Raw genomic sequence first — 143,873 nt, 5'->3', positions numbered from 1 at the left:
CAGTTTTCGGCACCGCAGACTGGCAATTCCAGAGCCCTCCCATCTCCACTTGCTCAACGTGAGTGGAGAGAGTGGGATAGATGAGATTGGTAGGGTCACAGCGCCTAGGAGTGACCCAATGTCTATGCCAGACCAGGGAAGAGGAAAGGACAGGAATGCGAAGGAAACACATGGTCTATACTAGGTAAACACAATACAGATGACTGACCGGATCTAAAAAGAGCAGTCCGTGCTTGACGAAGTCAGGCTTGAAAAAGTAGCGCTTGCGTTTGTTCACTCTAGCCTTCGTTCAATTTAGGCTTGTTTATCTGAGGCTTGGAAGTAGTAACAGTGATTTAAAGAACACTGATTGCTAATTGTCTGCCATGAGTGCAGGCCACACCCTGGCCACTTAACACCCAATTGGCCAAAGAGGTACACTGAAAATAGGCTTATTGCCCAGAAACTGGTCACTTATGTAAAACTCTATCAAACCTCACACAAAACTATTAAAACTGCCAACAGCAAGTTACTAATGAATATACTTATAAGCTAAAAGGAAAACTAAGTCAAAACAGCTAGGCAACGAGAAATATTTAAGGGCACACTAGGTGAAAAACAGCTACAGCTAGAATAAGTAAATACGACAAGTAGGTAAATAGAATAAGACAGCTACAGCTACAATAGGATCTCACTAAGAACCAGCAGCAAATGTATAGACAAAAGGACTAATACTCAAGCAGCTGGAATAAGACTAGTAGCAACTTGTTAAGCAAGAAAGATGATACTTACTCTATACTAGATGAACCAGCAACTCAGAATAACTCCAGAAGTTAAAATGCACAAACATGTTACTAATGACCTACTGTTACACTTCCATACAGTTTAAACATGTTACTAATGACCTGTTGTAACACTTCCATATGGTTTAAACATGTTACTGATGATCTATTGTTACACTTCCATACAGTGTCACCATTTTAATAATAATCTATTTTTACACCTCCATACGGTTTAAAAATGTTACTAATAATCTATTACACTTCCATACAGTTTAAAGATGTTATTAATGACCAATTGTTACTCTTCCATACATTTTACCATGTTACTAATGATCTATTGTTACACTTCCATGCAGTTTAAACATCTTACACTTCCATACAGTTTAAACATGTTACTAATGACCTATTACACTTCCATACAGTTTAAATATCTTACACTTCCATACAGTTTAAACATGTTACTAATGACCTATTGTTACACTTCCATACAGTTTAAACATGTTACTAATAATCTATTACACTTCCATACAGTTTAAACATGTTACTGATGATCTATTGTAACACATCCATACAGGTTAAAAATGTTACTAATGATCTATTACACTTCCATACAGTTGAAACATGTTACTGATGATCTATTGTTACACTTCCATACAGTTTAAATATCTTACACTTCCATACAGTTTAAACATGTTACTAATGACCTATTGTTACACTTCCATACAGTTTAAACATGTTACTAATAATCTATTATACTTCCATACAGTTTAAACATGTTACTGATGATCTATTGTAACACTTCTATAGAGGTTAAAAATGTTACTAATGAGCTATTGTTACACTTACATACAATGTAAACATTTTACTTATGATCTATTGTTATACTTCCATACAGTTTAAACATGTTACTGATGATCTATTGTTATACTTCCATACAGTTTAAACATGTTACTGATGATCTATTGTTACACTTCCATACAGTTTAAACATTTTACTAGTGATCTATTGTTACACTTCCATACAGTTTAAACATGTTACTGATGATTTATTGTTACACTTCCATACAGTTTAAACATGTTACTAATAATCTATTATACTTCCATACAGTTTAAACATGTTACTGATGATCTATTGTAACACTTCCATAGAGGTTAAAAATGTTACTAATGAGCTATTGTTACACTTTCATACAATGTAAACATTTTACTAATGATCTATTGTTATACTTCCATACAGTTTCAACATGTTACTGATGATCTATTGTTACACTTCCATACAGTTTAAACATGTTACTGATGATCTATTGTTACACTTCCATACAGTCTAAACATGTTACTGATGATCTATTGTTACACTTCCATACAGTTTAAACATGTTACTAGTGATCTATTGTTACACTTCCATACAGTTTAAACATGTTACTAGTGATCTATTGTTACACTTCCATACAGTTTAAACATGTTACTGATGATCTATTGTTACACTTCCATACAGTTTAAACATGTTACAGATGACCTATTGTTACACTTCCTTACAGTTTAAACATGTTACTAGTGATCTATTGTTACACTTCCATACAGTTTAAACATGTTACTGATGATCTATTGTTACACTTCCATACAGTTTAAACATGTTACTAGTGATCTATTGTTACACTTCCTTACAGTTTAAACATGTTACTAGTGATCTATTGTTACACTTCCATACAGTCTAAACATGTTACTGATGATCTATTGCTACACTTCCATACAGTTTAAACATGTTACTAGTGATCTATTGTTACACTTCCATACAGTTTAAACATGTTACTAGTGATCTATTGTTACATTTCCATACAGTTTAAACATGTTACTGATGATCTATTGTTTTACTTCCATACAGTTTAAACATGTTACTGATGATCTATTGTTACACTTCCATACAGTTTAAACATGTTACTGATGATCTATTGTTACACTTCCATACAGTTTAAACATGTTACTAGTGATCTATTGTTACACTTCCTTACAGTTTAAACATGTTACTAGTGATCTATTGTTACACTTCCATACAGTCTAAACATGTTACTGATGATCTATTGCTACACTTCCATACAGTTTAAACATGTTACTAGTGATCTATTGTTACACTTCCATACAGTTTAAACATGTTACTAGTGATCTATTGTTACATTTCCATACAGTTTAAACATGTTACTGATGATCTATTGTTTTACTTCCATACAGTTTAAACATGTTACTGATGATCTATTGTTACACTTCCATACAGTTTAAACATGTTACTGATGATCTATTGTTACACTTCCTTACAGTTTAAACATGTTACTAGTGATCTATTGTTACACTTCCTTACAGTTTAAACATGTTACTAGTGATCTATTGTTACACTTCCTTACAGTTTAAACATGTTACTGATGATCTATTGTTACACTTCCATACAGTTTAAACATGTTACTGATGATCTATTGTTACACTTCCATACAGTTTAAACATGTTACTGATGATCTATTGTTACACTTCCATACAGTTTAAACATGTTACTGATGATCTATTGTTACACTTCCTTACAGTTTAAACATGTTACTAGTGATCTATTGTTACACTTCCATACAGTTTAAACATGTTACTGATGATCTATTGTTACACTTCCATACAGTTTAAACATGTTACTGATGATCTATTGTTACACTTCCTTACAGTTTAAACATGTTACTAGTGATCTATTGTTACACTTCCATACAGTTTAAACATGTTACTGATGATCTATTGTTACACTTCCATACAGTTTAAACATGTTACTGATGATCTATTGTTACACTTCCTTACAGTTTAAACATGTTACTAGTGATCTATTGTTACACTTCCATACAGTTTAAACATGTTACTGATGATCTATTGTTACACTTCCATACAGTTTAAACATGTTACTGATGACCTATTGTTACACTTCCATACAGTTTAAACATGTTACTAGTGATCTATTTTTACACTTCCATACAGTTTAAACGTGTTACTAATAATCTATTACACTTCCATACAGTTTAAACATGTTACTGATGATCTATTGTAACAGTACCATACAGGTTAAAAATGTTACTAATGATCTATTGTTACACTTCCATACAGTTTAAACATGTTACTGATGATCTATTGTTACACTTCCATAGAGATTAAAATGTTATTAATTAGCTATTGTTACACTTTCATACAATGTAAACATGTTACTAATGATCTATTGTTATACTTCCATACAGTTTAAACATGTTACTGATGATCTATTGTTACACTTCCATACAGATTAAAATGTTATTAATTAGCTATTGTTACACTTTCATACAATGTAAACATGTTACTAATGATCTATTGTTATACTTCCATACAGTTTAAACATGTTACTAATGATCTATTGTTACACTTCCATACAGTTTAAACATGTTACTGATGATCTATTGTTATACTTCCATACAGTTTAAACATGTTACTGATGATCTATTGTTATACTTCCATACAGTTTAAACATGTTACTAATGATCTATTGTTACACTTCCATACAGTTTAAACATGTTACTGATGATCTATTGTTATACTTCCATACAGTTTAAACATGTTACTGATGATCTATTGTTACATTTCCTTACAGTTTAAACATGTTACTGATGATCTATTGTTACACTTCCATACAGTTTAAACATGTTACTGATGATCTATTGTTATACTTCCATACAGTTTAAACATGTTACTGATGATCTATTGTTACACTTCCATACAGTTTAAACATGTTACTGATGATCTATTGTTACACTTCCATACAGTTTAAACATGTTACTAATGACCTTCTTTTACACTTCCATACAGTTTAAACATGTTACTAATAACCTATTGTTACACTTCCATGCAGTTTAAACATGTCACTAATGACATGTGTTTACACTTCTATGCAGTTTAATCATGTTACTAATGATCTATTGTTACACTTCCATGCAGTTTAATCATGTTACTAATGACCTATTGTTACACTTCCATACAGTTTAATCATGTTACTGATGATCTATTGTTACACTTCCATACAGTTTAAACATGTTACTAATGACCTATTTTTACACTTCCATACAGTTTAAACATGTTACTAATGACCTATTGTTACACTTCCATACAGTTTAATCATGTTACTAATGACCTATTGTTACACTTCCATACAGTTTAAACATGTTACTAATGACCTATTGTTACACTTCCATACAGTTTAAACATGTTACTAATGACCTATTGTTACACTTCCATGCAGTTTAATCATGTTACTAATGACATATTGTTACACTTCTATGCAGTTTAATCATGTTACTAATGACCTATTTTTACACTTCCATGCAGTTTAATCATGTTACTAATGACCTATTGTTACACTTCCATACAGTTTAATCATGTTACTAATGAGCTATTGTTACACTTCCATACAGTTTAAACATATTACTAATAATCTATTACACTTCCATGCAGTTTAATCATGTTACTAATGACCTATTTGTACACTTCCATGCAGTTTAAAGGGAAAACATACTTTTAAACGCGCTAGCTTAAAAAGGGATAGAGAGTGTTACAACATGTCTTAGCATGAAAACAGCTACTCAACTTTTGGCGCGAATTCGCAGCTACGTCACTCATGTGTCTCTTGTGAGTCACTAATTGCAGTCTCGCCTTGCCACAACAGGTAAACCGGAACTACATATTCATTCTTTATAAATAGGGTCGGTGATATACAGACTATAACAGAAAATATTACACACAGGTTTTGAGAATGTTCACAAAGAGAAAAAAGTATAAAATAAAGATAACATGTGGAGTCCGCGGTGGTGTAGCGGTCTAAGCATCGGCTTTGTGTCGATGCAGTTGCCTACTGGGGACCGGGGTTCGATCCAACACCGGACTCGATGAAGCGGCAGTAATTGGCAGCGTTGTCTTCGGGAGGGGGGCGGAGTCGGCTTGTGTTCGTCACATGACTGCGTCTCTGGGTGGTAGGTGGAAAAGCAGTGGTTCGGCCTGGAGTCGCCTTGTCGCGGAAGGGGCGAGGCGACTCCTTCGAGACTGCCGGCAGGACAGACGCAGTTGGCGAACGCATGCAGTACGACGGTGGGTGTTTGATTTAGAAAAGGGAGCGAGTGGCCACTAAATTGGGAGAAAAAGGGAAAAATCAGAAATAAATTTAGAAAGAAAAATAAAGATAACATGAACACCTTATTGACTCAGCTACAGAAGCACCCACTCAGTTATTCACATTCACTCATTCACACAGTGACAATCATTCACTCACACATTACAGGGTTGTATGACGGCAACAAATCACAGCTTCGGACAATGCTGTGATTGCCAAATCTGTCATTATCAAATCCTTTGTGAATAGTACACATGCCCATTGTGATTCTAGTTAACACTAGAATGACCAAGACAACTCAATACAACTCAGCCACTGAGGATGCACAAGCCAGTACATTCTTAGAGCCGGTCCCAAGCCCGGATTAATGGGGAGGATTGCGTCAGGAAGGGCATCCGGTGTAAAATATTTGCCAAATCAAATATGCGGATCATAAATAAGATTTACATACCGGATCGGTCGAGGCCCGGGTTACCAACGACCGCCACCAGCGCTGTTAACCAGCAGGGTGCCGATGGAAACTATGCTACTGTTGGGCGAAGGAGAAGGAGGAGGTATGTCCAGAGGCAGCGAGAGAGGAGGAAGTGTAGGAGTGTGGAGGTGAGAGGCAGAACTCTGAATGTTGGCACTGTGACTGGTGAAGAGAGAGAGCTGGCTGATATGATGGAGAGAAGGAAGGTAGATATACTGTGTGCAAGAGACCGGGTGGAGGGGGAGTAAGGCCAGGAGCATCGGAGGTGGGTTAAATCCTTTCTACCATGGTGCGAATGGCAGGAGAAATGGGGTAGGGGCAATTCTGAAGGAAGAGTATGTCAAGAGTGTGCTGGTGGTGAAGAGAGTGTCAGACAGAGTGATGAGTATGAAGCTGGAAATTGAAGGTTTATTGATGAATGAGTGCAATGAGTGCTGTGTTGTAATGGTACAATTTTATAAGAGCGCAGAGCGCAATCATATGTTGTGTGACGTTTCAAGAAAAGGAGTTCGAGTCGAGGGAGGAGTATCGGTTTGTATTATTCAGTTTGAAGCTCCAAGTTGATGCGCAGGATTAGTCAATAAATTCTCCTCAGACAACGGATATTTATGTGTTCGTAACACTACACCCTGCAAGTTGGGTGTGAGATGGAAGAGAAAGAAGAATTCTGGAGTGAGTTGGATGACGTGGTGGAGAGGGTACCCAAGTAGGAGGAGAGTGGTGATTGGAGCAGACTTCAATGGGCATGTTGGTGAAACAAACAGGTGATGAGGACGTGATGGGTAGGTATGGTGCCAAGGAGAGAAAAGTGTAAGGACAGCTGGTGGTGGATTTCGTGAACTGGATGGAAATGACTGTGGTGAATATATATTTAAACAAGAGGGAGGAACACAGGGTGGCGTATAAGAATGGAGGAAAGTGCACACAGGTGGACAATAGCTTATGTAGTCGGCGCTATCTAAAAGGGATTGGAGACTGCAAGGTGGTGACAGGGGAGAACGTAGCTAGGCAGCATCGGATGGTGGTTCTTGGAGACCAAGAAGAGGAAGAGAGTGAAGGCAGAGCCAAGGATCAAATGGTGGAAGTTGAAGAAGGAAGGCTGTTGTGTGGAGTTCAGGCAGGAGTTAAGACAGGCACTGCGTGGTAGTGAAGACTTGCCAGATGGCTGGACAACCACTGCAGAAATAGTGAGGGAGACAGCTAGGAAGGTACTTGGTGTGTCATCAGGACAGAGGAAGGAAGACAAGGAGACTTGGTGGTGGAATGAGGAAGTACAGCGAATTGTACAGAGGAAAAGGTTGGTAAAGAAGAAGTGGGATAGTAAGAGAGATGAAGAAAGTAGACAGGAGTACAAGGAGATGCAGCGTAAAGCAAAGAAAGAGGTGGCAAAGGCAAAGGAAAAGGTGTATGGTGAGTTGTATGACAGGTTAGACATTAAGGAAGGAGAAAAGGACTTGAATCGATTGGCAAGACAGAGGGACCAAGCTGGGAAGGATGTGCAGCAGGTTAGGGCGATCAAGTATGCAAATGTGCTGACAAGCGAGGAGAGTGTGCTGAGAAGGTGGAAGAAGTACTTTGAGGGGCTGATGAATGAAGAAAATGAGAGAGAGAAGGTTGGATGATGTGGGAATAGTAAATCAGGAAGTGCAGTGGATTAGCTCTGGCTCTGGAATTGCCAGTCTGCGGTGCCGAAAACTGAGTTTATCTCAGGCTGAGCATCCTTGCTCTCCCTCAACTTTCTTGCACTAACTGAGACCTGGATCATGCCAGAAAACACTACCACACCTGCAACTCTGTCTGATGTGTGCTTTTTTTCTCACACTCCCAGAGCTGGGAGGCAGGGTGGTGGTACTGGCCTGCTAATCTCTCTGAAATGGAAATACTCTCTTGTTTCCATTCCGCAATTTTATCCGCCCTCTTTTGAATTTCACGCTGTTACTGTCTCTTATCCAGTCAAACTCACCATCGTGGTTGTGTACCGCCCACCAGGCCCACTTGGAGAGTTTCTGGAGGAGCTTGACACACTTGTCTCGCACTTCCGTGTTGATGACTCTGCACTTATCCTTCTCGGTGACTTCAACATCCACACTGACAAGCTAGATCCTCTTCTCTCTTTCCTCTCCTCCTTTGACCTTCACCTCTCACCCTCTCCTCCTACCCACAAGGCCGGCAACCAGCTGGACCTTATCTTTACTAGACACTGTCCTATTTCCAATCTCTCTGTTACTCCCCTCCAGCTCTCTGACCACTATTTCATGTCCTACTCTCTCTCCCTCTCTTCACCTCCCCCCCCAGCCCCTTCCCCTACCCACATGGTTTCCACCTGTAGACACCTCCACTCTATCTCCGCCACTGATCTTTCTTCCTCTGTTACCTCTATCCTCCCTACACCTGAATCTTTCTCTATCATACCCCCTGACACTGCTACTGATCTTCTTCTCAGGACAATCTCTGTCCCCTCACCTCCAGGCCTGCACGCCCAACTCCACCTGCCCCTTGGCTGACCGACTCAGTACGTACTGACAGACGGAGCTTGAGAGTAGCAGAGCGCAAATGGAGAAAAGGCAAACTCCCAGAGGACCTTCTCAACTTCCAGTCTCTTCTTTCCACTTTCTCCTCCTCCCTTTCTGCTGCTAAGGCTGCCTTCTATCGCTCTAAAATCCTATCCTCTGCCTCTAATCCTAAGAAACTCTTTGAAACCTTCTCGACACTTCTTAAACCTCCTCCTCCTACTTCCTCCCTTCCCCCCGATGACTTCAATAACTTCTTGACAAGAAGGTAAACGACATCAGACCCTCCTTTTCTCACCTCCTGGTTAGTGCTGCTTGCAATATCCCATCCTCTGCCCCCATCATTCACCTGTCCACGTACCCCCATATCCAACCTCGCTCCCCTCTCCCCCGACGAGGTTCTATACCTCATCACATCCAGTCGCCCAGGGACATGCTCCCTTGACCCGGTCCCCTCCCCTCTTCCTCAGTCTTTAGCACCTGAACTCCTTCCCTATCTAACCCACCTCATCAACACCTCCCTCCAGGCAGGATGCTTTCCATCTGCCTTCAAGACTGCTACAGTCACCCCTCTTCTCAAGAAACCATCACTTAACCCCTCTGATGTCAAAAACTACAGACCAGTTTCCCTTCTACCCTTTCTATCCAAAACTTTTCGAACGTGCTGTCTTTAACCAACTTTCTTTGTACCGCCACCAGAACAACCTCCTGGACCCCAACCAGTCTGGGCTCAGGGTCGGTCACTCGACAGAGACGGCCCTCCTTGCAGTGACAGAATTGCTGCACTCTACGAGAGCAAACTCTCTCTCCTCTGTCCTGATACTCCTGGACCTGTCAGATGCATTCAACACAGTGAACCACCAGATCCTCCTCTCTACCCTCGAGGGCTGGGTGTCTCAGGCTCTGCACTCTCAATGTTTGCAACCTACCTGACGGGTCGCTCCTACCAGCTGTCATGGAGGGGATCTGTGTCAGAGCCTCGCAGACGGACTACAGGTGTTCGACAGGGTTCGGTTCTGGGTCCTCTCCTTTTCTCCCTGTACACGACATCCCTGGGTTCTGTTATTCGCTAGCATAACTTCTCTTACCATTGTTATGCCGATGACACCCAGCTGATCTTGTCCTTTCCTCCCTCTGATACACAAGTAGAGACCCGCATTGCTGCGTGCTTGACTGACATCTCGGAGTGGATGGCGACACACCACCTGAAGCTGAATCTGGACAAGACAGAGCTGATGTTCCTCGCGGGGAAAGGTTGCCCACACCGAGACCTGGCCATCACCATTGACAACACCATGGTGACGCAAACTCTGACTCTGAGGAATGTGGGTGTGATCCTGGATGACCAACTGTCGTTTGCTGCAAACGTTGCATCGGTTGCTCACTCCTGCAGATTTCTCCTCTATAACATCAGGAGAATTCGCCCATTCCTCACCGATGAGACGGCACAGGTGCTCATCCAGGCTCTGGTCATCTCCCGGCTGGACTACTGCAACTCCCTCCTTGCTGGCGCCCCGGCGTCAGCCATCAGACTTCTGGAGCTTGTTCAAAAAGCTCCAGCTCGTCTGGTGTTCAACCGCCCTAAGTTCTCCCACACATATCCCCTTCTCATGTCCGTACACTGGCTCCCAGTAGCTGCTCACATCCAGTTTAAGACTCTGGTGCTAGCCTACAGGGCAGTGAAAGGAACAGCGCCTTCCTATCTCCAGGCCATGGTCAAGCCCTACACCCCCGCCCGACCACTTCGCTCTGCTGCCTCGGGACTCCTGGTTGCCCCGTCGCTCAGTGGCTCTTGCTACCGATCGACCCGGTCATGGCTCTTTTCTGTCCTGGCCCCACAGTGGTGGAATGAACTCCCCACTGATGTCAGGACAGCGGAGTCGCTGCCCATCTTTCGGCACAGGTTTAAAACTCACCTCTTCAAGAACTACTACCCTGTTACTTGCTCTTAGCACTTATTGTATTCATTCATTTAAAAAAATCCCTTTCTTGTGCTTTTACTTTAGCACTGGCTTTCGCTTAGATGCTTGTTTAGATGCACTTATGACCTCTGATGACTAGTAGTTCTCCTGATTTCCTACGTTAAATGACACACTTATTGTAAGTCGCTTTGGATAAAAGCGTCGGCTAAATGACTCTAATACTACTACTTTCGGCTGCTCCCGTTAGGGGTCGCCACAGCGGATCATCTGTTTCCATTTCTTCCTGTCCTCTGCATCTTCCTCTGTCACACCAGCCACCTGCATGTCTTCCCTCACCACATCCATAAACCTCCTCTTTGGCCTTCCTCTTCTCCTCTTCCCTGGCAGCTCCATATTTAGCATCCTTCTCCCAATATACTCAGCATCTCTCCTCCACACATGTCCAAGCCATCTCAATCTTGCCTCTCTTGCTTTGTCTCCAAACCGTCCAACCTGAGCGGTCCCTCTAATATAATCGCTCCTAATCCTGTCCTTCTTCGTTACTCCCAGTGAAAATCTTAGCATCCTCAACTCTGCCACCTCCAGCTCTGCCTCCTGTCTTTTCGTCAGTGCCACTGTCTCCAAACCATATAACATAGCTGGTCTCACAACCATCTTGTAAACTTTCCCTTTAACTCTTGCTGGTACCCTTCTGTCGCAAATCACTCCTGACACACTTCTCCACCCACTCCACCCTGCCTGCACTCTCTTTTTCACCTCTCTACTGCACTCCCCGTTACTTTGGACAGTTGACCCCAAGTATTTAAACTCGAATGCCTTTGTCACCTCCACTCCTTGCATCCTGACCATTCCACTGTCCTCTCTCTCATTCACGCATAGGTTTCCGTCTTGATCCTACTGACTTTCATTCCTCTTCTCTCCAGTGCATACCTCCACCTCTCCAGGCTCTCCTCAACCTGCACCCTACTCTCGCTACAGATCACAATGTCATCCGCGAACATCATCGTCCATGGAGACTCCCGCCTGATCTTGTCCGTCAACCTGTCCATCACCATTGCAAACAAGAAAGGGCTAAGAGCCGATCCTTGATGTAATCCCACCTCCACCTTGAACCCATCTGTCATTCCAACCGCACACCTCACCATTGTCACACTTCCCTCATACGTATCCTGCACCACTCCTACATACTTCTCTGCAACTCCTGACTTCCTCATACAATGCCACACCTCCTCTCTCGGCACTCTGTCATAAGCTTTCTCTAAATCTACAAAGACACAATGCAACTCTTTCTGACCTTCTCTATACTTCTCAATCAACATTCTCAAAGCAAACATCGCATCTGTGGTGCTCTTTCGTGGCATGAACCCATACTGCTGCTCGCTGATCATCACCTCTCCTCTTAACCTAGCTTCTATTACTCTTTCCCAAATCTTCATGCTGTGGCTGGTCAACTTTATACCTCTGTAGTTGTTACAGTTCTGCACATCGCCCTTGTTCTTGAAAATCGGTACCAGTATGCTTCTTCTCCACTCCTCAGGCATCCTCTCACTTTCCAGGATTGTGTTAAACAATCTAGTTAAAAACTCCACTGCCATCTCTCCTAAACATCTCCATGCTCCACAGGTACGTCATCAGGACCAACTGCCTTTCCACTCTTCATCCTCTTCATAGCTGCCCTCACTTCCTCCTTGCTAATCCGCTGAACTTCCTGATTCACTATCCCTACATCATCCAACCTTCTCTCTCTCTCATTTTCTTCATTCATCAGCCCCTCAAAGTACTCCTTCCACCTTCTCAGCACACTCTCCTCGCTTGTCAGCACATTTCCATCTCTATCCTTGATCGCCCTAACTTGCTGCACATCCTTTGCAGCTTGGTCCCTCTGTCTAGCCAATCGGTACAAGCCCTTTTCTCCTTCCTTAGTGTCTAATCTGTCATACAACTCACCATACGCCTTTTCCTTTGCCTTTGCCATCTCTCTCTTTGCTTTACGCTGCATCTCCTTGTACTCCTGTCTACTTTCTTCATCTCTCTTACTATCCCACTTCTTCTTTACCAACCTTTTCCTCTGTACAATTCGCTGTACTTCCTCATTCCACCACCAAGTCTCCTTGTCTTCCTTCCTCTGTCCTGATGACACACCAAGTACCTTCCTAGCTGTCTCCCTCACTATTTCTGCAGTGGTTGTCCAGCCATCTGGCAAGTCTTCACTACCACCCAGTGCCTGTCTTAACTCCTGCCTGAACTCCACACAACAGTCTTCCTTCTTCAACTTCCACCATTTGATCTTCGGCTGTGTCTTCACTCGCTTCCTCTTCTTGGTCTCCAAAGTCATCCTACAGACCACCATCCGATGCTGCCTAGCTACGTTCTCCCCTGTCACCACCTTGCAGTCTCCAATCCCTTTTAGATGGCGCCTTCTACATAAGATATAGTCCACCTGTGTGCACTTTCCTCCACTCTTGTATGTCACCCTGTGTTCCTCCCTCTTCTTGAAATATGTATTCACCACAGCCATTTCCATCCATCGTCGGCTAAATGACTTTAATGTAATGTAATGTACTAAGGAATATATATTTATAAGCTAAAATTATAAATAAGTCAAAACAGCTAGGCAACAAGAAATATTTAAGCACACAATAGGTGAAAAAAGAGCTACAGCTAGAATAAGACAGCTACAGCTAGAATAAGACAGCTACAGCTAGAATAAGATCCCACTAGTTCCCACTAGGAACCAGCAGCAGGTGTATAGAGAAAAGGACTAATACTGAAGCAGCTGGAATAAGACTAATAGCAACTTGTTAAGCAAGAAAAATGATACTTACTCTATTCTAGATGAACCAGCATTTCAGGATCACTCCAGAAGTTAAAAGAGGACATGAAGGGCAGAGTGGAAGACATGAAAGGCAGAGTGGAAGACATGAAGGATAGAGTGGAAGACATGAAGGACAGAGTGGAAGACATGAAGGTAGAGTGGAAGACACGTAGGACAGAGTGGAAGACATGAAGGATAGAGTGGAAGACATGAAGGGCAGAGCGGAAGACATGAAGGGCAGAGTGGAAGACATGAAGGATAGAGTGGAAGACATGAAGGGCAGAGTGGAAGACATGAAGGGCAGAGTGGAAGACATGAAGGTAGAGTGGAAGACATGAAGGGCAGAGTGGAAGACATGAAGGGTAGAGTGGAAGACATGTAGGACAGAGTGGAAGACGTGAAGGGCAGAGTGGAAGACATGAAGGGCAGAGTGGAAGACATGAAGGGTAGAGTGGAAGACACGTAGGACAGAGTGGAAGACATGAAGGGTAGAGTGGAAGACATGTAGGACAGAGTGGAAGACGTGAAGGGCAGAGTGGAAGACATGAAGGGCAGAGTGGAAGACACTGACTCACGAATTATAATTATGAAGCTGCTGGGTAGAATCAGCCGAGCGCTCGCCTACTGTCCATCAAGTCTTCTTCAACTTTTACTTGTCCCCTTCGCGTTTGCTTTTCTAGTCTGGATACATGACAATTATAACAACCATTATAATAATGGTTATTATAATAATTATAATAGTAACAATGATAATAGTTACAATAATAATAACGCTACTACTACTACTACTAATAATTATTATTATTATTATAACAACAGCTAAAATAAGACACTTATAGTTATAATATAGACAGTTATAGTTATAATAATAATAATTATTGCGCAGCCTATATCAGGGGATTAATTACAGCTTTATAATAATAATAATAATTGTAGTTATAATAATAATTACAACACTAGTTATTATAATAACAATAATTATTGTTATCATTATAATTGTAGTTATAATAATAATTACAACACTAGTTATTATAATAATAATAACAATAACAATAATAATAATAATAATAATAATAATAATTATTATTATTATTATTATTATAAAGCTGTAATTAATCCCCTGATATATGCTGCACATGTTTCCCACAACAGGGAGGGGGAGCAGTAGATTGAGAATTAATGGCAACTAATATCTTAAATTCACTTTTCAGATAAGAAGTAAATTTCTTGTCTTTCAGAAGATGCGTGTCGAATCTGCAGTGTTTATTTTTTATTGAATCTCCACCAACAAATAAGTCCAGCAGCACAGCCGCATGACCACTGAAAACAATATTGCCTATTGTACAGGATGACACGCGTTGCACCAACGATAAATTATTATTATTATTATTATTATTATTATACAAATGTCCTTAAACTTCATGTCATAATACAACATAATAACCGGGCCCATTCCTTGGGCCTAGGGTTAGAATGAGGTAGAAGTCTATTTGATGGGTAATGCCTTTCTTATGATATGAGATGTTCCAAGTAGTGCGGTCTTCTGTAGTTCTTGTATTCTGATGTTACCCAGGATCCATTGGGTGTATTTCCCCATCCCTTTTTTTAACAAGTTCCAGGGCTCTTATCACTACTGGTATTGTTGTGGTTTTCATTCCCCACATTCGTTCAATCTGGATTTCAATGTAGTCGATGTTTCTTCGTACATTCCACAGATTCTGCATTTTGGGTCTGTTCTATCTTTGATGATGCAATGGTGATAGGATGTGGTTGCCAGGCTCTGGTCTTGTGCAGCAATTATTTGGACCTCTGTCTCTGCTTTCAGCCCGGTGCTCCTCAGCCACTGGTGTGTCCATGTCTGCGTCTTTCATTCTTTTTGAGTACTTCCCGTGCATTGCTTTGTCTTTCCAGGTTTTTTGCAGTTGCCGCTGGCCTTGGTGTTTTGCCTTCTGCTTCACTCGTTTGGTGTAGATGGTAGTTGCCTCATTTTCTGTTGGTGGGGTTTCTGGGACAGCAAGCTCTTTCTTGAATTGTGCGGCTTCTTTATTGATGGAGTAGCTCTGATATTTTACTATTCGGAGGAGTGGGGCATTTGTTTTTTGTCAGGTATGCATCCAGCCCTATAGTGGTACTCTTGAAGGTCAGTTTGAGTTGGACTAGGCCTCGTCCTCCTGAAGCTCTTGGTAGGTACAGCCTGTCGACGTCTGCTTTCGGGTGGTGCATCTTATCCATGGTCAGCATCTTTCTTGTCTTGGTGTCTAGTCTCTTGATGTTGTTCAGTTTCCAATTGATGATGTTGAATTATTATTATTATTATTATCATTATTATTATACAAATTTCCTTTAACTTCATGCCATAATACAACATATTAACCAGGCCCATTCCTTGGGCCTAGGGTTAGAATGAGGTAGAAGTCTATTTGATGGATAGTGCCTTTCTTAGGATATGAGATGTTCCAAGTAGTGCGATCGTCTGTAGTTCTTGTATTCTGATGTCACCCGGGATCCGTTGGGTGTATTTCTCCATCCCTTTTTTTCCAAGTCCCAGGGCTCCTATCACTACTGGTATTGTAGTGGTTTTCATTCCCCACATTCGTTCAGTCTGGATTTCAAGGTCTTTATATTTGGACAGTTTTTCAGTTACTTTTACTGAGGTGCTCCTTTCAGTTGGGATGGACATGTCGATGAGTAGGCAGCTTTTTTCTTTTTTGTTCTTGATGATGATGTCTGGTCTGTTGGCCTTCATCTCACGATCTGTCTGTATTGGCATGTCCCATAAAATTGTGATGTTATCTTTTTCTGTTACTGTTTGGGGCTCATGCTCGTACCATTTTTCTTTTGTGTCGGTGTTGAATTCTTTGCAGATGTCCCAGTGCAGGTATGTGGCGGCCTTGTTGTGTCTTTGTAGGTAGTCAGTTCTGGCCAGCTCAGGGCACCCTGCCACCATATGCTCAATGGTTTCCTGGAATTGACCACATATCCTGCAAGCTGGGTCTGTGCCATCTTTGAGGGTTCTGCTCCGGTACTAACTGGTCTTGGTGGCCTGGTCTTGGGCAGCGATGATAAAGCCCTCTGTTTGGGATTTCAGCCCAGCTGTTTTGAGCCATTGGTTGGTCGTATGTTGGTCTACATCTTTCTCACCTACTCTTTTTGGGTATTGCCAGTGCATTTGTTTCCCTTCCCATTTTTGTTTCAATTTTTCTTGGGCGTGACACTTTGCTTTTTGTTTGACCTTTCAGGCGTGGATGGTTGGAGTTTCATTTTCAGGTTGCGGTGTCTCAGGGAGGTGGAGCTCTCTTCTGAACATTGGGCTTGGTTAGCTACGGAGTTCTTTTTGTTTTGTTCTTCATGCTCTCTAGCAATCATGAGAAGGGGGTCATTTCTGGTGTTAAGGTAAGTATCTAGGCCTATTGTTGTTGTTTTGTAGGCAGTTTTCAGTTGGATTAGACTCCTGCCACCCTCGTTTCTGGGGAGGTACAATCTATCCATATCTGATGTGGGTGGTGTGTCCTCTGTAAGGTGAGTATTTTTCTTGTTTTTCTATCCAGTTTCCTGATCTCTTCTAGTTTCCAGTCGACAATGTTGAAGCTGTAAGTTACGAGTGGTGTAGCCAGGGTGTTGATGGCTTCCATTTGGTTGGATGCATTGAGTTGGGGCTTTGTTACCATTCGTATTCTTCGGTAGTACTCCTTTCTGATCTTTTCTTTAATTTTGGCATGTGGTATCCCGTCCCCTTCGTTCACTCCCAGGTGTTTGTATGTGCCTTCTTGTTCTAGGTCTTGGATGGTGGTGTCTAGGTCAGTGTGGATGTTTTCGGTGGTGGTAAGTTGGTTTTTTTTAATGTAGCTTTGGCACATTTGTCTAGTCCGAACTCCATTTTGATGTCGTCACTGAAGCCTGGTACGATGGTCAAAAGGCCAGTTTGTTCTTGGGCATTCTTGGTAAAAGCTTTCAGGTCATCCATGTAGACTAGATGGTTAATAGTGCATGAACCTGTAGTATAACCATAGCTGGTATTGTTCAGGAGGGAGGATAGTGGAGTAAGAGCTATGCAGAAGAGGAGAGGAGAAAGAGAGTCGCCTTGAAATATGTCGCTATTGATGTTGATCTGCCTTGAATGTAGCGTCCCGTCTGTGTATTTTAGAACAAGTGTGGTTTTCCACTGGTCCATATTTGCTGTTAGAAACTGGATAAGGATTGGTGATATTTTGTAGATGTCAAGACATTTTTGTACCGAGTCATGGGGTACAGAGTCGAACGCCTTCTTATAGTCTATCCAGGCTGTTGTCAGATTTTTCTTCCTCGTTTTTACGTGCTTAATGAAGGCCTTGTTTATTAAAAGCTGGTCTTTGCAGCCATAGCTCCCTTTTCGACACCCTTGTTGTTCTAAGGGAAGTAGGTCGTTTTCTTCCAGGTGTCTGTAAACTCTCCCGGTGATGATGGATGGTAAGATCTTGTAGGTTGTAGGGAGACATGTGATGGGACAATAGTTTTTAGGGTTTTTGGTTCTTCTGTTTTGGAAAGTAGGTAGGTGGTACCAGTTGTGAGCCATTCAGGGCAGGTTTCTGGGTTGCTGACGCATCCGTTGTAGGCGTTTGTCAGATCTTGGTGTAAAGATGGTAAGTTCTTGATCCAGAAGTTCGCTATCCCGTCATTACCAGGGGCTTTCCAGTTACTGGACTTCTGTATTGCTGTTTTGTTTCTTCTAGGGTTATTTGTGGCCATTCTTGTTGGTTAGTTTGGGGGTTCTCTGTTTCTATTTGGCCCGATGCATTCAGCGTTTTTTTTGTTTTGTTTTGTAATTCTTTTGATTTTCCCAGATGTTGCTCCATAAGTTCTCTACTTCATAAATTTTAGGGGGTTCTTTGACCTCAACGGACCTTTCCCCCAGTTCTCTATAGAATTTCTTTGCGTTTTCTTTGTAAGTTTTGTACTGGTGGAAGAACTTTTGTCTCTTATCGAACCTTTTCACTCGCTGGGCTTTTGCTTGTAGTTTTGTTTCAAATGTTCAATGGCTGTTAGTATTTGCTCTTTCTGTTTGATGTTGTGTTTCCTGATTAGTGCTCTTTTTCGTTTTTCTTTGACTGGTTTCTTGTTTTTAATCTCATTTAGTGGAGATATGTCTCCCCTAATTTTGCGTATTTTACTTTCAATTTTCTTTTTCCATTTTGGTAGGTTATCTTTTCTTGGTCTGTTCTTCCTCTTCTGTATGATGCCCAGTGAACCAGTGATGGCAGAGACAGTTGCATAGACAAGGTGGTTAATGTCTGTGAGGGACAGCACTTCTGGCAGTTGGTCTTTTACCTGGTTGATGGCTTTGTTTTCTGTTTCTATGGCTGATTTTGAGTGCTGATCTCTTTTTATCTTTGGAATTGGTGGTCTCTGGCCTGTTGGGGTTTCTTTGGCTATTTTGTATTTTCTAAGGATGCTTTCTTTCATTGCGCTCACTTTCTCATCTTGTTCATCTTTGTTCGGTGGTTTATGGTCACCTGGCTTATCAGTTCTCTCATTTTTGTGATTCTTATCTTCATTTTGCTCCTCTGGAGCAAATTATTAATTATTATTATATGAAGAAATAATCAGTCTGGGTGTGGCGTTTGTGAGGAGGAGCGTAGAATGTGAACAACTGATTAGATGGATGAAGGGCTGGCCATGTATCCACCACATGAACTTCTTCACAAATGGCCAAGAGAGTACTTGCCTGATGTGACAGAGGTGAAGAAGACCCTTTGATATTTATAAAGTGCAAATAATAGTTTTCGTGGAACTTGATAAAAACAATTGTAGCAGCTGCAACAGTAAATGTTTGTATTTTGAAGATGTATGTGAATGTTCTCATTCATCCAGGTTGTCATGGTTATCCAAAGGAGTTGAATCAAGTGCAACTGGACTTGGTATATATCCGTGAAGACGTTTCGCCTCTCATCCAAGAGGCTTATTTTGAAATAATACATGAAGCATCACCAGCAGATGTAGTAGGCCGAGGAGGGCGCTTGGTGACTCACAGCACCTGAAATCAAGACCACATGAACAAGTGTTTGAGCCGACTCTTGTCTGAAGATTTGGTTGAAGTGTTGAGTTGGGTTTGTATTTGGAGGAGGACCAGCCGGAGGTCTGGGTAGCTGCTGTATTTGCAGGATACTGGAGACTATGACTGCTGGGATAGACTCCAGCATCCTGCGACCCCAACCAGGATATGCGGCTTGGATAAAGGATGGATGGATAGTAATAGTAATAATAATAATAATCATCATCATCATCATCATAATCATCATTACATTTATATAGGTATAGCAGGCAAGACCAGCAGGAGGCTCCTCTGTTAGCATTAACCAGTGAACCTCAGCTGGAAGAGTAGCTTGAAAATGGATAGATGAATTGTCATGCTTGAGAGACTGGGATGCCAAACTTGAAGAACCGGGATGTCATACTGGAGTGACTGGGCAGTTATACTGGTGGGACTGGACTGGGATTTTACACCATGTTGTTACTGGCCTACTGAACGGTCATGTGGTTCATGTTTTTGTTAACCTCAATTTCCAGTGTGAAAACTCTCTCTCTCTCTCTCTCTCCCTCTCTCTCTCTCACTCCCCCCCCTCTCCACTCTCTCTCTTTTGCTCGCCCTCATCTCTGAGCTGAGCAGAACCCAGTGTCACAGCACACACTACCACACAGCTAAGGAGCGGTGAACAGACAGGAGGAGAACATACAGAGCAGAGAAATATAGGAGAACAGAAGGAGAGAGATGACGAGGAGGTGAAGGTGAAGAGGAGCAGCATGAAGTAAAGTTATCTTTAAATGCTGAGATCAGAGCTTGTTGCTATGCTGCAGAATTCCATCACTGTAAGCAACCATTGTTGTGTTACCAAGGTAACATATGCCGTTTCTTTGTTCTCCTCCATCCCTCTGCTCTCTCACTCTGCTCTGCTTCTGCATCACTCCTTTTCCTCTTTATTACCTGTCGTCCTCTCCTCTGTCTATGCTGTTTAGAATACTGCTCTTTCTCTGTGTTGCCATGGAGACGGTTTGGGATATGCTGCTCCACCCCCTCCTCCTGCTAACTTCTCAGCTAGTCAATTTCTAACTAGTCAGCTAGAAATGGAGTCGGCGAGGTCTACAGAGTATGGACCTTTAGCCCCTGTTTCTTCTCCAATAGAGTGTGTTTAGGAGGAGGATGCAGTGGGGCGGAGTTTAGCCAAACAGGAAGTTCATCAGAGGATCAGACTGATAATAGTTGTAAGGGAACATCTGTCCTGAAAGGATCTTTGATGAAGCACTGTTTCAAGATCTTGTGGTGAGCAGTGGCTTTTTAACCACAGTCTCTCTGCACACGTTGAACATCACAACCTCCGCGAGCATCATCCAAATCCAACTCTTCTTCAGAGCAAAGCAGTGTGGGTATTTCTGGACAATTCTCCAGCAATAACTGCAGAAGAAGGTGGATGAAGCCTGCAGGAGAATTAACTCTTAACTTTCAGTAACCCCCCCCCCCCCAGTATGGACGTGGAGGCGCTGGGCGTGGGTTTAGCAGACGGTCTGGACCACAGCAGAGCCACTCAGAACCACAACGAACAAGTGTGGATCCGACTCAAAGACATGTGAGTATAGAAAATAGAGATTATATTGACCATATATTCATAGTAATTGATGAGACCGGTAAAACAGTAACATACAGCTCATCATTGTTTCAGACTAACTGTTTTAATAACTCATCATTGATTTCAACAGTTAACAATGATGCACTATTTTACTCATGTTACCGAATGTCAATCTTAACATGAACTGGTTATTTTCATGATGGACAACTGTGATAATTGGTTGAATACATCAACACTGAATAGAAATTGTGAAGTAATGATATTGTGACATTAAAAAAAAATCTCTTTCCATGAATCCATCGGTCATCTTTTGAGAGACTGACTGGTCTGAATACTGCTACTAGTGACTAGATCTATCTATCTATCTATCTATCTATCTATCTATCTATCTATCTATCTATCTATCTATCTATCTGTATGCTGGTACACCTGCTAGTTTCTTTCAGTTAACATCATGGTGGGCTAACGTGTTAGCATGCATAGTGGGCTAATGTATTAGCACGCATTGTGGGCTTATGGGTTAGCATGCATAGTGGGCTAATGTGTTAGCATGCACAGTGGGCTAACGAGTTAGTATGCATAGTGGGCCAAGGTGTTAGCATGCATAGTGGGCTAAGGTGTTAGCGTGCATAGAGGGCTAACGTGTTAGTGTTAGCATGCGTAGTGCACTAATGTGTTAGCATGCATAGTGGGCTAAGGTGTTAGCATGCATAGTGGGCTAACGTGTTAGCGTGCATAGAGGGCTAACGTGTTAGTGTTAGCATGCGTAGTGCGCTAATGTGTTAGCATACATAGTGGGCTAATGTGTTAGCATGCACAGTGGGCTAACGAGTTAGTATGCATAGTGGGCCAAGGCGTTAGCATGCATAGTGGGCTAAGGTGTTAGCGTGCATAGAGGGCTAACGTGTTAGCGTGTATAGAGGGCTAACGTGTTAGTGTTAGCATGCGTAGTGCGCTAATGTGTTAGCATGCATAGTGGGCTAAGGTGTTAGCATGCATAGTGGGCTAACGTGTTAGCATGAATATTGGGCTAAGGTGTTAGCATACATAGTGGGCTAACGTGTTAGCATGAATAGTGGGCTAACGTGTTAGCATGCAGCATAGACAAATAACTGGTGCATAGTCCAAAGTTGCAAGCAAACTGGTAAGAAAATCAGAGTTGATTGGCCCATGTTTTGTTTTTTTCATATCACCATTGTTACTACACATAGCACCATTTTATGTTTTCTTTTTTAGCCAGTGTTGTTGGCAATCATACCGTGGCCCCGTATTTTCTTCTGTTCTGTCAGCATTCTTAGAATAATAAATACTTTAGATTTCTGCTATCAGCATTCTTAGAATAATACATACTTTAGATTTCTTCTGTCAGCATTCTTATAATAATACATACTTTAGATTTGGCCCAAGATGCTGCTGAGAGGCCAGTGGTCCATAATGACTGAAGCAACTGTGTCAGTTCAGTTTTGGCCTCCTGAGACAAATCACCAGAGCACAGCGCCCCCTGGAGGCAGGATGTAATCCACAGAGCTCCACAGCATTGTTTGCAATGTAAATAAGACAACTATTTCTTTTGTAATCTGTTTTTCTACTTGTATAGAGTAAATATTCAGCAAGTCACGTGCAGCTTGTTGGGCGGACTAGTTTACACCACCGCTTTGTAGCTATCACGAGACGAGCAGCCATCTAAAAACAATGTGGATGTGCATTTCTGTGTGCTTGCATGTTGCATCTGTGTGTGTGTCTGTGTGAGAGAGAAAGAGAGAGAAGAGAGAGAGAGAGAGAGAGAGAGAGAGAGAGAGAGAGAGAGAGAGAGAGAGAGAGAGAGAGAGAGAGAGAGAGAGAGAGAGAGAGAGAGAGTGTATTTGCATGCATTTGTGTGTGAGCATTTGGCATAGCATTGGGATGGTACCTTTTGCCTAGTTGCCATGGTAGCATCAGAGCGTTGCAATGCAGCAAACTGGCTCTGCAGGAGGACAGAGAGAAGGATGGAGAGAGAGAGAGAGAGAGAGAGAGAGACCGACAGACAGACAGACAGACAGACAGACAGACAGACAGACAGACAGACAGACAGGGGGGGGGTCTGAAAGAGAGACAGAGAGAGATGGGGGGGGGGGGTCAGCAACAAGATTTGTACCATAAACACCTGGCATATAAACCAGTTAACCAGTTCAGTAACATTCTGATCTGTGCTACACCGGATTACAACACAACAAAATGAAAATGTGTTTATTTTGGATAATCCTCACACAAACACACACACACACACACACACACACACACACACACACACACACACACACACACACACACACAGTGTGGTTTTAGACACAACTATGAAGCTTCTTCACACTTGCCAGTACTGAAGCCTTGTGTATTTGTGTGGTATGATGAAGATGTAAAGTGCTCTGCACCCTGTCATTGCTCCTGGTCCTAAGTATTCATGATTTGGAAATTAGTAATTTGCCTAATTAGCAAGTAGACAATAGCTAGTGATGGATTAGATCATGGTTTGAATAAGCCAGCAGTGAGAGGCCTGTGTTTGTGCTGTGGATATTCAGGGTGGGAGCTTGAAGTCCTGGTAGACTGAGTAGAAGCTTGAAGTCCAGGTAGACTGAGTAGAAGCTTGAAGTCCAGGTAGACTGAGTAGAAGCTTGAAGTCCAGGTAGACTGAATAGAAGCTTGAAATCTTGTTAGACAGAGTAGAAGCTTGAAGTCCTGGTAGACTGAGTAGAAGCTTGACGTCCAGGTAGACTGAGTAGAAGCTTGAAATCTTGTTAGACTGAGTAGAAGCTTGAAGTCCTGGTAGACTGAGTAGAAGCTTGAAGTCCTGGTAGACTGAGTAGAAGCTTGAAATCTTGTTAGACTGAGTAGAAGCTTGAAGTCCTGGTAGACTGAGTAGAAGCTTGAAGTCCTGGTAGACTGAGTAGAAGCTTGACGTCCAGGTAGACTGAGTAGAAGCTTGACATCCTAGTAAACTGAGTAGAAGCTTGAAGTCCAGGTAGACTGAGTAGAAGCTTGAAATCTTGTTAGACTGAGTAGAAGCTTGAAGTCCTGGTAGACTGAGTAGAAGCTTGAAGTCCTGGTAGACTGAGTAGAAGCTTGAAATCTTGTTAGACTGAGTAGAAGCTTGAAGTCCTGGTAGACTGACTAGAAGCTTGGAGTCCAGGTAGAGTGAGTAGAAGCTTGACGTCCAGGTAGACTGAGTAGAAGCTTGACATCCTAGTAAACTGAGTAGAAGCTTGAAGTCCAGGTAGAGTGAGTAGAAGCTTGAAATCTTGTTAGACTGAGTAGAAGCTTGAAGTCCTGGTAGACTGAGTAGAAGCTTGACGTCCTAGTAAACTGAGTAGAAGCTTGAAGTCCAGGTAGACTGAGAAGAAGCTTGAAGTCCTGGTAGACTGAGAAGAAGCTTGAAGTCCAGGTAGACTGAGTAGAAGCTTGAAATCTTGTTAGACTGAGTAGAAGCTTGAAGTCCTGGTAGACTGAGTAGAAGCTTGACGTCCTAGTAAACTGAGTAGAAGCTTGAAGTCCAGGTAGACTGAGAAGAAGGTTGAAGTCCTGGTAGACTGAGAAGAAGCTTGAAGTCCAGGTAGACTGAGTAGAAACTTGAAGTCCAGGTAGACTGAGTAGAAGCTTGAAATCTTGTTAGACAGAGTAGAAGCTTGAAGTCCTGGTAGACTGAGTAGAAGCTTGACGTCCAGGTAGACTGAGTAGAAGCTTGAAATCTTGTTAGACTGAGTAGAAGCTTGAAGTCCTGGTAGACTGAGTAGAAGCTTGAAGTCCTGGTAGACTGAGTAGAAGCTTGAAATCTTGTTAGACTGAGTAGAAGCTTGAAGTCCTGGTAGACTGACTAGAAGCTTGGAGTCCAGGTAGAGTGAGTAGAAGCTTGACGTCCAGGTAGACTGAGTAGAAGCTTGACATCCTAGTAAACTGAGTAGAAGCTTGAAGTCCAGGTAGAGTGAGTAGAAGCTTGAAATCTTGTTAGACTGAGTAGAAGCTTGAAGTCCTGGTAGACTGAGTAGAAGCTTGACGTCCTAGTAAACTGAGTAGAAGCTTGAAGTCCAGGTAGACTGAGAAGAAGCTTGAAGTCCTGGTAGACTGAGAAGAAGCTTGAAGTCCAGGTAGACTGAGTAGAAGCTTGAAATCTTGTTAGACTGAGTAGAAGCTTAAAGTCCTGGTAGACTGAGTAGAAGCTTGACGTCCTAGTAAACTGAGTAGAAGCTTGAAGTCCAGGTAGACTGAGAAGAAGGTTGAAGTCCTGGTAGACTGAGAAGAAGCTTGAAGTCCAGGTAGACTGAGTAGAAGCTTGAAGTCCAGGTAGACTGAGTAGAAGCTTGAAATCTTGTTAGACAGAGTAGAAGCTTGAAGTCCTGGTAGACTGAGTAGAAGCTTGACGTCCAGGTAGACTGAGTAAAAGCTTGAAATCTTGTTAGACTGAGTAGAAGCTTGAAGTCCTGGTAGACTGAGTAGAAGCTTGAAGTCCTGGTAGACTGAGTAGAAGCTTGAAATCTTGTTAGACTGAGTAGAAGCTTGAAGTCCTGGTAGACTGAGTCGAAGCTTGAAGTCCTGGTAGACTGAGTAGAAGCTTGAAATCTTGTTAGACTGAGTAGAAGCTTGACGTCCTGGTAGACTGTGTAGAAGCTTGAAATCTTGTTAGCCTGAGTAGAAGCTTGAAGTCCTGGTAGACTGAGTAGAAGCTTGAAGTCCAGGTATGCTGGGTAGAAGATGGTCATTGTAAAGTGACGGTTGTGTGTAGAACCTGCCGTGTTTACTCCAGTTGAGCTGTTTCAGTTGGTTTGGGGAGGTGAAAAGTTTTATTCAAATCAGTCATGTCCCTGATGTTTGAATCCTGGTCCACATTAAAGAGCAGGTCCAGAGCGACTCCTCTCACAAAGCCATGCGGACCCCCGTCCTCAAAACTACAGACATTTATGAGGTTATAACATGCAGTTGTACGTTGGTTTGGGTGGTTATGACACTGTATTGTTTATAAGGGTGGGGTACCTGCAGTCACCTGAGACTGAAGAGGTCACTTAGATGATGATGACACGTATGTCAATAAACGTTGTGTCCACATGAACTGATTCACCTTTCACCATCTGGTTTTACTAACAAGTCCTTGTCATCTGGTTTAGGTATGTCAAGTGAAATATATTAATTTGCTCTTTAATGCCCCATTTTCTGCTGCATTGTTTCTAGTGTCCCCATCTTCCTCTGAACCGGGGGGGGGGGGGGTGCTATCAACCCTGCTGAGAAACCCAACCAAATGCAGCATATTGAAAAACTGTTGGTTTCAGAGTTGTGGTTATTTGATCAGTTCTTCTTCAGTTTGAGTTATCAGCTGTGTGGTATGATCAGACACGGCTGCCCAGTGCTCTGAGCATTGGATGGCTTAAATGCAGAAAATGATTTTCGTTGTATGTATGTACTACTAGTACTACTACTACTACTCCTCCCATTCACACCATGGTAGAAGAGTTTGAACCCACCTCCGATGCTCCTGGCCTTACTCCCCTTCCAACTGTGCAGAGGTGGTGTTACTGCTGTTTACAGGAAGACCTTTAAAAAAATCCACCATTTCCATTCCGGCCACTCATTCTTTCGAACACCTTGCCTTCAAACTCTCTAGTCCCACTCCCTTGGTCACTGCTATTATCTATTGCCCCTGCCCCAAGCCAAACCACTTCTTTCTCTCTGACTTTTCTGATTTTCTGACCCAGCTATGCGCCATCTCACCTTCCGTTCTCCTCCTGGGTGATTTTAATATCCAAATTGATGACAGTGACTGTAAATCTGTCACAGAATTCCTGGAACTGCTACAATGCTTAAACCTCACACAACATATCAACTTCCCCACTCACAGCCATGGTCACATCCTGGATTTGGTCTGCTCCACTGGTCTCACAATACATCAACTCTTCAGTTTCAACTTCAATATTTCTGACCATCTGGCAATCAGCATGGACAGTGACATTCCTATCCCCATCCTCAAAGCCAAACGCATAATATCCTTCAGAAATCTCCAATCTATCTTCCCCCTCAGCACTTTCTGCTTCTCCTGCCAGTAAAATTTCATGGACATATGGTGGACAGGAAGTGTTCCCTTAGTCTGCAGGTGGGGCGCCTGGTCCACCTACTACTCACACCTCATACACTTTGGCTCCACTCACCTCAAGGCTCTCTTTTCCACAATAAACAAACTTCTCAATAAACAAATTTCCCCTCGGGGATGAATAAAGTATTCTGATTCTGATTCTGATTCTCGAACCCAGTGAAAATGCCTCCAGCTTCTTCACAGTCAACAAATGCAACTCTCCTTGCATTTTTCCGATCTAAAACTGACACTATCTACAGCAACCTGACCAACTCCCCAGCCCACTCCAACCCCCCCCCCCCCCGCTTTACCACTCAGCCCCTGTCAAAATTCTCCTGTGTCCCCAGTGGAGCTGTCCAACCTTATGGTAGGAATGAGAAGCTCCACTTGTGTTCTGGATCCCTGCAGCTAGAAAAGCACTATATAAAACACAACTTGATTGATTGACTGACTGTCTCCCAGCTATGTTCTCACCCATCACAGAAATCATTAACTTCCCCTTCAGCTCTGGCTCAGTCCCGCATACACTTTAACTGGCTGCTGTCACCCCATCCTCAAAAAACCTGGACTCAACCCTGATATCATGAGCAACTTCCGGCCCAGCTCCAATCTCCCCTTTCTGTCAGAAATACTGGAACGTGTTGTCGCCTCCCAACTCAAAGTTCACCTCATCTCCAGTGACCTGTTCAAACCATTTCAATCTGGTGTCTGCTTACAGAACAGCACAGAAACAGCCCTCCTTAAAGTCACCAACGACCTCCTCCTCTCCTCAGACTCTGGCCACCTCAGCATTCCTATCCTCCTCAACCTTGCTGCAGCTTTCAACACCATCAACCACACCATTCTTTCCTGCCTTGAATCCTCCCTCAACATTCAACATAACATCAACCAGTATCCCCCCTCCTGGTTAAAGTCATATCTCACAAACAGACCAGAGCTCATCAGCACATCCTTCACTGCTACTGTCCCAAGGCATCCCTCTGGGTTCGATATTTGGTCCTCTCCTGTTCATTGTACCCAATTTCCCCTCGAGGATGAATAAAGTATTCTGATTCTGATTCTGATTCATCCTTTATATTCTCCCCCTTGGCAATCTTATACTTCTTTTCTTATTATTCTTATAATGGTTTTTATACTTTTTGTTATTTTATTCTTTTTTTATTCTTTATTCTTTTATTTGTATTCTAATAATTAGCAGTTATCAGTGTTCAAGTCTGTACATTAACTTTTTTGCACATAGCACTGGTGTTACAGAAGTTGATAGGTTTGTAGCACAGGCCACATAATTGTAGCAGGAGTATAAAACGTCCGTTGCCATCTCTAAAACAACCACAAGTAGTGCAGTTTATCACTTAAGCAGGTACGCGCCTTGCAAAGGGCATTAATGTTGCATACAGGGCACACAAAATCCAACTCTTAACAAGAAATATTTTCAGGCATTTTCTTTATTTTGTCATCATGGTCTCCACTTCTGCTGCTACAATGATGTCCAGTTCCACAGCTCCACTAAATCCATTACTACTACAGCTTACTCCAGCCTGACCAGCTGTCTCACTGAAATTAAATCATGGATGCAAGCCAACTTCCCCAAACTAAATTGTGATAAATCTGACATGATCATCCTCAGTCCCAAATCATTTACCAAAGGCACTCACAACTTCTGCTTCACCATCGATAACTCCATTCTGTCCCCCTCCCCACACATTCGTAACTTCGGACTCATTTTTGACAGCAACCTCCCCTTTGAACATCAAGTCAGTCATCTAACCAGAACTGCCTTTTCCACTCTCTTTCTCTGCTACTAAAATCTTGATCCATTCCTTCATCGCATCAAGAATTGACTACTGCAACAGAATTCTGTATGGCTCATCATCTACTACTACTACTGTTGACTGCTCCCATTAGGGGTCGCAACAGCAAATCATCCGTTTCCATCTCATCCTGCCCTCCGTATCTTCTTCTGTCACACCAGCCACCTGCATGTCCTCCCTCACCACATCCATAAACCTCCTCTTTAAAATAATAATAATAACAATAATAATAATGAATTAAATTTCTAACACTCAAGAGTGGCTTTACAATAAACGGGGTGAAACAAGACAACAGATAAACACAACACAGACATGCAGGGGTGGATGGGAAGGGGGGCAGACATACAGGGGTGGATGGGAAGGGGGGCTACGAGAGGGAGAAGCGGCAGCCACACACAACACTAGCAGTACTTTCCCACTTAAACACACACAAAAAGGCAAGAAAAACAAAACACAACATCACTGAGGACGCTGCTGTTGTGTAGGGGTTTAGTCCCGTAGCCTATTACTCTCCCGAGGTGTCCACTGGGTGGCACTATTTAACCCATAGCTGGGGGTGGTTCGTGGGCATCAGGGAATATCCACACACCGGTGAGCCTGCATACCGCACGTCTAGGGGTCAGACCTCCTCCAACTCCCTTGTAGTTCAGCCAGGGTCCAAGGTGTACCCAGTTACCGTGTGTCGCCACGGGGAGGAGCTACATAGGGTTTGCTGTTAGAGAGGCTATTTACTAGCAGGGAGAGACTTACATGATCGACTCTGCTGTTCACATTTCTGCTAGCCAGCGGTGAAGGTTGAGAGTGAGACGTGACAGACACACAACACTACAGCAACACACTAGATGCTTCACAACAACCCCACTTCTTTGCCAGTTCTGGGCAGCCTGAGACAACGTGGTCAATGGTTTCTTTGTACATTCCACAGATTCTTCATTTTGGGTCTGTTCCATCTTTGATGATGCGATGGTGATAGGATCTGGTTGCCAGGCTCTGGTCTTGTGCAGCGATTATCAGGCCCTCCATCTCTGCTTTCATTATTATTATTATTATTATTATTATCATTGTCAAAGGTGCGAGGTGTGGGGATCGGACTTGTTTTTCCAGCACGTCCCACAGATGCTCTATCAGATTGAGATCTGGGGAATTTGGAGGCCAAGGCAGCACCTTGAACTTTTTGTCATGTTCCTCAAACCATTCATGAACAATGTGTGCAGTGTGGAAGGGAGCATTATCCTGCTGAAAGAGGCCACTGCCATTAAGGATCAGCATTGCCATGAAGGGGTGCAATTGGTCTGCAGCAATGTATAGGTAGGTGGCACGTGTCAAAGCAACATCCACATGAACACCAGGACCCAAGGCTTCCCACTAGAGCATTGCCCAGGGCATCACACCATTTCCACTGGCTTGTCGTCTTCCTATAGTGCATCCTGGTGCCATCTCTACCTGAGGGAAACAATGCACACACACCTGGCCATCCACATGACGTAAAAGAAGATGAGATTCATCACACCAGGCCAGCTTCTTCCATTGCTCCATGGTCCAGTTCTGACACTCATGTGCCCACTGTAGGTGCTTTCAGCAGTGGACAGGCGTCATCATGGGCACTCTGACCAATCTGCAACTATGCAGTTCCAAACGCAGCAGGGTGAAACGCACTGTGTTCTGAGACTTGTGTATCATAGCCAGCATCAACTCTTTCAGCAATTTGAGCCACGGTAGCGCTTTTGTAGGATCGGACCGGATGGGCAAGCCTTCGTTCTCCACATGCTTCAATGAGCTTTGGGTGCCCATGACTGTGTCACTGGTTCACCGGTTGTCCTTCCTTGGACCACTTTTGGTAGGTACTGACCACTGCATACCGGGAACACACCACAAGTCCTGCCAATTTGGAGATGCTCTAACCCCGTCGTCTAGCCATCACATTGTGGCCCTTGTCAAAGTCAAGTCAAGTCAAACTTTATTAATAGAGCAAATCTGATACACAGGGCAACACAACGTGCTTTACATAAAGTGACAATACAATTGAAACACAATCATAAAAGTGCAAATGCAGAATATAAATATGCTTAACAGGTGTTAGTGCAGTTATACAGGAATTGGGGCAATATATACAAATATCAAACTATACAAAACATACACACTCTTACATACACACACACTAAGAACTTAGCCATAGGCTGTTGTGAAAAGAAAGGTTTTTAACCTGCTTTTTAATATGTCCAGTCTGGGGGCCTCTCTCAGGTCCTCAGGCAGGGTGTCCAGTGTGGGGGCTTCTCTCAGGTCCTCAGGCAGAGTGTTCCATCTACTTGGGGCTTAAATAGAAGATGCAGGTTCCCCTGCTCTAGAGCTAGCACGAGGGATGGTTAAAAGACCACTGCCATGGACCTGAGAGTTCTTGCTGGTTTGTAAGGAATGTCAGCACAGATGTAATTGCCACTCGCCATATTGGTCCCTCCACTGTAGCTGCATTTGGCCAGCAGCTGCCTTAAGTCTTGGCTCCTTTCACTGTGGTAAATGACTCTGTTGAAAATTTCACTAGTGACTTAAATGTGGCCCTCTCTAGTCTCCTCGATTCAGCTGCACCTCTCACTACCAGAGCTAGGCGACTGGAGAGGCCTACACCCTGGTTTAATGATGAGACATGTGCTCTTAAGCGGACCTGCAGGAGACTGGAACATAAATGGCGAAAATCAAAATTGGACGTTTTTTACCTATCGTGGCATGAGTGTTTATTGAAATACAAGCGTGCTTTATCTACTGCAAAAACATCGTATCTCTCTCACTTAATAAATATTAATAAACATAACCCCTGATTTCTCTTTGACACTGTATCTAAACTTACTAAAAAGCAGTCGTCTATTAGCTGCTCACCATTCACAGCCCATGAATTTCTAGATTTTTTCTGCAATAAGGTTGATGAGATCTTAGACAAAATTAGTTCTTCAACTCCATCTACTCCTGCAGATCCTGTCATACTAAATTCATATCTACACAATGAGTCACTGACAGTTCCAGTTATTACAGCTTTTGAGACTATCTCACTTGATACTTTGACTAAGTTCGTGTCAGCTTCTAAACCAACTGCTTGCCTACTTGATCCCTGACCAGCAAAACTTTTTAAAGACCTCTGGCCTTTTCTTGGACATACAATGCTAGACATCGTTAATTTATCTCTTACTACTGGCATTGTTCCCAGCAGTTTTAAGACAGTTGTGGTTAAAGCTCTACTTAAAAAACCACGCCTTGATCCAGGGTCTCTTAATAACTATCGACCAGTCTCTAATCTTCCATTCTTCTCTAAAGTACTAGAGAGAGGTGTGTATCAACAACTTTCGACCCATATAAAAGAAAACCATCTATATGAACCTTTTCAGTCGGCTTTCAGGCCCTGTCACTCCACTGAAACTGCTCTGACCAGAGTGGTAAATGATCTTCTACTGGCGATCGACTCTGATTCCACTTCTGTGCTTCTACTACTGGACCTCAGTGCAGCCTTTGACACCATTGATCACTGTATACTTTTAGATAGATTAAATTGTAATTTTGGTGTCTCTGGCTTAGCGCTCTCTTTGGCTTAAGTCCTACCTATCTGGAAGAACATATTGTGTCGGCTATAGTAATATTAAATAAAAAATTTCTGATGTTAAATATGGTTTGCCTCAGGGCTCAGTTCTTGGCCCTCTACTTTTCTCTCTTTACATTACACCTCTTGGCCAAATTATACGCAGTTATGGAATAAATTTCCATTGCTATGCTGATGATACTGAGCTGTATGTGCCTATAAGGGCTGATGATCATACTCAAATCACTAACTTAGAGGCCTGCTTGGCTACTATGAAAACCTGGATGTCACTTAACTTTCTGCTTTTGAATTCGGATAAAACCGAGGTGCTGGTCATTGACCCTGCTAAACACAGACACCAATTTGATCAAGTAACGATAACAATCGACAACTCTTTAGTTTTACAAATTGTGGCAGCCAAAAATCTTGGCTGCCACATTAAAGCACATTAAAGAAATCACCAAGACTGCCTTTTTTCACTTACTTAACATAGCTAAAATTCGGTCTTTTCTCTCCATGGCTGACGCAGAGATTCTAATACAGGCATTTGTTTCATCCAGACTTGATTACTGTAATGTTCTGTTCTCAGGTCTGCCACATTCTAGTACTAAAAGTCATCAGATGGTTCAGAATGCTGCTGCTAGAATCCTAACTAAAACTAGGAAATTTGACCATATTACACCAATTCTTGCCTCCCTTCGTTGGCTTCCTATCCATATCAGATCAGACTTCAAGGTGCTTCTGCTGACTTATAAAATCCTAAATGGGCTTGCCCCATCTTACCTGTCTGATCTCCTTAAAACGTACATGCCATCTCGAGCACTTCGTTCTCAAAATACAGGGCTCCTGTGTGTACCCAAAGTTAAAAAGAAGTCAGCTGGTGGCAGGGCCTTTTCCTATCGGGCCCCGTTCTCATGGAATAACTTGCCTGCTGCCATCAGACCATCAGAGTCTGTTGAGTCCTTTAAATCCAAACTTAAAACTCATCCTCAGCACTGCGGCTGTCACCCTTGTTCTCCACAAGCTGCACTTATATCTTTGTGCAAGCAACATTTGGCGAAGTGATTTTTACCCCCGCACTTCCTGCAGTCCTTCCCGTAGGCTGGGCACTGTCTAGGCGCGTGCCTGTTGCCCCACCAATTGCTTTTTCTCTTTTCTTTCAGCCGCACAGCATCCACCTCAGCTGTTTCGGCCGCACAGCATCCACCTCAGCTGTGTCAGCCGCACAGCATCCACCTCGGCTGTTTCAGCCGCACAGCATCCACCTCAGCTGTTTCGGCCGCACAGCATCCACCTCTCAGCTGTTTCAGCCGCACAGCATCCACCTCAGCTGTTTCGGCCTAACAGCATCCACCTCAGCTGTTTCAGCCGCACAGTATCCACCTCAGCTGTGTCAGCCGCACAGCATCCACCTCAGCTGTTTTGGCCGCACAGCATCCACCTCAGCTGTGTCAGCCGCACAGCATCCACCTCAGCTGTTTCGGCCGCACAGCATCCACCTCAGCTGTTTCAGCCGCACAGCATCCACCTCAGCTGTTTCGGCCGCCGCGGGGCCGTTGTCAAAAGTCTTTATTTGCATCCTCGTGCCTTGGCAAATCTTTATCGCCTTCTCTAACGTGAGGTCCGTGTCTTTGAGAGGTTGCATCCTCACGTTCTTGTCCCTCACTCCAATCACTACTTGATCTGTGATCAGGGATTCACATAATGTCCCGAAGTTACACGACCGACTTTTTAGCCGTAAGTCCGTGACATACTGTTCAATTGACTCTGACTCCTTTTGGAGACGACTTCTGAAAACATACCTTTCGTAGGCCACGTTGTGTCTCGGTGTGCAGTACTGGTCAAATGTGGTTATTACAGCCTCGTACTTGTCTTTTTCCACATCCGCAAAAACAAACGTGTTGTACACATCCGGTGCGGCGCGGCCTGCTACAGTTAGCAACGATGCTATTTCCCGCTTTTCTTCGTCGTCTTTTAGACCGATAGCAAGAGTATACAGTTCAACACATTGCTTGAAAGCTTTCCAGTTTTCGTCGACGTTCCCACTCAACTTTAACTCGTCTGGCTGACGAAGGGAGTCCATTGTCCGTCCTTTCAATTTAATGTTTCTCCTGGTACCATGTATTGACGAGGCTTGCACACCGGAGTCTGGATTCAGAGTGTTTTTATTCGTCGCTCTTTCCACATATAAAACTAGGATGGCACGACAACCTTACGCTACTGCCACCTACTGGTGCAGCGGTATAAGATCATGACCTGATACTGCATGTACTTGTCATATCAATACACGCTTCCGCACCCAGAGCGCGGTAGTCTTTGGTGGAGGAGAGGGGGGGGGCTGGCTAGTGCTGTGCAAACAGGCGCTGGGAGCTGCCGCAGAAACATATGGGTGAGAATGAAGGAGGGGTCCGCCGAGCCCAAAACGGCCAACATCTTCTCCAGCAGCTCGGAAGGTTTGCTACCGCCGAGTCCGATGAGTGACAGCAGGCGACCCGCCTTCTCCACCTCCGACAGCTGGAAGAGCTGCAAAAGGAAGCCCACAGCCGGGGGGGGGCTTCCAGTAGCCCCATAGCTCGGGCCGTGGTCCGGGCATCCAACGCCGCCACCACATGGAAACACCTCGTACTGTCCCGCGTTATTCCTCCCAGCTCGAACCGGGCTTCAATGTGCTGAAACCATGGCCGGGCGGGGACGGTGCTGCCAAAACTCGGGCTACTTCCCCGTCGCTGCTGAGATGCTAGCGCTAACATGAGCCGTACCGTTAGCATCACTCGGAACCGGAGCGGTGTCGTCATCGCTTTGGGTCGACATGTTCGTTGTCAACGTGCGGGGTCACCAATGGGGGAGTGCAGGGATGAGGAGACGGAGAGGTCGAGGCGAGTCCATCCCGTTTACTCGCCACACAAAACAACCCCGATACAGCACAATCTCTCCTGGCAACCAGCTAACCAACCGCTAGCTGCTGCTAACATGGCTCCGCCCCGGAAACTCTAAGCAGTGCCTACGTCATCACGCTGAAACGTCTGCCTTAACGGAGCAGCAGCTCCTGGTGAATCTACCCTTAACTGGGTATCACCACAACCTTTTTATATGCGCTACAGTTGAAGAAGACGAGTGTCAGGAGTGATTTGTGACAAAAGGGTGCCAGCAAGAGTTAAAGGCAATGTTTACAAGTTGGTAGTGAGACCAGTTATGTTGTATGGTTTGGAGACAGAGGCACTGACGAAAAGACGCAAAGTGGAGCTGGAGGTGGCAGAGGTGAAGATGCCAAAATTTTCACTGGGAGTGATGAAGAAGGACAGGATTGGGAACCAGTATATTAGAGGGACAGCTCAGGTTGGACAGTGTTGAGACAAAGCAAGAGAGACAAGATTGAGATGGTTTGGACATGTGTGGAGGAGAGATGCTGGGTATATTGGGAGAAGGATACTGAATATGGAGCTGCCAGGGAAGAGGAGAAGAGGAAGGCCAAAGAGGAGGTTTATGGATGTGGTGAGGGAGGACATGCAGGTGGCTGGTGTGACAGAGGAAGATGCAGAAGACAGGAAGAGTTAGAAATGGATGATCCACTGTGGCGCCCCCTAACGGGAGCAGCCAAAGATGGACTGGGCATTACAATGCAAAACACTAAAATAAGATCGATCGATTAATCAATCGATCAATCAATCAACCAATTAATCCGTTTCTATCATAATCAACTACAGTGGTCATTATAAAACTTAACAGTCTTTGAAGTTTTTACAGTGATTTTGTTCCATGTTACTTTGTACAACAAGGCCTACAGGAGGTGCTCCACCATGTCACAGCAAAGCAAACATTAAGAGCGATTTTAAAAATAAAAACCAAAGTACAATTATAAAATGAAGGCTGCAATTTAGTAAGACAAACTCCTGTAGCTTCATGTTAGCTTGTTTGTGATTCAGTAAATCAGACTCCTGTAGCTTCATGTTAGCTTGTTTGTGATTCAGTAAGACAAACTCCTGTAGCTTCATGTTACCTTTTTTGTAATTCAGCAAGACAGACTCCTGTAGCTTCATGTTAGCTTGTTTGTATGTAATTCAGTAAGACAGACTCGTGTAGCTTCGTGTTAGCTTGTTTGTATGTAATTCAGTAAGACAGACTCGTGTAGCTTCGTGTTAGCTTGTTTGTGATTCAGTAAGACAGACTCGTGTAGCTTCGTGTTAGCTTGTTTGTATGCAATTCAGTAAGACAGACTCCTGTAGCTTCGTGTTAGCTTGTTTGTGATTCAGTAAGACAGACTCGTGTAGCTTCGTGTTAGCTTGTTTGTGATTCAGTAAGACAGACTCCTGTAGCTTCGTGTTAGCTTGTTTGTGATTCAGTAAGACAGACTCCTTAGCGTCATGTTAGCTTGTTTGTAATTCAGTAAGACAGACTCATGTAGCTTCATGTTAGCTTGTTTCTAATTCAGTAAGACAAACTCCTGTAGCTTCATGTTAGCTTGTTTATAATTCAGTAAGACAGACTCATGTAGCTTCATGTTAGCCTGTTTGTAATTCACTAAGACAGACTTCTGTAGCTTCATGTTAGCTTGTTTGTAATTCAGCAAGAAAGACTTCTGTAGCTTCATGTTAGCTTGTTTGTAATTCAGTAAGTCAGACTCCTGTAGCATCATGTTAGCTTGTTTGTAATTCACTAAGTCAGACTCATGTAGCATCATGTTAGCTTGTTTGTAATTCAGTAAGACAGACTCTTGTAGCTTCACGTTAGCTTGTTTATAATTCAGTAAGACAGACTCCTGTAGCTTCATGTTAGCTTGTTTGTAATTCAGTAAGACAGACTCCTGTAGCTTCATTTTAGCTTGTTTGTAATTCAGTAAGACAGACTCCTTTGGCTTCATGTTAGCTTCTTGTAATTCAGTAAGTCAGACTCATATGTCTTCATGTTAGCTTGTTTGTAATTCAGTAAGACAGACTCCTGTAGCTTCTTGTTAGCTTGTTTGTAATTCAGTAAGACAGACTCCTGTAGCTTCATGTTAGCTTGTTTGTAATTCAGTAAGTCAGACTCCTGTAGCATCATGTTAGCTTGTTTGTAATTCAGTAAGACAGACTCTTATAGCTTCACGTTAGATTGTTTATAATTCAGAAAGACAGACTCCTGTGGCTTCATGTTAGCTTTGTAATTCAGTAAGACAGATTCCTGTAGCTTCTTGTTAGCTTGTTTGTAATTCAGTAAGACAGACTCCTTTGGCGTCATGATAGCTTCTTGTAATTCAGTAAGTCAGACTCATATGTCTTCATGTTAGCTTGTTTGTAATTCAGTAAGATAGACTCCTGCAGCTTCATGCTAGCTTGTTTGTAATTCAGTAAGTCAGACTCCTGTAGCATCATGTTAGCTTGTTTGTAATTCAGTAAGACAGACTCCTGTAGCATCATGTTAGCTTGTTTGTAATTCACTAAGTCAGACTCATGTGGCTTCATGTTAGCTTGTTTGTAATTCAGTAAGACAGACTCTTGTAGCTTCACGTTAGCTTGTTTATAATTCAGTAAGACAGACTCCTGTAGCTTCATGTTAGCTTGTTTGTAATTCAGTAAGACAGACTCCTGTAGCTTCATTTTAGCTTGTTTGTAATTCAGTAAGACAGACTCCTTTGGCTTCATGTTAGCTTCTTGTAATTCAGTAAGTCAGACTCATATGTCTTCATGTTAGCTTGTTTGTAATTCAGTAAGACAGACTCCTGTAGCTTCATGTTAGCTTGTTTGTAATTCAGTAAGACAGACTCCTGTAGCTTCATGTTAGCTTGTTTGTAATTCAGTAAGACAGACTCCTGTAGCTCCATGTTAGCTTGTTTCTAATTCAGTAAGACAGACTCATGTAGCTTCATGTTAGCTTGTTTCTAATTCAGTAAGACAGACTCCTGTAGCTTCATGTTAGCTTTGTAATTCAGTAAGACAGATTCCTGTAGCTTCTTGTTAGCTTGTTTGTAATTCAGTAAGACAGACTCCTTTGGCGTCATGATAGCTTTTTGTAATTCAGTAAGTCAGACTCATATGTCTTCATGTTAGCTTGTTTGTAATTCAGTAAGATAGACTCCTGCAGCTTCATGTTAGCTTGTTTGTAATTCAGTAAAACAGACTCCTATAGCTTCATGTTAGCTTGTTTGTAACAGACACCTTCGACACACCTCCTTACACTCCGCACGACGACACTAAAACCACAGTCAAGGCTGGGTGAGGCTGCCGCCAGACCACCCTCGGTGTTATCGGAACCGCCGGTCTGCATGGGCTAGCAGTTAGCTTAGCCTGTCCCACTTCTACTGCCTATCAGACCATGTTAATTCTTCGGGCACAGCTCCAGGCAGGGTCGTTGTCCCTGGTCCCACAGGACGGAGTAGACCAAGCTGTCCTAGCCATCAGACGACGACAAACATAAACATAGACATGGACGGTACTGGGTGAGGCCGTCGCAAACGTGAATTTGTTCTGCCGTCTTGCCACACCGGCACTGGGTGAGGCCGCTGCAAATGTGAATTCACGCCACCAGCTTCCCACACCACCACTCGGTGAGGCCGCTGCAAATGTGAATTTGCGCCTCTATTTTCCCACAGCGGAGGTGGTGTTTCAGGATGTTAAGGTTTCTTTAGCTGAACGTAATTTTCTGTTTGCCTGGTCAATGCTCGTCCTTGTTAGTTCAGACCCTGGGACATAAAATACATACTATAGTATAAACATATGTGTTTAATTTTTCAGCCTATCCACTTACACGGCTCCCCAAGTACAATCTTCCCCTTTTCTGTTCGGGATTTTTACTTCTTATTTATTTTACAAATCTCTGGCAAAGAAAAAAAACGTGTTTTACTTATCAGTTGAACATGCTTCATTAGTATGAGCTGGGTAGGATGTGACCAAAGCGTCCCCTGTGTGTGTGTGTGTGTGTGTGTGTGTGTGTGTGTGTGTGTGTGTGTGTGTGTGTGTGTGTGTGTGTGTGTGTGTGTGTGTGTGTGTGTGTGTGTGTGTGTGTGTGTTTGTGTGTGTGTGTGTGTGTGTGTAAATGTACAAAGTATTAGGAGCCCCCTTCCTGCCATCAGAACAGCCAGAGTTAGTCAGGAACTCAGTATCGTGGTTGAGTAGGTTCAGCTTCTGTAATTGGCTGGGATTATCAGGTGGGTCTAATTATGCTTCTCTTTTTCTTACAGGCAGAAGTATAAAAGTACATCACAGAGGTAAGATACACACACACACACACACACACACACACACACACACACACACACACACACACACACACACACACACACGCTTGCTTGCTTGCTGGTTGTCCATCGTGTCCGATGATGACCATCTTCTCCTATTTGTGAGTCCTTTGGAGGCTGAATAGTCCGATCCTGGATGCACAGTTGCAGTTGAAGACCGGGCATGTAAAAGTGGTGCTGGGGGGGCAGGGGGTAGGGGTAGCTTTGGGAGCATGCCTCTTCACACGCTTTGCTACACGGTGTTGTGTGCACTGGTTTTCCATATACTTCACTCCCTCTGAGACATGAGAGCACCAGGTGGTGCGGCAGGAAGCAAGTTCCTCCAAAGAAGAGGGGCTGATCTGGCATCTTTTTAGTGTGGTCTTCATTTGGTCTTTGAACCGCTTCTTCTGCCCACCAGCAGTGTGTTGACCAAGGTGTAGTTGGCCGTAGAGGACTTTACGTGGGAGTCATTGGCTGGGCATGCGAATAACATGCACAAGCCACCTGAGTTGATGGTGGTTTAGGGTAGACTCCACACTGCAGCTGCCTGCCCGCTCCAACACCTCTGAGTGTGGCACTCTGTCCTCCAGAGTAATGCCGAGGATCCTCTGGAGACATCTCACACGGCAGATATGAAGGTACCCACACACACACACACACACACACACACACACACCATCATTGGCAGTTAAACAGGGTCAAGTATGACTGACTATCTTCCTTCTAGGTCCTTGTAAGTCTTCACAGGTGGGAGTAGAGGCCAGTCCTGCAGCCACGTGTTTTGGGGCAATGTGGGCAAGGGTATAAAGGAATGGTTGGGGATGTGGTTTGGGCCTTTCTGGTAATTAACTCCTTTCTGAGTCTGCACTTGTTTTCAGCAGCACAATGGAAGTCATGGTTGTAGCACCCAGCACCCTCACAGTCAGTCTCCAGTCCTCCCTGTTTTTGCTGCTTGTTCCCATGTGTTAAGGTTGATGCCAAACCTTCTGATGTGGGCCATGATGTTATCTTTATATCACTTCTTTTGTCCTCCTGGGACACGGCGTCCTGTCATGAGCTGAGAGTAAAGGACCTGTTTCATGAGGCAAGAGTCAGACATGTGGAGGACATGGCCAGTCCATCTCAGCTGTTGTTGTGCAATGGTGGCAGTTATGGTAGGCATGTCGCCCTCCTCGAGGACGCTGAAGTTGGTGCCCTTTGCATCCTCCCAGCTGATCTTAAGGATCTTCCTGAGGCATTGCTGTTGGTATGCCTTGACTGCCTTCAGGTCCCTGCTACATGTGGTCCAGTTTTCTGACCCCTACAGTAGGGTGGGCAGCACTACCACTTTGTACACCAGAGTTTTTGTTCTGGCCTGAAGATCGTAGCTTTCAAAAACACTTTTATTCAATCTTGAGGAGGCCCGGCTAGCACAAATGAGACAACGGTGTAGTTCAATTTCAGTGTTGGCTTTGGAGGAGAGAAGGCTGCCAAGATATGGGAACTGTTCCACGTTTTCAAGTCTGGTGTTATCTACAGATATGGATGGGGGCAGAGCAAGCATATTTCTGTTGGGTGGGGGTTGGTAGAAGATTCGAGTCTTTTTTATATTAATGGCCACACCAAGCTGCTTGTATGCCTTTGCAAAGGTGACCAGTATGTTCGTAGTTCCTCGTCTACAAGGGACACTAAGGCATTGTCATCAGTGTACTGCAGCACAATGATGGATGTGGTGGTGTTTTTACCATTAGTCCTGAATCTGATGATATTCAGAAGAGTCCCATGAGAAAATGAAACGGAAACCTGCACTGGAAAGTGTCACAGCCTCTCTCCCTTGACACCTGCTGTCGCCCTCTCTCCCTTGACATCAAAGCAGTTGCCCTTGACACCTGCTGACCCCCCCTTCACCCCGGTACACCAACTGGCCATCAAAGCAATCGCCCTCTCTCCCTTGCCACCTGCTGTCGCCCTCTCTCCCTTGACATCAAAGCAATCGCCCTCACCCTTAAAAAGCCTCCACTGTGGACCAGTCTTCGCTGGAACGTCGCCATTCATGGACTTCTGCCTGCCAGTCTACCTGCCACTGAGCCAACTCCTGCTCTACCCCTGGGATCGGTCACTTCAATAAAGACTTGTTTTCTTCCCTTACCTGGTTGTCCCGTCTGCTTTTGGGTTCTTTCCAGATACGTGACAGAAAGAGACATTTCAAATGGAGACCCAGCCTGAGGATACGGGAATAAATAAAATTCAGACCGATGAGGATGTGGACTTGGTTTCTTTTCTGTTTCTGTGTGTGTAAAAACAGTGATTTTATAAAAACAAATGGAGAGAAATTATAAAATACAATGAGAGATTCGATGAGACATTATGATAAGGATTTGCTGTAGAAGTGTGTTTTGATGGAGTAATTAAAGAGGTCTCTTGGGTTTGAGGTCCTACAACATGGTGTTCTGAAGCCACGAGAGCTCTGATGGTAGAATGTGATTCCGACACGTGGTGGTGAGCCGTAGCCGATCTTCCTCCTGTCCAGGTACCTGTGTAAAGGAAATGACACCCACCACTCTGCAGCTGACTCAGTCACACAGCTGGGCCTCCGTAGTCGTCGTCCACGTCGGCACCAATGGCATCAAAACACAACAGTTGGACACGCTCAAAGGTGATTACGTGTGCCTGCCTCGAGGACAGTCTGCTGGACACCGGGAACCAGATCATTATTTCCGGTCCACTCTCCCCACCCACATTTTGGTGACGGGAAGTTCAGTCGCCGACGCCAACTCCACATCTGGCTAAAGGGTTGCTGCAGGAACAGAGATGTCCCCTTTATTGGCAGTTTTGCTGCCTTTTTAAATAGTACTCAGCTTTTTAAATAAGATGGCCTTCACCCTTCTCACAAAGGTTCACACTTTTTATCAACCAACATTGAACTGATTTTACACTCCTATAAGGCTTTTACCTCCTAACTGGTAGTGACTCCGGATCTGACCCTGACTCCCAGGGCTCATATAGTATTCGTTTTAGGATTGTCCATCCATCCATTATTCAGACCGCTTATCCCGCTCTCAGGGTCACAGGGAAGCTGGAGCCTATCCCAGCAGTCATGCCAAGATGTAATACCCACTACCCTGTGCATTATGTGTTTTCTGCTGGTAGGCCAGATGATTAGATTACAGTATGCTGGTGTGATTCCAGTTAAGCTAAGACCTTATTCCAGCTGTCTTCGCTCTTTTAAACACTGGCCATGTCTAATGAGTCTTTCATTCTCAGTAATGTCATTACATCCTTTAACCTTAATTTCCCATTCCTGACTGAGACATGGTTTAAATCTGCGGAGTGCTCCCTCTAGTGGAGCTATAAATGAATGCACCTAGGTTGACAGGCCATGGTGGGGTATTGCAGCTTCTTTTAAGAATCGTCACACAATCTTAACTTTGAAAATTGTGCATGATAACCCTATTTGCTGTATCAACCCCCCAGTTCAAATGTAGGTTTATCTTAGCTGCGGTCCTCTCCTGTGTTCATATTTGATAGGGCCATTATAGTTAGCAACTCTAGCATTCATACTGATAATCCTTTTAATTCATATGCCACAGATTTTTGTAAACATTTCTACATCTTTTAACCTTGTGCAGCATGTCACTGGCCCCACACATAACCCTGGGCACACACATAACCCTGGCCCCTCACACAACCCTGGCCCCACACACAACCCTGGCCCCACACACAACCCTGGCCCCACACACAACCCTGGCCCCACACATAACCCTGGCCCCACACATAACCCTGGCCCCACACATAACCCTGTCCCCTCACACAACCCTGGCCCCTCACATAACCCTGGCCCCACACATAACCCTGGTTCCACACACAACCCTGGCCCCACACCCTTGACTTAGTTTTCACTCTGGGCATGTGTCTTGTTTGATTTTGTGTCTGCCTTTAAATGTGTTACCTTCGATGCACCTTTACCACTGACTACAGGAGCTCAGAAATGCATAATCCACTCTCGCACTTTAATAAGCAGCTCGCAGTCACGTTTTCCAGCTCCTTTTCTTGTCTGGCCAACTGCTGTGCTGACATGGCCAACATTACTGACCAGGTCAGTTGCTTTAATGACTTGTGTACACCAGCCCTTGATTTTTCTGCTCCATACACTTCCAGGGCTGTCCCAATCATTAACACAACCCCCTGGATCAACCATGAAATGAGACAGCACAGAAGGGACTATGGGACAGCCAAATGTATATGGAAAAAATCTAAACTTGAAGTCCACCACCTCCATATGAAGGAGTTAATATGACATGACATTACATTCCAGTCATTTAGCCGACGCTTTTATCCAAAGCGACTTACAATAAGAGCATCGTGTAACGTAGGAGATCAGGAGAACTACTAGTCATCAGAGGTCATATAAGTGCATCTAATCAAGCATCTAAGAGCAAAACCAGTACTACAGTAAAAGCGCAAGAAGGAGTTTTTTTTTTAATGAGTGAATACAATAAGTGCTAAGAACAAGTAACAGGGTAGTAGTTCTTAAAGAGGTGAGTTTTCAACCTGCGCTGAAAGATGGGCAGCGACTCTGCTGTCCTGTCATCAGTGGGGAGTTTATTCCACCACTGTGGGGCCAGGACAGAAAAGAGCCGGGACCGGGTCGATCAGCAGCAGGGGCCTCTGAGCGACGGGGCAGCAGAGCGAAGTGGTCGGGCAGGGGTGTAGGGCTTGACCATGGCCTGGAGATAGGAAGGAGCTGTTCCTTTCACTGCCCTGTACGCTAGCACCAGAGTCTTAAACTGGATGCGAGCAGCTACTGGGAGCCAGTGTAGGGACATGAGAAGCCTCTGTTACCTGCAGATCAGCTATTTCGGGTGGGCACTGTGCTGCTGTCACTGGGTCCAAGCTGTGCGCTTCAAAGCAGGCATAAAAGTTGTTAAGCTCATCCAGGAGAGAGGCAGAGGTGTTTACAGCCACACTGGGTTTAGGTTCATAGTCCATAATCACCTGCAGCCCCCTCCGCATGCCTTGCTCTATAGAACTAATTCAGTCACATGATGGGCTCTACCACCATGCAAACAGAGAGGGCAGGCAAAAGTCAGGTGAGATGCTCCTTTATTTTTCTGTATGATTCTACTTGTAGCCCTAGCAACTAAGAAGATGTGTCCAGCTAACAGCAAGCTGTTTGGTTACTATGGCAACACCAGCAGACAGAGAATCAAATCAAATTAAATCAAATCAATTTTATTTGTATAGCCCAATATCACAAATTACAAATGTGGCTCAGTGGGCTTAACAGCAACACATCATCCTGTCCTTAGACCCTCTCATCAGATGAGGAACAACTCCCTAAAAAAACCCTTTAACAGGGAGAAAAAACAGGAAGAAACCTCAGGGAGAGCAGCAGAGGAGGATCTCTCTCCCAAGACGGACAACATGCAATGGATGTTGTGTTCACGCAATTTACATAACACAACACTGAAAGAGGATAACAGAATTATAATGGACACAAAATTTATGAAGAACATGATGCACAGGATGCCAAGCAGTGTCCACATGCCAACAGAACAGTCCAGGACCCAAGCCACTCGACCAGCATCATCATGTAATAAAAGAAAAACTTATGTGAGGACAGGAAGGGCAGGCAGCATCCAAATGGTGACCACCATCACCATGGAGACCTGGGAGGAGAACCGACCGCACATGCACGCAAGAGAGACTCACATGACACCATTCACACACAGAAAAAGAGAAAGGAGAAGATATCATTCAGAGAGACAGAAAAGACATGTTAGAAAAGAGAACAGTTTGCAATTGTCATTAGCCATAATCAATTAAGTCATCAATTCGGCATAATCTATACTCGATACTCTATACTCGATAATCTCGTTGGCAGAACAGTGGTTGGTAAATTCATTGAGACAGAAAACCAACCCGCCATATAGTACATGTTGTGAAGCACTCAACTTAAAGGCAACTAATTGTAAGCTAAGGCAAAAAGATTAGTTTTAAGTTTGGATTTAAAGATTCAACAGACTCTGATTGTCTGATGGCAGCAGGCAGGTTATTCCACAACAATGGAGCCTGACAGGAAAAGGCCCTGCTGCCACCAGCTGACTTCTTTTTAACTTTGGGTACACACAGGAGCCCTGTATTTTGAGAATGAAGTGCTCGAGATGGCATGTAAGGTTTAAGGAGATCAGACAGGTAGGATGGGGCAAGCCCATTTAGGATTTTATAAGTCAGCAGAAAGAAGCACCTTGTATTCTGATCTAACATGGATAGGAAGCCAATGAAGGGAGGCAAGAATTGGTGTAATATGGTCAAATTTCCTAGATTTAGTTAGGATTCTAGCAGCAGTATTCTGAGCCATCTGAAGACTTTTAGTACTAGAATGTGGCAGACCTGAGAACAGAACATTACAGTAATCAAGTCTGGATGAAACAAATGCCTGTATTAGAATCTCTGCGTCAGCCATGGAGAGAAAAGACCGAATTTTAGCTATGTTATGTAAGTGAAAAAAGGCAGTCTTGGTGATTTCTTTAATGTGCTTATCAAAGGAAAGGCTGGGATCAAATGTAACACCAAGATCTTTGGCTGCCACACTTTGTGAAACCACAGAATTGTCGATTGTTATCGTTACTTGATCAAATTGGTGTCTGTGTCTAGCAGGGCCAATGACCAGCACCTCAGTTTTATCTGAATTTAAAAGCAGAAAGTTAAGTGACATCCAGTTTTTCACAGTAGCCAAGCAGGCCTCTAAGTTAGTCATTTCAGTATGATCATCAGCCTTTATAGGCACATACAGCTGAGTATCATCAGCATAGCAATGGAAATTTATTCCATAACTGCATATAATTTGACCAAGAGGTGTAATGTAAAGCGAGAAAAGTAGAGGGCCAAGAACTGAGCCCTGAGGCACACCATATTTAATGTCAGAAAATTTTGATATAATATTATTATCGCAGACACAATGTGTTCTTCCAGATAAGTAGGACTTAAGCCAAGAGAGAGCTAAACCAGAGACACCAAAATTACAATTTAATCCATCTAAAAGTATACAGTGAACAATGGTGCCAAAGGCTGCACTGAGGTCCAGTAGTAGAAGCACAGAAGTGGAATCAGAGTCGATCGCCAGTAGAAGATCATTTACCACTCTGGTCAGAGCAGTTTCAGTGGAGTGACAGTGCCTGAAAGCCGACTGAAAAGGTTCATATAGATGGTTTTCTTTTATGTGGGTCGAAAGTTGTTGATACACAACTCTCTCTAGTACTTTAGAGAAGAATGGAAGATTAGAGACTGGCCGATAGTTATTAAGAGACCCTGGATCAAGGTGCGGTTTTTTAAGTAGAGGTTTAACCACAGCTGTCTTAAAACTGCTGGGAACAATGCCAGTAGTAAGAGATAAATTAACGATGTCTAGCATTGTAGGTCCAAGAAAAGGCCAGAGGTCTTTAAAAAGTTTTGCTGGTCAGGGATCAAGTAGGCAAGCAGTTGGTTTAGAAGCTGACATGAACTTAGTCAAAGTATCAAGAGAGATAGTCTCAAAAGCTGTAATAACTGGAACTGTCAGTGACTCATTGTGTAGATATGAATTTAGTATGACAGGATCTGCAGGAGTAGATGGAGTTGAAGAACTAATACTGTTTCTCCTCAACCTTATTGCAGAAAAAATCTAGAAATTCATGGGCTGTGAATGGTGAGCAGCTAATAGACGGCTGCTTTTTAGTAAGTTTAGGTACAGTGTCAAAGAGAAATCTGGGGTTATGTTTATTAATATTTATTAAGTGAGAGAGATACGATGTTTTTGCAGTACATAAAGTACGCTTGTATTTCAATAAACACTCGTGCCACGATAGGTAAAAAACTTCCAATTTTGATTTTCGCCATTTATGTTCCAATCTCCTGCAGGTCCGCTTAAGAGCACGTGTCTCATCATTAAACCAGGGTGTAGGCCTCTTTAGTCGCCTAGCTCTGGTAGTGCGAGGTGCAAATGAATCGAGGAGACTAGAGAGGGCCACATTTAAGTCACTAGTGAAATGTTCTACAGAGTCATTTACCACAGTGAAAGGAGCCAAGACTTCAGGCAGCTGCTGGTCAAATGCAGCTACAGCGGAGGGACCAATATGGTGAGCGGCAATTACATCTGTGCTGACATTAACTGGACAGGCCAATAATGCTTCAAATTTGATGAGAAAATGATCTGACACAGCAGTTGTGGTTGGTAAGACATTCAGATCAGAAACAGCTATTCCTTTAGATAAAACCAAATCAAGGGTGTTACCACTGCACTGAGTCGACTCTTGAACAAACTGAGTGAACCCAAAAGTATCAACTAGTGCCAGAAAGGCTTTACTTAGAGGATCAGCAGCCTTATTCAGATGAATATTGAAATCACCAAACATTAGAATCTCATCAGAGTGAGTAACAAGGACTGAGACAAATTCTCCAAATTCTTCAAGAAATAATGAGTAACAGCCAGGAGGCCGGTAGAGTATCACAATCTGGACTGAGCCGAGTCTATTCATGGCTGAGGGAGATGGACCAAGAACAAGAGACTCAAAAGACTGGAATTTAGATTCAAGTCTAGAAGTCCGATTGAAAATAGATTTATATATTAAGGCAACACCCCCACCTTGTTTATTTGCCCGAGCTACATGAGCATAAGTATAGTCAGGTGGGGAAGCTTCACACTACTAAAGAACACACTATGAAAACCCACATATAACAAATACATATAGTTTAAGCACATACATGACACATAGTGAAACACATGTATTAAAAACATGCATAAAATACAGAAATAGACATAACACACACAACTTTAGATATAAGATGAACATTATTACAGTGTTTGGTACTCTGTATATGACTGTTATCTTCCATGATGTTGAATTTGTTTACCATGTTTTTACTGTTTTCCACTATGTTTTTACTGTATCATAGTGTGGGTGAGGGTTGATACTGTACTTTTACTCTGTATTGTGGGATTATTTATTACACCATACACTGAGGATTATACTGTGTTTTTGTGTCCAGGCTGAGGTCCCTCCTAGCTCAGATGGAGCTGGGATCCGTGGACCTGGAGGAGGTCAGGATAAACATGGAGCTTGCTGCTTCCGTCCTAGAGCTGATCTATATGGATGAGACCAGGTAGGATGGATGGATAGATAGATAGACAGACAGACAAACAGACAGATAGACAGATAGATAGATAGATAGATAGATAGATAGATAGATAGATAGATAGATAGATAGATAGATAGATAGATAGATAGATAGATAGATAGATAGATAGATAGATAGATAGATAGATAGATAGACTGATAGATAGACTGATAGATAGACTGATAGATAGACTGATAGATAGACTGATAGATAGACTGATGATAATTGGATGTCCTAACTGTTCTGTCTCTAGACGCCTGCTGGACACTGAGGATGAGCTCAGCGCCCTGCAGGTGGAGTCAGTACCCAGTGAAGTACGTGAATGGCTGGCGTCTACCTTCAGCAGGAAGATGGGCGTGGCTAAACGTCGTCATGAAGAGAAGCCAAGGTTCAGGAGCATCGTCCATGCAGTGCAGGCTGGGATATTTGTAGAAAGGTAAAGAGAGAGAGAGAGAGAGAGAGAGAGAGAGAGAGAGAGAGAGAGAGAGAGAGAGATGAACTACTGATGACTGAAAGAAACAGACTGTAAGTGTGTGTGACTGTACAACAGTCCAGAGTGTGGGGTGATGGGCAGAAGGGAGATACAGGGGCTGGAAAAGTGATTGGTTGGCTGAATATGAGGTAATGTAGTTTGAATACAACACAGCAGAGATGATAATAACATGGCAGTCATGAAGCTGACAGTACTGAGTCGTGTCCATGTAGACAGCCCACACGTCACAGCATGTGGCGCCCTGTGCCTGTGCCATGTCATTTGCATATGAAATGACTTCCTTGATGCAAGTACTGCTACCATCACCATGGCAACTGTTGTTGTGTCTCTGCTGTGGACCAGCATCTCCTAGTCCAGAGGTCTTCAACGTTTTTCAGGCCAAGGACCCCTTGGCTGATAGAGACATGGCGGAGGGACCCCCTATTACATATCGTATAAAATTGTGTGTGGTGTATTAAACAGTGGCAACAATAAAGTGTAGGGTGGCATGTAGTGGCATGTGTAAAAGTACTTTGTAATGGTGCATACAATGCTAAGCCATTAAAATAATCATTATTGACAGATTCATATATTTATAGAACTTTTTTGTCTAATTATTTTGTGACACCTTCGTGGATTCATCCAGTTGTAACAGAAAAGCCTCTGCCAACCTCGGTTTCTCTACTAGTGGCACCCTCACATCAGATGCCATGTCATCAATACAGCGAGCAATGGTTGTGTCCGACAACAGAATACTTTTCAGTTATTAACGTACTCGCCATTCCCAGACATTGTTTTGCACATATCACTGGCTGCAGGCAATATTACATCCTCTGAAGTTGTGTATGGCTTCTTGTTCTGAGCGGTCCGAAGAGCAGCTTGATTAGAGGCTTTCGAAGCTAGCTCACCAACTTTAGCTGATTGTCTCGTCCATGTCTGTTGGCCTTTGAGAGATTTGAGACGGGCCTGAAAGAGTCCCGCTGGTTTCTCTTCCAAGAGAGTATGGGTTGTCTCCAGGTGGCGCTGCAGCTTTGATGGCTTCATGCTTTGGTTTGACAGCACAGCAGAGTAGATGACACGCACTGGTAATTCAACGCCCTCAGTCTCTTTAAAGGTAAATCCAGACTTGAGATTATTCTCTGAATATTTTCGGGTCTTCTCTCGTTTGTGCGTAGCAGCAGTTGGAGCATGGCTGTTAGCAGGTGCATTAGCCTCATCCTCTGAACTTTCACTAGTGGTCAGTGATGAAGTGCAGGGTCTGTCAGAGTTTCTTGGTCGAGAAGTTACAAAGCGATCCATTGTAGAGCACAGTACTGTAAGAATGGCCGTATACTTGGGCTAATAATACGTACCTATTTGGCTAATATGGCATGCAGTTATTTCCAGTGTTTTATTGGCTCCGCACATAGAGTAGTTTAGCATAGGATAGCTAGCTACCGGCTTTCAGGGTGATCACATTATTGCACGAGGATTCATGGGTATCTTCAGTGTTGTTGTTTTTTTAACGAACAGGAAGATGTATCTTATAGGTTGTATTTATGTTAATCTGTATTCCCGGACATACTTTTGGAAGAAAAAAAGTTAGGGCTCAAATAAGACCCCTTGTGGTAACTCTGAGGACCCCCTAGGGGTCGCAGACCCCCTGTTGAAGATCTCTGTCCTAGTCTGTGACTGGACATCTGCTGACATCACTCTGGATGAGAGTCAGGCCACCGTGTCTCAGGTGTTCATCACCTGTCACCAGTCAGAAACCACAAGGATGTTATTCATCATGGTCTCTCTCTTCATGTTGATGATGATGATGATGCCTTGCAGACTGAGTCCCTTCCATCTGTAGAAACCTGAAATTATTATCATGTTTAATGATGTGGTCTGATATTGTTAGATTAAGTCCCTTCCATCTACAGAAAACTGAAATTATCATGTTTAATTATATGGTCTGATATGGTTGATTATTATCATGTTTTATGATGTGGTCTGATATTGTTAATTATTATATATGTTTGGTGGGTACATGAGCCTGATGATATAATGATGTGGTCTGATATGTTTGGTGGGTACATGAGCCTGATGATGTAATGATGTGGTCTGATATAGTTGGTGGGTACATGGGCCTGATGATGCAATGATGTGGTCTGATATGGTTGGTGGGTACATGGGCCTGATGATGTGATGATGATGTATTGATGTTAGCTTAGTGGCTCCAGCGAGCGACCATCTTCTCCTATTTGTTAGTCCTTTGGTGGCTGAATAGTCCAATCTTGGATGCATACTTGCAACTCTAGACCGGGCATGTAAAAGTAAAAGTGGCGCTGGAGGGGTCAGGGGTAGCTTTGCGAGCATGCCTCTTCGCACGCTTTGCTACACATTGTTGTGTGCAGTGGTTTTCCATATACTTCACTCCCTCTGAGATGTGAGAGAGCCAGGTGGTAGAGCAGGAGGCAAGTTCCTCCAAAGAAGAGGGGTTGATCTGGCATCTTTTCAGTGGTCTTCATTTGGTCTTTCAACCGCTTCTTCTGCCCACCAGCAGTGCGTTGACCAAGGTGTAGTTGGCCGTAGAGGATTTTATGTGGGAGTCATTGGCTGGGTATGTGAATGACATGCCCAAGCCACCTGAGTTGATGGTGGTTTAGGGTAGACTCCACACTGCAGCTGCCTGCCTGCTCCAACACCTCTGTGTGTGGCACTCTGTCCTCCCAAGTCCTGCCGAGGATCCTCGGGAGACATCTCACATGGAAGGCCTCCAGGCTTCTGAGATGGTGGCTGTAGATGGTCCATGCCTCACATCCATAGAGTAGTGTGGAGATGCACACTGCCCTGTAAACAAACACCTTGGCGTGGAGACTGAGGTTGCTGTTCTGTTAAACCTTCCTCCTTAGACGACCAAAAGATGTTGAGGCTTGTTTGAGGCGGTGCTGAATCTCATCGTCCATTGTGCAGGAGTCAGGTAGCATTCTTCCCAGATATTTGAAGGCAGGAATAGTGGCCAGGTGTTGCCCTTCTGCTGTGAAGGTTGTTGGGTGGCTTGGGAGACCAGCAGTCGACTGACAGATTACCTCTGTCTTTTGGGTGTTGATGATCAGTCCCATTCTCCTGTATGCAGTTACAGCTGCCGACAGGGTGCTGCAGTGAATGATGCAGGAAATGACACACATATCCTGCTGTTTAGACTGTTTCCATGGAGATGGAGCTGGAGCTCTGCTTCAGAGAGAGAGAGAGAGAGTGTATCTGTGTGTGTGTGTGCGTGTGTGTGTGTGTATTGTGTGATCTGGTCTGTGTGTGTGTGTGTGTGTGTGTGTGTGTGTGTGTGTGTGTGTGCGTGTGTGTGTGTGTATTGTGTGATCTGGTCTGTGTGTGTGTGTGTGTGTGTGTGTGTGTGTGTGTGTGTGTGTGTGCGTGTGTGTGTGTGTATTGTGTGATCTGGTCTGTGTGTGTGTGTGTGTGTGTGTGTGTGTGTGTGTGTGTGTGTGTGTGTGTGTGTGTGTGTGTGTGTGTGTGTGTGTGTGTGTGTGTGTGTGTGTCCATCACTGTCTGTTTGAATCCAGTAGTGTACTTATGCCTGTGACTCTTTCTCTGTAACAAAAAGTGGGCTCAGCTCTTTCTAAATGTGTGTGTGTGTGTGTGTGTGTGTGTGTGTGTGTGTGTGTGTGTGTGTGCACATGTAATCAGAATGTACAGACGGACGTCCAACACGGTGGGACTGACTTCCCCTCGCTCTGCTCTGGCAGCTCTGAAGGTATGTGTGTCTGCATCAATACCTACATATGGGCGGCCGTTCACTAAACATGTCGTTTGACTTGTGGGCATATAGCTTGATTTGATGTTAAACTATATGGGCGGCTGGTGTGTGTACATACTATATGCATGGGTAAGTAGACCCGGACCCTTTAGTCGACTGGTTAACACTATCGCCCGCGGTGCGGGAGATACGGGTTCGCGTCCCAGCTGTGGCGACGGTTCCCCGGCTACCCCCCTGAATTTGTTGCAAAAAAAAAAAAAAAAAAAATATATATATATATATATATATATATATATATATATATATATATACACACACATATATACACAGACATATATATACAGACATATATATATATATATACATATGTGTGTGTGTGTATGTATGTGTGTGTGTGTGTGTGTGTGTGTCAACACGGATACAGGAAAAAAGATGTGCGTGCATAGCAGTACAGGCCTGTTTGGTGCGTCTGGTGCTCATCAGCTGCTGATGTTTTTTTCACAAAGAGTCCACCCGCTACGCTGCCCAGCGGCACGCCCCTCATGTCGGTTGGACAGCGACCAATCAGATGGGGAAACATTAAAATTATAACAGCCATTGGGGTAGGCACTTATGATGCACAGCAACCAATGGACGGGTAGAAAACATTACAACCAATGGGTTAAGGCAGGGGTTCCCAAACTGTTCCCTGCCAAGGACCCCGTAATAGCCCCAGCCTCTGGCTGGGGGAACCCCTATTGCGACATGGCTTAAGAAAAATTAAATTACAATGGCAAATATAAAGAATCAAACATACAGCTTCTTAATATTTCCTTATTTTTATGAATGCAATATTAATTTAATGTACATTTCAAATAATTTCTCAGTTGTGTTATAGTCAATATTCTTTCTTTTATTAACCAAACATTCATTGTCATTTGTGCTTTACAATATTCATCAACAGTTCTTTCTCTCAGTATTTTTTCTTTCTTATTATTCATTTAATTTCCCCAAATTACTATTGAATGTTTCTTTCTTTTTTATTGTAAAATCCAGTGTCATTTCTCCCCGTTTTACAATGTTCAACATTTCTCTTTCAGTAATTGTCTTTCTTATTATTAATGTTATATTCAATATTACTTTCTGTTATATAAACATTCTGTCATTTTGTTTTACAATGTTCAACATTCTTTCTTTCTCTAATGTTCTTTCTTATTATTAATGTAATATTCAATATTGCCTTCTACTATATAAACATTCTGTCATTCTGTCATACAATGTTCAACATTTCTCTTTCAGTAATTGTCCTTCTTATTATTAATGTTATATTCAATATTGCTTTCTACTATATAAACATTCTGTCATTCTGTTTTACAATATTCAACATTTCTCTTTCAGTAATTGTCTTTCATAGTATTAATGTTATATTCAATATTGCTTTCTGTTATATAAACATTCTGTCATTCTGTTTTACAATGTTCAACATTTCTTTCTTTCTGTAATTGTCTTTCATAGTATTAATGTTATATTCAATATTTCTTTCTACTATAAAACCATTCTGTCATTCTGTTTTACAATATTCAACATTTCTTTCTTTCTCTAATGTTCTTTCTTATTATTAATGTTATATTCCATATTTCTTTCTACTATAAAACCATTCTGTCATTCTGTTTTACAATGTTCAACATGTCTTTCTTTCTGTAACGTTCTTTCTTATTATTAAAGTTATATTCAATATTTCTTTCCACTATATAAACATTCTGTCACAGCCTCTCGCCCTTGACATCAAAGCGATCGCCCTTGACACCTGCTACACCAGCTGACACCTGCTACACCAGCTGACACCTGCTGACCCCCCCTTCACCCCGGCACACCAGCTGGCCATCAAGCAATCGCCCTCACCCTTAAAAGGCCTCCACTATGGACCAGTCTTCGCTGGAACGTCGCCATTCATGGACTTCTGCCTGCCTGCCTACCTGCCACAGAGCCACCTCCTGCTCAACCCCCGAGATCGGTCACTTCAATAAAGACTGGATTCTTCCCTTACCTGGTTGTCCCGTCTGCTTTTGGGTTCTTTCCCGATACGTGACAGTACGTTCCAGCCACTATGGACCCAGCAGACCATTCCACCACAGACCTGGCCACGGTCTGCCAGGCTGTAGCCGACCAGGAATCGGTCCTCGGCCAGCACAGCCAGGTGCTACAGGGGATGGCTGACGCCCTCCGTGGGCTCAGCTCAAAGATCTCCGGAATCCAGACCCAACTTGGTGCCTCTGCTAGCCCGGGATCCACCCCTCCAGCTCCGCCACCCCCAGCGCCATCAACTTCGGCTAAGGAACCATGGGTTGCCCCGCCCGATAAGTATGATGGAGATTTTGGACTTTGTCGCCCTTTTTTGATGCAGTGTGAGATTGTGTTTAACCAGCAGCCCCAGTCATATACCACGGATGGAGCCAAAGTCGCTTACATCGTGGGTCTTCTCCGGGGAAGCGCTCTGGATTGGGCTACAGCGGTGTGGGAGATGCGGGCCTCCGCTTCCTCATCCTGCGCTGAGTTCACCACTGCTTTTCGCCAGGTTTTTGATCATCACGTGCAGGGAAAGGATGCTTCAAAAAGACTGATCTCTCTCCGCCAGGGTTCCCGCAGCGTCGCTGACTACTCAGTTGAGTTCCGTACGCTATCAGCGGAGAGCAGATGGAACAACGAGTCCCTCCAGGCCGGCTTTTCCAACGGTCTGAGCGAATCCATAAAGGACGAATTGGTTTCCTACCCCGAGCCTGGAGGGTTGGAGGAATTGGTTACCCTGGCCATTCGTGTGGACAACCGTCTCTGGGAGCGGAGGCGAGAGAGGACGCGCTGCTTTCCTGGTCACAACTTACCCCGGGCCACACCTCCAAACGCTGGGGGCCGAGCTCGCTCGACTGAGGCTGACGTCCTCCGAGAAAGCCCGAGGCGTGACTCTTCCCCAGCTTCGGAGCCGATGCAACTCGGCCGCTTCCGGCTCGACCTGGAGGAGCGTCAACACCGCATCACCGAGAACAGCTGCTTGTATTGTGGTCAGCCTGGTCACTTTCTCGCCTCCTGCCCTCACCGTCCGTCAAACTAGCAGGCTCACGAGGGAGGGGGAGGATCCTCGTGAGCCCAACTGTCTGCCCTCTGTCTCCTCATCCACGTACCCAGTTGCAAGATACCATCAGTTTTAAAGGTCAGTCCACTAAACTTTTGGCTTTAATTGACTCTGGAGCTGATGAAAGCTTTTTGGATGCAAGTGTTGTGAAGCAGTTAGGTCTTGCCACTGTGAGTCTGGACCAGCCTCTTGAAGCTAATGCCCTGGATGGACGTCTCCTGGCCCGGATAACCTCTAAGACCGAGCCTGTGCGCCTCCTGTTGTCGGGAAACCATCAAGAGGAGCTAAGTTTTTTCGTTATCAATTCTTCATTTGTTCCCATTTTACTTGTTCATCCCTGGCTGGTTAAGCATAGTCCCCATATTGATTGGTCATCGGCCAGAATTTCAAGTTGGAGTCCCGTCTGTCATGCTATATGCCTCCAGTCTGCTCTGCCTCAGTCTGTCCCCTGTCAGGTGTCAAGCTCTGAGACCTCTGACCTGTCACTGGTGCCTCCAGAGTACCATGACCTCCAAGCCGTGTTCAACAAGCAGCAAGCTCTCTCCCTGCCTCCTCATCACCCCTATGATTGCGCTATTGACCTGCTGCCAGGCGCTCCCCTCCCCAGCAGTCGTCTATATAGCCTCTCCAAGCCTGAGCGGGAGTCCATGGAGAGGTACATCAAGGACTCCTTGGCTGCTGGTCTTATTCGCCCGTCATCATCACCCCTTGGTGCGGGGTTCTTCTTTGTGGCCAAGAAGGACAAAACCCTCCGGCCGTGTATTGACTATAGAGGCCTCAATAACATCACAGTCAAGAATAAGTACCCTCTGCCCCTCATGACTTCTGCTTTTGATTCTCTCCAGGGAGCCACAGTGTTCACTAAACTAGACCTCCGCAATGCTTACCACCTGGTCTGGGTTCGAGACGGAGATGAATGGAAGACTGCCTTCAACACCCCCCTGGGGCATTTTGAATATCTGGTGATGCCGTTTGGTCTCACTAATGCCCCAGCTGTCTTCCAGAGTCTGGTCAATGACGTCCTACATGACATGTTGGATCGTTTCGTTTTTGTTTACCTAGATGATATCCTGATTTTTTCCAGAGACCTGTCAGAGCATGTCATGCACGTCCGCCAAGTCCTTCAACGGCTACTGGAGAACCGCCTTTTCGTAAAAGCAGAGAAGTGCGAATTCCATGCCCCTTCAGTCACCTTCCTGGGCTACATCGTGGCCGATGGGCAGGTGAGAATGGACCCCGCCAAGGTCAGAGCGGTTCTTGAGTGGCCAAGCCCGACCAGCCATAAACAGCTTCAGAGGTTTCTCGGTTTTGCCAACTTCTACAGACGGTTCATCCGCAATTACAGCCGTGTTGCGGCCCCACTAACCGTTCTTACCTCCACCTCCAGACCGTTCCTGTGGAGCCCTGTAGCAGAGGCAGCTTTCCAAGCCCTCAAGCACCGCTTCACCACAGCTCCTATCCTCATCCAGCCAGACCCAACCAAGCAGTTCGTTGTAGAAGTGGACGCCTCTGAGATTGGGGTGAGGGCGGTCCTTTCTCAGCGCCCCAGTGAGGATGGCAAGACACACCCCTGTGCCTTCCTGTCTCACCGTCTCTCCCCAGCTGAAAGGAACTACGATGTGGGGAATCGTGAGCTCCTGGCAGTGAAATTGGCACTGGAGAAATGGCGACATTTTCTGGAGGGGTCTGAGCTTCCTTTTATAGTGTGGACTGACCATAAGAACCTGGAATACATCCAGTCAGCAAAGCGACTCACCGCGCGCCAAGCCAGGTGGGCGCTCTTTTTTGGTCATTTTAATTTTTCTTTGACGTACAGACCTGGCTCCAGGAATGCCAAGCCCGATGCTCTGTCTCGTGTGCATGGGGAGGAGTCTGAGCCCAAGCTCCAACCTGACACCATCGTTCCCTCTACCTGTGTGGTTGCGGCTGCGGCTGTCACCTGGAACATTGAAAGGGAGGTCATGGCAGCACAACAGACTCAGCCCGACCCAGGTAACGGTCCCCCTGGGCGCTTGTTTGTTCCAGATGCTGTTAAATCTAGTGTGTTGCAGTGGGCTCACTCTTCCAAACTTACCTGCCATCCTAGAGTAACCCGTACCCTAGCCTTCCTCCGTAGGCGGTTCTGGTGGCCTTCCATGACGGAGGATACTGGGTCTTTTGTTTCTGCCTGTCCTGTTTGTGCCCAGAATAAGCCCTCCACTCGGGCCAGTGCCGGTCTGCTGCGTCCCCTGCCTGTTCCACACCGTCCCTGGTCGCATCTGTCCTTGGATTTCGTCTCTGGTCTGCCCGCCTCCAATGGTAACACTGTTGTACTGACTGTTGTTGATCGTTTCAGTAAATTTGTTCACCTTGTGCCCTTGTCTAAACTGCCTTCGGCCCGAGAGACTGCGGATCTGCTGGTCAGGGAGGTTTTCCGGGTCCACGGTCTACCCCGTGATATAGCGTCTGACCGTGGCCCCCAGTTCACTTCTGCTGTCTGGAAGGCTTTCTGCTCTGCCATCGGTGCCACCGTCAGCCTGTCATCGGGGTTCCATCCTCAGACCAATGGCCAGGCTGAGAGGGCCAACCAGGTATTGGAGACTGTTCTCCGCTGTCTGGTGCCATAACACCTTGCCATCGTCTGCTACTGGGTTGTCCCCTTTTCAATGCCTCTATGGCTATCAGCCCCCCCTTTTTCCTTCTCAAGAGGTAGACATTCCGGTTCCGTCTGTCCAGGCCCATGTCCGTCGGTGCTGTAGGACCTGGCGGCAAGCCCGTGCTGCACTGCTCAGGGCCTCCGGCCGTTACCAGCGCTTGGCGGATCGTCATCGCACCCCTGCTCCGGACTACTCCCCCGGTGACCAGGTATGGCTCTCTACCAAGGATCTACCCTTGAGATCAGACGCTAAAAAACTGTCCCCCAGGTATATTGGTCCCTTTCCCATTGTCAAAGTCATTAACCCCTCTGTGGTCCGTCTGAAGCTGCCCCGCACTCTCTGGGTTCACCCTTCCTTCCATGTGTCCTGCCTCAAACCTGTCTCTACCAGCCCTCTAGTTCCTCCGCCCCCCCCGCCCCCACCTCCTCGTATGATCAACGATCATCCGGCTTACACCGTTCGTCGTCTCCTGGACTCTCGTCGCCGCGGTCGCGGACTGCAGTATCTCGTGGACTGGGAGGGATATGGCCCGGAAGAGAGGTGTTGGGTCCCTCGTCGCCTTGTCCTGGACGCAACCTCGTCCGGGACTTCCACAGGACGCACCCTGATGGGTCTGGTAGGTGGCCCGGTGGCGCCCCTCGGAGGGGGGGTACTGTCACAACCCCTCGCCCTTGACATCAAAGCAATCGCGCTTGACACCTGCGACACCTGCTACACCAGCTGACACCTGCTGACCCCTCCTTCACCCCGGCACACCAGCTGGCCATCAAGCAATCGCCCTCACCCTTAAAAGGCCTCCACTATGGACCAGTCTTCGCTGAAACGTCGCCAATCATGGACTTCTGCCTGCCTGCCTACCTGCCACAGAGCCACCTCCTGCCCTACCCCTGAGATCGGTCACTTCAAGAAAGACTGGATTCTTCCCTTACCTGGTTGTCCCGTCTGCTTTTGGGTTCTTTCCCGATATGTGACACATTCTGTCATTCTGTTTTACAATATTCAACATTTCTCTTTCAGTAATTGTCTTTCATGTTATTAATGTTATATTCAATATTTCTTTCTATTATATAAACATCCTGTCATTCTGTTTTACAATGTTCAACATTCTTTCTTTCTCTAATGTTCTTTCTTATTGTTCGTTGTGTGTGTGTGTGTGTGTGTGTGTGTGTGTGTGTGTGTGTGTGTGTGTGTGTGTGTGTGTGTGTGTGTGTGTGTGTGTGTGTGTGTGCCTCACTAGTGGGGAGGGTGGGCTTGGTGGCTCCTACACTGTGTATCAGTCCCGGGTTTTAGGTTTGTGAGTGCCATAGGCGTGTCATTGTCCACTTGCAGGTGTGCTGTGTGCTTTGTTTTCAGTGCTTTGCGTGCTGAGAATGCTGACTCACAGGGGTGTGTGGTGGCAAATGGAAGAAGGGATGTGACTGCCCTATCGGCCAGGGTAGGACAGGCCATCCTCAATACAGCCAGTACTCATGGAGTGAAAGAGTGTCACATTTCATCTTCAATTCCCCTGAATTTGACATATCAATGAGTTCCTCTTGGGACTTCATATCCAGACTGGCACCTACTCCAGGTGCAAAGGAGTCTCTGATCCAGTCTTGGTGGGAATTGTCAAGGTCAGGGAAAGAGTCTTTGAAATATCCCTGCATGTGCTCCAGGTGGGATGGGATAAGTGGTGAGATGGTGCCTGAATCCACACCGGATGGCAGCAGCTCTTGGTGAAGATGTGGGAACATCTCTGTCACTCCTTCCTGGAGTTTGCTCGACCACAACGTGATTTTCGTGGAAAAAGCGGGAACTTTGTCCTGGACATGGATTATGTATGTATGGCGCCCCTGCATGCTCTGGTTCAGTTTATTTACACGCTGGAAAGTGTCCGACAAACATGCGAGTTTCTGAATCCACCATGCATCTGAAAAACAGTCTGCCAGCAGCTGATGCTTTTCAGACCAGAGGAATTCAGCCATTTCCCTTCGCAGCTCCAATACGCGGCTGAGAACAGCCCCCCCCCCCCCATGAAAGCCAGCGTACGTTGGAGTGGAGCAGCAAACCCTGAAATCTAGTGCCCATGTTGTTACACACAAGAGCGAGCAGGCGGTGTTTCAGGGGGCGCGCTTTTCTGACATGGACGATGTGCATAACGTCCTGTAATACCTGATGGAGTTCCCCATCCATCCGTTTCGCTACGAGCGCCTCGCGGTGGAGCATGCCGTGCGTGGCAGTGGCATTGGGGGCCTTCTGCTTGATGAAGGCTGTCACTCCACCCTTCTGGCCGGTCATGGACGCTGCCCCGTCAGAACACCCCCCCCCCCTCCACACATACACACACAACCATACCGGTCAAGTCCATTTGATTCAATGCACTCATCTGAAACTTGGAAAATGTCTTTTCCAGGGGTCCTACCTTCAAGTGCCTTGCGGAATAACATTTCCTCGACAAAGCTTTCCTGGGAAATGAATCGGATGTAGACGAGCAGTTGTGCAGCATTGGACACGTCCGTGCTCTCGTCCTGCTGAAGTGCAACATACTCGCTGGCTCTCACCTGTTCCAAAAGCTCAACGGACCCGTCCTGGGCCATGTCACCTATCCGCCGACTCGTGGACTTGCCGGAGAGTGGTGCGGTGTTGATTTTGCTGGCGGCATCCTCGCCAAGCAATTCTCTGACAATATCTTTGGTAGCTGGTAGAATTAATTCTTCTCCAGCTGTGTGCGGTTCCTTAGCACGGGCAATGTGGTATGAGGCCGGAAAGGACGCCTTCAGTGCCCGTTCAGAAACCGTAGCTCGCGGCCCGACAGTGGCCGACTGCCTGGCCAGATGTCGTTCTTTTCGTTTGAAAAAGTCTACTGGGTTGTCGGCCTGCACATTTTCTTTTTTATGTCTTTTTTAAAATGTGTACCATATTTGCAAACAATGGACTAAAAATTACAGTTGAGGCTAACAAAAACCACATTGACTTCCTCGACACCTCATGAGACCCTAGAAATGGCCCGTACAGGCCATACATGAAGCCCAACCACATACTGCAATACGTCCACAGAGAAAGCAGTCATCCACCCTCCATCTGGAAAAATACCCCAGTGAGCATAAACAAGAGACTCTCATGTTTATCATCCAGCAAAGCCATCTTTAATGAAGCCCCCCCCCCCTACCCACCCCTACCAGGAAGCCTTACAAACATGAGCATATAATTTCAGACTTAAGTACAATCCACCACCAACTAGTGACAGTCAGCAGAAAAGAAAAGAAAAAAGCTGCAGCAGAAGGTGGAGCACCACCCGGTATAATCCTCCTACAGCGACACCGTGTGGCCTCTAATATTGGAAAACTATTTGTCAAGCTTTTGGATGAGTGCTTTACCCCACACCATCCATTGAGGAAAATGTTCAACAGAAACACAGTCAAAATGAGCTACAGCTGCATGCCAGATGTTCAGCAGGTTATTTCCTCCCACCACACAAGCATCATGACCAAGGCACACACCCCCTCACCACAACCCAACACCTCCAACTGCAACTGCCGTGCTAAGGCCTCGTGTCCTCTTGAAGGAAAATGCCAGACAGAGGGCGTCATCTACCGGGCATCGGTGTTTAGTCAACTGCAGTGTGGAAACCCACGTGGGACTAAGAGAGGACCCTTTTAAAATGAGGTTTAATGCCCATATGAGTAGCTTCAGACCTGAACATGCAAGAAATGCAGCGGCCTTAAGCCGCCACATGTGGTCATTGGTAGACAGGAATATCCGTTACTCTGTCTCATGGAAAACCCTTACAAAGAGTAGTGCATATTCAGTTAGAGGTAAAAGATGTGACCTGTGCTTGGCAGAGAAGTATTTTATTATTTGCTGACCTGATATGTCCACCTTGAATAGTAGAAACTAATTGGCCACCAGCTGTAGACACCCCGAAAAACATGTCTCCTTTGTAACTACAAGTAAAATGTCTTTATTATCCCCCCCCCCATTAGATGATACACATAGGACATTTATTAGGTTTTTTAAAATGTGCTTTTTTAATATGCTATTTTAAATATGGGTTTTTTAAATATGTTTTGTAACTACCCGTCCTCCCAGCTGTGCCCCAACACCACTCCACTATATAATTCCCATAAGTGACCTTGTTACATCTTTATTGTATGCCTATTCAACAGTGCCCTGGCCCCTTAATGAGTTTCAAAACAAACCCCAGTCCCTTGCCCCACTGGTTGGAATGTTCTCTACCCCTCCATTGGTTGCTGTGCATCATAAGTGCCTACCCCATTGGCTGTTATAATTTGAATGTTTCCCCATCTGATTGGTCGCTATCCAACCGACATGAGGGGCTTGACGCTGAGCAAGGTAGCTGAGTGATTCTTTGGGAAAAAACATTAGCAGCTGATGAGTGCACCACGCACATCTTTTTTCCTGTATTCCTGTTGAGATATATATATATATATATATATATATATATATATATATATATATATATATATATATATATATAATCCAGTTAGTCAAGTACCTTTTCTATGAGACAGTACAAGCCTGTTTCATGCTATAAGCAATCATCAGCTTATAGCATGGTGTACACACACACACACACACACACACACATATATATATATATATACATATATCAGGTCACTGGCAAATATATTGGCTTGTTGAGTTGTGTATTGGTTGTTGAGTTGTGTATTGGTTTGTTGAGTTGTGTATTGGTTTGCATACATTGATTTTCGGTCTTGTATGTTGGTGCGCTAACTTTACATTGACTTAATTTGCTGGCACATACACTAGTTTGTCTGTGTTAGCTGGCTGACTAATAGAGACATGTACTGTAAACATGTTCAACTCATGCCGACGTTGTACCGGACCGTTGTGATGAGGAGGGAGCTCCCAATTCACCAGCCAGTCTTGGTTCCAACCCTCACCTATGGTCATGAGCTGTGGGTAGTGACCGAAAGGGTGAGATGGCGGATACAAGGAGCTGAAATGAGTTTCCTCCGTAGGGTGTCTGGGCTCAGCCTTAGAGATAGGGTGAGGAGCTCGGACATCCGGAGGGAGCTCGGAGTAGAGCCGCTGCTGCTTCACGTCGAAAGGAGCCAGTTGAGGTGATTCGGGCATCTAATCAGGATGCCTCCTGGGCTCCTTCCTTTGGAGGTTTACCGGGCACGGCCACCTGGGAGGAGACCCCGGGGTAGACCCAGAACTCGCTGGAGGGTCTACATGTCCAATCTGGCCTGGGAACGCCTTGGGATCCCCCAGGAGGAGCTGGAGGGCGTTGCTGGGAAGAGGGACATCTGGAGTGCCCTGCTTAGCTTGCTGCCACCGCGACCCGACCCCGGAGAAGAGGCTGAAGATGAGATGAGATGAGATGAGATGAGATGAGATATTGACACTGTTGACAAGGTGCTGATGTGTGATGAGGTGCCTTCACCGTCTGGATGAGACACTGCAGATGTTTTTCAGACTACAGTGGGAAACTTCCGCCTTGATTTATGAATATTAATGATATAAAGGTGAGGCAGTGGTTAAGTTTAGGGTCAGGTTATGTAGTGGTTATCTCATACAGCTGCCAATAGATGTCTTCTGTGTCGTCAGTCCTGCTTATGGATATAAATAATAATCATGAGTCTCTAGAGACTTAGTGTGGAGACCAGCAGCCTGTGCAATAATTCAATGTTGTTTTGGACTCGGAATAGACTTGCCTTTGTTTTTAATGGATAGTAACAACTCAAACCTCAACGGGTTGCCTGTTTTTTTATCGTGGGCTCATGAGAGTGTGGAACATGTCTAAGAAGGAGAGAACGGGCTGTTCTGACTCTCTGAGCTGGTTTCTAAAAGAGCCGGTGGTCTATGGTGGGCGTATGGACACGTTCTGTGACATCAGACCCACTGTGTCAAAGCTGTTCTGCCAGGTAAAGGTCGTCACGTTGGGTCAGGTGGTGGAGCCGGCTGGGCCCAGTCTTGACAATGCGGCTGCACAAGAGTGGGTTAAGGTGATAATGATTTCTGAACATGAACAAGATTTGAGATAATGGTGATTAAGGTCATAATGATTTGTGAACATGATGAGGGGTTGAGATATTGACGATTAATGTGAAAAAGATTTCTGAACATGATGAAGAGTTGAATTAATGTGTATTAAGTTGATAATGATGTCTCAACAAGATGAAGAGTTGAGATAAGGGTGATTAACGTGATACTGATTTCTGAACGTGATGAAGAGCTGAGATAATGGTGATTAAGGTTATAATGATTTCTAAACACGATGAAGAGCTGAGATAGTGGTGATTAACGTGATACTGATTTCTGAACGTGATGAAGAGCTGAGGTAATGGTGATTAAGGTTATAATGATTTCTGAACACGATGAAGAGCTGAGATAATGGTGATTAAGGTTATAATGATGTCTAAACACGATGAAGAGCTGAGATAGAGGTGATTAACGTGATACTGATTTCTGAACGTGATGAAGAGCTGAGGTAATGGTGATTAAGGTTATAATGATTTCTAAACACGATGAAGAGCTGAGATAGTGGTGATTCAGGTGATAATTATTTCTGAACATGATGAAGATTTGAAATATTGACGATCAATGATTTCTGAACATGATGAAGAGTTGAGATAATGGTGATTAAGGTGATAATGATTTCTGAACATGTTGAGGAGTTGAGATAATGGTGATCAAGGTGATAATGATTTCTGAACACAATGAAGAGCTAATGTAATGGTTGATTAAGGTGATAATGATGATAATATAATAGTTGATTCAGGTGATAATGATTTCTGAACATGATGAAGAGTTGGGATGATGGTGAGTAAGGTGATAATGATTTCTGAAAACAATGACAAGTTGAGATAATGGTGATTAAGGTGATAATGATTTCTGAACATGATGAAGAGCTGAGATAATGATGATTAAGGTGATAATGATTTCTGAAAAAAATTACAAGTTGAGATAATGGTGATTAAGGTAATAACAGTTTCTGAACACGATGGAGAGTTGAGATAATGGTTATTAAGGTGATAATGATTTCTGAACATGATGAAGAGCTGAGATAATGATGATTAAGGTTATAATGATTTCGGGACATGATGAAGAGTTGGGATAATGGTGAGTAAGGTGATAATGATTTCTGAACATGATGAAGAGTTGAGATAATGGTGATTAAGGTGATAATGACTTCTGAACATGTTGAGGAGTTGAGATAATGGTGATCAAGGTGATAATGATTTCTGAACACAATGAAGAGCTAATATAATGGTTGATTAAGGTGATAATGATTTCTGAACATGATGAAGAGTTGGGATGATGGTGAGTAAGGTGATAATGATTGCTGAACATGGAGAAGAGTTGAGATAAATGTTATTAAGGCGATACTGATTTCTGAACATGATGAAGAGCTGATATAATGGTGTTAAGGTGATAATGATTTGCTGAACACGATGAAGAGTTGAGATAATGGTGATTAAGGTGATAATGAATTCTGAACACGATGAAGAGTTGAGATAATGGTGAGTAAGGTGATAATGACTGCTGAACATGGAGAAGAGTTGAGATAAATGTTATTAAGGCGATACTGATTTCTGAACATGATGAAGAGCTGATGTAATGGTGTTAAGGTGATAATGATTTGCTGAACACGATGAAGAGTTGAGATAAAGGTGATTAAGGTGATAACGAATTCTGAACACGATGAAGAGTTGGGATAATGGTGAGTAAGGTGATAATGATTTCTGAACATGATGAAGAGTTGGGATAATGTTGATTAAGGTGATAATGAATTCTGAACATGATGAAGAGTTGGAATGATGGTGAGTAAGGTGATAATGATTGCTGAACATGGAGAAGAGTTGAGATAAATGTTATTAAGGCGATACTGATTTCTGAACATGATGAAGAGCTGATATGATGGTGTTAAGGTGATAATGATTTGCTGAACACGATGAAGAGTTGGGATAATGTTGATTAAGGTGATAATGAATTCTGAACATGATGAAGAGTTGGGATAATGGTGAGTAAGGTGATAATGATTTCTGAACATGATGAAGAGTTGGGATAATGGTGAGTAAGGTGATAATGATTTCTGAACATGATGAAGAGTTGGGATAATGTTGATTAAGGTGATAATGAATTCTGAACATGATGAAGAGTTGGGATAATGGTGAGTAAGGTGATAATGATTTCTGAACATGATGAAGAGTTGAGATAATGGTGATTAAGGTGATAATGACTTCTGAACATGTTGAGGAGTTGAGATAATGGTGATCAAGGTGATAATGATTTCTGAACACAATGAAGAGCTAATATAATGGTTGATTAAGGTGATAATGATTTCTGAACATGATGAAGAGTTGGGATGATGGTGAGTAAGGTGATAATGATTGCTGAACATGGAGAAGAGTTGAGATAAATGTTATTAAGGCGATACTGATTTCTGAACATGATGAAGAGCTGATATAATGGTGTTAAGGTGATAATGATTTGCTGAACACGATGAAGAGTTGAGATAATGGTGATTAAGGTGATAATGAATTCTGAACACGATGAAGAGTTGAGATAATGGTGAGTAAGGTGATAATGACTGCTGAACATGGAGAAGAGTTGAGATAAATGTTATTAAGGCGATACTGATTTCTGAACATGATGAAGAGCTGATATAATGGTGTTAAGGTGATAATGATTTGCTGAACACGATGAAGAGTTGAGATAAAGGTGATTAAGGTGATAACGAATTCTGAACACGATGAAGAGTTGGGATAATGGTGAGTAAGGTGATAATGATTTCTGAACATGATGAAGAGTTGGGATAATGGTGAGTAAGGTGATAATGATTTCTGAACATGATGAAGAGTTGGGATAATGTTGATTAAGGTGATAATGAATTCTGAACATGATGAAGAGTTGGGATGATGGTGAGTAAGGTGATAATGATTGCTGAACATGGAGAAGACTTGAGATAAGTGTTATTAAGGCGATACTGATTTCTGAACATGATGAAGAGCTGATATAATTGTGTTAAGGTGATAATGATTTGCTGAACACGATGAAGAGTTGAGATAATGGTGATTAAGGTGATAATGAATTCTGAACACGATGAAGAGTTGAGATAATGGTGAGTAAGGTGATAATGACTGCTGAACATGGAGACGAGTTGAGATAAATGTTATTAAGGCGATACTGATTTCTGAACAAGATGAAGAGCTGATATAATGGTGTTAAGGTGATAATGATTTGCTGAACACGATGAAGAGTTGGGATAATGGTGAGTAAGGTGATAATGATTTCTGAACATGATGAAGAGTTGGGATAATGTTGATTAAGGTGATAATGAATTCTGAACATGATGAAGAGTTGGGATAATGTGAGTAAGGTGATAATGATTTCTGAACATGATGAAGAGTTGGGATAATGTTGATTAAGGTGATAATGAATTCTGAACATGATGAAGAGTTGGGATAATGGTGAGTAAGGTGATAATGATTTCTGAACATGATGAAGAGTTGGGATAATGGTGATTAAGGTGGTAATGATTTCTGAACATGATGAAGAGTTGGGATAATGGTGATTAAGGTGATAATGATTTCTGAACATGATGAAGAGTTGGGATAATGGTGAGTAAGGTGAGAATGATTTCTGAACATGATGAAGAGTTGGGATAATGGTGAGTAAGGTGATAATGAATTCTGAACATGATGAAGAGTTGGGATAATGGTGAGTAAGGTGATAATGATTTCTGAACATGATGAAGAGTTGGGATAATGGTGATTAAGGTGATAATGATTTCTGAACATGATGAAGAGTTGGGATAATGGTGATTAAGGTGATAATGATTTCTGAACATGATGAAGAGTTGGGATAATGGTGATTAAGGTGATAATGATTTCTGGACATGATGAAGAGTTGGGATAATGGTGATTAAGGTGGTAATGAATTCTGAACATGATGAAGACTTGGGATAATGGTGATTAAGGTGATAATAAATTCTGAACATGATGAAGAGTTGGGATAATGGTGAGTAAGGTAATAATGATGTTTGATCTGTTTGCTATGGATTGTGTTTCAGGAAGTGGATAAGTGGTCATTTGATGTCTTCTCGTTCCATGAGGCCACAGGAGGACACGCTCTGAAGTTCCTCATGTATGAGCTTCTGACACGATACGACCTCATCAGCAGGTTCAGGGTGAGTCTGCCGCCAGCGGATCAATCAACATGTGATGTGTGTGCCTTAAGCACAAGCTCACATTACCTGTTGTGCTTCTGTTGTCAGTACGCACACAGCCACGAAGACCGCCACAGCGCATGTGTCTATGTGTGTATAGTCCGTGTGACTGTGTTTAGTCCATGTGTGTATAGTCCATGTGTGTGTTTAGTCCATGTGTGTATAGTCCGTGTGTGTATAGTCCGTGTGTGTATAGTCCGTGTGTTATAGTCCATGTGTGTATAGTCCGTTTGTGTATAGTCCATGTGTGTATAGTCCGTGTGACTGTGTTTAGTCCATGTGTGTATAGTCCATGTGTGTGTTTAGTCCATGTGTGTATAGTCCGTGTGTGTATAGTCCATGTGTGTATACTCCATGTGTGTGTTTAGTCCATGTGTGTGTTTAGTCCATGTGTGTATAGTCCGTGTGTGTATAGTCCATGTGTGTATAGTCCGTGTGACTGTGTAAAGTCCATGTGTGTATAGTCCATGTGTGTATAGTCCATGTGTGTATAGTCCATGTGTGTGTATAGTCCATGTGTGTGTTTAGTCCATGTGTGTATAGTCCATGTGTGTATAGTCCATGTGACTGTGTATAGTCCATGTGTGTATAGACCATGTGACTGTGTATAGTCCATGTGACTGTGTATAGTCCATGTGTGTATAGTCCGTGTGTGTATAGTCCATGTGTGTATAGTCCATGTGTGTATAGTCCATGTGTGTGTATAGTCCATGTGTGTATAGTCCATGTGTGTATAGTCCATGTGACTGTGTATAGTCCATGTGTGTATAGTCCGTGTGTGTATAGTCCGTGTGACTGTGTATAGTCCATGTGTGTATAGTCCGTGTGTGTATAGTCCATGTGTGTATAGTCCATGTGTGTATAGTCCATGTGTGTGTATAGTCCATGTGTGTGTTTAGTCCATGTGTGTATAGTCCATGTGTGTATAGTCCGTGTGACTGTGTATGGTCCATGTGTGTATAGTCCGTGTGTGTATAGTCCATGTGTGTATAGTCCGTGTGACTGTGTATAGTCCATGTGTGTATAGTCCGTGTGTGTATAGTCCGTGTGACTGTGTTTAGTCCATGTGTGTATAGTCCGTGTGACTGTGTTTAGTCCATGTGTGTATAGTCCGTGTGACTGTGCATAGTCCATGTGTTTATAGTCCGTGTGACTGTGTATAGTCCATGTGTGTGTTTAGTCCATGTGTGTATAGTCCGTGTGTGTATAGTCCATGTCTGTGTTTAGTCCATGTGTGCGTGGTCCACGTGTGTATAGTCCATGTGTGTATAGTCCATATGTGTATTGTCCATGTGACTGTGTATAGTCCATGTGTGTATAGTCCGTGTGACTGTGTATAGTCCATGTGTGTATAGTCCGTGTGACTGTGTTTAGTCCGTGTGTGTATAGTCCATGTGTGTATACTCCATGTGTGTGTTTAGTCCATGTGTGTGTTTAGTCCATGTGTGTATAGTCCGTGTGTGTATAGTCCATGTGTGTATAGTCCGTGTGACTGTGTATAGTCCATGTGTGTATAGTCCATGTGTGTATAGTCCATGTGTGTGTATAGTCCATGTGTGTGTTTAGTCCATGTGTGTATAGTCCATGTGTGTATAGTCCATGTGACTGTGTATAGTCCATGTGTGTATAGACCATGTGACTGTGTATAGTCCATGTGACTGTGTATAGTCCATGTGTGTATAGTCCGTGTGTGTATAGTCCATGTGTGTATAGTCCATGTGTGTGTATAGTCCATGTGTGTATAGTCCATGTGTGTATAGTCCATGTGACTGTGTATAGTCCATGTGTGTATAGTCCGTGTGTGTATAGTCCGTGTGACTGTGTATAGTCCATGTGTGTATAGTCCGTGTGTGTATAGTCCATGTGTGTATAGTCCATGTGTGTATAGTCCATGTGTGTGTATAGTCCATGTGTGTTTAGTCCATGTGTGTATAGTCCATGTGTGTATAGTCCGTGTGACTGTGTATAGTCCATGTGTGTATAGTCCGTGTGTGTATAGTCCATGTGTGTATAGTCGGTGTGACTGTGTATAGTCCATGTGTGTATAGTCCGTGTGTGTATAGTCCGTGTGACTGTGTTTAGTCCATGTGTGTATAGTCCGTGTGACTGTGTTTAGTCCATGTGTGTATAGTCCGTGTGACTGTGCATAGTCCATGTGTTTATAGTCCGTGTGACTGTGTATAGTCCATGTGTGTGTTTAGTCCATGTGTGTATAGTCCGTGTGTGTATAGTCCATGTCTGTGTTTAGTCCATGTGTGCGTGGTCCACGTGTGTATAGTCCATGTGTGTATAGTCCATATGTGTATTGTCCGTGTGACTGTGTATAGTCCATGTGTGTATAGTCCGTGTGACTGTGTATAGTCCATGTGTGTATAGTCCGTGTGACTGTGTATAGTCCGTGTGTGTATAGTCCGTGTGACTGTGTTTAGTCCATGTGTGTATAGTCCGTGTGACTGTGTTTAGTCCATGTGTATATAGTCCGTGTGACTGTGCATAGTCCATGTGTTTATAGTCCGTGTGACCGTGTATAGTCCATGTGTGTGTTTAGTCCATGTGTGTATAGTCCGTGTGTGTATAGTCCATGTCTGTGTTTAGTCCATGTGTGCGTGGTCCACGTGTGTATAGTCCATGTGTGTATAGTCCATATGTGTATTGTCCGTGTGACTGTGTATAGTCCATGTGTGTATAGTCCGTGTGACTGTGTATAGTCCGTGTGACTGTGTATAGCCCATGTGTGTGTTTAGTCCATGTGTGTTTAGTCCATGTGTGTATACTCCATGTGACTGTGTATAGTCCGTGTGACTGTGTATAGTCCATGTGTGTGTTTAGTCCATGTGTGTATAGTCCATGTGTGTATACTCCATGTGACTGTGTATAGTCCGTGTGCGTATAGTCCATGTGTGTGTTTAGTCCATGTGTGTATAGTCCGTGTGTGTATAGTCCATGTGACTGTGTTTAGTCCATGTGTGTATAGTCCATGTGTGTATAGTCCATGTGTGTATAGTCCGTGTGTGTATAGTCCGTGTGTGTTTAGTCCATGTGTGTACAGTCCATGTGTGTATAGACCATGTGACTGTATATAGTCCATGTGTGTACAGTCCATGTGTGTATAGACCATGTGACTGTGTATAGTCCATGTGTGTGTTTAGTCCATGTGTGTATAGTCCGTGTGTGTATAGTCCATGTGTGTATAGTCCATGTGTGTATAGTCCATGTTTGTATAGTCCATGTGTGTATAGTCCATGTGTGTTTAGATGATGTGACTGTGTATAGTGCATGTGTGTATAGTCCATGTGTGTTTAGATGATATGACTGTGTATAGTCCATGTGTGTATTTAGTCCATGTGTGTTTAGTCCATGTGTGTATAGTCCATGTGTGTATAGTCCATGTGACTGTGTTTAGTCCATGTGTGTATGGTCCATGTGTGTATAGTCCATGTGACTGTGTATAGTCCATGTTTGTATAGTCCATGTGTGTGTATAGTCCATGTGTGTGTATAGTCCATGTGTGTTTAGTCCATGTGTGTGTATAGTCCATGTGTGTATAGTCCATTTGTGTATAGTCCGTGTGTGTATAGTCCATGTGTGTATAGTCCATGTGTGTATAGTCCATGTTTGTATAGTCCATGTGTGTATAGTCCATGTGTGTATAGTCCATGTGTGTTTAGATGATGTGACTGTGTATAGTCCATGTGTGTATAGTCCATGTGTGTATAGTCCGTGTGTGTATAGTCCATGTGTGTATAGTCCATGTGTGTATAGTCCATGTTTGTATAGTCCATGTGTGTATAGTCCATGTGTGTTTAGATGATGTGACTGTGTATAGTCCATGTGTGTATAGTCCATGTGTGTTTAGATGATGTGACTGTGTATAGTCCATGTGTGTATTTAGTCCATGTGTGTTTAGTCCATGTGTGTATAGTCCATGTGTGTATAGTCCATGTGTGTATAGTCCATGTGACTGTGTATAGTCCATGTGTGTATAGTCCATGTGTGTATAGTCCATGTGTGTATAGTCCATGTGACTGTGTATAGTCCATGTGACTGTGTATAGTCCATGTGTGTTTAGTCCATGTGTGTATTTAGTCCATGTGTGTTTAGTCCATGTTTGTATAGTCGATGTGTGTATAGTCCATGTGACTGTGTTTAGTCCATGTGTGTATGGTCCATGTGTGTATAGTCCATGTGACTGTATAGTCCATGTGTATTTAGTCCATGTTTGTATAGTCCATGTGTGTATAGTCCATGTGTGTATTTAGTCCATGTGTGTTTAGTCCATGTGTGTATAGTCCATGTGTGTATAGTCCATGTGTGTGTATAGTCCATGTGTGTTTAGTCCATGTGTATTTAGTCCATGTTTGTATAGTCCATGTGTGTTTAGTCCATGTGTGTTTAGTCCATGTGTATTTAGTCCATGTTTGTATAGTCCATGTGTGTATAGTCCATGTGTGTATTTAGTCCATGTGTGTTTAGTCCATGTGTGTATAGTCCATGTGTGTATAGTCCATTTGTGTATAGTCCATGTGACTGTGTATAGTCCATGTTTGTATAGTCCATGTGTGTGTAGTCCGTGTGTGTTTATTCCATTTGTGTATAGTCTGTGTGTGTGTGTGTGTGTGTGTGTGTGTGTGTGTGTGTGTGTGTGTGTGTGTGTGTGTGTGTGTGTATGTAACAGTGTGTGTGTGTATGTGTGTGTATGTAAAAGTGTGTGTGTGTGTGTGTGTGCGTGTGTATGTGTGTGTGTGTGTGTGTGTGTGTGTGTGTGTGTGTGTGTGTATGTAACAGTGTATGTGTGTGTATGTAAAAGTGTGTGTGTGTGTGTGTGTGTGTGTGTGTGTGTGTGTGTGTGTACTCCATGTGTCTACAAGCCTACATGACCAATAAACGTGACTGTGTGTTTGTGTGTGTATTAGTTATGAAAATAAATGAGTATGGTACCAGTGTACAAGAGCCCGACTCTCTACCACCCCCTGCCGCCACTAAGCTCCATTACACCCTGTCCAGATCCCAGTCCAGGCTCTGGTCCAGTTTGTGGAGGCTCTGGAGGCGGGTTACAGCAAACACAAAAACCCCTATCACAACCTGGTGCACGCTGCCGACGTGACCCAGACCGCACACTACCTGATGTTACACAGCGGGCTGATGGTAACACACACACACACACACACACACACACACACACACACACACACACTCACACACACTGCTACATACACACACATACACACACACACATACACACACACACGCACACACACACAAACACACACTACTACATACACACACACACACACTGCCATACACACACACACACACACACACACACACAGCGATACACCACTACACACTGCTACACACACATACACCTACACCCAACTATACACCACTACACACTGCTACATACACATACACACAACTATACACCACTACACACTGCTACACACACATACACACAACTACACACCACTCCACACTGCTACATACAGTGCATCCTGAAAGTATTCCCACCCCTTCACTTTCCCCACATGTTGTTATGTAACAGCCTTATTCCAAAATGGATTAAATTCCTTTTTCCCCTCATCAGTCCACATACAATACCCCATAATGACAAAGTGAAAAAGGTTTTGTAGAAATGTTTGCAAATGTATTAAAAATAAAAAACTGAAATATTGCATGTACATAAGTATTCACACCCTTTACTCAGTACTTGGTTGAGGCCCCCTTGGCAGCAGCGATTACAGCCTCAAGTCTTCTTGGGTATGAAGCTACAAGCTTGCCACACCTATATTTGGGGTGTTTCTCCCATTCTTCTCTGCAGATCCTCTCCAGCTCTGTAAGGTTAGATGGGGAGCGGCGCTGCACAGCTATTTTCAGGTCTTTCCAGAGATGTTCAATGGGGTTCAAGTCTGGGCTCTGGCTGGGCCACTCAAGGACATCCACAGACTTGTCCCGGAGCCACTCCTTCGTTGTCTTGGCTGTGTGCTTAGGGTCGTTGTCGTGTTGAAAGGTAAACCTTCGCCCCAGTCTGAGGTCCTGAGTGCTCTGGAGCAGGTTTTCATCAAGGATCTCTCTGTACTTTGCTCCATCCATCTTTCCCTCGATCCTGACTAGTCTCCTAGTTCCTGCCGCTGAAGAACATCCCCACAGCATGATGCTGCCACCACCATGCTTCACTGTAGGGATGGTATTAGCAAGGTGATGAGAGGTGCCTGGTTTCCTCCAGACGTGACGTTTGGCATTCAGGCCAAAGAGTTCAATCTTGGTTTCATCAGACCAGAGAATCTTGTTTCTCATGGTCTGAGAGTCCTTTAGGTGCTTTCTGGCAAACTCACAGCGGGCTGTCATGTGCCTTTTACTGAGCAGAGGCTTCCGTCTGGCCACTCTACCATAAAGGCCTGATTGGTGGAGTGCTGCAGAGATGGTTGTCCTTCTGGAAGGTTCTCCCATCTCCACAGAGGAACGCTGGAGCTCTGTCAGAGTGACCATCGGGTTCTTGGTCACCTCCCTGACCAAGGCCCTTCTCCCCCGATTGCTCAGTTTGGCTGGGCAGCCAGCTCTAGGAAGAGTCCTGGTGGATCCAAACTTCTTCCATTTATGAATGATGGAGACCACTGTGCTCTTCGGGACCTTCAAAGCTGTAGAAATGTTTTTGTACCCTTCCCCACATCTGTACCTCGATACAATCCTGTCTCGGAGGTCCACAGACAATTCCTTTGACTTCCTGGCTTGGTTTCTGCTCTGACATGCACTGTCAACAGCGGGACCTTATATAGACAGGTGTGTGCCTTTCCAAATCATGTCCCATCCATTGACTTTACTACGGGTGGACTCCAATCAAGATGTAGAAACATCTCAAGGATGATCGGTGGAAACAGGAGGAACCTGAGCTCCATTTTGAGTGTCATAGCAAAGGGTGTGAATACTTATGTACATGCTATATTTCAGTTTTTTATTTTTAATACATTTGCAAAAATTTCTACAAAACCTTTTTCACTTTGTCATTATGGGGTATTGTGTGTAGATTGATGAGGGGGAAAAAGGAATTTAATCCATTTTGGAATAAGGCTGTAACATAACAACATGTGGGGAAAGTGAAGGGGTGTGAATACTTTCAGGATGTACTGTATATATACACACACACTCACACCACTACACACTGCTACATACACATACACACAACTATACACCACTACACACTGCTACATACACATACACACAACTATACACCACTACACACTGCTACATACACATACACACAACTACACACCACTACACACTGCTACATACACATACACACAACTATACACCACTACACACTGCTACATACACATACACACAACTACACACTGCTACATACACATACACACAACTATACACCACTACACACTGCTACATACACATACACACAACTACACACCACTACACACTGCTACATACACATACACACAACTATACACCACTACACACTGCTACATACACAGACACACAACTACACACCACTACACACTGCTACATACACATACACACAACTACACACTGCTACATACACATACACACAACACACCACTACACACTGCTACATACACATACACACAACTATACACCACTACACACTGCTACATACACAGACACACAACTATACACCACTACACACTGCTACATACACATACACACAACTACACACCACTACACACTGCTACATACACATACACACAACTATACACCACTACACACTGCTACATACACAGACACACAACTACACACCACTACACACTGCTACATACACATACACACAACTATACACCACTACACACTGCTACATACACAGACACACAACTATACACCACTACACACTGCTACATACACAGACACACAACTGCACACCACTAATAATACACTCATACAATATACACATGCTACTACATGATACACACATGCTATATACACATACTACTACATGATACACACATGCTATATACACATCGTACTACATAATACACACATGCTATATACACATAGTACTACATAATACACACATGCTATATACACATAGTACTACATAATACACACATGCTATATACACATAGTACTACATAATACACACATGCTATGTACACATAGTACTACATAATACACACATGCTATATACACATACTACTACATGATACACAGACAAATAGACATAAAAAAGGCACACATACTAACTATTCTGTTTGTGTGTGTGTGTGTGTGTGTGTGTGTGTGTGTGTGTGTGTGTGTGTGTGTGTGTGTGTGTGTGTGTGTGTGTGTGTGTGTGTGTGTGTAGCACTGGCTGAGTGAGTTAGAAATACTCGCCATGGTGTTTGCTGCAGCGATCCACGACTTTGAACACACAGGAACAACCAACAACTTCCACATTCAGACAAGGTACACTCTGTTGTGTGTGTGTGTGTGTGTGTGTGTGTGTGTGTGTGTGTGTGTGTGTGTGTGTATTCCAGAAAGAGAGTCAGAGAGGGAGGGAGAGAGTCAGAGAGAATTGAATTTTAAAGCAAGTCTTTATTCAACAAAATGTTTTAACAAAAAACAGACTTCAAATCTTTCCAAACATAAACAATACTTGTCAAAGTACAAACGCTCAATAAGCACAACTTAACAGTCCCTAAAACAATCATTCAACAACAACTCACAACATAGAAACCAGGTAAGACCCCTTTTATCCAAGCTCTGCAGAAAAGACCAGCTGGAACACAGCACCCCTTATAACACCACCCAGCAGCCCTTTATAACACCACCCAGCAGCCCTTTATAACACCACACAGCACCCCCTTATAACGCCACCCAGCAGCCCTTTATAACACCACCCAGCAGCCCTTTATAACGCCACACAGCAGCCCTTTATAACGCCACCCAGCAGCCCTTTATAACACCACACAGCAGCCCTTTATAACACCACCCAGCAGCCCTTTATAACGCCACACAGCAGCCCTTTATAACACCACCCAGCAGCCCTTTATAACACCACACAGCAGCCCTTTATAACGCCACCCAGCAGCCCTTTATAACGCCACACAGCAGCCCTTTATAACACCACCCAGCAGCCCTTTATAACGCCACCCAGCAGCCCTTTATAACACCACACAGCAGCCCTTTATAACGCCACCCAGCAGCCCTTTATAACACCACACAGCAGCCCTTTATAACACCACCCAGCAGCCCTTTATAACGCCACACAGCAGCCCTTTATAACACCACCCAGCACCCCTTATAACACCACCCAGCAGCCCTTTATAACGCCACCCAGCACCCCTTTATAACACCACCCAGCACCCCTTATAACACCACCCAGCAGCCCTTTATAACACCACCCAGCACCCCTTATAACACCACCCAGCAGCCCTTTATAACGCCACACAGCAGCCCTTTATAACACCACCCAGCAGCCCTTTATAACACCACCCAGCAGCCCTTTATAACGCCACACAGCAGCCCTTTATAACGCCACCCAGCAGCCCTTTATAACGCCACACAGCAGCCCTTTATAACGCCACACAGCAGCCCTTTATAACACCACCCAGCAGCCCTTTATAACACCACCCAGCAGCCCTTTATAACGCCACCCAGCAGCCCTTTATAACACCACACAGCAGCCCTTTATAACGCCACCCAGCAGCCCTTTATAACACCACACAGCAGCCCTTTATAACACCACCCAGCAGCCCTTTATAACGCCACACAGCAGCCCTTTATAACACCACCCAGCACCCCTTATAACACCACCCAGCAGCCCTTTATAACACCACCCAGCAGCCCTTTATAACACCACACAGCAGCCCTTTATAACGCCACACAGCAGCCCTTTATAACACCACCCAGCAGCCCTTTATAACACCACCCAGCACCCCTTATAACACCACCCAGCAGCCCTTTATAACGCCACCCAGCACCCCTTTATAACACCACCCAGCACCCCTTATAACACCACCCAGCAGCCCTTTATAACACCACCCAGCACCCCTTATAACACCACCCAGCAGCCCTTTATAACGCCACACAGCAGCCCTTTATAACACCACCCAGCAGCCCTTTATAACACCACCCAGCAGCCCTTTATAACGCCACACAGCAGCCCTTTATAACGCCACCCAGCAGCCCTTTATAACGCCACACAGCAGCCCTTTATAACACCACCCAGCAGCCCTTTATAACACCACCCAGCAGCCCTTTATAACACCACCCAGCAGCCCTTTATAACACCACCCAGCAGCCCTTTATAACGCCACACAGCAGCCCTTTATAACACCACACAGCAGCCCTTTATAACACCACCCAGCAGCCCTTTATAACACCACACAGCAGCCCTTTATAACGCCACACAGCAGCCCTTTATAACGCCACACAGCAGCCCTTTATAACACCACACAGCAGCCCTTTATAACGCCACACAGCAGCCCTTTATAACGCCACCCAGCAGCCCTTTATAACACCACCCAGCAGCCCTTTATAACGCCACACAGCAGCCCTTTATAACACCACACAGCAGCCCTTTATAACACCACCCAGCAGCCCTTTATAACACCACACAGCAGCCCTTTATAACACCACCCAGCAGCCCTTTATAACACCACACAGCAGCCCTTTATAACGCCACACAGCAGCCCTTTATAACGCCACACAGCAGCCCTTTATAACACCACACAGCAGCCCTTTATAACGCCACACAGCAGCCCTTTATAACGCCACACAGCAGCCCTTTATAACACCACCCAGCAGCCCTTTATAACACCACCCAGCAGCCCTTTATAACACCACCCAGCAGCCCTTTATAGCACCACACAGCAGCCCTTTATAACGCCACACAGCAGCCCTTTATAACACCACAAGGCTGTGAATGTGTCCAGGTCTTTCACTGCCTTGTAATAATTGAAGTCCACTCTTCTACTGGCCTGGACCATCCTGCACAACACCAGTTCAACATGACATTCTGTACACTCTGTAATTCTCTTTGTCCGGCTCACATAGACAGACATCTCTGCCTGCCCTGCAATGAAGTTTAAGAGTTGACCTTTATATTTTACAAATTGGCTATATTTGGAACCAAATATAAAAATTTGTTTGCAGAAACTTTCCCCAGATGATCTAAATAAGCGGTCTAGTAGCAGGAGCAGGGGTGTAAGCCTCACACATTTTGAAAAGCAATGAAAAACTGTTTCTCTCTGGGCACAGTAGGGACAGTTGTCATTCACATTAGGGTCTAGCACAGAGACAAAAGCACTGACCGCCACTATGCCATGCAAGACCCTCCACTGCAGATCACCAGCTTTTTTAATTAACGGTGGTTTGTATAAGCCCCTCCAGACTGGCTTCACATTCTCCCCCAAGCCCAGCTGGGCTCTCCAGGGTGTACCAGTCCCACCACTGTTTTTCTTTATTCAGGATTGTTACCAGCATACTATACATGGTCTTACCTTTAAGTACATTCAGCCTTTCATTAAGAACATTTCCCAAATCCAAAAGTGGCCCCGTGCAGTTTTTCAGACCAGGAAGAACCTTTAAAACAGGAAATGGATCCTCACAATTGGGATGAGTAGAACCACTGCAGTATGATGTCAAAAGTCCCCGTTCTATTGCTGTGAGCTGACCGTTCCACTTAAATAGCACCCGATGAAGGAGGCATGTAGATTTCACTCCCAGGTGAGATGCTAGAGCAGCAGCGTTGTCAAGATTGGGCCCAGCCAGCTCCACCACCTGACCCAACGTGACGACCTTTGCCTGGCAGAACAGCTTTGATACCATGGGTCCAAAGTCGCAGCACGTGTCCATATGCCCACCATAGACCACCGGCTCTTTTAGAAGCCAGCTCAGAGAGTCAGAACAGCCCATTCTCTCCTTCTTGAACATATTCCACACTCTCATGAACCCTCGATAAAAACCAGGCAATCCGTTGAGGTCTGAGTTTTTAATAGCCATTAGAAACAAAGGCAGGTCTATTCTGAGTCCACAACACCGTTGAAGTATTGCACAGGCTGCTGGTCACCACACTAAGTCCCTAGGCCCAGTGAGCGATCTTTGAATGAACTGGAGGTGGAAGGCTGCACCCCTGCTGGCCAGATGGATCAGCCCTTGGCCCCCTTCATCTTTAGGAAGGTACAGCACACTCTGAGGAATCCAGTGCAAGTTGTGCCAGAAAAGGTTCAACAGCACAGCCTGAATCTTGGCCAGCAGGTTGGTTGGAGGATCAACGCATGTTAATTGATACCATAGCGTTGATGACACCAGGTTGTTGATTACTAACATGCAACCCCTATATGACAGTTTTGGTAGAATCCATTTCCACTTCCTAAGATGCCCTTCTACTTTTTCCAAAACATTCTCCCAATTCTTATTTGAAAAAGTGTCATTCCCCACAAACACTCCCAGATATTCCACCCTCCCCTTTTCTGTGTCAACCCCCCAAGTAACATGAGCTTACCATTCAGTCCCCCTCCTACCATCAGTGCCTCACTTTTTCCCCAGTTTATCCTAGCTGATGATATCTGACCAAACTTGTTAACATTTTTTACTAAGACATCAACATCTCTTTGGTCCTTTACAAACACAGCTACATCATCGGCATAGGCAGAGAGCTTAAAAGCAGGATATGTGGTCAATTCCAGGAAACCATTGAGCATATGGTGGCAGGGTGCCCTGAGCTGGCCAGAACTGAATACCTACAAAGACACAACAAGGCCCCCACATACCTGCACTGGGAGATCTGCAAATAATTCAACACCGACACAAAAGAAAAATGGTACGAGCATGAGCCCCAAACAGTAACAGAAAAAGATAACATCACAATTTTATGGGACATGCCAATACAGACAGATCGTGAGATGAAGGCCAACAGAACAGACATCATCATCAAGAACAAAAAAGAAAAAAGCTGCCTACTCATTGACATGTCCATCCCAACTGAAAGGAGCACCTCAGTAAAAGTAACTGAAAAACTGTCCAAATATAAAGACCTTGAAATCCAGACTGAACGATTGTGGGGAATGAAAACCACTACAATACCAGTAGTGATAGGAGCCCTGGGACTTGAAAAAAAAGGGATGGAGAAATACACCCAACGGATCCCGGGTGACATCAGAATACAAGAACTACAGATGATCGCACTACTTGGAACATCTCATATCCTAAGAAAGGCACTATCCATCAAATAGACTTCTACCTCATTCTAACCCTAGGCCCAAGGAATGGGCCTGGTTAATATGTTGTATTATGGCATGAAGTTAAAGGAAATTTGTATAATAATAATAATAATAATAATAATAATAATAATTCAACATCATCAATTGGAAACTGAACAACATCAAGAGACTAGACACCAAGACAAGAGAGATGTTGACCATGGATAAGATGCACCACCCGAAAGCAGACGTCGACAGGCTGTACCTACCAAGAGCTTCAGGAGGACGAGGCCTAGTCCAACTCAAACTGACCTTCAAGAGTACCACTATAGGGCTGGATGCATACCTGACAAAAAACAAATGCCCCACTCCTCCGAATTGTAAAATATCAGAGCTACTCCATCAATAAAGAAGCCGCACAATTCAAGAAAGAGCTTGCTGTCCCAGAAACCCCACCAACAGAAAATGAGGCAACTACCATCTACACCAAACGAGTGAAGCAGAAGGCAAAACACCAAGGCCAGCGGCAACTGCAAAAAACCTGGAAAGACAAAGCAATGCACGGGAAGTACTCAAAAAGAATGAAAGACGCAGACATGGACACACCAGTGGCTGAGGAGCACCGGGCTGAAAGCAGAGACAGAGGTCCAGATAATTGCTGCACAAGACCAGAGCCTGGCAACCACATCCTATCACCATTGCATCATCAAAGATAGAACAGACCCAAAATGCAGAATCTGTGGAATGTACGAAGAAACATCGACCACATTGAAATCCAGATTGAACGAATGTGGGGAATGAAAACCACAACAATACCAGTAGTGATAAGAGCCCTGGAACTTGTTAAAAAAAGGGATGGGGAAATACACCCAACGGATCCTGGGTAACATCAGAATACAAGAACTACAGTAGATCACACTACTTGGAACATCTCATATCATCAGAAAGGCACTACCCATCAAATAGACTTCTACCTCATTCTAACCCTAGGCCCAAGGAATGGGCCCGGTTATTATGTTGTATTATGACATGAAGTTTAAGGACATTTGTATAATAATGATAATAATAATAATAATAATAATAATAATAGTCATCAGAGGTCATAAGTGCATCTAAACAAGCATCTAAGAGCAAAACCAGTGCTAAAGTAAAAGCGAAAGAAAGTTTTTTTTAAATGAGTGAATACAATAAGTGCTAAGAACAGGGTAGTAGTTCTTGAAGAGGTGAGTTTTCAACCTGTGCCGAAAGATGGGCAGCGACTCCGCTGTCCTGACATCAGTGGGGAATCATTCCACCACTGTGGGGCCAGGACAGAAAAGAGCCGTGACCGGGTCGATCGGCAGCAGGGGCCTCTGAGCGGCGGGGCAACCAGGCGTCCCGAGGCAGCAGAGCAAAGTGGTCGGGCGGGGATGTAGGGCTTGACCATGGCCTGGAGATAGGAAGGAGCTGTTCCTGTCACTGCCCTGTGGGCTAGCACCAGAGTCTTAAACTGGATGCGAGCAGCTACTGGGAGCCAGTGTACGGACATGAGAAGGGGAGTTGTGTGGGAGAACTTAGGGCGGTTGAACACCAGACGAGCTGGAGCTTTCTGAAACAGCTCCAGAGGTCTGATGCCCGACGCCGGGGCACCAGCAAGGAGGGAGTTGCCGTAGTCCAGCCGGGAGATGACCAGACCCTGGATGAGCACCTGTGCCATCTCGTCAGTGAGGAATGGGTGAATCCTCCTGATGTTATAGAGGAGAAATCTGCAGGAGCGAGCAACGTTTGCAGCAAACGACAGTTGGTCGTCCAGGATCACACCCACATTCCTTGCAGTCCCAGTTGGCGTCACCACGGTGTTGTCAATGGTGATGGCCAGGTCTCGGTGTGGACAACCTTTCCCCGGGAGGAACATCAGCTCTGTCTTGTCCAGATTGAGCTTCAGGTGGTGTGTCGCCATCCACTCCAAGATGTCAGTCAAGCACGCAGCACTGCGTGTCTCTACTTGTGTGTCAGAGGGAGGAAAGGACAAGATCAGCTGGGTGTCATCAGCATAACAATGGTAAGAGAAGTCATGCGAGCGAATAACAGAACCCCGGGATGTCGTGTACAGGCAGAAAAGGAGGGGACCCAGAACTGAACTCTGTGGAACGCCTGTAGTCAGTCTGCGAGGCTCCAACACAGATCCCCTCCATGTCACCTGGTAGGAGCGACCCGTCAGGTAGGATGCAAATATTGAGAGTGCAGAGCCTGTGACACCCAGCACCTCGAGGATAGAGAGCAGGATCTGGTGGTTCACTTTGTCTAACGCAGCTGACAGGTCCAGGAGTATCAGGACAGAGGAGACAGAGGTTGCTCTCGCAGAGTGCAGCGATTCTGTCACTGGAAGGAGGGCCGTCTCTGTCGAGTGACCCACCCTAAACCCAGACTGGTTGGGGTCCAGTAGGTTATTCTGGTGGAGGTACAAGAATGTTGGTTAAAGTTTTGGATAGAAAGGGTAGAAGGGAAACTGCTCTGTAGTTTTTGACATCAGAGGGTTTAAGTGATGGTGATCTCCCTATCGGTACCCCTATTACAAAAAAATAAATAAATAAATAATAATAATAATAATCATCAGTCTTTTGCCCCCTCTATTTCTGATGGAGCCTTTGAGCTTTGAAGATTCAATGGAATATTTACTTTGGAGGACATATTTATTAATGATGCTTTTCCGTCTTTCGATCAGCTGTCTGAGAAGTTTAATTTACCTCTAATTCACTTTTTTAGATATTTGCAGATTCTTGATTTTATTAGATCTAAATTTAATTCAATTCAATTCAATTCAATTTCTTGTAATTAAAAACCATGTGCAGGCACATGTTAAAAATAAAAGGAGGGCTGTGGCTTCACCAAACAGTGCAAGACAGACACAGACAAACACAGCAAACACAGTATAAGATATACCACATGAAGACCAAAAGCTAAAAATAAGTAAAAAGAGAGCTGGAGTACAAAATATTTTAAAATATCTACAGACATTCAGTGGGTAGCCAGGTTCAGGTGGGCAACAGCTTGTGGAAAGAACCGGTTTGGAGCCTGGTAGTGCGGGCTCTGAGACTCCTGTAGCGCCTCCCACAGTGCAGGGGGGGGGGACAGTCCATGGTTGGGGTGGGTGGGATCTCTGCTGATGCTCAGGCCCCTTCGAAGGCAGCGTTTGTGATAAATGTCTTTTATGGCTGGGAGCTGGGTACCGGTGATATGCTGGGCCGCCTTGATGATCCGCTGCAGAGCTTTCTGGTCTACTGAGGTGCAGTTGCCGTACCACAATGAGATGCAGCTGGTCCGGATGCTCTCTATGGTGCAGTGGTAGAAGTTGGTGAGAATTTTGGGTGATAGACGGGCGCTCCTCAGCCTCCTCAGGAAATGCAGGCGTTGTTGGGCCTTTTTCACAAGGGCCTGGGTGTTTAATGTCCAGGAAGGTTCCTCGCTGATGTGGACTCCAAGGAATTTAAAGCTGGAAACACGCTCCACTTCCACCCCATTGATGTGTATGGGGGAGTGGCTGCAGCTTCTAGACCTCCTGAAATCCACAATCAGCTCCTTCATCTTCTGCACATTGAGGACAAGATTATTGGTAGAACACCATGATGTGAGGTGCTGAATCTCGTCCCTGTAGGCCGTCTCGTCATTATTGGTCATACAGCGAATGACTGTGGTGTCATTTGCAAACTTAACTATAACATTTGAAGGGTGAGTTGGCAGGCAGTCGTCGGTAAAGAAGGAGAAAAGGAGGGGGCTCAGAACACAGCCTTGAGGGGCACCTGTACTGAGGGTCAGGGTGGAGGAGGAGTGGTCACCTAACCTAACAGACTGAGGTCTGTTGGTCAGGAAGTCCAGGGTCCAGTTACAGAGGGAGGGGTTGAGGCCAAGGGAGAGGAGTTTGGTGGTTAGTTTGGCGGGGATGATAGTGTTGAAGGCAGAGCTGTAATCTATAAACAGCATCTGGATGTATGTGTTGTTAAGTTCAAGGTGGGTCAGAGCAACGTGCAGGGCAGTGGCAATGGCATCCTCAGTAGACCTTTTGGGATGGTAGGCGAACTGATGTGGGTCGAATGTGGGGGGATAATGTTTTTGATGGGAGCCCAAACCAGTCTTTCAAAGCACTTCATAGCAATGGGGGTGAGTGCTATGGGTCGGTAGTCATTCAGACGTGAATGTTGGTTTCTTGGAGACAGGAATGATAGAGGTGGTCTTAAAGCATGCCGGGACTATGGATTGGGACAGTGAGAGGTTAAATATAGTTGTGAAGACCTCAGCCAGCTGATCAGCACATTCCCGGAGGACCTGACCCGGTATGCCGTCTGGTCTGGCAGCCTTCCGTGTGTTCACTCTGCACAGTGATTCTCTGACCTCTGTGATCGATGGAGTGAGCCCCTGGTTTTCTGGGTGGCTGGGGATTTTTGTGGCTGGGTCAGTATTGTCCTTGTCGAAGCGGGCATATAAATTATTTAGCTTGTCTAGCAGGGAGGCATCATGGACAGTGGGACTGCTATTGGAACATTAGTAGTCTGTGTTAGACTGAATGCCTTGCCATATTCGTCAGGGGTCGGAGTTATTGTGAAAGTGGTCCTCTATTTGTAGGGAATATTTATGTTTGGCTGTTCTGATGCCCTTTTTGAGGTTGCATCTGGCAGTGCTGTAGGCCTCACAGTTACCTGACTTGAACGCTGCATCCCGGACTTTCAGCAGCTGCCGGACCTCACTGGTCATCCAGGGTTTCTGCTTTGGAAAGGTGCAGATTGATTTTTTTTGTTGTGACACTCTCAGTGCAAAAGTTAATGTAGGCAAGTGTGGCAGATGTCTGTTCATTAATGTCTGTATGGGAGCCATGGGTAGCTGAATGTGCAAAAATACTCCAGTCTGTGTTGTCAAAACAGTCCTGGAGTTCAGAGACTGCGCCTTCTGGCCGGACAGTGATTGTCTTTGCTGCTGGCTTGACCCGTTTTATTAGGGGTTTGTAGGCTGGGACCAGGAACAGGCAGAGGTGGTAAGAATGCCCCAGGTGGGGGCAGGGAGTAGCTTTGTATGAGTCCTTGATGTTTGTATAGAGATGGTCCAGGGTGTTCTGTTGTCCCCTAGTGGGGCAGGAGACATGCTGATGGAATTTGGGCAGTACAGCCCTGAGGTTAGCCTGATTAAAGTCACCACCTATGATAAAGGCATTGTCCGGGTGTTTGGTCTGTTGTCTGCTGATGGCACATTGTAGCTGCTTAAGTGCTACCTTAGCATTAGCATGTGGGGGGATGCATACAGCGGTGATGGTAATGGCCGTTAGCTCCCTGGGCAGGTAAAAAGGCCTGCACTGAATCATAAGCAGCTCCAGATCAGCAGAGCAATGCCTTTCAACCATCTTTATATTGTTGCACCAAGAAATACTGACATAAATACTCAAACCTCCTCCGCGGGTCTTGCCGGAGTCCGCTGTCCTGTCGGCACGGAAGGCTGTGCGGCCCGCTAGCTCGACTGCCGAGTCGCCATGTTGCTGTTGAGCCAAGTCTCCGTAAACATCAGCAGGCAGCAGTTCTGCAGCCTTTTCTGAGAGGACAGCCTGAGTCTTATCTCCTCCATGTTGTTAGCTAACCACCGGACATTAGCCATGAAGATGCTGGGGAGGGACACTCTGAAGGGAGCACTACTTAGCTTAGCATGTAGCCCGCCACGTTTCCCCCTCTTCTGTTTACGCTGCCGACAGGGGGCAGCGTTTCCACTGCGAGGCCGGTTAGCGGTAATATGGATGGGGGAGTTGTCCGTGATGGTGGAGGGAAGTGAGTAATCCCCTCTGAGGGTTAACAGGTCCTGACGGCTGTAGAAGAGCGCAGGACCTGCACTTATAAATAAACTTAAAACTAACGTATAGATAACAAAGAAAACACAACACTGAACAGGGAACCGCAGTGGCCGCTGCGTCTAGCGCGCCGCCATCTTGTTTAATCATTTCCCAACTCTGCCTCCAAAGACCCAATTGGACCACATTCTTGAAATTAATCCTATAGGATTCATTTCAAGAATGTGGTCCAATTGATATACTGATATACTCTTTTTCAGTATACTGATAAAGGGTATATCAGTAAATTGTATTATGCAATTAATACTTTTGGCCAAATACCACTTGGAACCCTAAAAAAATCGATGGGAGAGTGATATGGACATTTCCATTCCAGATGAAACTTTGGATCTACTAATTAAGAGTATACACTCCTCCTCTATATGCACAAGACATGGCATAATCCATTTCAAAGTAGTGCACTGCCCTCATTGGTGCAAAGACAAAGTGGCTAAAATGAATGCAGATTTAGACCCAACATGTGACAAGGGCAATCAAGCCACTCTCAGTCTCTTACGCATGTTCTGGTCCTGCCCGAAGCTAACTCAGTTCTGGTGTTCCATCTTTGAGGCCTTGGCTGCTGTTTTACGTTTCCAACTTCAACCTTCTCCTCTGAGTGCCATCTTTGGGGTCGATCCAGCTGATGGACATTTAAATGCTATTAAGGAAAAACTGTTGGCCTACACCACTCTATTAGCGAGGAGATTGATACTGTTCAAATGGAAGGAGGTTTTCACCCCTACTTCCACAGGTTGGATTGCAGAGGTTATGCAGTCATTGAAATTAGAAAAGATCAGATGTACCATGAAAAAAATTGATATCCAAATTGCACTCGACATGGAAGCCCTTGTTAGACTTTGTGTAGTAGTGAGATGCTCAGTTGGTGGCCACGGTTGATGGGCTTACAATTTCAATCTTCTCTTTTCTATTCTGTTTTGTCCCATTTGCTTACTTATGTACTTATTTTATGGTTAATTTTTCCCATTTCCTTTTGTTCATTTAATTTATGGTTGTTACTTGTTTACTAGTTTTTGTTATGGTTTAATTTGATTCATGTTGTTTTGGGTGACATGCCAGGGGACGTGGGGGTGTGGTGGAGGATTTTGTATGGATCTGTCAGGAGGGAGGGTGGGTGGGCTGAGGGAGGAGAGGTTGTAGTTATGGGTCCACTGTTTGATTAGTTTATGTTTGAAAATTAAAAATAAATCTTATTCAAAAAAAAGAAAGAGAAAGAAACCCAGCTGGAATAGTGGACTGGCCCTAAGAGGAGGTAACGGCCACAGATATCAAGACATGGAAACTCCCCATAATACACGGAGGGTTGTCTCACCTTCACCACTGTCATTCTGTGGTCTTTTGATGTTTGTGACGGACAGGAGGAGAGAAGTCCAGATTGCATTGACTTTTAGGATATGTTGTCATTTCCCATAATTATTGATAAAGGCTTCGTTGTGCTCATAGCAGCTTGCCAGTGAATATGTGTCCATGTTCACTCGAGAAACTTAGAACACAGTCACATTCTACAACTACTACTACTTTTGGTTGCTCCCGTCAGGGGTCGCCACAACGGATCATCCGTCTCCATCTCTTCCTGTCCTCTGCATCTTCCTCTGTCACACCAGCCACCTGCATGTCCTCCCTCACCACATCCATAAACCTCCTCTTTGGCCTTCCTCTTTTCCTCTCTCCTAGCAGCAACATCTTCAGCATGCTACCCCCAGTATACCCAGCATCTCTCCTCCACACATGTCCAAACCATCTCAACCTCAAACCTCATACTTTGTCTCCAAACCATCCAACCTGAGCTGTCCCTCTAATATACTTGTTCCTAATCCTGTACTTCTTCGTCACTCCCAATAAAAATCTTATCATCTTCATCTCTACCACCTCCAGCTCCGCCTCCTGTTTTTTCGTCAGTGCCACCGTCTCAAAACCATGCCACATAGCTGATCTCACAACCATCTTGTAAACCTTCTCTTTAACTCTTGCTGGTACCCTTCTGTCACACATCACTCCTGACACTCTTCTCCACCCACTCCACCCTGCCTGCACTCTCTTCTTCACCTCTCTTCTCCACTCCCTGTTACTTTGAACAGGTGACCCCAAATATTTAAACTCATCCATCTTTGTTACCTCTATTCATTGCATCCTCACAATTTTGCTGTCCTTCCTCATTAACGCATAGGTATTCCGTCTTGATTCTACTGACTTTGGTTGCTCTTCTCTCCAGTGCATACCTCCACCTCTCCAAGCTCTCCTCAATCTGTTCCCTACTCTTGCTATAGATCACAATGGCATCTGTGAACATCATCGTCCACGGAGACTCCTGCCTGATCTCGTCCGTCAACCTGTCCATCACCATTGCAAACAAGAAAGGGCTCAGAGCCGATCCTTGATGTAATCCCACCTCCACCTTGAACCCATCTGTCACTCCAACCACACACCTCACCACTGTCACACCTCCCTCATACATATCCTGCACCACTCCTACATACTTCTCTGCAACTCCTGACTTCCTCATACAATACCACACCTCCTCTCTCGGCACCCTGTCGTATGCTTTCTCTAAATACACAAAGACACAATGTACCTCCTTCTGACCTTCGCTATACTTCTCCATCAACATTCTCAAAGCAAACATCACATCACATCCATTGCAATCTCTCCTAAATACATCCATGCCTCCACAGGTATGTCATCAGGACCAACTGCCTTTCCACTCTTCATCCTCTTCATAGCTGCCCTCACTTCCTCCTTGCTAATCCACCACACTTCCTGATTCACTATCCCCACATCATCCAACCTCCTCTCTCTCTCATTTTCTTCATTCATCAGCCCCTCAAAGTACTCCCTCCACCTTCTCAGCACACTCTCCTCGCTTGTCAGCACATTTCCATCTCTATCCTTGATCACCCTAACCTGCTGCACATCCTTTGCAGCTTGGTCCCTCTGTCTAGCCAATCGGTACAAGTCCTTTTCTCCTTCCTTAGTGTCTAATCTGTCATACAACTCACCATAAGCCTTTTCCTTTGCCTTTGCCACCTCTCTCTTTGCTTTATGCTGCATCTCCTTGTACTCCTGTCTACTTTCTTCATCTCTCTTACTATCCCACTTCTTCTTTGCCAGCCTCTACCTCTGTATACTTTGCTGTACTCCCTCATTCCACCACCAAGTCTCCTTGTCTTCCTTCCTCTGTCCTGATGACACACCAAGTACCTTCCTAGCTGTCTCCCTCACTATTTCTGCAGTGGTTTTCCAGCCATCTGGCAACTCTTCACTACCACCCAGTGCCTGTTTTACCTCCTGCCTGAACTCCACACAACAGTCTTCCTTCTTCAACTTCCACCATTTGATCTTCGGCTCTGCCTTCACTCGCTTCCTCTTCTTGGTCTCTAAAGTCATCCTACAGACCACCATCCGATGCTGCCTAGCTACGTTCTCCCCTGTCACCACCTTGCAGTCTCCAATCCCTTTTAGATGGCGCCTTCTACATCAGGAATCAGGAGTCATGAACACTTTATTTGTCATTTCACTTCATGCACTTGTGTACATGAAATGAAACGAAATGCCGTTTCCCCCAGTCCACAACAGTACAACACAAAGATAAAAACACATCCAAAAACTACAAGAACACACATCTCCAAACTAACACATATACCCAAACTAAACAAAAAATAAATGTCTATAAGATATACCCCACCTGTTTGCACTTTCCTCCACTCTTGTATGTCACCCTGTGTTCCTCCCTCTTCTTGAAATATGTATTCACCACAGCCATTTCCATCCTTTTCACAAATTCCACCACCATCTGTCCTTCCACATTTCTCTCATTGACACCTCACCTTGGCAGCATTCCTCATCACACCTTCAATTTCCAGCTTCATACTCATCACTCTATCTGACACACTCTTAAACTACAACACACTCTTGACATACTCTTCCTTCAGAATTACCCCTACTGCATTTCTTTTCCTATCCACAACATGGTAGGAGTCACACACAGTCACTTCATTAAACCTTATTGACCCTTATTAAAGCTTATTAAAACATGGTTGCAATGTGTCGCTGGACATATGAATGTGGTCGAACCCTTTCTGATATTCTAATCACCAGAGATGCATCTTAATGCCAGGTGTAAAGGCAGCCTGAAGTAATGATCGTCTGATTGGATCCTTCTCCTGTCTGTTAGGTCGGAGGTGGCTATTTTGTACAATGATAGATCAGTCCTGGAAAATCATCACGTTAGCGCTGCCTACAGGCTGATGGCTGAGGAGGAAATGAACATTCTGACCAACCTGAACAAAGATGACTGGAGGTCTGTACACTTTTACACACAAGCAACTACACACACAATCACTAACATATTATATATATATATATATATATATATATATATATATATATATATATATATATAAATCCAGTGAATCAAGTAAATTCTTTATGAGACAGTACAAGCCTGTTTCATGATTGCTTATGGCATGAAACAGGCTTGTACTGTCTCATATATAACTTTGTTGAAATATATATCAGGGCTCCAGATAGTCAGTAATACAACCAAAATAGGAGATGCCAATTCATTATTTCAAGTCAGTCAAAATGGCGTGTTACCTCACAAAGCAGCATGATAAAAGCACATTTGGTCCACCAGTCTATAGCTTTCACAAATACAAGCCAATCCACAAATGTTTTTAGTATCTTGATGCATAGGCAATAGTCCAGATAAGGAAGTCCCAAAAAGTTGAATCAGTTCATCAGGGCACAATGATTGTTGGGAGATTGATTTTATTGGCACAACGTTTATATATGTTTTATCACTCATCTAAGTGACCTCTTCAGTCTCAACTGACTGCAGGTATCCCACCCTTATAGACAATACAGTGGTATAACCAACCAAACCAACCACCAGTCTAACTAGAGTTACAATGGTCATGTGTGCTAGTCACAGAGGGTTGGGGAATAGTTGCAATCATAGCATTGTAAGATGGTGACATACAGTGCTTCCGGAAAGTAGTCCCACCCCTTCACTTCCCCCACATTGTGTTATGTTACAGCCTTATTCCAAAGTGGATTAAATTCCTTTTTTTCTCTCATCACTCTACACACAATACCCCGTAATGACAAAGTGAAAAAGGTTTTGTAGAAATTTTTGCAAATTATTAAAAATAAAAAACTGAAATATTGCATGTACATAAGTATTCACAGCCTTTACTCAGTACTTGGTTGAGGCACCCTTGGCAGCGATTACAGCCTCAAGTCTTCTTGGGTATGAAGCTACAAGCTTGACACACCTATATTTGGGGTATTTCTCCCATTCTTCTCTGCAGATCCTCTCCAGCTCTGTAAGGTTAGATGGGGAGCGTCGCTGCACAGCTATTTTCAGGTCTTTCCAGAGATGTTCAATGGGGTTCAAGTCCGGGCTCTGGCTGGGCCACTCAAGGACATTCACAGACTTGTCCCGAAGCCACTCCTTTTGTTGTCTGGGCTGTGTGCTTAGGGTCGTTGTCGTGTTGAAAGGTAAACCTTCGCCCCAGTCTGAGGTCCTGAGCGCTCTGGAGCAGGTTTTCATCAAGGATCTCTCTGTACTTTGCTCCATTCATCTTTCCCTCGATCCTGACTAGTCTCCCAGTTCCTGCCGCTGAAGAACATCCCCACAGCATGATGCTGCCACCACCATGCTTCACTGTAGGGATGGTATTAGCAAGGTGATGAGAGGTGCCTGGTTTCTTCCAGACGTGACGTTTGGCATTCAGGCCAAAGAGTTCAATCTTGGTTTCATCAGACCAGAGAATCTTGTTTCTCATGGTCTGAGAGTCCTTTAGGTGCTTTCTGGCAAACTCCAAGCGGGCTGTCATGTGCCTTTTACTGAGCAGAGGCTTCCGTCTGGCCACTCTACCATAAAGGCCTGATTGGTGTATCCCAGACTCGCCGTAACCAGTCACGGCCAGAGCGTCCACGGGGTGAGACATTCATTAGGCCACCCTAACCCAAGGGATAGTGGGTGTAGATCAGTGTAGTGTTCGGGGACTCGTCGTTCTCCAGCGACCCCTCTGGCCCACCCGGGCACCTGCAGCCAATCAACTGAAAGCATTCTCCCTGCGACTCCTTCGCGGCCTGAAGGTGATGCAATCCATGCGAGGCTTCAGCGTGTAAAACACCGAGAGCAGCCAATACGAGTTGGAAGGAAGCTGGTGTTACGCCTATCTCCTTCCTGTGGAAACATGAGCCGGGTGAGTTATTCGACAAGAGTTCCGGCCATATGCCATTGGGTTAATCGGGTGGGATAAGGGGAAAGCTAGAAATACATTTATGTAAAAAAAAAGATGTAGAAAAATCTCAAGGATGATCAGTGGAAACAGGATGAACCTGAGCTCAATTTTGAGTGTCATAGCAAAGGGTGTGAATACTTATGTACATGCAATATTTAAGTTTTTTATTTTTAATACATTTCTACAAAACCTTTTTCACTTTGTCATTATGGGGTATTGTGTGTAGATTGATGAAAAAAAAGGAATTTAATCCATTTTGGAATAAGGCTGTAACATAAAAACATGTGGGGAAATTGAAGGGGTGGGAATACTTTAAGGATGCACTGTATGTACACTTGGCCCCCCGCCCCTCTTCAGTTCAGGGATGGTCACTCCCTCTTCACATAGATGGCTTCTTTGACTCCCAGTTCAAACCAGCGTTTCTCCCTATCAAGGATGTACACATCCTCATCCCTGAAAGAGTGGCCACTGGCCTTTAGATGGTGTAGACTGGAGTCCTGGTCTGTAGATGGTGTAGACTGTGGAGTCCTGGTCTGTAGATGGTGTAGACTGTGGCGTCCTGGCCTGTAGATGGTGCCGACTGTGGAGTCCTGGCCTGTAGATGGTGTAAATTGTGGAGTCCTGGTCTGTAGATGGTGTAGACTGTGGAGTCCTGGTCTGTAGATGGTGTAGACTGTGGCGTCCTAGCCTGTAGATGGTGCCGACTGTGGAGTCCTGGCCTGTAGATGGTGTAGACTGTGGAGTTCTGGTCTGTAGATGGTGTAGACTGTGGAGTCCTGGCCTGTAGATGGTGTAGACTGTGGAGTCCTGGCCTGTAGGTGGTGTAGACTGTGGAGTCCTGGCCTGTAGATGGTGTAAATTGTGGAGTCCTGGTCTGTAGATGGTGTAGACTGTGGAGTCCTGGTCTGTAGATGGTGTAGACTGTGGAGTCCTGGTCTGTAGATGGTGTAGACTGTGGAGTCCTGGTCTGACGTGGTAGCTCTCCTGTGTTGTGTCATCCTCTTGGCCGGCGTCTGTTTAGTTTCCCCAATGTACAAGTCACGACAATCCTCCTGGCACTTAACAGCTACACTATATTGCTCTGTTTGTGCCGGGGGACCTGATCCTTAGGGTGGACCAACTTCTGATGCAGCGTGTTTTGGGGTTTGAAAGCAACTTAGATGCAGTGTTTGGAAAATACACATCTCAGCTTTCCAACACTCCCACCACATACAGAATCACCGCTGGTTTACACTTAGACAGTTGTTGCCCTTCTCCTCTCTTCTATCAGCTAGTGCACTGACTGGGGTCTTCCTGGCTTTGACAAACACCCAGCTAGGATAACCACACTTAACCAGGGCCTGTTTAATGTGGGATTTCTCCCCTTTCCCGGCCGCTGTGTCATTTGGGACATTGTCAGCTTGACCCTGAGTGACCGCTGATGATGAAGAAATTTAAATCTCAGGATGTACCACATTTTACCGACCACATTAACTCGGTGGACAACCACGTCATGTTCACTAGGTAGGATGTGGAACATGACAGGTTAGCCTTCTTACACTGTGAAATTGCAATTGGTGATGGGGGCCATTTGATTGTTGATGTTTACCATAAACCAACACATACTGATCAGTACTTAAGGTTTAACTCCCATCATCCACTGGAACACAAACTAGGAGTCATCAGGATGCTGGACCACCGAGCTGATAATGTCCCCACTGACACAGCAGCCGGGGAAGGGGATAAATCCCACATTAAACAGGCCCTGGTTAAGTGTGGTTATCCTAACTGGGGGGTTGTCAAAGCCAGCAAGACCCCCAAACAGTGCACCAGCCGATCGAAGACAGGAAAAAGACAACAGGTGTCTAAGCTTAAACCAGTGGTTAATCCATATGTGACAGGATTGTTGGAACAGTTGAGACGTGTATTTTCTAAACAGTGTATCTCAGTTGCTTTCAAACCCCAAAACACTCTGCCCCAGAAATTGGTCCACCCCAGGGATCGGGTCCCCTGGCACAAACAGCAATATAATGTACACTGGTAAGTGCCAGGAGGATTGCCATGACTTGTACATTGGGGAAACTAAATAGACACTGGCAAAGAGGATGACACAACACAGGAGAGCTACCACGTCAGATCAGGACTCCACAGTCTACACCATCTACAGGCCAGGACTCCACAGTCTACACCATCTACAGGCCAGGACTCCACAGTCTACACCATCTACAGGTCAGGACTCCACAGTCTACACCATCTACAGGCCAGGACTCCACAGTCTACACTATCTACAGGCCAGTGGCCACTCTTTCAAGGATGAGGATGTGCACATCCTTGATATGGAGGAACACTGGTTTGAACGGGGAGCCAAAGAGGCTATCTATGTGAAGAGGGAATGACCATGACCATCCTTGAACCGGGGGGGGGGGGGTGCTATGAGTACATCTGTTACCATCTTACAATGCTGTGATTGCAAACATTCTCAAATCCTCTGTGAATAGTACACATGGCCCTTGTAACTCTAGATAATGGTCACACCCATATTTGCATACGAAACCAACTCTTGGTTGTGGTCGTTATGCCACTGTATTCTTTATAAGGGTGGGGACACCTGCAGTCAATGTATTCTTAAAAAGGGTGGGATACCTGCAGTCAATGTATTGTTTATAAGGGTGGGGATACCTGCAGTCACTGTATTCTTTATAAGGGTGGGGTACCTGCAGTCAGTGTATTCTTTATAAGGGTGGGGACACCTGCAGTCAGGTGAGACTGAAGAGGTCGCTAGATGATCGCTAGATGATGACGAAACGTTTCTGTCAATAAACGCTGTGTCCAGATGACCTGATTCACCCTTCTGGGGCAAGTTAATAATATGACCTGCTGACCTGGCTTGACCAGTGAGCAGTAGAAAGGAATGTGATATCACCTGAAAATAACAAAGTTGGCAAGATTGGTTGGTGATTTCGTCTCGTACCCAACGTTAACATGTTTCAAGGTGCTAGAGGGAACGTTTCTTTCCATACTGGCAGATCATTTGTTGTTTTCAGAAATTTAAATCTGTCGTCAGTAAAACTTAACATGTTTAAGACAATTTAAAAGTTTACATAAGTCAAGGAAAACCTCTGAAAAAGTATGCTGTTTTAAGATTTAATTCATTGTTAAATGATTACTGAAATTAATCAAGTGAAATAAACTTTTAAAATTGGCTCAATAATTTATCAGTGCATATATGATTTGAAAGAAGCTTGTTAAAAGTTGATATGAAATGAAAATACGAAGCAAGCTTGTCCACCTTACAGTAGATGGTGATGATGTCTATGCCCTGGCGTGACAGATATTATAGATTCTTTTTTCAAGACTCATCCATCGCCATGTTGATTTAAATAAAATCACCCTACCAACAGACACAACACATCATACAGTATGTACCCACACCGATCCTTAGGGAGGGAAGAACAGCTGATCATGAAATACCAACAGAAACACAAATCATATTCATACGTATGTACCCACACCGATCCTTAGGGAGGGAAGAACAGCTGATCATGAAATACCAACAGAAACAACATATCATATACATACTTATGTACCCACACCGATCCTTAGGGAGGGAAGAACAGCTGATCATGAAATACCAACAGAAACAACATATCATATACATACGTATGTACCCACACCGATCCTTAGGGAGGGAAGAACAGCTGATCATGAAATACCAACAGAAACACATATCATATACATACTTATGTACCCACACCGATGCTTAGGGAGGGAAGAACAGCTGATCATGAAATACCAACAGAAACAACATATCATATACATACTTATGTACCCACACCGATCCTTACGGAGGGAAGAACAGCTGATCATGAAATACCAACAGAAACACATATCATATACATACGTATGTACCCACACCGATCCTTAGGGAGGGAAGAACAGCTGATCATGAAATACCAACAGAAATACATATCATATACTATACGTATGTACCCACACCGATGCTTAGGGAGGGAAGAACAGCTGATCATGCAATACCAACAGAAACACATATCATATACATACGTATGTGCCCACACCGATCCTTAGGGATGGAAGAACAGCTGATCATGAAATACCAACAGAAACACATATCATATACATACGTATGTGCCCACACCGATCCTTAGGGAGGGAAGAACAGCTGATCATGAAATACCAACAGAAACACATATCATATACATACGTATGTGCCCACACCGATCCTTGGGGAGGGAAGAACAGCTGATCATGAAATACCAACAGAAACACATATCATATACATACTTATGTACCCACACTAATCCTTAGGGAGGGAAGAACAGCTGATCATGAAATACCAACAGAAACACATATCATATACATACGTATGTGCCCACACCGATCCTTAGGGAGGGAAGAACAGCTGATCATGAAATACCAACAGAAACACATATCATATACATACTTATGTACCCACACTGATCCTTAGGGAGGGAAGAACAGCTGATCATGAAATATCAACAGAAACAACATATCATATACATACGTATGTACCCACACCGATGCTTAGGGAGGGAAGAACAGCTGATCATGAAATACCAACAGAAGCACATATCATATACATATGTATGTACCCACGCCGATCCTTAGGGAGGGAAGAACAGCTGATCATGAAATACCAACAGAAATACATATCGTATACATACGTATGTACCCACACCGATGCTTAGGGAGGGAAGAACAGCTGATCATGAAATACCAACAGAAACACATATCATATACATATGTATGTACCCACGCCGATCCTTAGGGAGGGAAGAACAGCTGATCATGAAATACCAACAGAAATACATATCGTATACATACGTATGTACCCACACTGATCCTTAGGGAGGGAAGAAGAGCTGATCATGAAATACCAACAGAAACAACATATCATATACATACGTATGTACCGACACCGATCCTTAGGGAGGGAAGAACAGCTGATCATGAAATACCAACAGAAACAACATATCATATACATACGTATGTACCGACACCGATCCTTAGGGAGGGAAGAACAGCTGATCATGAAATACCAACAGAAACAACATATCATATACATACGTATGTACCGACACCGATCCTTAGGGAGGGAAGAACAGCTGATCATGAAATACCAACAGAAACACATATCATATACATATGTATGTACCCACGCCGATCCTTAGGGAGGGAAGAACAGCTGATCATGAAATACCAACAGAAATACATATCGTATACATACGTATGTGCCCACACCGATGCTTAGGGAGGGAAGAACAGCTGATCATGAAATACCAACAGAAATACATATCGTATACATACGTATGTACCGACACCGATCCTTAGGGAGGGAAGAACAGCTGATCATGAAATACCAACAGAAACACATATCATATACATAGGTATGTACCCACACCGATCCTTAGGGAGGGAAGAACAGCTGATCATGAAATACCAACAGACACAACATATCATATACATACAGCATATACCCACACCTATCCTTAGGGAGGGAAGAACAGCTGATCATGAAGTAGCTTTTGATTCTGTAATAAATTGTTAATGAGTAATTAACGAGGGTGTGTATTCATTGTCCTGTATATTGTTTATTGATCACATGTTGTGTTTTTTGTCAGGGAGCTGCGGTCTCTGGTGGTAGAGATGGTGATGTGCACAGATATGTCCTGTCACTTCCAGCAGGTCAAGACCATGAGGACCGCCCTGAGCCAGAAACACGGGTGTGTATGGACCATCAGTCCAGAGCCATGGGCTTCTCCTGAACCCTGAGCCGCCTGCTGGTTACTGTAAAGCCTACATGGTTTCTGTCTTTCACTCTTCCGCCATACCTCTGTTTTTTCCTGTCATACTCTGCTTCTCTGTCATCCTCCTTCCATTTTCTTTTCCTGTCATACTCTCTGCTTCTCTGTCATCCTCCTTCCATTTTCTTTTCCTGTCATACTCTGCTTCTCTGTCATCCTCCTTCCATTTTCTTTTCCTGTCATACTGTCTGCTTCTCTGTCATCCTCCTTCCATTTTCTTTTCCTGTCATACTCTCTGCTTCTCTGTCATCCTCCTTCCATTTTCTTTTCCTGTCATACTCTCTGCTTCTCTGTCATCCTCCTTCCATTTTCTTTTCCCGTCATACTCTGCTTCTCTGTCATCCTCCTTCCATTTTCTTTTCCTGTCATACTCTCTGCTTCTCTGTCATCCTCCTTCCATTTTCTTTTCCTGTCATACTCTCTGCTTCTCTGTCATCCTCCTTCCATTTTCTTTTCCTGTCATACTCTGCTTCTCTGTCATCCTCCTACCATTTTCTTTTCCTGTCATGCTCTGCTTCTCTGTCATCCTCTTTCCATTTTCTTTTCCTGTCATACTCTCTGCTTCTCTGTCATCCTCCTTCCATTTTCTTTTCCTGTCATACTCTCTGCTTCTCTGTCATCCTCTTTCCATTTTCTTTTCCTGTCATACTCTCTGCTTCTCTGTCATCCTCTTTCCATTTTCTTTTCCTGTCATACTCTCTGCTTCTCTGTCATCCTCTTTCCATTTTCTTTTCCTGTCATACTCTCTGCTTCTCTGTCATCCTCTTTCCATTTTCTTTTCCTGTCATACTCTGCTTCTCTGTCATCCTCCTACCATTTTCTTTTCCTGTCATGCTCTGCTTCTCTTTCATCCTCTTTCCATTTTTTTCCTGTCATACTCTCTGCTTCTCTGTCATCCTCCTACCATTTTCTTTTCCTGTCATGCTCTGCTTCTCTTTCATCCTCTTTCCATTTTTTTCCTGTCATACTCTCTGCTTCTCTGTCATCCTCCTACCATTTTCTTTTCCTGTCATACTCCCTGCTTCTCTGTCATCCTCTTTCCATTTTCTTTTCCTGTCATGCTCTCTGCTTCTCTTTCATCCTCTTTCCATTTTCTTTTCCTGTCATACTCCCTGCTTCTCTGTCATCCTCTTTCCATTTTCTTTTCCTGTCATACTCCCTGCTTCTCTGTCATCCTCTTTCCATTTTCTTTTCCTGTCATACTCTCTGCTTCTCTTTCATCCTCCTTCCATTTTCTTTTCCTGTCATACTCTCTGCTTCTCTTTCATCCTCTTTCCATTTTTTCCTGTCATACTCTCTGCTTCTCTGTCATCCTCCTTCCATTTTCTTTTCCTGTCATACTCTCTGCTTCTCTGTCATCCTCTTTCCATTTTCTTTTCCTGTCATACTCTCTGCTTCTCTGTCATCCTCTTTCCATTTTCTTTTCCTGTCATACTCTCTGCTTCTCCCTCATCCTCTTTCCATTTTTTCCTGTCATACTCTCTGCTTCTCTGTCATCCTCTTTAAATCATCGTCATGTCTCTTTAAGTGTGTCTCTAAGTGTCTCTGTGTCTCTATACATGTGGCTCTAAGTGTCTCTCTAAGTGTGTCTCTAAGTGTCGCTCTACCTTTCTCTCTAAATGTCTCTCTGAGTGTGTCTCTGTGTCTCTCTGAGTGTCTCCCTAAGTGTCTGTCTGAGTGTCTCTCTAAGTGTCTCTCTATATGTGTCTCTAAGTGTCTCTCTGAGTGTCTCTCTAAGTGTCTCTCTAAGTGTGTCTCTACTTGTAACTCTGAGTGTCTCTCTAAGTGTCTCTGTGTCTCTGTAAGTGTCTCTGTAAATGTATCTCTGAGTGTCTCTTTAAGTGTCTCTCTAAGTGTCTCTCTCGCTCTGTGTCTCTCTAAATGTCTCTCTAAATGTGTCGTTAAGTGTCTCTCTAAGTTTGTCTCTAAGTTTGTCTCTAAGTTTCTCTCTGAGTGTCTCTCTAAGTGTCTCTCTAAGTGTGTCTCTACTTGTAACTCTGAGTGTCTCTCTAAGTGTCTCTGTGTCTCTGTAAGGGTCTCTGTAAATGTATCTCTGAGTGTCTCTTTAAGTGTCTCTCTAAGTGTCTCTCTCGCTCTGTGTCTCTCTAAATGTCTCTCTAAATGTGTCGTTAAGTGTCTCTCTAAGTTTGTCTCTAAGTTTGTCTCTAAGTTTCTCTCTGAGTGTCTCTCTAAGTGTATCTCTAAGTGTCTCTGTGTCTCTAAGTGTCTCTAAGTTTCTCTCTAAGTGTCTCTCTGAATGTCTCTCTAAGTGTCACTCTAAGTGTCGCTCTGAGTGTCTCTAAATGTGTCTCTAAGTGTATGTCTGAGTGTGTCTCTCAGTGTCTAAGTGTCTCTGTAAGCATCTTTCTAAGTGTCTCTAAGTGTCCCCCTAGTTGTCTCTCTAAGTGTGTCTTTAAGTGTATGTGTCTCTCTGAGTGTCTCTGTAAGTGTCTAAGTGTCTCTCTAAGTGTATCTTTAAGTGTCCCTCAAAGTGTCTCTCTTAATATATGTCTGTGTCTTTAAGTATCTAAGTGTCTCTCTGGGTGTCTGTCAAAGTGTCTTTCTTAATGTCTGTCTGTGTCTTTAAGTATCTAAGTGTCTCTCTGCATGTCTCTCTAAGTGTGTGTCTCTCTGTGTCTGTCAAAGTGTCTATCTAAGTTTTTCTCTGAGTGTCTCTCTAATTGTCTCTGTAAGTGTCTCTCAAAGTGTCTCTCTTAATGTCTGTCTGTGTCTTTAAGTATCTAAGTGTCTCTCTAAGTATTTCTCAGAGTGTCTCTAAGTGTCTCTCTAAGTGTCTAAGTGCCTCTCTGTGTCTGTCAAAGTGTCTCTAAGTTTTTCTCTGGGTGTCTCTTTGAGTGTCTCTCTAAATGTCTCTGTAAGTGTCTCTCTAATTGTCTCTCTAAGTGTCTCTCTAATTGTCTCTGTAAGTGTCTCTCTAAGTGTCTCTCTATGTGTCTCTAAGTCTCCCTCTGAGAGTCTCTCAAAGTGTCTCTGTCTTTCCATCTTTGTGTGTGTCTCTCATTCAGGGTGGACAAGGCTAAGGCTCTCTCACTGATGCTCCACGCTGCTGACATCAGCCACCCAGCCAAGACCTGGCCACTGCATTACCGCTGGACACAGAGTCTGATGGAGGAGTTCTTTAGACAGGCACGCTCACACACACACACACACACTCAGGAACTGTACTGTCTGAAATCTCATAGTATAATGACAGTGTTTCCATGGTGATGTGGGGTTTCCAGGGTGATAAAGAGATGGAGCTTGGCCTTCCTTTCTCCCCTCTCTGTGACCGCAAAGCCACCATGATTGCCCAATCACAAATAGGTAAGTTCCACTGTCAGCCAATCACAAATAGGTAAGTTCCACTGTCAGCCAATCACAGAGCAGAACTTCCATAATCCAAGTGCATAGGCAACTCAGTTTCACTAAGGGCCACACTGGGAAATGAGAAGCGCATCAAGGACCGGACATAGATGCTTTTATTTAATCTAAAAAATAAATAAAATATCTTCGATTATATTGTTGCATCTCCCATATAGCCTTCTCGCATACAATTTGGTCCACATAAACCCCCCAAAAAGTCATCAAAAAGTTGCTCAGCCATCATAGCATTATGTCAAGCAAGATAATGCATTCTGATTATATTTTTAAAAGTAAGCTACCATACGGCTAACTCACAACAGCCTTTTTCACAGGCTTGGAAAGAACAACTTAATGGCTGTGTGGGACACTTAATAAAAAAAATAAAGGTTCAATGTATTTTATCATTTGGTTTAAATGTCCCATATAGCTTAGCCTTCTGACATGCAACTGGCTGAACATAAAACCCTAAAAATTGCAAATTAACTTTGCAGTCAAGCAAAACTCATTTTGATTGACTGCAAAGTTACTCAAATGCAGTAAGCCCAGGAGCATCGGAGGTGGGTTCAAACCATGGTGCGAATGGGAGGAGAAATGGGGTAGGGGTAATTCTGAAGGAAGAGTATGTCAAGAGTGTGATGGAGGTGAAGAGAGTGTCAGACAGAGTGATGAGTATGAAGCTGAAAATCGAAGGTGTGTTGATGAATGTTATCAGCGCATATGTCCCACAAGTTGGGGTGTGAGATGGACGAGAAAGAAGAATTCTGGAGTGAGTTGGATGACGTGGTGGAGAGGGTACCCAAGGAGGAGAGACTGGTGATTGGAGCGGACTTCAATGGGTATTTTGTTGAAGGAAACAAGAGGTGATGAGGATATGAAGGGTAGATATGGTGTCAAGGAGAGAAAGGTGGAAGGACAGATGGTGATGGATTTTGTGAAAAGGATGGAAATGGCTGTGGTGAATACATATTTCAAGAAGAGGGAGGAACACAGGGTGAGGTACAAGAGTGGAGGAAAGTGCACACAGGTGGACTATATCTTATGCAGGAGGCGCGATCTGAAAGGGATTGGAGACTGCAAGGTGGTGACAGGGGAGAACGTAGCTAGGCAGCATCGGATGGTGGTCTGTAGGATGACTTTAGAGACCAAGAAGAGGAAGCGAGTGAAGGCAGAGCCGAAGATCAAATGGTGGAAGTTGAAGAAGGAAGACTGTTGTGGGGAGTTCAGGCAGGAGTTAAGACAGGCACTGGGTGGTAGGGAAGAGTTGCCAGATGGCTGGACAACCACTGCAGAAATAGTGAGGGAGACAGCTAGGAAGGTACTTGGTGTGTCATCAGGACAGAGGAAGGAAGACAAGGAGACTTGGTGGTGGAATGAGGAAGTACAGCAAATTATACAGAGGAAGAGGTTGGCAAAGAAGAAGTGGGATAGTAAGAGAGATGAAGAAAGTAGACAGGAGTATAAGGAGATGCAGCGTAAAGCAAAGAGAGAGGTGGCAAAGGCAAAGGAAAAGGCGTATGGTGAGTTGTATGACAGGTTAGACACTAAGGAAGGAGAAAAGGACTTGTACCGATTGGCTAGACAGAGAGACCGAGCTGGGAAGGATGTGCAGCAAGTTAGGGCGATCAAGGATAGAGATGGAAATGTGCTGACAAGCGAGGAGAGTGTGCTGAGAAGGTGGAAGGAGTACTTTGAGGGGCTGATGAATGAAGAAAATGGGAGAGAGAGAAGGTTGGATGATGTGGGGATAGTGAATCAGGAAGTTCAGTGGATTAACAAGGAGGAAGTGAGGGCAGCTATGAAGAGGATGAAGAGTGGAAAGGCAGTTGGTCCTGATGACATACCTGTGGAGGCATGGATATGTTTAGGAGAGACGGCAGTGGGGTTTCTAACTACACTGCTCAAAAAAATAAAGGGAACACATAAGCAATGCAATGTAGCTCCAAGTCAATCACACTTTTGAGATATCAACCTGTCCAGTTAGGAAGCAACACTGATTTGTGAATCAATTTCACCTGTTGGTAAATTGTCTAATTTCCACCAGGTGGAAATTAGACAATTTGCAAGACAACCCCTATAAAAGGAATGGATTTGAAGGTGGTGGCCACAGACCATTTGCCTGTCCTCATCTTCTCTGGCCGATCTTTGGTTAGTTTTTCATGTTGCTAGTGCCCTCACCACTAGAGGTGGCATGAGGCGGTATCTGCAACCTACAGAAGTTGCTCAGGTAGTGCAGCTCATCCAGGATGGCACATCAATGCGTGCTGTGGCAAGAAGATTTGAGGTGTCTCCCAGCACAGTGTCCAGAGCATGGAGGAGGTACCAGGAGACAGGCCAGTACACCAGGAGACGTGGAGGGGGCCACAGGAGGACAACAACCCCGCAGCAGGACCGCTATCTGGTCCTTTGTGCAAGGAGGAACAGGAGGAGCACTGCCGGAGCCCTACAAAACGACCTTCAACAGGCCACTAATGTGCAGGTTTCTGCTCAAACAGTGAGAAACAGAATGCATGAGGATGGTATGAGGGCCCGACGTCCACAATTGGGGCCTGTGCTCACAGCCCAACACCGTGCAGCCCGATTGACCTTTGCCAGAGAACATCTTGGTTGGCAGATTCGCCATTGGCGCCCTGTGCTCTTCACAGATGAGAGCAGGTTCACACTGAACACATGTGACAGACGTGAGAGAGTCTGGAGACGCTGTGGAGAACGTTCTGCTGCCTGCAACATCCTCCAGCATGACCGGTTTGGCGGTGGGTCAGTGATGGTCTGGGGAGGCATATCCTTGGAGGGCCGCACAGACCTCTACGTGCTAGCCAGAGGTACCGTGACTGCCATTAGGTACCAGGATGAGATCCTCAGACCCATTGTCAGACCATATGCTGGTGCAGTGGGCCCTGGGTTCCTGCTCATGCATGACAATGCTCGTCCTCATGTGGCCAGAGTGTGTCAGCAGTTCCTGTATGTCGAGGGCATTGATGCTATGGACTGGCCTGCACGTTCCCCAGACCTGAATCCAATCGAGCACCTCTGGGACATCATGTCTCGTACCATCCGCCAACGCGATGTCGCACCACAGACTGTCCAGGAGTTGACCGATGCCCTGATCCAGGTCTGGGAGGAGATCCCTCATGGGGACCATCCGTCGTCTCATCAGGAGCATGCCCAGATGTTGTAGGGAGTGCATACAGGCACGTGGAGGCCACACACACTACTGAGCCTCATTTTGAATCGTCTTGACGAATTTCCACAGAAGTTGGATCAGCCTATGTTCTCATTTTCCACTTTGATTTTGAGTATGATTCTGAATCCAGACCTTAATGGGCTAATGATTTTGATTTCCATTGATCATTCTTAGGTTATTTTGCTCTAAACACATTCCTCTGTCTAATAAATAAAGATTTTCAGCTGAAATATTTCATTCATCGAGGTCTATATTGTGTTTTTAGGTGTACCCTTTATTTTTTTGAGCATTATAGATTGTTTAACACAATCCTGGAAAGTGAGAGGATGCCTGAGGAGTGGAGAAGAAGCATACTGGTACCGATTTTCAAGAACAAGGGCGATGTGCAGAACTGTAGCAACTACAGAGGTATAAAGTTGATCAGCCACAGCATGAAGATATGGGAAAGAGTAATAGAAGCTAGGTTAAGAGGAGAGGTGATGATCAGCAGCAGCAGTATGTTCATGCCATGAAAGAGCACCACAGATGTGATGTTTGCTTTGAGAGTGTTGATGGAGAAGTATAGAGAAGGCCAGAAGGAGGTACATTGTGTCTTTGTGGATTTAGAGAAAGCATACGACAGGGTGCCGAGAGAGGAGGTGTGGTACTGTATGAGGAAGTCGGGAGTTGCAGAGAAGTATGTAGGAGTGGTGCAGGATGTGTATGAGGGAAGTGGGACAGTGGTGAGGTGTGTGGTTGGAATGACAGATGGGTTCAAGGTGGAGGTGGGACTACATCAAGGATTGGCTCTTAGCCCTTTCTTGTTTGCAATGGTGATGGACAGGTTGACGGACGAGATCAAGCAGGAGTCTCTGTGGACTATTATGTTTGTGGATGACATTGTGATCTGTAGTGAGAGTTGGGAGCAGGTTGAGGAGAGCCTGGAGAGGTGGAGGTATGCACTGGAGAGAAGGGGAATGAAAGTCAGTAGGAGCAAGATGGAATACATATGTGTGAATGAGAGGGAGGACAGTGGAATGGTCAGGATGCAAGGAGTGGAGGTGACAAAGATGGATGAGTTTAAATACTCGGGGTCAACTGTCCAAAGTAGCAGGGAGTGCAGGAGAGAGGTGAAGAAGAGAGTGAAGGCAGGGTGGAGTGGGTGGAGAAGAGTGTCAGGAGTGATTTGTGACCATAGGGTACCAGCAAGAGTTAAAGGGAAGGTTTACAAGATGGTAGTGAGACCAGCTATGTTATATGGTTTGGAGACAGTGGCACTGATGAAAAGACAGGAGAAGGAGCTGGAGGTGGCAGAGATGAAGATGATAAGATTTTCATTGGGAGTGATGAAGAAGGACAGGATTAGGAACAAGTATATTAGAGGGACAGCTCAGGTTGGACAGTTTAGAGACAAAGCAAGAGAGACAAGATGGAGATGGTTTGGACATGTGTGGAGGAGAGATGCTGGGTATACTGGGAGAAGGATGCTGAATATGGAGCTGCCAGGGAAGAGGAGAAGAGGAAGGCCAAAGAGGAGGTTTATGGATGTGGTGAGGGAGGACATGCAGGTGGCTGGAGTGACAGAGGAAGATGCAGAAGACAGGAAGAGATAGAAGTGGATGATCCGCTGTGGCGCCCCCTAACGGGAGCAGCTGAAAGTAATAGTAGTAGTAGTAGTAGTAGTAGTAGTAGTAATTGTGTTGTAGTGTTGTTATTCTATGTTAAGTACACTGAGAGAACCATGTAACTGGAGTCAAATTCCATGTTTGTGCAAACCCACATGGTCAATAAACCTGATCCTGATTGTGAGTCTGAAGTGCTGTTGATGCACCAACCTCAGTTCTAATCTTGGGAAATATCAAGTCTATCCTCCACATACTCATTTTATGAATTCATGTTTATCAAGTACAAACCCCAATTCCAATAAAGTTGGGACGTTGTGTAAAACGTGAATAAAAACAGAATACAATGATTTGCAAATCCTTTTCCACCTATATTCAATTGAATACACTACAAAGACAAGATTTTTGATGTTCAAACTGATCAACTTTATTGTTTTTTGCAAATATTCACTCATTTTGAATTTGATACCTGCAACACGCTCCAAAGAAGCTGGGACAGGGGCAACAAAAGACTGGGAAAGTTGAGGAATGCTCAAAAAACACCTGTCTGGAACATTCCACAGGTGAACAGGTTAACTGGAAACAGGTGAGTGTCATGATGGGGTAGAAAAGGAGCATCCCTGAAAGGCTCAGTCGTTCACAAGCAAGGATGGGGCGAGGGTCACCACTTTGTGAACAACTGTGTGAGCAAATAGTCCAACAGTTTAAGAACAACGTTTCTCAACGTACAACTGCAAGGAATTTAGGGATTTCATCATCTCCAGTCCATAATATCATCACAAGATTCAGAGAATCCCGAGAAATCTCTGCATGTAAGCTGCAAGGCCGAAAACCAACATTGAATGCCCGTGACCTTCGATCCCTCAGGCGCCACTGCATTAAAAACCGACATCATTGTGTAAAGGATATGACCACGTGGGCTCAGGAGCACTTGGGAAAACCATGGTCAGTTAACACAGTTGGTCGCTACATCTACAAGTGCAAGTTAAACTCTACCGTGCAAAGCCAAAGCCAGATATCAACACCACCCAGAAACACCGCCGGCTTCTCTGGCCTGAGCTCATCTGAGATGGACTGACGCAAAGTGGACAAGTGTGCTGTGGTCTGACGAGTCCACATTTCACATTGTTTTTGGAAATCATGGATGTCGTGTCCTCCGGGCTAAAGAGGAAAAGGACTATCCAGATTGTTATCAGCGCAGAGTCCAAAAGCCAGCATCTGTGGTGGTATGGGGGGGTGTTAGTGCCCATGGCATCATGGGTAACTTGCACATCTGGGAAGGCACCATTCATGCTGAAAGGTACGTACAGGTTTTGCAGCAACATGTGCTGCCATCCAAGCGACGTCTTTTCCAGGGACGTCCCTGCTTATTTCAGCAAGACAATGCCAGGCCACATTCTGCACGTGTTACACCAGCGGGGCTTCGTAGTAAAAGAGTGCGGGTACTGGACTGGCCTGCCTGCAGTCCAGACCTGTCTCCCATTGAACATGTGTGGCGCATTATGAAGCGCAAAATACGACAACGGAGACCCCGGACTGTTAAGCTACTGAAGTCGTACATCAGCAAGAATGGGAAAGAATTCCACCTACAAAGCTTCAACAAGTAGTGTCCTCAGTTCCCAAACGCTTATTGAGTGTTGTTAAAAGGAAAGGTGGTGTAACACAGTGGTGAACATGCCCCTGTCCCAGCTTCTTTGGAGCGTGTTGCAGGCATCACATTCAACATGAGGGAATATTTGCAAAAAAACAATAAAGTTTATCAGTTTGAACATTAAATATCTTGTCTTTGTAGTGTATTCAACTGAATATAGGTGGAAAAGGATTTGCTAATCGTTGTATTCTGTTTTTATTTACGTTTTACACAACGTCCCAACTTCACTGGAATTGGGGTTTGTACATGTAGGTATCTAGCATATATTCATTGTGACTTTGCTCACTCTCACTGTCCTCCATGTGTCCCCCATGTGTGTAGGTTTCATAGACTTCATCGTGGAGCCAACATTCAGTGTCCTGATTGACGCAGCAGAGAAAGTGATGTCTCCACTGATAGAAGAAGACAGACTGGGCCAAGAAACTGGAAACAGGAGGTCTAGGTACAACTATGACCAGTAATATAGATGGGCTCTGTAGTTATTAGCATATTAAATGATATGCTATTACTATATAATGTCTGCTGTGACTATTACATTTACTGTTGTTCTCACTATTACCATGATTACTATCTCTATTACTATAGTGTAACTATACTATTACTACCTATATTACTATACTGTAACTACGCTATTACTACTGTTATTGCTATATTGTAACTACCCTATTACTACCTCTATTACTATACTGTAACTATACTATTACTACCTATTTTACTATACTGTAACTACACTATTACTACCTCTATTACTATACTGTAACTATACTATTACTACCTCTCTTACTATACTGTAACTACACTATTACTACCTCTATTTCTATACTGTAACTACATTATTACTATACTGTAACTATACTATTACTACCTCTATTACTATACTGTAACTACACTATTATTAAATATCTATTACTATACTGTAACTATACTATTACCATCTATCTTACTATACTGCAACTACACTATTACTATACTGTAACTACACTATTACTACCTCTATTACTATACTGTAACTATACTATTACTATCTATCTTACTATACTGCAACTACACTATTACTACCTCTATTACTATACTGTAACTACACTATTACTACCTCTATTACTATACTGTAACTACACTATTACTATCTATCTTACTATACTGCAACTACACTATTACTATACTGTAACTACACTATTACTACCTCTATTACTATACTGTAACTATACTATTACTATCTATCTTACTATACTGTAACTATACTATTACTACCTCTATTGCTATACTGGAACTACACTACTACTACCTCTATTGCTATACTGGGACTATAATATTACTACCTATATTACTATACTGGAACTACGATATTACTACCTCTATTACTATACTGGAACCATACTATTGTTACCTATTACTATATTGTAACTAAACTATTACTACCCCTATTATTATACTGTAACTATACTATTACTCCCTTTCATCATCTTCATCGGCGGTCACTCAGGGTCGAGTGTGACTGTCCTCCTGCTTGGTCCTTGTGGGTCTTCAGGTGGGTGAAGAGGCCGATCCTGGAGCTGCATATTTTGGTGCAGTGTGGGCAGGGGTGGGTGGTGGTAGTCGTGGGATTGGTTTGGGCCTTTTTGGTGGAAACTCCCTCCTTTCTGAGTCTGCGCTTGTCTTCTGCAGCACAGTGGAGATCGTTATTATATAGTGCAGCTCCTTCCCGGACAAGTTTTCTCCAGGTCCCCCTGTTGGTTGCTGTGTCCTCCCAGGTCTTAGGGTCTATGTGGCATTTTTTGGATGTTCGCTTGGATGTTATCCTTATACCTTTTCTTTTGACCTCCCGGGGCACGTTTCCTGTGAGAAGCTGGGAGTATAGGACTTGTTTTGGAAGGCGAGAGTCAGGCATACGGATGACATGGCTAGTCCATCTGAGCTGGTGTTGGTCGATGGTGGCAGTGATAGCGGGAATGTTAGCCTCCTCCAGGATGCTGGTGTTGGTGCGTCTATCTTCCCAGGTGATCTTGAGAATTTTTCGGAGGTACTTCTGATGATGTGCCTCTAGTGCCTTCAGGTGCCTGCTGTATGTGGTCCAGGATTCTGATCCATACAGTAGGGTTGGCAACACTACCATTCTGTAGAACAGAATTTTCGTCCTGACCTGGAGGTCCGGGTTTTCAAAGACCCCTTTCCTCAGTCTTTAGAAAACCCCACTGGCACAACAGAGGTGGTGGTGTATTTCCTCATCAATGTGAGCTTTGAAGGATAGGAGGCTTCCGAGATATTTAAAGTGGTCCACATTTTCCAGTCTGGTTTCGTCAACATAGATAGTTGGGTGTGGAGCAGGGTTATTCGTGTTGGGTGGTGGCTGGTAGAGGATCTGGGTCTTTTTTATGCTAACGGCCAGACCAAGCTGCTTGTATGCCTTGGCAGAAGCATCCAGAATGCACTGTAGGTCCTCTTCTGACTGGGCCACGAGGGCGTTGTCATCAGCATACTGCAGCTCCATGATGGAATTGGTGGTGGTGCTGCTGCTTTTAGCCCTGAATCTGTTGATGTTCAGGAGTTGTCTGTCGGTGCTGTACATGATTCTGACTCTATTACCATACTGGAACTATTCTATTACTACCTCTATTACTATACAGGAACTATATTACTAACTATGTTATTGTACTGTAACTATACTATTACTACCTCTATTACAATACTGTAACTATACTATTACTACCTCTATTTCTATACTGGAACTATAATATTACAATTCTGTAACTATACTATTACTACCTTTATTACTATACAGGAATTAAACTATAACTACCTCTATTAATAAACTGTAACTATACTACTACTACCTCTATTTCTATACTGGAACTATAATATTACCATACTATAACTATACTATTACGAATTAGTTACTACTTCACAACCTCTTATAGGGCATTCAAATTAATGCTAAACAGCTTCTGTTAGCATCATTCTCATGGTGTTGAATGGGGACAGATGTTTTTGTTCTCTTGGTGTTGAATGGAAACAGATGTTTTTGTTCTCTTGGTGTTGAATGGAGACAGATGTTTTTGTTCTCATGGTGTTGAATGGAGACAGATGTTTTTGTTCTCATGGTGTTGAATGGAGACAGATGTTTTTGTTCTCTTGGTGTTGAATGTAGACAGATGTTTTTGTTCTCATGGTGTTGAATGTAGACAGATGTTTTTGTTCTCTTGGTGTTGAATGTAGACAGATGTTTTTTCTCATGGTGTTGAATGTAGACAGATGTTTTTGACCTCATGGTGTTGAATGGAGACAGATGTTTTTGTTCTCTTGGTGTTGAATGGAGACAGGTGTTTTTGTTCTCATGGTGTTGAATGTAGACAGATGTTTTTGTTCTCTTGGTGTTGAATGTAGACAGATGTTTTTGTTCTCATGGTGTTGAATGTAGACAGATGTTTTTGTTCTCTTGGTGTTGAATGGAGACAGATGTTTTTGTTCTCATGGTGTTGAATGGAGACAGATGTTTTTGTTCTCGTTTGTCGGAGACAGATGTTTTTGTTGTCGTGGTCTTTAATTGAGACAGATGTTTTTGTTCTCATGGTGTTGAATGGGGACAGATGTTTTTGTTCTCATGTGTCGGAGACAGATGTTTTTGTTCTCATGGTGTTGAAAGGGGACAGATGTTTTTTGTTCTCATGGTGTTGAATGGGGACAGATGTGTTTTGTTCTCATGGTGTTGAATGGAGACAGGTGTTTTTGTTCTCATGGTGTTGAATGGGGACAGATGTTTTTGTTTCATGGTGTTGAATGGAGACAGATGTTTTTGTTCTCGTTGTGTTTGATGTAGACAGATCTTTTTGTTCTCATGGTGTTGAATGGGGACAAATGTTTTTGTTCTCATGGTGTTGAATGGAAACAGATGTTTTTGTTCTCCTGGTGTTCGATGGAGACAGATCTTTTTGTTCTGATTGCTGTTGAATGGAGACAGATGTTTTTGTTCTCATGGTGTTGAATGGAGACAGATGTTTTTGTTCTCCTGGTGTTCGATGGAGACAGATCTTTTTGTTCTGATTGCTGTTGAATGGAGACAGATGTTTTTGTTCTCATGGTGTTGAATGGAGACAGATGTTTTTGTTCTCATGGTGTTGAATGGAGACAGATGTTTTTGTTCTCTTGGTGTTGAATGGAGACAGATGTTTTTTGTTCTCATGGTGTTGAATGGAGACAGGTGTGTTTGTTCTCATGGTGTTGAATGGGGACAGATGTTTTTGTTTTCATGGTGTTGAATGGAGACAGATGTTTTTGTTCTCTTGGTGTTGAATGGGGACAGATGTTTTTGTTCTCTTGGTGTTTGATGTAGACAGATGTTTTTGATCTCATGCTGTTGAATAGAGACAGATGTTTTTGTTCTCATGATGTTGAATGGAGACAGATGTTTTTTTTCTCATGTTTCGGAGACAGATGTTTTTGTTCTCATGGTGTTGAATGGGGACAGATGTTTTTTGTTCTCATGGTGTTGAATGGAAACAGATGTTTTTGTTCTCATGGTGTTGAATGGGGACAGATGTTTTTTGTTCTCATGGTGTTGAATGGAGACAGGTGTTTTTGTTCTCATGGTGTTGAATAGAGACAGATGTTTTTGTTCTCATGCTGTTGAATAGAGACAGATGTTTTTGTTCTCATGTGTTGAATGGAGACAGATGTTTTTGTTCTCATGTGTCGGAGACAGATGTTTTTGTTCTCATGGTGTTGAATGGGGACAGATGTTTGTTGTTCTCATGGTGTTGAATGGAGACAGATGTTTTTGTTCTCGTTTGTCGGAGACAGATGTTTTTGTTGTCGTGGTCTTTAATTGAGACAGATGTTTTTGTTCTCGTAGTGTTGAAACAGGTGTTTCTGTAATCTGGACTCCCACATCTAGACTCCCACATCTAGACTCCCACATCTAGACTCCCACATCTAGACTCCCACGCTGAAGAATGCAGTCCTAACTCCAAAATTCAGCTTCATTGAACTTTGAACCCAGTGTCCTTTGAGAGGTGTATACATAAGACTTTACACCTGCTGGTCCAACATGGAACAACAGCTGATTGTGTGTGCTTGACAATCCTCTGGACAATGCAGTGTTAGTATGAGGGAGTACAGAGGACATGGAGAAGACTCATTTGCTTGGAGAAATGTTCACTTTCGCGTGACACTGCCACGTGTTGTGAGTGTAAGTAGAGGTCTACACTACTGTGGTCCTATGTGCACACAAAGTGTACATTCATGCAACACACATGGAAACCCCAAAAAGGATAAATTAGAAAAGACAAAGTGAAAATGACTAATAGTCACTTTTGAAAAGTTATATATTATGAGTTTATTCAGGGAACAAGGCATCAGTAGCCAGAAATTACTTTCCCAACAGATGCAAGAACTGAAACTGGAACAACTGAAATCTCCATTTCTAACATGGGAAGTTCACAAATCTAAACAATGAGACTGGATGTAAGGGTTAGGGTAAGGGTTAGGGTTAGTGTTAGGGTAAGTGTTAGGGTTAGGGTAAGGGTTAGGGTTAGTGTTAGGGTTAGTGTTAGGTTAGTGTTAGGGTAAGGGTTAGGGTTAGGGTTAGTGTTAGGTTAGTGTTTGGGTTAGTGTTAGGGTTAGGGTAAGGGTTAGGGTTAGGGTTAGTGTTAGGGTTAGTGTTAGGTTAGTGTTAGGGTAAGGGTTAGGGTTAGGGTTAGTGTTAGGTTAGTGTTTGGGTTAGTGTTAGGGTTAGGGTAAGGGTTAGGGTTAGGGGTTAGTGTTAGGGTTAGTGTTAGGGTTAGGGTTAGTGTTAGGGCTAGGGTAAGGGTTAGGGTTAGTGTTAGGGTTAGTGTTAGGGTTAGGGTTAGTGTTAGGGTTAGGGTAAGGGTAAGGGTTAGTGTTAGGGTAAGGGTAAGGGTTAGTGTTAGGGTTAGGGTAAGGGTTAGGGTTAGTGTTAGGGTTAGGGTAAGGGTAAGGGTTAGGGTTAGGGTTAGGGTAAGGGTAAGGGTTAGTGTTAGGGTTAGGGTTAGGGTTACTGTTAGGGTAAGGGTTAGGGTTACTGTTAGGGTTAGGGTAAGGGTTAGGGTTAGGTTTGGGTTAGGGTTAGTGTTAGGTTTAGGGTAAGGGTTAGGGTTAGTGTTAGGGTTAGGGTAAGGGTTAGGGTTAGGGTTAGTGTAAATCTAGGTATGAGTATCACTACTGTGCTTACTGCTGTACTGTTAGCGCTCCATCTGAGGTAACGTCAACTACCTCTTAAGGACCACTCTACAACTTGCTGATCCCAGATCATCTCTTACATACAGAGGCCTACACCGACTATCCTGTAGGGGTGACGGAGCTTACCCCCCCCACACACACACACACACAGACGAAATGAAATAGAGAAAACTGCATCTCCTAAGAAACAGCTACCCCTGGCGGAAGTATGGCTTTTTACCGTTATCCTAACTTATTTTATAATGATCCCATTACAACATGTCTCCCCTTTAAATCCCCACATCCCCCAAATGTAAATGATAAAACCATAACAGTGGTGTGTCTGTGTGTGTGTGTGTGTGTGTGTGTGTGTACACCTTGCACCTGAAAAGCATGACACATTCAATGTTCAGGCCAACAAAAACTGTCCCGTTACACACGCAGTCTGTCTGGAGGTTCGGGATTGCTCTGTGATCTGTGCAATACCCCCGGTGACCCAGCAGGCACCGCTGGTGAGGGTGTTTTGGGTGGATCTGGTGTTGAGGGCATGAGAGGGGTCAGTGTGAGCCTGTCTATCCTCTTCAGGGGACACAGACACCTCTGCCTGTGTCTCTCTCCCTGGCATAGTCACTGGCGGACCTGCTGCCACAGTAGTCTGTCTCACCATTGGCCACTCTGTGGGTACTGTCTCTGAGCCTGAGTCATGACGCCTGCGGACCTGCTGCCACAGTAGTCTGTCTCACCATTAGCCACTCTGTGGGTACTGTCTCTGAGCCTGAGTCATGATGCATGCGGACCTGCTGCCACAGTAGTCTGTCTCACCATTGGCCACTCTGTGGGTACTGTCTCTGAGCCTGAGTCATGACGCCTGCGGACCTGCTGCCACAGTAGTCTGTCTCACCATTAGCCACACTGTGGGTACTGTCTCTGAGCCTGAGTCATGACGCATGCGGACCTGCTGCCACAGTAGTCTGTCTCACCATTGGCCACACTGTGGGTACTGTCTCTGAGCCTGAGTCATGATGCATGCGGACCTGCTGCCACAGTAGTCTGTCTCACCATTGGCCACACTGTGGGTACTGTCTCTGAGCCTGAGTCATGACGCATGCGGACCTGCTGCCACAGTAGTCTGTCTCACCATTGGCCACTCTGTGGGTACTGTCTCTGAGCCTGAGTCATGATGCATGCGGACCTGCTGCCACAGTAGTCTGTCTCACCTTTGGCCACTCTTTGGGTACTGTCTCTGAGCCTGAGTCATGATGCATGCGGACCTGCTGCCACAGTAGTCTGTCTCACCATTGGCCACTCTGTGGGTACTGTCTCTGAGCCTGAGTCATGATGCATGCGGACCTGCTGCCACAGTAGTCTGTCTCACCATTGGCCACTCTGTGAGTACTGTCTCTGAGCTTGAGTCATGACGCCTGCGGACCTGCTGCCACAGTAGTCTGTCTCACCATTGGCCACACTGTGGGTACTGTCTCTGAGCCTGAGTCATGATGCATGCGGACCTGCTGCCACAGTAGTCTGTCTCACCATTGGCCACACTGTGGGTACTGTCTCTGAGCTTGAGTCATGATGCATGCGGACCTGCTGCCACAGTAGTCTGTCTCACCATTGGCCACACTGTGGGTACTGTCTCTGAGCCTGAGTCATGATGCATGCGGACCTGCTGCCACAGTAGTCTGTCTCACCATTGGCCACTCTGTGGGTACTGTCTCTGAGCCTGAGTCATGATGCATGCGGACCTGCTGCCACAGTAGTCTGTCTCACCATTGGCCACTCTGTGGGTACTGTCTCTGAGCCTGAGTCATGACGCCTGCGGACCTGCTGCCACAGTAGTCTGTCTCACCATTGGCCACTCTGTGGGTACTGTCTCTGAGCCTGAGTCATGATGCATGCGGACCTGCTGCCACAGTAGTCTGTCTCACCATTGGCCACTCTGTGGGTACTGTCTCTGAGCCTGAGTCATGATGCATGTGGACCTGCTGCCACAGTAGTCTGTCTCACCATTGGCCACTCTGTGGGTACTGTCTCTGAGCTTGAGTCATGACGCCTGCGGACCTGCTGCCACAGTAGTCTGTCTCACCATTGGCCACACTGTGGGTACTGTCTCTGAGCCTGAGTCATGATGCATGCGGACCTGCTGCCACAGTAGTCTGTCTCACCATTGGCCACTCTGTGGGTACTGTCTCTGAGCCTGAGTCATGACGCCTGCGGACCTGCTGCCACAGTAGTCTGTCTCACCATTGGCCACTCTGTGGGTACTGTCTCTGAGCCTGAGTCATGATGCATGCGGACCTGCTGCCACAGTAGTCTGTTTCACCATTGGCCACTCTGTGGGTACTGTCTCTGAGCCTGAGTCATGATGCATGCGGACCTGCTGCCACAGTAGTCTGTCTCACCATTGGCCACACTGTGGGTACTGTCTCTGAGCTTGAGTCATGACGCCTGCGGACCTGCTGCCACAGTAGTCTGTCTCACCATTGGCCACACTGTGGGTACTGTCTCTGAGCCTGAGTCATGACGCCTGCGGACCTGCTGCCACAGTAGTCTGTCTCACCATTGGCCACACTGTGGGTACTGTCTCTGAGCTTGAGTCATGACGCCTGCGGACCTGCTGCCACAGTAGTCTGTCTCACCATTGGCCACTCTGTGGGTACTGTCTCTGAGCCTGAGTCATGATGCATGCGGACCTGCTGCCACAGTAGTCTGTCTCACCATTGGCCACTCTGTGGGTACTGTCTCTGAGCCTGAGTCATGATGCATGCGGACCTGCTGCCACAGTAGTCTGTCTCACCATTGGCCACACTGTGGGTACTGTCTCTGAGCCTGAGTCATGACGCCTGCGGACCTGCTGCCACAGTAGTCTGTCTCACCATTGGCCACTCTGTGGGTACTGTCTCTGAGCCTGAGTCATGATGCATGCGGACCTGCTGCCACAGTAGTCTGTCTCACCATTGGCCACTCTGTGGGTACTGTCTCTGAGCTTGAGTCATGACGCCTGCGGACCTGCTGCCACAGTAGTCTGTCTCACCATTGGCCACTCTGTGGGTACTGTCTCTGAGCCTGAGTCATGATGCATGCGGACCTGCTGCCACAGTAGTCTGTCTCACCATTGGCCACTCTGTGGGTACTGTCTCTGAGCTTGAGTCATGACGCCTGCGGACCTGCTGCCACAGTAGTCTGTCTCACCATTGGCCACACTGTGGGTACTGTCTCTGAGCCTGAGTCATGATGCATGCGGACCTGCTGCCACAGTAGTCTGTCTCACCATTGGCCACTCTGTGGGTACTGTCTCTGAGCCTGAGTCATGATGCATGCGGACCTGCTGCCACAGTAGTCTGTCTCACCATTGGCCACACTGTGGGTACTGTCTCTGAGCCTGAGTCATGACGCCTGCGGACCTGCTGCCACAGTAGTCTGTCTCACCATTGGCCACACTGTGGGTACTGTCTCTGAGCCTGAGTCATGACGCCTGCGGACCTGCTGCCACAGTAGTCTGTCTCACCATTGGCCACACTGTGGGTACTGTCTCTGAGCCTGAGTCATGACGCCTGCGGACCTGCTGCCACAGTAGTCTGTCTCACCATTGGCCACTCTGTGGGTACTGTCTCTGAGCCTGAGTCATGATGCATGCGGACCTGCTGCCACAGTAGTCTGTCTCACCATTGGCCACTCTGTGAGTACTGTCTCTGAGCTTGAGTCATGACGCCTGCGGACCTGCTGCCACAGTAGTCTGTCTCACCATTGGCCACACTGTGGGTACTGTCTCTGAGCCTGAGTCATGACGCCTGCGGACAACACATCCACCAGTCAGCTTAACAACATGGGAGACTAGACCACTCCACCAAGACTAACCCCAGGCAGCCACTGCTGGTGGTTATTACTGCTCAAGTTTCTCACATAGACATGGTCATCTGGTTTTACTGTCTCTCGTGCATGGTGATCATGTCCCTCCTTTGCTTTTCCTGCTTTCTCTGCACTTTTGCCTTCATGTCTGGGCGCAGCAGGTCCAATCTCAACTTGGGCCTACGTCCCATCAGCATCTCTGCTGGAGTGCAAGCAGTTGTAGTCTGTGGCGTGAGGCCGTATTTAAAGAGGAAATGTGAAAGCCATGTACTAAGAGAGTCCGCTGTCATCCACTTCAGCCCCTCCTTCTCTGTCTGAACAGCCCATTTGGTGGGGTGGAAATGTAATGAACGCCATTCTGTTGCATGAGCCCACCGAGCAGCTCCCCGGTGAACGCTGGGCCATTATCAGTGACCAGAATCTCCACCAAACCATTTGAGGCTGGGTGGAGCAGCTCCCCGGTGAACGCTGGGCCATTATCAGTGACCAGAATCTCCACCAAACCATTTGAGGCTGGGTGGAGCAGCTCCCCGGTGAACGCTGGGCCATTAACAGTGACCAGAATCTCCACCAAACCATTTGAGGCTGGGTGGAGCAGCTCCCCGGTGAACGCTGGGCCATTATCAGTGACCAGAATCTCCACCAAACCATTTGAGGCTGGGTGGAGCAGCTCCCCGGTGAACGCTGGGCCATTATCAGTGACCAGAATCTCCACCAAACCATTTGAGGCTGGGTGGAGCAGCTCCCCGGTGAACGCTGGGCCATTAACAGTGACCAGAATCTCCACCAAACCATTTGAGGCTGGGTGGAGCAGCTCACCGGTGAACGCTGGGCCATTATCAGTGACCAGAATCTCCACCAAACCATTTGAGGCTGGGTGGAGCAGCTCACTGGTGAACGCTGGGCCGTCATCAGTGACCAGAATCTCCACCAAACCATTTGAGGCTGGGTGGAGCAGCTCACTGGTGAACGCTGGACCATTATCAGTGACCAGAATCTCCACCAAACCATTTGAGGCTGGGTGGAGCAGCTCACTGGTGAACGCTGGGCCGTCATCAGTGACCAGAATCTCCACCAAACCATTTGAGGCTGGGTGGAGCAGCTCACTGGTGAACGCTGGGCCGTCATCAGTGACCAGAATCTCCACCAAACCATTTGAGGCTGGGTGGAGCTGCTCACTGGTGAACGCTGGGCCGTCATCAGTGACCAGAATCTCCACCAAACCATTTGAGGCTGGGTGGAGCAGCTCCCCGGTGAACGCTGGGCCGTCATCAGTGACCAGAATCTCCACCAAACCATTTGAGGCTGGGTGGAGCAGCTCCCCGGTGAACGCTGGGCCGTCATCAGTGACCAGAATCTCCACCAAACCATTTGAGGCTGGGTGGAGCAGCTCCCCGGTGAACGCTGGGCCGTCATCAGTGACCCAATTGTCAGACCACCTACAGACTCAGGCAAACACTTGCCTGAGTTTGTCTATAGTTGTGTGGGATGTGATGTTGTTCATGATGTGGGCTTCTATCCATTTGGAGTGACATACACACAGAGACCAAATGAAATAGAGAGAACCCCACCCCCCGGAAACTCCTAAAAACAGCATCTCCTAACAAACAGCTACCCCTGGCAGGAGTAAGGCTGTATTACCATTATCCTAACTTGTTTTATAATAATCACATGGCAACAACAGCTGTTACTACTACTTACCTGTGTTAATATTACCAGTCTGCTTTCTTCACTCTCTCCCCTAGTCTGACAGGGAGTGGTTCTGTCACCGTTGAATCAGTACAGCGACACAGTACCGGTCGTAACGGGAACTGTGATGATGGACAGATGGACTTCTCTTTAACCGCCATTGACCTGACAGCTCTGAGGCTCTGCCTTACTGGAATTATTACAAGGAACAAGAACAAATGGAAGGAGCTCTCTGAACAAGGCAACTAACACACACACACACACACACACACACACACACACACACTAATAGACACACAAATACATACATACATACATACATACATACATACATACATACATACATACATACATACATACATACATACATACACACACACACACACATACATACACACACACACACACACACACACATATACATACATACATACATACATACATACATACATACATACATACATACACACTAATAGACACATACATACATACATACATACATACATACATACATACATACATACATACATACATACATACACACACACACACATACATACATACATACATACATACATACATACATACATACATACATACATACATACATAAACACACACACACGCACACACACACACATACACACACTAATAGACACACAAATACATACATGCATACATACATACATACTAATAGACACATACATACATACATACATACATACATACATACATACATACATACATACATACATACATACATACACACACACACACATACATACATACATACATACATACATACATACATACATACATACATACATACACACACACATACATACATACATACATACATACATACATACATACATAAACACACACACACGCACACACACACACACACTAATAGACACACAAATACATACATACATACATACATACATACATACATACATACATACATACATACATACATACATACATACACACACACACACACACACACACACATACATACATACATACATACATACATACATACATACATACATACAGACGTACGTACATACATACATACACACACACACACATACATACACACACACACACACATATACATACATACATACATACATACATACATACATACATACATACATACATACATACACACTAATAGACACATACATACATACATACATACATACATACATACATACATACATACATACACACACACACACACACACACACACATACATACATACATACATACATACATACATACATACATACATACATAAACACACACACACGCACACACACACACACATACACACACTAATAGACACACAAATACATACATGCATACATACATACATACTAATAGACACATACATACATACATACATACATACATACATACATACATACATACATACATACATACACACACACACGCATACATACATACATACATACATACATACATACATACATACATACATACATACATACATACATACACACACACACACATACATACATACATACATACATACATACATACATACATACATACATACATACATACATACATAAACACACACACACGCACACACACACACACACACTAATAGACACACAAATACATACATACATACATACATACATACACTACCGTTCAAAAGTTTGGGATCACATTGAAATGTCCATATTTTTGAAGGAAAAGCACTGTACTGTTCAATGAAGATAACTTTAAACTAGTCTTAACTTTAAAGAAATACACTCTATACATTGCTAATGTGGTAAATGACTATTCTAGCTGCAAATGTCTGGTTTTTGGTGCAATATCTACATAGGTGTATAGAGGCCCATTTCAAGCAACTATCACTCCAGTGTTCTAATGGTACAATGTGTTTGCTCATTGGCTCAGAAGGCTAATTGATGATTAGAAAACCCTTGTGCAATCATGTTCACACATCCGAAAACAGTTTAGCTCGTTACAGAAGCTACAAAACTGACCTTCCTTTGAGCAGATTGAGTTTCTGGAGCATCACATTTGTGGGGTCAATTAAACGCTCAAAATGGCCAGAAAAAGAGAACTTTCATCTGAAACTCGACAGTCTATTCTTGTTCTTAGAAATGAAGGCTATTCCATGCGAGAAATTGCTAAGAAATTGAAGATTTCCTACACCGGTGTGTACTACTCCCTTCAGAGGACAGCACAAACAGGCTCTAACCAGAGTAGAAAAAGAAGTGGGAGGCCGCGTTGCACAACTGAGCAAGAAGATAAGTACATTAGAGTCTCTAGTTTGAGAAACAGACGCCTCACAGGTCCCCAACTGGCATCTTCATTAAATAGTACCCGCAAAACACCAGTGTCAACATCTACAGTGAAGAGGCGGCTGCGGGATTCTGGGCTTCAGGGCAGAGTGGCAAAGAAAAAGCCATATCTGAGACTGACCAATAAAAGAAAAAGATTAAGATGGGCAAAGAACACAGACATTGGACAGAGGAAGACTGGAAAAAAGTGTTGTGGACGGATGAATCCAAGTTTGAGGTGTTTGGATCACAAAGAAGAACGTTTGTGAGACGCAGAACAAATGAAAAGATGCTGGAAGAATGCCTGACGCCATCTGTTAAGCATGGTGGAGGTAATGTGATGGTCTGGGGTTGCTTTGCTGCTGGTAAGGTGGGAGATTTGTACAGGGTAAAAGGGATTCTGAACAAGGAAGGCTATCACTCCATTTTGCAACGCCATGCCATACCCAGTGGACAGCGCTTGATTGGAGCCAATTTCATCCTACAACAGGACAATGACCCTAAACACACCTCCGAATTGTGCAAGAACTATTTAGAGCAGAAGCAGGCAGCTGGTATTCTATCGGTAATGGAGTGGCCAGCGCAGTCACCAGATCTGAACCCCATTGAGCTGTTGTGGGAGCAGCTTGACCGTATGGTATGCAAGAAGTGCCCATCCAACCAATCCAACTTGTGGGAGCTGCTTCTGGAAGCGTGGGGTGCAATTTCTCCAGATTACCTCAACAAATTAACAGCTAGAATGCCAAAGGTCTGCAATGCTGTAATTGCTGCAAATGGAGGATTCTTTGACGAAAGCAAAGTTTGATGTAAAAAAAATCTTATTTCAAATACAAATCATTATTTCTAACCTTGTCAATGTCTTGACTCTATTTTCTATTCATTTCACAACATATGGTGGTGAGTAAGTGTGACTTTTCATGGAAAACACAAAATTGTTTGGGTGATCCCAAACTTTTGAACGGTAGTGTACATACATACATACATACATACATACATACATACATACATACACACACACACACACATATACATACATACATACATACATACATACAGACGTACGTACATACATACATACATACACACACACACACATACATACATACATACATACATACATACATACATACGTACATACAGACGTACATACATACATACATACATACATACATACATACATACATACATACATACATACATAAACAAACACACACACACGCACACGTGCATACATACATACATACATACATACATGCATACATACATACATACATACATACATACATACATACATAAACAAACACACACACACACACAGTACGAGCTGGTTGATTTGTGTTAGGTTCAACGGTCTTTTCATCTCGCCCTTGATGTTTTGGACGGCTTGGTTGGAGTGGTAGTCTTTTTTCTTTCTTCTTTGTTTTTTTAACAACATATTCATTGGTTTTCAGGTTGCAAATCACATCACATTGTACATCAACGGTACAGAACACAGAAACCATTTTCACCCTGTTGTCCCTCCCATAACCCAATCCCTAGCAACTTAAGTACAAAAAAGATAATCATATAAAATTAATAAATTGTGTAACCTAAAGTAATGAGAAGGGAAAAAACCATGAAAAAGAAAGAAGATTTAAAGGGTGTTTTAATGGTCAATGTACACGATCATATAAAGCTACCCTACTCCCCCAGAGCTTGTTCTTGTTGAAACAAGACGAAACATTAACGTTACGCCTTAAGAAACACATAAAGGGTCTCCAGATATCATCAACAACATTCTGTTTACGTCTAACAATATGCATTATCTTTTCCACTGACATTGTTGACGCCATTTGTTTGATCCACATTCCAATTCTTGGTCCATCAATGTTTTTCCAATTAAGAGCAATTATACGTTTAGCTTGTCATATACACCTGTCTATGAAGCTGAACTCTCTGCTTTGTAAATGTGGGTTGGTAGGATATATACCAAGAATACAAAGCTTGGCATCCAATGGTAGTTTCCTTGATACAGTCTGATAGATCATGTCAATAACATCTTGCCAAAAGGTTTTCACTTTCACACATTCCCATATACAATGATATACTAGTGTTGCTCTTGTCTCCTTACACTTGATACCGGTATCAGGAACGTTATCATTAAACTTGTGCAATTTAACAGGAGTTATGTACGTCCACATCAGCCATTTATACTGAGTAAGTTTCAAGCTACTGCTGTTTGTCTGCCTCTGTGCCTCCTTACATGCCTCACTCAAGTCTTCTAAAGATACCCCCCCCCCTATATCTTCCTCCCTTAATCTCAGTTTGGATGCAGATGAATCGTCAGATCTGGACATAAACAAGTCATACAGAGTTGAAATTAACCCTTCATCATAACAATGTCTTGTGACTGCTACCTCTAATGTAGAAACGCCAGGTTTATCTAATGAACCATTTTGAGATGAGGATATAAAGATCCTAGTGGTGGTCTTTCTTGATCTTTGGGATTATTAGTTGTTCTTCAATAGGAATTTCTTTCAGGGTTTCCCATCTCTGCCTGACGCTTACTGTCATTTCTCCTTCTTTCCCGTTGTGTTTTTCCTGGACTGCCTCTACTTGGTGTTGTACTTCCGGGGGTCCGTGATGGTGGTGTCTGCTTGTTCTTCTCCCTCTACACCAGTTGCTGCTTTCTCATCTGGTTTGTTGATGTTTAGCTCCTCGATGCTCGTGTTGGGATGCTCTCTCAGATCTTTTTTCGTATGTTTTCGAGTTCCAGGTCTGTTACTCTTTGGTTTTCAATGGTGTTGCGCCTGACATGGGAGAGTTTGTTGGCATCTGGATTCAGTCTGTCCGTGGGGTGTTTCTCTCGCCAGATGTTGTAGGCAGCTTTGGACATTGAAGTTGACGTTCCTTGGTGTGGAGTTCCTCTGGTACTTGGTGGGTAGAGTTTGTTCCAGTAGCAGACTTTTCGATCCAAGCCTGGTTCCTCACTGGGCATAGTGGTCCTTGCTGATCCGCACGACGACCAATGCGGTATGGTGATTTAGTTAGTCGTAATTGCATCATTGTGTTTAATTGTCAGAGCCCCTTTGGCCGCTTGTATCGCTGGCTTGCCATACTTGCTTTACCCAGTCCGTGCCACGTGGAGGAGGGGTTGAACTTCTACGGACCTTATTATTATTATTATTATTATTATTATTATTATTATACACATCTGAAATGGATCCAGTTCCTTTGAGAAGTGAAGCCTCTGGCTAAGACCAACTTGCTGTCATGAATAAAAGTTGACGATTTAGAAGAGAACTTCTGGACTAGAACCTGGTTTTTGTGCCTGAGCTTGGAAATTTGCCCAAGTAGGTCCACATGAGAAACATGAGGTGAACTCTGTTAAAGTAGGTCCACATGAGGTGAACTCTGGTAAGGTTTAAGTTCAGTACGTCAGGCAGGAACGTTGCTCATTAAAAAATTTAAATACTGAGCTACAACACAGTGAAGACGCCAGTGAGGGAAGAAAACACTAGCTGCATAATGCATGCCAGTCCTGGTAGACCAGGGAAGACTGGGTCTGGTAGGTTAATTTATTAAAAATTTGGGCTTGGGACAAGTGGGAACATCTACTATTTGACAAATATAGCAGTTAAAGTGACGAAGATTAAGTAATAATCCAGAATCCTTTGCAAATAAATCATTAGAAGACAGTGTTGCTTACCTTTCTACTTAGTCTTTCAGCCATATCCTCCACTGATGGCTATGAGATATGGTTTAGTTGTCTGTCCAATTTTCAGTCTTGTTATTTCAAGATACAGAAGTCCATTGGTGATTATTCTGCAAACATATGAAGATAAAGATGAATGTGTAAAGAAAGACGAAGACACCATGATGTGTACTATTGTCATTTAAAGTGTTGATAAGAATTGGTCTGCGTGTTTCTTTGTGTGGGCGTCCAGAGGTCGCCAGTAAGAAGCGAGGGTTGTCCCCAGAGAGACGAGATGAGACGGAGCCTCATGTTAACAGTGACATCCAGTCAGAGGTGTTGTCCGGCCACAGCAGCCCTGATGGACAGGTCACTGGCCAGTTCACCAGCTCTTCCATCCCAGATGAAACATGTGATGAAGGGTCACCCCACCATCCTCCCACACATCACCTGACCTGGAATGGTGCGACACTCATCTCTCATCTTTTTTCTGTCAGTAGAAATGTTTTAATATAAAGTTATTGTTATTGTTTATTGTTTAACTATCCGGCACTAAGAATGCACTGGCTGCTGCATCCTCGGTGTCTGTGTTTATTGTTTAACTATCCATATTTTTAAATTGCCTCCTCCTGAATTTTCCTCTTAAATTCACTGACATATGGCTATTACCTGCCCTCTTGACTTTGCACTCACCTGTTGGCATGACCATTGTATTACAGGGGATGGGCCAGCAGAGGCAGAGGAGAAGGAAGATGAAGAACTTGAGAAAGCCTGACAACACTGCTTTTGCAGCCTACCATGGCAACTCACGATGACATTTTACCATGGCAACACACCATGGCATTTTACCACGGCAACACACCATGGAAAGTCACTATGGCTGCAGCATCAGATGTTTTTAGAGAAGAGTGTGAGAACTTCTTCACACCAGGGTTTCACACACAGCCAGAGGCCAGAACCTGTTGCAGGAAATGCAAAAACAGAAAGACAAACAGGCTGAAACTGGGCGTTCATTATGATTATTGTTTTTTTTATAATACGCTGGCATCATTACACCATCATGGTGCAGTGACATGCACTACAAGGTGTTGATGTCATATTTAAGATATATGAGACTGTACTGTCACACGCTGTTAATTTATTGAGTGAGAATTTCAAAATAAAAGTTCTGATGACAGGTCTTTTGCTAGACTACATCCATCATGATTAGTTGATGGTCCTAACACTCAGAAATAGCCCGCTAGCATGTCAGAAATAGCCTGCTGGCATGTCAGAAATAGCCTGCTAGCATTTCAGAAATAGCCTGCTAGCATGTCAGAAATAGCCTGCTAGCATGTCAGAAATAGCCTGCTAGCATTTCAGAAATAGCCTGCTAGCATGTCAGAAATAACCTGCTAGCATGTCAGAAATAGCCTGCTAGCATGTCAGAAATAGCCTGCTATCATTTCAGAAATAGCCTGCAGCAGCCACAGCATTTCAAAAAGAAGATGGGCAGATACAGGAGAAAGAGTAAAACGTGGGTTTTAGAAAAACCCACATTGATATGTTTTAACATCATCAACATAACATGTGTGTTTACTGGGTGACTATGTACAGATGAACTGAAGATGTGATTGGCTGCTCATAGAAAAGGAGGATGAACCAATCACACAACAGTGTTTATGACCACTCTAGAGTTTGTCCAGGCACATCCGTGCTTCTCAATCCAGTCCTCAGGGATCTACAGTACTGATGGTTTCCCATGTTTCCAGGTGTTACTTACATTTATCTGTTGTCAGATATCCCAGCCATCTAATAGGTGTGTTTTTTTCTTGAATAGTCCTGGCACAGCAGGTGGACCTAACTACCTGGCAAAATAGAAAACCATTATTACGATGGGTTTAAAAACCGCTGGTGTAGATACAAGATGGTGATGCCACCATGTTGCTGACCGTTTTCCTGAGCGGAAAAAAAACCATGTTTTCTTCACAGTCCCATCTCATTGGTTGATGACACTGATTTATTTATATTATTGCTAAATGCTCTGACCAGTCACAACATTAGGATCACGTACCCAATCCCATGAAGTTTGTCTCCAAGGAAATGAGTCCAAACTGTAAAATGTATGACTTGGCTTACCTGCTGAAGATAGGTGGCAGTATAGAGCAGCTTGTAGCTTTTGTTTCCTGCCTGACGTCATCAGCATCGCATAATACACGAGCGTGTCATTATTAGGTGGTGTGAATCCACAGTTATCCCAAAGAGATTCCCTTCCACGACAGTGTGCTGTTCACCATTCAAACCCCATGACCCTGGGCTACGGAAAACGGTCTAAGGTCTGTAGATGTCTGAGGTATCAACACCAGGCTGCATTCACTGAAACCAGTCAACATGACAACATTTCAGAACATATTTCATAAAACTGGTCATCCATCCATCCATCCATCATCCAAACCGATAGTCTTGGCCCCAGGGTCGCTGGATGCTGGAGCCTATCCCAGAGGTGGGAGTAAGTCACACATGTGCGAGTCACAAGCGAGTCTCAAGCGAGTCCCAAGTTACTGTGGTGAGAATCAAGCAAGTAAAGGCAAGTCCCTACTATGAGTTAAGCAAGACAAGTCACGTCATTGCTCAGGTCAAGCAAGTCAGAAGTCATGAAACTCTGATGATCTGCCCCAGTTTCCACATTTAAATCAGTTAGAAGAGAGAATTTGAGAAGTTGGGATTTATTTCAACATTAACAAACACCGCTCAGCAATTGCTGCCTGCTTACAACTGCTGACTTAGTAAGCGCAAGTTATACTTGCCGCGTTCGCGAGTACGCGAGGCTCCGCGTGATGTAAATTTCGTCATCAGAGGGTGTACACGTAGGGTCCGCGCGGACATCCGCGTACCTCCAATTTTTTGTCCGCGCGGGAAAGGGCGCAACTGCGCATGCGCTGGTAAACAAAAATGGACGCCGACTTTGAAGAGAGGCTATGTGAGGGAGTCCGTGGTTACCCTCATCTTAATAATTCGTCATCAAATCAGTACAAAGATAACCAGATGCGCACACATTCATGGAAGGAAACTGCCAAGACGTCGGGCAAAGAAAGAAGAAGGTGTCTTCCGACAGAAATGGAAGTATTTGAGAGCCAGATTCGTGAAGACAAGAACGAAGCTGACGGGAAGAAGCGGTGCACCAGGCGGGAATGTTTGTGTTCCCGCCATTGTTTCCCTTTTGAGCTGGCTTTCCGAGTTCGTTAAACACCGGGACACAGACTCCAACTTTCCACTAGAGGTAAGTTCATATTGAGATGACTAAATATTACATCAAACCATGTCATGAGGAGCCTGGCACCTGGGAGGTCCGAGGAATGGTGGCGTGGACAGCGGATCGCAGGGACAGCAGTGGTTGCTAGCTTATTTGTAGGTACACTTAGATGGAGGTAAGACTGCTTAAACTTGACAAGTTATAGTCAAGTGAAATAGCCCTTTAACTTTGTGGCAAAGATGCTAGCTAGTTTGGGTATGGACAGGACAAAATAAGATAGATAGCATGCCCCATAAAAGTCAGGCATGCTTGAAGAATGCCATTTTGTGGCATACTAAAACCGTTATACTTGGACTAGTTTGAATAAGTTTTCGTGGTTTGATGTAATGTTTAGTAATGTGAGTATTTAGTGGCAGAGGTGGGACCAAGTCATTGTTTTGCAAGTCACAAGTAAGTCTCAAGTCTTTGCCCTCAAGTCCCGAGCCAAGACAGGCAAGACCCGAGTCCAGTCCCAAGTCAAGACCAACAAGTCTCAAGTCAAGTCCCAAGTCCTACCGTTTGAGTTTCGAGTCCTTTCAAGTCCTTTTAACAACAGAGAAATAATATTTACACAGATCATGTATGCTTTTAAGATCTGTATTTATTTATCAAACCTTTTTTTGCAAGAACGTTGTTCTAACACATTTGAAAGAAACAAATGCAAATGTAATTTGCACAAAAAGTGCTGACATTGTATTTCCATAGCATATTGCACTATAACTAGTTGCACAGCAGTTTCTGTCCTGTATTGCATTGATCTCATATCATATTGCAAAACCGTGTTCACCTTTAACTAGACAGGTCTTTTTGACTCCTTTCAAAACTTAAATCTAGCCTTAACCTTTTCCAAACAGGTCATCACTTTAAAAAAAAAATCCTCACTCCCCAAAAAATTATCTGAATTATCACTTCTGAAAAACTGCACCGACTTTCTGGAAGTGTCTTCATTTTTGAAAAATGTCCGCAAGATTCAAGTGTCCTGACTTTCCAAAAGTGTTTGTTTCTGTCTCAAAATATCCTCATTTTTGTAAGACAGTCTTCGCCTTAAAACTTAAATCTAGCCTTAAACTAAAAACAATGTCTTCACCCTCAAACAGGTATTTGGATGAAATGAGGATCACAAAAACCGTCCTCCAAAAAATGTTACTTTTCCAAATGTGTCACCACTTTCTAAAAAATATTTTTCAGTCTTTTTAACTCCTTTCAAAACCTAAGTGTAACCGTAACCTTTTCAAACATGTCACCACTTTATAAAAGATATCCTCACTCCCAAAAAATGATCTGCATTCTATTAAAGTTTCCTAACTCTTCAAAAGTGTTCGTCTTCATCACAAATTATCCTCAGTTTTGCAAAACAGTCCTAATTTTTTTAGTTTTCAAACATTTTCTCTAAAAATGTCTTCACATCTTCAACATATCCACACTTTCCAAAAACTCTCCTTCCACTCCAGCGTGTTCACATCCTCCGTTACGGTCCTCACAGATATAGAAACACGCACAAACATAAATCTACATGTAATATATTCACGCCTCTATCAGTTCCTGTTGCTCCCTTGATAAAAAAATCTTTGTATATATGTATATATATATATATACACACACATGGAGGCTAAACCGCTAAAATAATTGGTATGCATCCATAGAGAGACTGAGACTGGTGTTTGTGTGTGTGAGAGAGAGAGAGAGAGCGAGAGAGAGAGAGAGATTGGAAGGGGGGGGCGGGAGGGCAAATACAGTAACATAACAATGAGCAGGGTTGTGCTTTTCTATGTCAGGGCCTTGTGCTGCATTGCATTTGCAAAAGATCAAATTGGCCAAAAGTCTGTCAGTCATTTGTGCACGATGGGGATGTAGTATGATGCCACCATGGCTGAAAACTCGCTCCACTGGAGCACTAGAGGCAGGCACCGCCAAGACTCTGATGGCCACTCGGAAGAGTGAAGGGAGAGTCTTCCTGTTCAGTGCCCAGAACAAAAGGGCAGCCTGTCCTTCGGCTATGTCAAGGTAGTGACTTAGCTGTAGTGCTGGAGTGGTCCCAACATCCTTCTTCTGCCTCTTATGGTATGCAGCAAACAGCCCTTCTCCTTCTCCAATATCTTTTTGCTCTTCTTCATCAACCAGAGGCACAGGTTGCTCAGTCTCTGCAGCATCTTGCAGGATCAATTCTGGCAAAACATGTAACAGCAACAGCAGAAACAAAAGAGCCCTTATTACCATTGATGTTGGTGATAGTGTTAGACTGAAAAATGTAATTATTGTTGCAGTCAATTAGATCAGATTATGAGGAAAAATGTTGCATTAAAGTCAATAATATTTACCTTTAACTTGTTGTGCCACCTCTGCCTTGATGTCACGATTGACCAGCACATGGGGCTCCACCCACAGCAGAGAAAAGGCTGGATCCAAGGCGGCTGCTTTGAGGTACACTGGGTCTGAAAAGGGGGCAGTGATCCCATCTTGAGTCCTGGCCATTTTCACGTTAATGAAGATCCCAAGAAATCTTTTTTTCAGGGATACCTGGAGACTTCTGACCAGGCCGCTCAGGAAACGAACTTGAGACTTCAGCTTCTCAAGGTGGTGATTGAGGGACAAGACGGATGGAATAACTGCACTGATTGTGACGATCTTCTCCCCCTGTGTCAAATCAGTTGCTTCTCCAAACGGCTTCAAGATGTCCACCAACTCCTTCAACAGATTCCACTCTCGTGGTGTGAATGACAACTCCTTATGCCCAGCCTTTTCTAGAACAGCACAGAGCTTTAGATGATCACACTGGAGAACTGCCTTCACTTGCCTCAGTGTTGAGTTCCATCTTGTGTTGACTGCAGCAGGGATGCCTTTCTCTTCCCCAAATTCACTATCAAACACATCTCTGAAGGTTGTGCTTGTGTGCAGCAGTGAGCTAAGTTTAGATAACTTGGAAAGAGAAGGACATACCACTTTTGTTTCTTTCAAACCGTCTCCCACCACCAGCTGAAGAGTGTGCACAAAACACTGCAGGCGCTGTTTCTTTGCCACAGCAGCATCTACCGTTTGCTGATCTTCCAGGGTTAAGTCACACCAGAGCTCAGGGTAATCAAGATGATCTCCGTCATCATCATCCTCTTGTTCACTGGGGAAGCACACAGTGAACGCCTTTCGCATGTTAGCAGCATTGTCACTAATAATGTAGTCCAATTTATCTTTGATGTTGTATTCATCACATATTGACTCAAATTAGTCAAAGATTCGTTCAGCTGTGTGTGAGCCTTTGAAGCGGTTGCAGGCCAAGAGATTAGTCTTTAGCTGTATCCTCTCTGCCTCTTTCTCTATCCAGTGGACAATGACACCAAGGAATCCCCTCATCTTTCGGTTAGACCAAATGTCCACAGTGACTGAAACATGGTCAGTGTTGCTCAATTGAGTTTTTAATTTTGAACGTCTCTCCTCAGCGAGGCTCTCTGTTTTTGATGTCAACGTTCTGCGATACACTGGGCTGTACTTACTGTCAAGTACCGTCAGAAAGTGCCGGAAACTCTTGTTTTCCACAATAGACAGGGGAAAGTTGCAATCAATAATCAAGTCAGACAGTATTGCATTGGTGATAGCTCTATGCTGTGGATGACTCATGCTGTAATGCCCTACACGACAGTCCAGGAATTGTGAGATTGAAGGCTGTTGTGGTTCATTTATGATGCTTTTGTTCATCTGGTATTCTTCAAATCTGTAACAGGTAAGCATATGAAACAGATGTCAGAAAATCCCTTATAGCCACACATGAATTGTATTTGAAACTACTCTTTACTCACATATCAATCGTAACATTGTGTTAATATTCATTTTGTGTTAATATTAATTGTATACTGTATTAGTGTGTGTGTTGTAACATTACATTAATAAAATCAATTTCATTGTCATTGTACGCTATATTAATAATATTTTCACTGCTTTACCTTGCCATCAAACAGCCCTTTCCGTCAGGAAACTGAAGTTTTATGCTTGTTAATTCACTCTCTCCAGCACACCAGATTCCATTGACAAAAAGAGCAATGTTACCTCGCGTCACACAGAAATTGCTGGTCTACTGCTACCTCAATCATTAAGTTTATTTGTGCTCTTTTATGTCTTCGGTGATAGTTCAGCTTAGTTGTGATTTACCGAAATGACATAAACGACCTCAACGAGGCTGCAGTAAACAAGCAACTCCCGTGTGCTGCAAAGTAAAATGGCTGTTTTTGTCAGTGGGACCTGGTGTGCTGCAGAGAGTAAGATATACTTCGCTTTCCTGTCGGGGGGGAAACTCGTCTGGCAGCAAGCTAACCTGGTAACGTACACATATTCTTAACATAGAATACATTTAAACTGACCTTGACTTGATTAGGTTTGCTTATGTTTTACTGCTGACAGCAGTCTACTGTGTGTGTGTGTGATACACTGACTAAGCACCTTAACTAAGCACCTTATAACAATCCCGCTTCAAACATCCCAAGCTGTCCTGTTACAACATGATGATTAGGAGTAAGGGGATGAACCCGCAGTGGGTGCAGCTTATACCGTGTTGGCAAGGTGACGTTAACAGTGAGTTGACACTCTCATTGATTTAACTATGCAGCTAGCAATGACGTCACTTAGCCGATAAGCTAGTGTTAGCTTTCATTCAAAACTTACCGTTCTTTGTGCAACTTCAAATGTCGAGCAAAGTTCCAAGTTGTGGCGTCTCCGTCCGAAATCTTCGACCCACATGTTTTACATACTGCAATTCGTTTTCTGTTGACCACCTCGTAATTTTTATACCCAAACGAAACGATCTTTGGTATCATTTTGCCAACTGGCGCGTTGTTATCTGTTATTCTTCATTGGTTGTCCTGTAATTTGATTGGTTGGATGCTGTCGGCTCAAAACAACGTGGATCTAATTTGATTGGATGTCGTGCCGACAGCGCGCCATCTCACACACACACACACACACACACACACACACACGCAGATGCACACGTGTATGTACAAAGAGAGATAGAGCGGTCCATGTCAACATACTTTTTAATCGTTGGGTTTGGGGGAAGTAGCAAGTCTTTTCAAGTCAAAAGGGTCAAGTCCAAGTGAAGTCACGAGTTACTGATGTTAAAGTCCAAGTCGAGTTGCAAGTCTCTTTACATTTGGTCAAGTCGAGTCTAAAGTCATCAAATTCATGACTCGAGTCTGACTCGAGTCCAAGTCATGTGACTCGAGTCCACACCTCTGCTTCTCAGCTGCCTTTTTCTGTCTGATTTCTCACTGGTCTTTCTTCTCCTCCAATGCAGGGTTTTAAGGTGGCTTCATTAAACATGAATGGGGCTAGAGATGCTCAGAAACGAGCCTTAGTAACGGAAGTAATCACACAGAACGGACTGGATGTGGTTTTCCTACAAGAAACACACAGTGACAGCATGAATGAAATAGACTGGGGCTTACGGTGGCCAGGGCAACATGTGCTTGGCCATGGGACACATTTTAGTGCCGGAGTTGCCATTTTATTTTCCCCTGCCTTAAATGTGAACATCTTGTCCAGCACGGAGATTGTGAAGGGCAGGGTCCTTATGGTGACAGCGGAAATAGCGGAGTTTAAGCTTAAGTTTATTAATGTTTATGTGCCAAACAATGGCTCTGAGTGCGGAGGGCTCTTTAAGATGTTGCAGGACAAATTGGGTGGCATTAATCCGGGAGGGTGTATTGTATTGGGTGGAGACTGGAATTGCTGCACTGCCTTTACCTTAGATAGGACTGGAGAGGAGCCACACCTTCAGTCATCCTCTGTTTTGTCCCGTGTCTTAAATAAATCTGATTTGGTTGATGTGTGGAGGATGAAACACCCTTCAGTCAGACAGTACACATGGGTCAAAGTGTCAGATGGCAGAGTTAGTGCAGCTAGACTGGACAGGATTTACGTGTCCAGCTCCTCTACAGCTCCAGTTGTTAGTTGTGAGATCCACCTGGTTTCTTTTCCAGATCAGCATGTAGTTTTAATGGAGCTAATCTTATCTCCCACCAGAAAACCCAACTTCTTTTGGCCTTTTAACGTTAAATTACTACATGATCACAATGTTTCTGAAAACTTTAAGTTGTTTTGGGATTGTTGGCGATCTAAGAAAGACACGTTTCTTTCCCTAACTCAATGGTGGGAGGAAGGAAAGGCCCAAATCGGTTTTTGGTTTTTTTTTGCCAACAATACACGCACAATTCCACAGCCAACATTAAGAGAGCTGTACAGGAGTTAGAAGACAAGATAAGAGACCTGGAAGATGTTTCCACCACGCAGCCTGATCAGCAGCATAATAATCTCTTACTCGGGGAAAAGACAGCAGCTGAACTCCTTCCATCCAGCGAGAGAGAGCTGAAGGAGCTTTAGTCCGAGCACGCTTCACCAGACTCCAAGACATGGATGCACCAACTGCTTTCTTCTTTAATTTAGAGAAGTCAGTGGTTCAAAAAAAGCAAGTGGTGTGTCTTCGTCTCCCTGATGGAAAGGTGACCACAGATTCTGCTGAGATGAGGAAGCATGCAGTGGACTTCTACACTTACTTGTTCAGGGCAGAGGGCTGTGATGTGGACTCTGCTGCAGAGCTTTTACAGGGCCTTCCCCAGCTAAGTCCAACAGAACAGCATACATTGAGCATGGACATAACGCTAGATGATCTCACTGCTGCGGTGTCTCAGATGGCATCGGGCAAGGCTCCAGCAATAGACTTCTTACCGTCCGACGTTTTTAGACCCTTCTGGAGTGTTCTGGGACAGGATCTTCTGCACATGTTTAAAGAGTGCTTTGGAAAAGGGACACTTCCTGCTTCTTGCAGGCGTACAGTTCTCTCTCTGCTGCCGAAGAGGGGAGATTTAGCCCTTTTGGAAAACTGGAGACCAGTAGCTCTTTTTTTGTTTTGTTTTTTTGAAAACTTTATTTTCCAATTTTCAAGTTTTTTGGAACAGGTATACAAAGCACACGAATAACAACAACAACAACAACAACAATAAACATGTAGGAATCCCCCCTCCCCCCCAAGGCTCAAAAAAAAAGAAAGAAAAAAAGGACTATGCAGGGATTTCTTATTCCAATTCCACATAATAACCATATTTTTGAAGACGATATAAAGTTGTACACATATATCTATAAGTATTTTCGTTACAACCAGGTAAATATAAAGTACATGTTACAGCTCGCCCACCTCGCGCCGTGGCTCGCCCACCCCGCGCCGGCAGCCAATCGGCTCGTCAGGGCCGGGCTTAGTCATCAGGGCTGGGCTTAAGTTTAGTGGCCTCCCACGTGCCCGTTGTCAGTTCGTGTTGTAACCTCCCCGCAGTAGCGGCCACTCTCCTCTCACGGTCCTTTTCTCTACGAACTCATCCCAGCCCTTGGTTCATGTTTTTCCCTTGCAAAGTTTCCCCGTGGAAGTATCAAGCCGTGTTCCCGTTTGGATTACCCGCGAGTTTTTCCCCTTGGACTTTCCGTTTTTCCTTGTCGCTCATTGCCTCCCTGTGTTTGACTATTTGTACGCGTAAGGAATAAAGTACGCCAGTTTTCGGCTAACCCCATCTCTGTCTGGTGTTGTGCGCTTGGGGTCTTCCACAAACCCTAACAGTACGAACTGACCATGACGACCCCAGCCGACACAGAGAGCGTACCGACCAGCCCGCTTCGAGCGGCTCTCATCGGACAGATCCAACTGACTAACTCCCACACCCAGCAGCTAGAGGCGGCCTCCGCCGCAGTGAGAGATCTTCAGACTCGGGTCCAGCCCCTCCAGCCCTGTGTGGGTAACCTAACGAGGCAGCAGGCGGCGTTGGCGAGCCAACAAGCAGAGATCCTGCGGCAGTTGCAAACCATCACGGCGGCTCTCACCATCCAGCCGCCGGGCCAGCCTGCCCCTGGAGTCGTGGGTAACCCGGCCCCTGGGCCCGCGGCCCCAGTTAACCCTGTGGGGCTCAACCCAGTTCCCCAGGAGCCCTGCCTCTCCAGCCCACGACCGTTTGATGGCGACTTTGAGACCTGTGCCACGTTCATCATGCAGTGTGAGCTGGTCTTCCTGCACCAACCCAGCATGTTCATGTCTGATGCTGCCCGGGTCGCTTACGTCACCAACCTGCTCACAGGCCGAGCAGCTCAGTGGGCCACTGCTTCCTGGTCCATGAAGGCCAGTTTCTACCTCACCTACGAGGCCTTTGAGGCGGAACTACGGAAGGTTTTCCACCATCCAGTTGGTGGCCAGGACCCTGGTACTCGGCTGAGCAGTATCCAGCAGGGCAGCGGCAGTGTCACAGACTACTCGGTGGAGTTCAGGCTGCCTGGCCAGCGTCACCCAACGCACCCACCCTGTCTCTCTCACCATAGCAGGTAACCATGTGGAGAGACTTCGGTTCTACATCATCCAGTCCTCGTTAGTCCCTGTGATCCTAGGGCGCCCCTGGTTTGTGCAGCATGGGCCACACATCGCCTGGGCCTCCGGTACCATCATGGAGTGGAGCTCCTCCTGTCATGCCCAATGTCTCCAGGCTGCCCCCGCCCCATTCCCCCGACATGCCGCTAGTACCTCGCCTCCCAACCTCTCCTCTGTTCCCCCTGAGTACCATGAGTTAGGTGAGGTTTTCAGCAAGACCCGGGCCCAATCTCTTCCTCCTCATCGGCCTTATGACTGTGCTATCAACCTCCACTCTGGGGCACCCCTTCCCAGCAGTCGTCTGTACAGTCTGACCATCCCCGAGAAGGCTGCGATGGACGAGTACATCTCCGAGTCCTTGGCAGCAGGGCTCATTCGGCGCTCGTCCTCCCAGGTGTCAGCTGGATTCTTTTTCGTGAAGAAGAAGGACGGGGGCCTCCGACCCTGCATTGACTATCGCCAACTCAATGAGATAACCGTCAAAAACAAGTACCCCCTTCCTCTCATGAGTTCCACCCTTGAGCCCCTCACCCAGGCTACAGTCTTCACTAAGCTGGACCTCCGGTGTGCCTATCATCTGGTCCGGATCCGGAAGGGGGACGAGTGGAAGACAGCCTTTAAGACGCCCCGGGGTCATTACGAGTACCTGGTCATGCCGTTCGGCCTCACCAATGCCCCGGCGGTATTCCAGGCTCTCATGAATGACATTCTCCATGACATGCTCGACGAGTTCGTGGCGGTCTACCTCGATGACATCCTCATCTTCTCCAGGACCCTCGAGGAACATGTCCAGCATGTCCGCCGGGTACTCGAACATCTCCTCTGGAACCGGCTCTTCGTCAAGGCAGAGAAGTGCCAGCTCCATTCATCTTACGTTGACTACCTGGGCTTCGTCGTTGAGAGGGGACAGACCCGGGCCGACCCCCGCAAGATCCAGGCTGTGGTGGACTGGCCCGATCCCACATCACAGAGGGAATTACAGAGCTTCCTCGGGTTTGCGAACTTCTATCAGAGGTTCATCCGGAACTACAGCCGCGTGGCAGAACCTCTCACCAGGCTGACCTCCCCCTCCCAGCCGTTCATCTGGTCCCCGGCTGCCCGCTCTGCGTTCCAGTCCCTCAAGGAGAGGTTCACCAGCGCCACGGTCCTGCTCCACCCCGACCCCAAGAGGCAGTTCATCATAGAGATGGACGCTTCAGACACCGGGTTGGGGGCTGTCCTCTCCCAGTGGTCAGCGTCTGACCAGAAGGTCCACCCATGCCCCTTCTTCTCTCGCCGGTTCCTCCCCGCCGAGGAGAACTACGATGTCGGGATCCGGGAGCTGCTGGCAGTGGTGGCTGCTCTGGAGGAGTGGCGCCATTGGCTGGAGGGGGCGGAACAGCCGTTCACCATCTGGACGGATCATAAGAACTTGACGTTCTTCCGGGCAACCAAGCGCCTCAATGGTCGGCAGGCACGGTGGGCCAGCATCCTCAGTCGGTTTGACTTCACGCTGACTTATCGCCCTGGGTCCCGCAACACGAAGGCAGACTCCCTGTCCCGACAACACCCGAGGAGGGAGCCAGCTACGGAGGAGCCGACTCCCATCCTTCCTGAGGCCAGGGTGGTTGGCGTGGTTACCTGGGGCATCGAGACTGTGGTCAGGCAGGCGTTGCGCTCCCATCCTGCCCCGAGCCACGCCCCTCCACGCCGCCTATTCGTCCCGGACGCAGTGTGGCCCCGGGTTCTCCAGTGGGGCCATGCCAGTCAGTTTGCTTGCCACCTGGGTGTCCACCGCACCTTCACCTTTCTGGCTCGGCGTTTCTGGTGGCCTACCATGAGGTTCGACGTCAGGGACTTCGTAAGGGCCTGCTCCGTCTGTGCTCGCAGCAAGGCCTCTCACCAGGCACCCGCGGGTCTGCTGCAGCCCCTCCCAACTCCAAGCCGGCCCTGGTCCCATGTGGCGTTGGATTTTGTCTCCGGACTGCCTCCCTCCCAGGGTAACACTGTGATCCTGACAGTGGTGGACCGCTTCAGTAAGGGAGTGCACCTGGTGGCCCTCCCAAGACTCCCATGGGCTTCTGAGACGGCGGACCTCCTGACGAGCCATGTGTTCCATCTCCACGGCCTTCCCCTGGACGTTGTCTCGGACCGAGGGCCCCAGTTCGTCTCCCAGGTATGGCGGGCCTTTTGTAAGGGGTTGGGTGCCTCTGTTAGTCTCTCCTCTGGCTATCATCCACGGACTAACGGACAGACAGAGAGGATGAACCAGAGCATGGAGTCTGCCCTGCAGTGCGTGGCCGCCAAGAAGCCCAGCTCCTGGAGCTGGTTCCTCCCCTGGGTCGAGTATGCCATCAACTCCCTGGTCAGCTCACCTTTTGAGGTGTCCCTGGGCTACCAGCCGCCTCTCTTTGCTGTGCAGGAGTCAGAAGTGGCGGTTCCCTCTGTGCAGGTCCATCTGAACCGGTGTCGTCGCGGGTGGGAAGTGACCAGAGCCGCTCTGCTCCGGGCAGCTGAGCGCGCCAGTCGGGGAGCCAACCGACGCCGGTCCCCAGCGCCTACATACCAACCAGGCCAAAGGGTGGGGCTGTCCTCGAAGGATCTCCCGCTTCAGTCCACCGTGAAGAAGCTGAACCCCCGGTTTGTCGGGCCCTTTGAGATCAGGAAGGTTCTCAGCCCCGCGGCGGTGAGTCTTAAGCTTCCGGCATCCTTGAAGACCCATCCCGTGTTTCATGTGTCTCGGGTTAAGCCTGTCTCCCACAGTCCTCTGATGCCTCCGGCCCCGGCTCCGCCTCCCCTGAGATCGTGGATGGGCACCCCCAATGGAAGGTCCGCCGGCTGCTGGACGTCCAGCGCCGAGGATGGGGGTTCCAGTATTTGGTGGACTGGAAGGGCAACGGTCCAGAGGAACGTAGCTGGGTCTCCCGCCAGCTCATCCTGGACCCTGGGCTGCTCACTGAGTTCCATCATTCCCATTCCGACAAGCCGGGCAAGTCGCCTGGTGGCTCCCGTGGAGGGGGGGGTACTGTTGTGGCTCGCTCACCCCGCGCCGTGGCCCGCCCACCCCGCGCCGGCAGCCAATTGGCTCGTCAGGGCCGGGCTTAGTCATCAGGGCTGGGCTTAAGTTTGGTGGCCTCCCACGTGCCCGTTGTCAGTTCGTGTTGTAACCTCTCCGCAGTAGCGGCTACTCTCCCCTCACGGTCTTTTTCTCTACGAACTCATCCCAGCCCTTGGTTCATGTTTTTCCCTTGCAAAGTTTCCCCGTGGAAGTATCCTGCTGTGTTCCCGTTTGGATTAACCGCGAGCTTTTTTCCCCCTTGGACTTTCCGTTTTTTCCTTGTCGTTCATTGCCTTCCGATGTCTGACTATTTGTCCGTGTAAGGAATAAAGTACGCCAGTTTTCGGCTAACCCCATCTCTGTCTGGTGTCGTGCGCTTGGGGTCTTCCACAAACCCTAACAGTACATTCAATAAAAGGGAAAACCTTCAATAAAGTCTATGAAAGGACTCCAGGTCAAAGTAAAGTTTTTTCGGGTTTTACATATTTTATATCGGAGCTTTTCTAAAGGTAGAAAGGGCAGCACCTCCTTCAACCACTGCAAAAATGATGGCGCTTTATTCCACTTCCGGTTAAATAGGATAAGTCTGCGTGCTAGTAAAAGCTGTGACCTTACAGTTAGAGGGTGGTATGCCAAAGATGGCTGTGTGAAAATCAGGGTTTATGGTCTGTTTACAGATATGTGAGAATACATTAAATATCTGTCCCCAATAACTGTTGACGGAGGGACATGCCCAGAACATGTGTCCCACCGAGGCTGGACTATGGCTGCACCTCAGACAGCCAGGGTCTGTGGTGGGAAAGATTCTGGCAAGCTTGTCCCCCGAGTAGTGAAGACGGTGAAGCACCTTAAACTGAATTAACCCATGTCGTATACACAATGAGGAGGTATGTATACGAGTTAAGCTGTCCCGCCATGCCTCTTCAGAAAGCTCTACACCCAAATCTCTCTCCCATGCAGTTTTTGTTTTGTCCCAGGATATCTGTTTCAATCCCTGTATCAGTGTGTACATTATAGAGACCCGTTTTTTCCCAAAGGGATCCATCTCTAGAATAACATCTAATTGGCTCCTGGGTGGCAGATACGGAAATGAGGGAAACACTTTCTTGGCAAAACTACGGATTTGAAGGTATCTAAAAAAATGGGATCTGGGTATGTTATGGTCTTTGGTAAGTGTTTCAAATGAGGTGAATGTTCCATCTTTAAATAGATCACAGAAAAACGCCAGTCCATTTCTATGCCAGTGTTGAAATGCGTTATCTAACACAGATGACGAGAAGAATTGATTATTTGCTACTGGAAAAAGACCGCTAGCATGCTTTAATCCAAAATGCCTCCTAAACTGGAGCCATATCCTAAGTGAAGCTTTAACCACCGGGTTTGTTATTTGTATGTTACGGTTATGTGGTAGTGGAGAGGTGAGTATCGGTA

At 44.7% G+C, this 143,873-nt stretch overlaps 1 protein-coding gene across 1 annotated transcript; it reads left to right on the top strand.

Annotated features, from left to right (window-relative positions):
• The first annotated feature begins 39,850 nt into the window (after positions 1 to 39,850).
• pde1a (phosphodiesterase 1A, calmodulin-dependent) lies at positions 39,851 to 128,526 on the top strand. The gene is made up of 15 exons (XM_056288977.1): positions 39,851 to 39,870; positions 48,889 to 49,002; positions 49,271 to 49,453; positions 53,159 to 53,225; positions 69,013 to 69,129; positions 74,173 to 74,313; positions 77,474 to 77,574; positions 92,345 to 92,470; positions 100,064 to 100,165; positions 103,273 to 103,393; positions 103,489 to 103,570; positions 110,364 to 110,484; positions 121,808 to 121,992; positions 128,005 to 128,214; positions 128,471 to 128,526. Exons 2-15 carry the CDS (start codon positions 48,911 to 48,913, stop codon positions 128,524 to 128,526), a joined length of 1,704 nt encoding a protein of 567 aa, XP_056144952.1. The 5' UTR covers positions 39,851 to 39,870; positions 48,889 to 48,910.
• The last annotated feature ends 15,347 nt before the right edge of the window (positions 128,527 to 143,873 follow it).

The sequence above is a fragment of the Lampris incognitus genome, chromosome 11 (assembly GCF_029633865.1).
Source record: "Lampris incognitus isolate fLamInc1 chromosome 11, fLamInc1.hap2, whole genome shotgun sequence".
Lineage (NCBI taxonomy): Eukaryota > Metazoa > Chordata > Actinopteri > Lampriformes > Lampridae > Lampris > Lampris incognitus.
The sequence above is the reverse complement of the archived record's forward strand: the minus strand, read 5'-3'. Positions and strand labels throughout refer to the sequence as shown.

Excerpts from the sequence above, each read along its gene's own strand:
- pde1a (XM_056288977.1), top strand. The coding sequence starts at position 48,911 with ATGGAGCTGGGATCCGTGGACCTGGAGGAGGTCAGGATAAACATGGAG. Across the intron at positions 53,226-69,012 it reads CTGCTCTGGCAGCTCTGAAG|GAAGTGGATAAGTGGTCATT; the intron begins GTATGTGTGTCT and ends ATTGTGTTTCAG. Across the intron at positions 103,571-110,363 it reads GATTGCCCAATCACAAATAG|GTTTCATAGACTTCATCGTG; the intron begins GTAAGTTCCACT and ends CCATGTGTGTAG.